This window comes from Meleagris gallopavo, chromosome 10, assembly GCF_905368555.1.
Source record: "Meleagris gallopavo chromosome 10, MGAL_WU_HG_1.1, whole genome shotgun sequence".
Classification (NCBI taxonomy): Eukaryota; Metazoa; Chordata; class Aves; order Galliformes; family Phasianidae; genus Meleagris; species Meleagris gallopavo.
This window is the reverse complement of record NC_139413.1, coordinates 12,963,024-13,080,488: the sequence shown is the minus strand read 5'-3', so window position 1 is coordinate 13,080,488 and position 117,465 is coordinate 12,963,024. Positions and strand designations below refer to the sequence as shown.

The window sequence follows — 117,465 nt, the reverse complement described above, 5'->3', positions numbered from 1 at the left end:
GTAACATCACACTCTGTTTCTGTAGTCATTATGCATTTTTTTCTGGTATCAGACGTCTCCCTGAAAAGAGTAAGAAAGAAGTGTCAACACTTCCCAAGAAGACTTTCACAAGCTACTTATACATGTTAAAAACATTTTTTTCCCTCAAATTGTACAGACTTCCCTCAGTCAGTGGAATGGCCTTGCAGGTATAGTAGGGTGAGAAGCAGAAGGGAAAAAAAAAAACAAAAACACAAAAACAAACCACAGTTGTGCCCAGGTATATTTCACAACGCATTGAAGAAACAAGTAAAAAAAACCATAAGCCATAGTAATTATACAAAGATGTCTTTTGAGGTTTTCAGTTGATTTATGAAAACAAAACAAAAAAACAGGTATAGAAATCACATTGAAAATGCTATCCCTGTTCACTAATGCATCTAAAGATCATTGCCTAAAAAATACGAGTTATCCTGGGAAGCTCTGCTGCCATGTAGAATAATTGCTTAATGTAACAGTGCCTCATTTGTGTCACTTGTGTTTGCATTTATGCAGGCACAAATGTCTCTAAGAACAAGATATTAGCAGCAATTTTATTTGCAGTATTACGTTACAGAAGCAAGAAAAAATATTGTAAGAAACACTACCTCTATGAACTTCTCTTGATTTTAAAGAATACAGGATTCATTTGAGAAATAATGAATAAGGCATAGGGAAAAAAAAGTTTTAATGGCCGCTTTGCATCCTAATAATGTTTTGAAAAAGGACAGAAGAGATCTGATCTTGGTGATCAAACAAATGTACATGAAAGAGAAAGAAAACATTTTAGTGCAAGTTGTCTATAGGAACATCTTGTCTAAAGAAGTTCCTCCATATCAGAACTATACCTGATTCTACGCTAAACCTTGGGCAAACAGACTTCAATATTTCGTAAGCAAAATAAACTCCAGATTCATAAAACAGTTCAACTTGCAGGGTGCTAGATAAGGTTCTGTGTCCTGCACTTGTCTCTTTGTAAGACTGAACTCTTAAGCTAGGTTGTGCTACTCTGCTAAGAGCGTGCTTTTAAGTCTATTCATTTAATTGCTCCCTTAGCCTAAAGAATAAAAGAGCTCATTAGACCATCGCATTGGTATTTCATCCATTAGTCATGAGACTGCTCTCATTTCTAGGGAACTTTTATACACAGTACCACATCTTCATTACAAGTGGGAGAGTTGATGATGCAGACTCCCTTCAGGGTATGTTTATTAATGATATATGAATTAATAGGGAGCTGAGAATAGCACAGATTTATTGCTGAACTTCACTGAAGCTTCTGTGCAGCAGAGGTGTCAGACACTTCACACAGGCTGATCGTTTTTATGGCTGTAATATTTCATAGTTTCTATAAAACATGATGACAGAGGAAGTCTTGATAGAGCTAGATGAACAAAGGTAATTTTTAGTATTACCCAGCAAGACTAAACATACATTATGGTGAATCACTGATTAGAAAATTCAGACTCATATTTATCAGACAACTCCTGAGACTAAAGAACAAAGACTGAGTTCAGACATAAAAACATGAATGTGTCTAATACATGGCAATACATGTCAGATCAGATGTCAAATTCTTCCAGTATGCTGGCACACATCTCTAATGTAGCTGGAGCCACACCTCACCCCAGGACTGAAATACCAATCTAAAGCTCAGCTTCCCATTTCTAAAGTGGGATATTGTTACGGTCAGATATAAAGAAGTGCTAGCAGTTGGGTTGTCAATTTCCTTAGAAGCGAGCTCTTTTCCTGATACATTCTGTCTCAGAAATAATCAAACACTCCAGACACATCTCCTTCAATTGCCACTGATGTACACACCTCCATGTCACTTACCCATGTATTTCTACGGTGTAGAAGTAACCCGATGGTTTTGGTTGCCACTTCAGTATGGTTTTAAAATTGATTGAAGACCAAGTTATATTAACTGCTGTTGGTAGTCCTGGGTTGCCTTAAAAAAGAGAAAAGAGTGCCATTAGCCACGTTACATGTAACTGCTAGCTGCCTGCACTCACTGTTTAGGTAAAGGCAGTGTTGCTGCTAATCACTACTTAGGGGAGTTATTTCAGGCGGAAAGGCCCGGTCCTGCCCTTTGGGCTCATGCTGTCTCACCGAAGGAATGTGCCCTGGCAGAAGTGAGAAATATGAGAAGAAAATTATTTTCTTTCACTGTTGTTCTAACTCTGAGATTGCTGAGGTAACTCCAGATGAGTCCTCACTTTACTTTTTGATCCAACACCCCTTAAGAACTTACAGAATCTTGAAGACCCTTATGAGAATGTCCAAACCCCAAACAGAAGACCTTCACATGAGAATGTCCGAATCCCAAACAACAGCAGTGCGATTCACAGTCCCTCACTGTCTCTAATGCAGAAGGGATCAAACTCGGTTCCCCTTCGATTTATTGTGGGAAGATAAACTATTCAGAACGCTGTGCTGCCTTGAGAACGGACACCTCGGGGCCTGCCCGGGCCGAGGGGACACTTCGGGGAACTGCCCCGGAGGAAAGCGCGGTGGAAAACATCGCACGGCGGGGAGAGTCGCGACCTCCGGAAAGCCAGCGCTGCGCTAAGCCATACCCTCGTTGCTTCCTAAATGTCGCCTCCTCTGCCGCTCCGATTAGCTCAGACCTGGCGACAAGGGAAGCAAATCTCGCCGCTCCCTCCCGGTGCCGCTGGGAAGCCCCGCAGCCCCCCGGCTACGGACATCACGACTCCCGTAAGAACAAACCGCCCGCGGCGAACGAGCGTTCCGTCAGCTGCGCCGAACGACGGAGCCGCCGCTGCCCCCGCTCCAGTGGCCACGCGCGAAGCTTCTGGCGGAAGGCAAAGGCCGCCGCGCGTGGCCGCTGTCCCGCGGGGCCGCCCTGTCACGGGAGCTGAGCCCCGCGCCCACCCCCCGCCTCGGCCCGCCGCTCCCCTCCCGCCATCACCCACCGGCAGCGGCGGCCAGGCGGCACAGCAGCGCGCTCAGCAGCACGGCTCGCGTTCCGGCGGGGGCACGCGGCATCCTCGGGAAGCGGCTCGACGACGTCGCGACGGGGATAAGCGCGGTGAGCCACCGACGACCAACATAAGGAATGTCTGCGGAAAGAGGCGGAGACTCCGCGGGCGGTGGGAGCGGCGGAGCTGCTCCCGCGCGGGGTCAGGGAGGACGGGAGAGGGGCTGTCCTTCAGCGTTCAGGCATCGCAAGGTTGCGCAAGGCGGGACGGGGGTCTGTGGGACGTCAAGCGGCCCATCGCGGGAAGGCGCCCGAGAGAAGGGGCGGCTCCGTGCCCAGAGCCACCTGGCGCCGTGCTGCTGCGCGTCCCCGTGCCCGCGTGCCAAGCGCGGCTCCCGTCCGCTGGCCGCACGGTGGGATGCTGGTGGGGCCGGGCGGTGCTCCTGCCGAGCTGGGCCGGCTGGCTCAGGTCTGCACCTTCTGCAGCGCCAAACGTCTGTCCGGCCTCGGCTCAGCACGCAGAACGCGACTGCTGGGCTCGCTTCTGTCAGGATAGACAATAAATGATCGCCCCCCCAAAAGCCCCAAACACTGATAGGGGGGTTTGTACCTCAGCTTTCCCGTAAATCAGACACCAGACAGACGCTTTTCCTACGAAGCTGTTGGGAAGATATGTCATTTTCACAGGTAGGAAGGTAACTTGGACGGGTTTGCTGAGTGCTGCCGTCAGTGTCGCAGGTGCTGGGCCCCCGGTGTTTCCCGTACTCATTGATCACCGCAGTGCTGCTTCGCCAGATCAACCCAAGTTTTGGGGCCCAAGGTCTGCTTTCATCTAATGCTCGAGCTCTCGAGGAGCTGTGTTCGCATTCAGCTCGGGATACTTCTGCTAGGAAGGTGGGAAACAGGCGGTGTGGGAGAACCTTTACAGATATAAAGGGGATAGGTGCATTTTGCAGCGTTATGCTGACATTTCTTTTTGTATTGATGATGGTTTTTACTAGGTCTTACACTTGGAAAATATGTGTAGGAGAAGACTAATAGGGAAGTTGCATATTTAATTGCCTTTAATTTTCATGCTTGGTGCACACTTAGATACAAGCAATCAGTTCTGTTTCATAATGTAAAATAAACACATATGGATCCAGATACAGTGGCAATTTCAATCAGAGTCTCCATCATATCGAGTGTTTCAAGGTGTGCCAGAATCCTGGATTTTTTAGATTATCAGCATTCCTTCACTGAATCCCAGACAAACACCTTCTGATTTTCCTGCCTTGTTTTTATCAAGTTTCAGCACTGTCTCTTTGCAGCTGTATGTCAACATTACCTCAGCGAAAAAGCTTGCATGCTTTCAGCTTTGTGCAGAATCCTGATCTTGTGTGACTAGATTTTCGAGATTATCACCTAGTAAAATCACTTCCAAAGGACATTACAAAGAGTTATAGGACTCATCTAAAAAAAGGAAAAGGTGTTTCTATCAAACCTTAAATCACTTTTAAGCTCTGTTTCCAGTTGGATGTCCTTGCATTTCAGTTACAAAAGAGGGGAAGTGGGCCAGCTGTGATATGGAGATAATCTCAACATCCCATCCTTGCTCCCATTTTCTCTATCATGACTCTTGTACCAGAGAGAGGTGAAGAACCTTCCAGGCTGTCTGGAATAACCACTTTGACCAGTGTTACCTTATTCCAGCAGCATTTCCCACTGCTCAGCAATGTGAGGCTTTTAGCTGTGCTGTTGGGTGCTGTGGCTTGAGGGAAGGAAGCTGCCATGTGCAGCGGGGCCCAAACAGAAGAGTCTGTGTGGATCAGGAGGGGTGATGGGCTAACTTTGCCAAGCTAGCTGTGCCAAGGGAAGGAAGTTAAAGGGAAAATTTGATAGCTGGTTGTGGGGGAGCAGTGTGGCTAGATTATGTTCATGAGAGAAGGGGATGACAGACATGGGAGAAGCACTGAGGCAGAGAAAAGCTGCCGCTGCTGCCTCTTCTCTTCTTTCTCCCCTTCCATCAAGCCACGAAGCAGATCTGACTGAAGGATAAGAATGGCTGCGCTGCCCAACTCCAGGAGCCAAACTGGGAAGTGAGTGGAAGCCGGTGCTGCCTGACAGGGCTGGTGTCTCTGGGCTGGGAGGCTGCTGTGCAGTTGGCCACTGCTTGGTGGCACTCTGGGTCATATTTCCTGGTCACATGAACAGTATTTCAACAGCATGTTTAAGACAGAAAATTTCCCACTTACTTTGACAATATGTTGCTACATGCAGGCAAGCATTATGCTGACTTAGACCTCTGGAATTTTCTCTCAGAATTTAGGATTTGGCTCCCATACCGAAATATCAAAATGTAATCATCTACTGCGTATATCTCTATAACTGATATAGTCATTCTCTGCTCATGTTATAATTAGCAGAGAAAAATATCTCCCCTAAGGTGAAATCCATATTTTCCTAGTGCGGACATCTAAAGGAAGTCAGACAAATCCATTAAATACTGAAAAAAAATGGATAATGCCAGGACCTCATTGTGGCTTTATTGAATGTGTGGGAATCATGCAATAGCAAGAGATTGGCTCCCTCAGTGTAGGGAGATGACTGTTTCCACTCTGCGTCCCTCTGATGAGCTTAGTGGAATTCACTATTGGGAAAGTTTGCCAGATTAGAAACAGACCTTACAGATTTTCATTCTTTGATGTCATGGAAGCAAACTACACATTGATTATAGGAAAGTTGAGGAGAAAAGGGGAAGTAAGTCTATGAAACTCCTGGTTTTGGGAAAGACATGTATGTATTTAAATCTGTAATATAATATACTAGATCTCTAAACTCGTTAGCTTTAGAGATAGTTAATACCTTATTGCTTAGCAAAGCAAATTCAGCATCATATGTTTTCGTTACTATCATATGTCATTTGCTTTATATGACATCCACAACAGATCAGTTTCCCTATGCTGATAGTTTCCCAACATTCTAAGGAATGTTTTGTAATACTAATGTTTTGAAATTTTGTAGTGCTACAGAATATTCATCATTCCATGCTGAGATAAAAGTCAGCAATGTTGGCATGCCCAGCAGTGAAAAATTCACCTATGTCAGATTCAAAATCCCTCAGAGCTTTTTCCAAATTGGAATTGCTCCTAATATTTGTTCCTTTTGGTTGACTTTTAAGGTCTTTCTTTAATGTGTCTGAGTGACTCTTATTACTGGGTAATGAATTTACATAAGCAATTAATTATATTTAATTAGATAAAGTAGAAGCTTAGGGAGTATCTCTGATATGGTACTTTTTTAATGTTTGTCCCACAGAGCTGCCGTATCAAATACAGTACTAGAAAGGCATACACAGCACAGTTCTTTGTTCTTTCATTCTTTTCCAATTCCAGTCAGGATTCTAAAGGGCAAAGAACGTTCGAAGTCTTGAAATGACAGTAAGTTTACATCAACATTTTCTGCCTGTGCATGTAAGTGTCTCAAACTTACCAACTAACTTAGATTATTTTATTACTGTGGATTGCTTTACAACTATTTTGTACATAGGGAGGAAACTGCATTTACCCAACTTTTCTATGGGTATGCTGAAAGTCTGTGGTGAAGTCAGGAACGTATGATATCATGGTTTTACACCATTTTCTGTTTTGTGACATTATCACAGGATTATGTTTTCTTTTTTTTTAAGCAAAGAAAAATTCGTATCTATTAGAAGTTTCCAGTGAAGATAAAGGAAACACAGAAAATTGAATTCAATATTTAGATACTATATTTAGATACAATCTTTAGATGCCTAAAAGTTGAGTATCTGATCTGTGAGAATGTTCTGCACCAAGGTATGGGGTAATTACACTGCTGAATATCAAGCCAGATAAAGGAAGGAGACTACAAACACATTATAGATTTAGAGTTTATATAAAAATGGTTATACTGACAAAATTTGTATTACCTTTCTTGTAACTAGGAGGATTTATATAACACAGTAGGTTTTGGTATCAAGACCCATTTTTGATGTACAGAAAATGAATTAGTGTAGTTTTTCTGATGCCTGTGGTAATCAGTGTCATTAGATTAGTGGAATGGAATGGAGAAACAACTTGTATACTTAAGAGCAGTGTTGTTTATACGCGGAGAGCTGTTTATTCCTGAAGTCTCCACACCAATGAAATTCCCAGTAGCTTTCTTGTTTATCTCTGGCTTTGTTATTACCTAAACTATGATAAATTATTTTGTGATTCTAAAACTGGTTTGAGAATTTATTAAATCACATGTAGCAACAGAAAATAACAAAGCTACACTGAGATAGAACTAATTTAAAATTTAAATCCAAATCTTGCTACCAGCTCCTCATCCATCAAATAGTTCACTTATCAAATCCATGTCCTTCCAATTTGGAGAGAAGAATGTTGGGAGAGATCATGTCAGAGGCCTAACTGAAGCTCAGATCGATGACATCGCTGTCTCTTCCCTTGCCCACTGATGCACTTACACCATCATAGAAGGCCCCTAGGTTGGTTGCTTATCATAGAAGGCCACTCAGTGGTCTTCAGAAGTCCCTTCTAAACCCTACGATTCTGTGGTTCACTGTGTGATTCTGAAATGGTTTCTTCACTTCCCAAGTCTGCTTATGTGTATCTCACCTACACAGAGTGTGGGCATTGCTATTATCAGTCAGCTTCTTAGCTGTCCAGTACACTGGGATAAGAAACATCATAGGTCTGCTCTGAAGGCAAATTCTGAAGTGGTTTTCTTGAAAATCTTTAGACTGGTCTTTCCAGACATAATCGTTGGATTTGAAAGTCATAAACAGTTTTAATTCAGCCAGTTTGAGAACATGATTACAGCATAAACTCGTGAGAACTGAGGCGTCAATCACATTCCTATGTGTGGAGCAATCCTGTAAGTCGCCAGTATCCAAATGCATTCCTTCACCATATCAGAGGAGTTAGTAAAGCAGGGGTAAGCTGAAACTTCTCGTAACCTGCATTTAGCTAGAAAGTCTCCCTGGTTCATAGTAAAGTGCTGAACCTCCAAACCCAAAAGTCTCCATGAATTTAAAACAACTGTATCTTTACATGTTTTTAATGTACTGGGAGTCAAGTTAGAATCTCTTGTGGAGACTGAATTCTGGCATTCGAAAATATTAACTTTGAAACATTGTTCTTTGTTTAGCTGCAGTTTGGACCTTTGTCAGTGTGTTTCAGTGGAATGTAAAGTATATAGAGGAAAGAAGTTCTTAGGTTGAATGTTTGCTTTAGAAAAAAAAAAAAAACAACTGAATAGCTTGTTTATTCTGAAATCACAAAAGATTTTGCTCACAAGAAATGTTTACTTTCAAACGATTCTAATAACAGCTAGAGGTAGTCTGCGTTTTTCAGTTTGAAAACTTGATGTGGTGTCCAATTCTGATTTTTCTCCATGGTGTTTAACTTCAAAATACCATCAGACCAAGTTTTGTTTCCTCATCGTGTAAATCACAGTGGGCCATACTGACTTTTGGTGTTACCAGCAGAAATGTCTTGGACATCTCTTCTGGAGCTCCTATCTCCTTGAAGACACTCCTATTGCTTTCTGTGATAGTGATTTTTTTTTCTCGTGATCAGCCCTGATAAATATCCTTGAAATGCTTCATTAAAAAGAAGCACAGAATTCTATAGCACCTTTTTCCAATCTTAAGTATTTCCTTCCTTTGTTCTTAATCTGATTGGAATTTTAAGGCTCCAAGTCTTGTAATTAAAACACAAAATAGATCTAGGCAAAGTAAATCTGGAACTACATTTTTAAAATATTTCACAGGATCCTTTTCTCCCTCTCTCCTCTTAATCTGAGAGGCATACTTGGCAGAGGCAACTCTTGACATGCAGCAGAGTCTTGAGCTGAATTATATCTCCTTGGAATTTGAAAATCTTGGGAAGAATTCAGCAGTCCTTTGAACTTGAGGTGTTACCTTTTCAAACAAATAGTACTGCCACTCAAACACAGTCATTAAACAGGGGAGGAGAAATTCCAATAAGAGAGGCCAGTTTTTGTCATCCAATCTCTTGACATAGACCTTAAACCTTTGCTGCACAGTTCTGCTTGTGTCCAGACTGAAACTGTGTGCCTAGAATCTTTCATTGTTTGTGGCAGTTCCTATATATTGTAAAGACTGTGATACTCAAATCTTCTAGGAGAGAAAGGAACTAGCTCCAAGAACTGGAACACTGACACTTTCTGAATACAAATGTGAGCTGCTTTGCTCTTAGTTTGACTAATGATTCAGTCTAACCAGATGAACCAGACTCACAAAAGCTTTTATATGTTACTTGAAAGAAAGGATGGAGACAGGTAAAGAGTCTAAAAGAAACAAGGAGAAATAAACAGAAGCTCATTTTCTTGCTGCCAAGAAAGAAATAGGCAAATTTTGTTCTACCTCTTTTTTGTTGTTTTCCCAGTGATCAGTGGTGCAAAGTCCCATTCAAGAGAGGCAGACAGAACAGTGGTTTCATTCATCTCTCTTTTCTCTGTCACTTGCAGCTTACATTCATAAATTGCCCTGATTTAATCCTGACAGAAAAGGAGTGCTGTGGATCAGAATGGTGCTGTTAAACTGACATACTACTTAGAATCTATAGCAGCTCTGCATTTTGCCTTCTGTTTGACACATTTCCATAGCTTTTGCTCAGGAATTGATCCCCCTTGTAGCTATATTTTTATTGGCCTTCTACCCAGCAGTGTTCTCCATCTCCATTCAGTAGTATTTCACTAATTCTCCCAGGTTCTCTCTCTGTCAGTATAGAAATGGAAAATAGCTGATGGTGTGCAGTACAGTGGAGAAATTTTAGTTAAGTAAAATTAAAACCTTATACATAAAATAATTTTTTAAATGTTGCTATAGAAGATAGAGTTATTTTGTACACTTAGCTTCATATATCCTTCAGAACAGCAGGAGAAATTTTTACGTAAGGAGAAAATTTTACAATAACTTGCTTTTAGACTCAAGGATACATGACATATTATTAACTACATTTGATTCTAACTTTTTTTCCCCCTGTATATCTTACTTGTCTTAAGTAAGTGACTTGACCTATAAGAGCGTAACAGGAATATGCAGACAACCATACACAAAGTCTTTGGCCAGGAAAGTTACACAAGTTTAACTATATTAGCAAAAAAATTTCAACATAAATCTAGATTCACAGTCCAAACACTGATCCGTCTAGAAACTTTGCGATGTTTCTCATTGTACCACTGAGGCAGATCAGTCCTGAAGAAGCAGAATTTCTCTCCAGATTTGGGAGAGGTTATCAGAAGGGTTTTCAATTACAAGCCACATTTATAATTCGAAGGTATGTGGTTCATAACAAGTTTGAACCTGAGGGAACTTGGAACTGAGTTTTAAATCACCTACTTCTAATTCATTAGTATTTATTTGGAAATTTTACATAGTTGTAACTCTGTTAAAAAGACACACATTCTTGCTTATGCTGGCTTTATGACTTAAGCTTTGTGGAATTAATTTCAGCATGGAAAGAAGAAGAAAATCAAGTTCAAGGTATATGAAATGTGAGACCTACATCTGTCAGCAGTAGTACTGTCTCATTAGCAAGCTTTAAATGTACATACCTGAATATTGTTTTCTCCTTAAGAACTATATCTCTCTACAAAGGAAACAATCATCAGCTAATGATATCTTTTGCCAGCCAGCTCAACGTACCCAATGGCAATTCAGGTTTAAAATTCCAAAGAAAACTTTCCTATTTACATCCAGAGTTAAATCCTTAGAACATTATAATAATTTCCAGATATGAAACAACTGTAAGCCATACAGAACTGACTGTGTATTGCAGACTTACCAAGCCTCATGTTGACTAATATGCCTCTGTGATATGGTAAAAATATGTGCACATATTCACTTTTGCCACTACCAGTAGGTATACTCTGCTGCTAGTAAGAATGAAAGAATTTTCATTTCATATGTGCCTAACTACGAGTCTGCATTTACTCCGTGGTAGAAACTAGTCCAAGAACCATCTCTTCTCCTTTTCCAGCTGGACAGATGAGCCTTCTGAAAAATGTCCATTTTAAATACTTTGATACTGATAATTTGAAATTCTGCAGCATGTATTTTAATATATATGAAGAACCAAATATCTTCTTTTTCATTCTCACATCCCAGATGACATTAGTAATCAGCACCATAATTGCGTGCTAAGTTTTTGTTTCAAGACTCAGTTTTGCTTTCTGTTTGTTCTTTTTGTGGGTGGAAATATTGCAGGGTATGTTTTCTCTTCTGCAGCAGTGAGTGAAAAGTCTGTGTAGGAGACAGACATCGGATTTTTGAAGAGGCAGATGACACAACATCAGAAAGAGGGAGGTTTAGGGGATGGCCTTCCAGTGCACTAGGACACTCTGTCATGCCCTACTGCTATTCTGGGTCATAATTCAAACTGCTCTGTGTTAAATGATGGTTTCCATTCACTCTCATATTCTCCATGCTTTCAGAAAGCACAGTGCTTTTGCAAATTGTTTCTTAGTAAGTTTTGAAAATAAAATGTAATATTTTGATTTTGAAGCATCATAAACTCCCTTTGTAATGTGTAGATGACTATACAGCATTTGAGGCATAGTCTGATTGTGTAAATTACTAAAAATGTGAATCTAGATAATTCAGCTAGGACTGCTTTTTTTTTTTTTTTTTGCTCTTGTCTGAGGAAGCACAAAATACATTTCTTGTATTTGTGAAAGTTGCTTGTTTGCTACATTATTTTATTATTTCCTTAGTTTTACTTCTTTTTACAACTACCAGTAAATCTTCTCTTTAAAAGGCAAAAAAGGACAAACACCAGGAGTTACATCATGATTCAAATGGGTATTTCCAGACAAAAAACACGGACTATTAAATTTGAAGGTATATGTTTGCAGAAACATAACCAATAGTGACACAGTCCACATGTGAAGTTAGTGCTATTTAGCTGAAGACTGCCAAGAATGAACTTCTCATTCTCATTTTTCAGCATGGATAGATCTCTGTGTTAAACTATGAGTTTCCTCCCCCATAGCTTACTTATAATAAATTCAGACTAAGAAAATACTCTTAGAGATACAGTTTATCTTGGTGTATTTATATCACTGCTTTTGTTTTTTAACTCCTCTCCAGTCTTATTCTCCAGCCATACTGCAGCAATGACAGCATATAGTTTTGAGGAAGTAACAATACCGAGGATTGCACAGCTCAAACTATCACTGGGAATTTCCACGAGGAAATTTGCACACACACATCCCCTTTATAAAAATACAGCTAGTAAACATGCAAGCAATTTAAGAGTATAAACAGCTCAAATTATAAGTTATTATCTGCTTTTCAATATTAACTATTTTTAATAATAAGATAAGATTAGATCAGGCCCTCATTTTTCCACTATAGCAAACCTTTGTAGGAAAGTAGACTGTTACTAAAATGAACGTAATGTTTTCCTTTACTGGTGAATCAGATCTTCTAGATTTTTTGAGAAATAGCATTTAAACTGAATAAAGGGTTAAGGGAGTAGCATACTGCAAAGGGACTGGTGTATCTGATCCAGCTGTTGCAGATTTGGTTTATTTTCAGCAATGTAATTTCCTGAAGTCTCTGTGTACAGACTTATTTAGTAAGCAAACTGGAGGTGAACATTCCACTTGCAGGGAAGACAAGAGGTTACATCTGAGCTTGTCAAACTCAGCTGTCCACCATCAACAGGAAAGTAGGCACGTAGGCTTTCTGGCCCTGATGAGGTCTGTTTTCTGCAGCCCCGTATAAAAGATTGTTTTGGCCTTAATTTACAGATACCTCAAGCTAGCAGCCAGTTTACCTGAACTTTGGTCAGGGATTACACCACGTTTTTCCACTGTTTTACTTGAATCCACTCACATTCAAAGCATAATAAGGCCTGTACCATTCTCTTTTTTTTTTTTTTTCTTTTAACTTTCTCAATTTCTATTTTCAACAACCTTTCAGTCTGTTTTCTCTACAGATGGCTTTTATTTTCCTCCAGACATGGTTGTTTTTAGTCCAAATATTTATTTGAAATATCCATTTGAGTAAGTCTTCAGCTTTTCTTCTAAATTTTTGTTTACTAAATCTTATGTAAGTCTACAAAATTCAATTATTATTAGTCACCGAGGAGAAAACACTCAACATATATCACTCTAAGGCTCTAATTGTCAAACTAAATTTTACTTCACAGAAATCAGTATCACCTGGAATTGGTAGTGAGTCTCATTTACTTTGCCAATTAATTCCTACTGAATGAACATGCTTCTCTTCTGCATTAATGCATAAAGGGAGAGAAGGGAAAAAAAGAATGTCTTCCTTGCTAAAATGCTTAAGTCTCAGACAGAATTTTACATTCCTTTTACCTCCTACCCATCTCCTTTGTCTTCAAAGCAATTTCCTATGTATATGCTCAGATTTTGAGGGATCTTGATAACTTGTAGCTGCTTGAGACCTCTCTGCATATCATTTTTTATCACATTTTTCAACTAAATATTTATATTTAGTATTTGGAGTATGTTATTTTCTATTTTTCTATATTACTCAGATAATTTGAAATTTACTGTAGAAGCACGTATTCAGTCTTAGTATACAAAAAAAGTGTTTTCATTTGCATTTAAATAATCTTCAGTCTTTGTTTATCCATACCATATCAAAAGATCTGCATTGCCAAGATTACCTGCAATGTGACGACAAAAGCATAGGCCATAACTCCCACTTGGTTTCCTGTCGTGTGCATACTGACTGGATAGTGTTCTTGGCTGAATCCTTAAAAACCACCAAGATATTTGGGGCAAAAACTTCCAATCCTGAAAATATGTTCAGGTCAGCAGAACATAATCAGACGAGAATGAATTGATCCTTTGCCAAGAAAACTATTCAGCATAGCAAAAGATTTTAAGAAGAACATTTGGATTTTACTAATGAGGTTTCTCAGGAAACTGGAACAAGTGATGTTTACAGCCAAAGGCTTCTCTTCCCAGCAAAGCAGCAGCCAGGAACAATAGCAGCTTTTACACTAGGGCTCTCTGTTGGTGTTTCAAAGGATCTGCTTCTGTAACGAAATTTCAGTTATATTTAATAACTGAAAAGAGGTGCCCCAAAAGGAGAGTAGAAAACAAGTTGTATGTTTGCAGTTCCAGAAAACAAGCTTACACCACAGATTTATACAACTTACCTATATCCTAATGTAACCACTGATGCTGAATTATGTTATTTGAACTATTAAAATATGCTGCTTGACAGAGCAGTTCAGTAATCTGCAAGGATTTATAAGTAAAAAGTCTTCTAATACTGTGGGACGAGAAATGTTTGCTATATGGTTGCAGTGAGTACTATTGATGCTACTCTACTATCCTCTCACTGGAAGGCAAATTATTTTATTTACCTAAACCATAAATTCTTATCAGATGTGCAGTACAATTTTCAGAATTTATTTTTTTAAATAGTTCAGAAATTGTGCATCAGCACATCCCAGACTTAAAATGGTACAGTCCTCCCCATTATTTCTTATGATAAAATTTGGTTGTATTTTAGATATAGTAATTTGTTTCAGAAAAAAATGTTACTTAAAATGCAATCTTCCTTTAGCCAAATGACACAAGATGGACAAGCTTCTGAAATTGTATTGTTAGTCTTCTATGCACTAGGGTTTTGCTGATAAGAGCTGGGCCTCTGAGAGGCTGTGGAGGTCAGGCTGGATGAAATATCTTGCTGCTCTGACCTGGCAGGTTTTGAGGCGATCAACCTGCAGTCACTGGTGTAGATTAACAAACCACACCTTGGCCAAACATAGGAGGAGAAAAGTTCTTTCGAGTTGGAAGAAAGATAATGGCACTGTGGGAAAAGGACCTTCCCTGTCAGCTGTTTAGGGCAGCTATGTCTGAAGAGTCTGCAAGACCTGCTAAGGGGAGAAGCTTAATAACTGCTGTTACTGTAACCAAAGATAAGTGAAGGTGTAAGTACTTTTTAATTAGACATCGTATTCTTAATGTTAGCATATTAAACCAGCAGGTAGGATGAGAAAATAGGTGTCCTGTGAGCCTGATAAAGCATGGTAATGGATGAGTAGAAAGTGTGTATGTCATAAAGGCAGACAGAAACTGTTCTCCTTACCTGTTCCAAGCAGTCACCAAAGATAGAAATCTTTCCATATTTTGTAAGGGCATGGTAAAAACTCTGAAGGCAGTTAAAAGGGACTGCAGCAGGTTAGACTTCATAATTCATAGCAAACCAGGTCAGTCAGCCAGACTCAATGGGATTCTGCAGTTCATCTTCTCAGTCTTTAGCAGAACCAGGCACTGATTGGTTGTACTACTGCTCTGCACTTACACTGGAAAAGGAGAGGATGGATTCTGAAACATGTATTGTTTAAGAAATAACCAGAGATATGTCTGATGGCTAATATATGGAAGAACACTGTATACTGACGTAAGAGATATAGGGAATATGCTAGATGTTTAAATAATAAGCCAGTTAGTCTGTCCTAGAGCTGTGATGTTGAAGAGAGATGTTTGCTTTCATTCATCACTGTAACTTGTAAAATATTTCTTCACTTGTGCTTAACATTAGGCTTTTGTAAAGCATTGATTTTTCAAAATCTGGTCTTTCTTAGTTCAGAATCACTATAATAGAACAATGGTAATCTATAAGCATTTCAGTCATTACCAGTATTTATTTTCTTTATTTTGTATCAGAACCATGTGAATCAGGAGGAAAAGAGGCCTTTTTGTTATTTGTTTATTTTGTTTTCAGCTATTTACTTGATTATTTATGGCTTGTTAGTAGGCCAGAATATTTTTCCTATTCTTCTCCTACCAAAATTTTATGAAATCACAGATTTTTCTCTACTTTTTGTGTTTATCAAGTCATGTAGTTCATGCCACTACAAAAACATATCTGCTACTGGCTATAGGATTTCATCAGGTAGCTTCTTTAGATGAAAAGATCTTACAGTACTTACCTAGTAATATTTTTCTGTAATCTCTCCCCTTTATTTATGCTAGTATTTCCTTAGACATCTCCAAATAATCCTACAACCATTTTAGGAATTTATTATTCTTTACTATGTTTTTCTTCAGTCATCACGTTGGCAGTCAGTACTAAGTTTTAATTTTATGACGTCCATTATGCTTCACCTTGAGATCTGTTGTAGTTCCTGAAGGCCCATTTGTTTGACAGCTACAGAGCTGTGGGGGTGCTGGAGGCTGAGCTGTAGACCAAAGAATCTAAACATCTTGTTCCTGGGTAGGGCACGCTGACAAATGACTGTTCCTACAGCTAAGGCAGACTGTGCTTGTGCGGCAAATTGCTCTTAGATTGAAATCAGCTCTGATTTTGACTTCTTTTTTCCTTTTTATAGGACACCTATCCTGTATTCTTCCTTTTTAGGTCTGCTATCACTTTACCAACCTTCTATATGCAGCTAAAAGTTCAGAGCTACGTGCTGTCAGTATGAGTTTTGTTGCTTCCCTATGTTAAAAGACACATTTAAATTTAATAATAACTTCAAACATCCCCCCCCCAACCAATACTGCATTGGCTTCTGCTGATTTCAGATAAAACTAAATGTTATGCTGGCTAACTTGTACCTTGGTGATATTTGAAACTCTAGGCTTGGAATGTTCATAAGACTGAAAAAAAAAAATCCATTGTTATATCAAAAATATGTATTTGTAGTTAGTGAATTGCAGCCAGTAACACAGGTGAAATCAAAATAAGATCAAGGAATTTCTGCTCACCTGGAATAAAGTTATCAAATATGAAAGCAGAATGACAGAAGGGTGAGTTTGTACTTTACTGCTGTAACAAGACAAATAGAACAATAGAAAATGTTCCACCTTAGATAAGAGACATTTTTATTTACTTAAAGCCATGCTAGTTGGGATTCATAAACTTGGTGAGATACTTCTGGGTGTGTACTGTAATAATAAATACACACCTTCCATTCAGAAGACTAAAAGCTCTTGGTACAAATAAAGAAAATGATCAAGATAGCAAGCTCTGCTTATTGCTTAATGACACTTGTTTGCGTGTGCTGCATCTGCTCACAGGTATTACTTGTGTTCAAGTGAAGATTGCAACAGATGCTTGCATGGATGTATCTGGGTGGGTGCATAAACAGAGTTTCTCTCTAGCCTTGTTTCATGACTCACACAAGGCCATATTGCAAAATGTAATGTGAGAATTCAAACCCGCCTTTTTGCTCTAGTGAGCTAGTAATGATATATGCTAAAGACTAGGGCTCTTCATAGCCCACCTGCTCCAGTCCTCCATCTTGAGGGGCAAGGTGAGAAATAAGGGCTGATTTCAATGCTGCAAATAGTCTATAAAACTCTAGTAGATGATGTAGTGACAATTGCTTGGTACTGTGCAGCTCTGTCACAACCTCAGTACAGGTGGAAACTGTACTGTCTAACTCAAAATCTCTACTTGTGGTTTGCTCATTTTTATTCCCTAGTGATTTATTTGTTGTGCAGTCCTCTCCATCTCTTTCCCAATTTCTTCAGAATAAGGTATTTTGTTGCTAGTTTTGGCAGATCTCCATAGTTAGTGGTTTTATTTCTTAAGTATTGCAATTGCTGGTCATGTGCAAATCCTTCCTCAGAACAGTCTCCCATAGGAACAGGAAAAAAATGGAAAAGATAAGAGCCTATTATGGCTTCAGAAGCATATCTTCTGTTTTATTTTGTGCATATTGTCTACTGTATTAGTGATTGATATTAACCACAGTAGACATTAGTTTCATAGAGGTATGTAAACATAAGCGATTGTACTTGTCAAATAATGACTCTTTGGGACTTCACAGACTGAGTTTTTACAGTCATGGGAGGTTGAATATTTGTGGCAAGATATTATGTATGCATGTATGTATGTATTTATTTATTGGTAATACAACTTGCAGATGAGCCATACATGACAAAGAGAATTGGTATCCAATTATATCACCCTTCTTAAGGTACTTGAGAGCTCCCATTGCTGTGGTAGATACACATAAAAACAGTGAATCAGATGATTGCTGAATCATTAGAATTACAACAAAGGATGCTAAAACGGGTAGTCAGAATTTGTCCTGAAACAAACTCCTGCAGCACCAATCCAAAACTTTAGCAGGCCAGCTGTCACAAAACAGGACTTAATGTAAACCTGCTGTTGATTTAATTCCTAATTTACAGTCAGCTTTGTCCTCTGTATCTAGTGAATTATCTGGCTACTTTGAATGGAAAATGAGTATGTGTAGAAAATGAAGTGGAACAGAGAGAAGATGAATAGAAGGATGTTCAGATGAACTATTCTTCTACTTCAAACTTTAAATACTGAGATTAATATTTTCAGTTTCACTTCACCCCTTTTCAACTAGTGGAGATAGAACAGGTCTTGCTCTGAATGGCCCTTGGAGTAATATAACAAAATTAGTGGCTGTATAGAGAGATGACAGAGTGCAGCCTTATAATTTAGGCTTACGTTAAATGCTAACTAATCTAAATATGCACATGTTGGTTCAGTCCATTTACTAGTACCGCAGTACTGACTTTATTTGTAATCTAAGCCAGGGCAGACCAGTGGGAATGAGGTATGATTTCTTTTCTCTGTATGCTGCTCTCTAACGCCACCAGGGCCTGTGAGACGTGAGAAAAGGGAGTGTGATAATTCTCAAATTTGGTCCTAAACTTTAGATGTCAAAATTCAAATACATTTGTCCTTTATTAAATAGCTGAATTGTATCTATATGCAGGAAAGAACATCCTCAGGTAAGAGTGAAAGCATTATCTCTGCGTAGCCATGTTTTCCTAAATGCCTGAAACTTTTACATCTTTGAAGGTGTTTAAGAGCAACTGTTCTCCTAATCTTCTCCTAGAACCTCCATAGATTTTACGTGGAGAACAGACAGAACGCACCTTGAAAAACATTTGAAACCAGAACGGATTGGTTCTTTAATCTTAGAATCTGAAGCTTGCAAACTTCCATCAGTGCGAAAATTGCATCACTGCTTCAGAATTGTGGGAGGGAGAACAACTGCAAGAATTTCAGGAAGCTTGCAGGATACAGAGGAAGCAGCTCTTGCTTGGTGATGATGTGATGTCATGAGCGTGGTTCTCTTGCAAAGGAACTTTTTAAACTGGGGACTCTGTTCAATTAGGGATGTGAGAAATACATGCCAGAAAGTGATTTCTTTACTAATGATGATAATTATCTTTAGTTTATTATTTTGAAAAGCACTGTGGAAAGATTTATTGAAATTATTGAGGAAGTAGTGTAGATAGTAGATAGGTAGGTAGCTATTGCTACAAGATGCAGTTCGCTATGATGGCACTGAGATAGAAGGCTGTACTGTAAACTCTTCACTGCCTAATGAAAAGGAGAATCAGTCTTGAAATACAGTAAAAAAAGGAGGAACAGTGATAAAAATGTTTGAAGCTAAGTAGAAATGGGGAGTTGAAAGTGCTTGGTGCATGTTAAGTGGTGTTCCTAATATTGCATGTGACAGGTCACGTGTAGACACTGTATAACGGGCACAGCAGGTATTGGGCAGAGGAAAAAAAACTACTGGAGTTAATTGCACAAAACTCAACTCAGTTAGCGATTCTGTGATCCTACAACTCTTACTGGACAATTTTATTTTAGTGACCAAATTTGGCAAATGAAGAGAGCTGTTAAGATTTTTTACTTACAGAGTTCAAGATTTTTTTCAAACCATTCTGCTTATATTCGAACATTGGCAAGATCAGCTAAAGAGATTAGTGGGCCTGTAATACTGTAGTGGAAGTGCTAAGTCACGGCCTGAAGCAGTGATGGAGCACCTGGTGGAAGGCAGAGCCAACACAGGGGAGCTCAGCTGCATGCAACGCCCCTAAGTGACTGGAAGGAGTGGAGCCAGGATCCACTCCTTCCCAGACCTCATTTAAGGGTTGGCAGGGGAAGTGAGGGTATTTTGCTGGAGATCCCTGTGTACCTGAGGCCTTCTAAAGGTAAGCATTTTTTTTTCTTTTGTTTCTGCTGCTGTATTTGGTCTTATCCTCTATTGCTGCAGCCTAAGACTGTGCAACCCTGATATTATTGCTGTAGTGCATTGCATTATAGTGTTACAAATACCTATCAAGTTTTCCTCTATTTAAGAAAAAAAAAAAAAACTGAAGTATTATAATTTCTATATTTTTAAAGAATATTTAAGTGCATACATTTTGAAACTTCAACATTGTTTCAGTTGGAAGGAGCAATATTGCTGAACTGACATTCTTTTTTTTGTCTCTGAAAATAGAAAATGAGTTCTTACACCTAGTGTAAATAGCGCAAACACATGTGTTAATACTAAGCCAACAGTTACATTGTCTCTCAGCACTGAGAACATTTCCTCTGTAGTTAGCTTTCCAAGACAAAAGTAGAATGAACAACTTACTTTCCTGGAATGATAATTTCAGAAAACAGCGTCACAGGGATTGTTGGGTTGATGAAGTCACATCTCTGAACTGTCAAAGTCTGACTCCCACCTTTCCAAGTGGGAAAACTTGGTTAATTTCCTCAGAAATGGGCAAATACGTTTTTGTTTTAATATCACTTTTTTACTGTCAGTGTTCTATCACGTAAAAGCAGTATGTGTAAAAATATTTTGGAATTCAGAATGTCTTAGTTTCAAAACAGATTTCTTGTTTTTTGAATCCAATAATGAAGTTATAGGAACTTATTTTCCCATGTAATTGTTGGTCTTACTCCTAAATGTTTAACGGCTTTAAATTCTCTGTAGTTATGTAGTCCTTTGGAATTCTTGCTGTTAAAGCATTCACTTTTTGATCATTCTTTCTCTTTAGGCCTTTCCAGGCTTGATTATTACAAGCACATCTAATTATTCATGCCAATGTACAAGGTATGAATAGGAGAAATGATAATGCAAAATATTGAGATCCAGAAACACTAATCTTTTTCAGTAAAAGAAAGTGAAACCAGACAAATAAAAACTGGTCTATCCACCTGTGGATGAACAGGTGGATATTAATTAGAGCAGCTGGAAACTGGTTGTGTTAAGAAGAGCTTTTAGTTAAGAACTCCTGCTATATAGGAGATCTGCCCCATAAATATTTGAGAATAAAGCACATATGATGCAAATTGCTGTGCAATAAGTTACTATAGTATTTTTTTAGTGGATTGTTTGGATCAAAGCCGAGACTGTCATGTTGTACACAAATGCTGTGCAGAAATGCTGCACTGTGTGGCATTTTCTTTAGTGGATTGAAACCCAGATTATGTCAGCAAAACATGAATGCCAGCCCAGCCTGGTATTGTTTTTGCCTCTGTCTGTGATTCGTGAAGAGGCTAGCATCTCTATTCTCTTTCCTGTCTCTGGGTCTTTAGCAGCTGTTGACACGCAGCACGTGCCTTTGAAAGAATGAAGGAAAGCCTCATGGAGATTTTTTGGGAAGCTTGCTATGTGGCACCCTAGAGGTCTGTGTTGTATATGCAACTCTCCCACAAATGTTGTGCCAGTACTATGCTTTGCATAGTTCTGCCTGAGCTAGCTTTAGATAGCCATTTAAAGTAAAATTGCTAACTTCAGCATTGCTGGAGGAGATCCATGCTTCTCCTTGAATCTTGCTTATATTGTTAGTGGTGGTAGGAGGCAGAGGTAAGAACATGCAGCTGAGTTGGGCCAAACATGCTGCACTATGTAGGATGCTTTAGGATGGGAGTTGAGATGGGATGAGGAAAGAGGCAATCATGCTATGGGAGTGTGGTCTAGAGAGAAGCTAGAAATCTTAGCACAGATCATTTAGTTGAAAGAATGCTCCTGGCCATGCATCTTTGCATCCTGTCTGTGCATACAATGGAACTGGTCTCGTGCTATATACAAATAACAAGGCTTCACAAAGTCAAAATGTTGTAGGAAGGGTGATTTAAAAAAAAAAAACAAAAAACAAAAACCAACCAACAACCAAAAAAAAACCTGTGCATTGATAGCTTCATGATAAATACTGATATCTTGGAAACGTAATTTATTAGTAGTCTGTTTTACATAGAACAACTAAGCACGAAAGGCTTAGTCCTGAGCTAACAAGGCTCTACAATTTAGTGAAGTACAGAGTTGTAATGCCCTACAGCATACTGGACATCTGTTCTGAAAAATGTATTAATATAGGCTTCATTAATGCTGCTTTTCCCCTATCGCTTGTTGTCGCTGTTTGCGTATTGATAAATGGCAGTAACTAGATCAGTCTTGCACAACCTGCCTCCACCATCCAAAGAGGAAAGGCAAGTTGTTGGAAATATTTTCTTCCCTCAGCCCAAAGAAAGAAGCCCCACATAATGTAGGCTTCTGTGCCTACTCATAGGTGGGTACAATTGGTTGCTTTTGCATAGCTGCTTCTGTTGAACGCTCCTTGAGATCTAACAGATTTACATTATACATACAGATGTACTCACATTTTTCAAGGGATTGTATGGTTGAGTTGCATTTGAAGTTCAATTTGCTGTATCAGGTTGATATACTGATGACTGATGTATGTACTGACATACTAAATGACGTTTTCCCTTACAAATTTCTTTTTAAACAAGGTTAAGTTTCACATAGTAGGTCAAATAACTTTTTTTTGCGTAACTCCACTGCTGAAAATCTTTAGAGTGAGTGTGTCGTAACATGTTCTGTTCACCACAAACTCTTTCAATTATTTCTGCTGAAAATATTCACTTTAACTGTTATTCATATCAGTATGCATCTGCTAGGATGAAGTGAACTTTGTTACAGTAAGCAGAAACAGATCTAATTAATGTCTTATAATCCAGTAAAAAGTGGGGGTAAAAAACAATTTATAAAAACAAACAAACAAAAACTTCTTCAGTACCTACTGAAGTATTAAATAGCACAAAGTAAGACTTAAACAAGTGAGCTGAAAAGGACACAAAACTGTACCTCTTTAGGGCAATGTTGTGGTAGGTTTAATGGTCGCATTCATTAAATTTTCAATCACTTTGTTTTTCTAGACAATTGATTATACATTTGAAGTCTGTGATCCAATGCTAATTAAAATATTTAAATTTTAATAAAATTATTTTAAAAATTATTTTTATTTGTAAAAGCTGAGTCCCATGAAAAATCTTTTTTTTTTTTTTTTAATCTAAGTATCTTACTGAATTTTAGGATCTTACTGAATTTCATACCGTGTCAACAGAAGAGGGACAAATTTGAGTACTTGCAGTTGTAAGCTAACTAAAATTTTTGGTATGGGGATATAGAGGACGTTAAGATTTCTTTTAGAACTGGAAAGCAAACTAATCTGTCAATCTCAATGAGCAAAATTGGCTTTGGAGGTCTGGAACATATCAACACCTTTTGTATCTTAAGTGAAGTTAAAAGTAATGGTATTCTTCAAATGTATGGTGTTTACATGTGGGTTTCTAGGTTTATCAATTACTAATAAGAAATTGAACTTTTGATCTGCAGTGCAGTTTGCTTTCTTTAAAAGTGACTTAATGTGTAATTGAATTTCGTAACGAAGCAGCCAAGGTTGCTTGACTGTAAAAATGGAATCAGATAAGCACATACTTATTTCAGAACTTTTAGAAAATGTAGTTGTGTTCTGCTAACTAAATAAATTCTCATCTTATTAAGGGAACTGTTTTTCTGTAATTTCTCTGGTGATCAGGAAGAAAAGATATTTCCCTTTCACTCTGTTTTGAGCTTGTCTTTCAGTACCAGAATTCCTATTTCTCATTTCCTCATCACATCGGGAGATTCACTGCATAAAAAGGTTAGGAATTTATTATTAATATGGAAAATACTTTCTTCATGTTTCTAAATTTAGTAATGCAGTGATCTTGAATGTAGTCATGCATGCAACAGCTCAGAATTACTGGGGTACTGTTTCTTCAAGAAAGAGGCACAATAACTGTATGTTCTCCAGGTGACAAACAAGTTCACTTACTTTGTTATGGATTTTAATATTATCTTTTCATGAAACTTAATGGTTTCATGACACATCCTGATGGTTACAGAGAATGTAGTCTAGCAATCTGAATAGCCAAAGTGGCCTCCTTTCAGGTGAAACTAAAGCACGAGATTTACCCTGGAGCTCCATGTCTGCCAGCTGCTATGAGGCTTTCAGGTTACAGGACCAGTCTAGAACATTTCTGAAATAAAATGACTGAATCCCACTGGAGGTATTTGGCCTGCAGTGTCAGCCATGCAGTTCTGTTCCTACCTCCCTTGTTATTGCTGTGGAGTTGCCTTCTACCCATCGTTTGCTGTACTGTCACTAGCTGTGTTCTGTGCAGCAGACAAACTCCCTTCTCCTCACAGGAATCTCCTGGTCTGCAGTCCCACTTACTGTCTCCCTTCTGGCTGCCTGAGGCTGTACTCTAGGAGCTTTTCTAGTTTGAGCATGTTCAGTTGCTCTCACAATGAGGTGTTCAACTTTCCTAGTTGAACAAGTGGTGTTTCTTTATCTAACCACAGCACTTACTTATCAGAATGTGTAATATGCTTCCAGAGAAAATACAGGAGCTCATTGTACGCTGATGTTCTTCAGGGGCAGTGGGTACTAAAGATGAGGACTAGACAAACTGAAAAAAAAATGAAATGCCTGTGGACTGCATAGTTTCTGAGAAACTTTGAAACTTAGAGAAAGTAAACCCTAATAATAGTAAATACTGCTGGCCACATGCTTTGTTTCCTGACAGGTGAGGGATGAGCTCACAATGTGCAAGTGTCACTGCCCCAAAAGCAATAGTAAGTTTTATGGCAGTAGTAGTTCCTGAGCTGGAAGAGAAACTGTTTTTACATATACTTGTTTCTGCATATGGCTAGAACAGAAGTAATGGAACTTTCTTTGCAAAAACATCATGTGGTGGAGAAGTTCTGGGGAGCTATACACTGGACTGTAACTTCCTAAGTTTGGTATTACTTTAAACTAGCTATGCCACACCTCTGAGCAGAAGAGCAGGAAACTATGGCCCCAATAAACAAAGAGACTGTAAATCAGTCAGCCTGAAAGGTTAGAAGCCACCAGCTGCTTTCCGTATATTTTCATAATATATCAGGGGAACTGATTGCACAACCTATTTGTTTCACTGCACTCAAGGAAATGAGAGAGAAACTGAGAATGAAATAATGTCTTAAACAACTGCAGTACATTGGATCCTCTAACATGAAGAGCGTATTTATCCCTCTTCAATTATATACCTTTTTGTAAGGTACTGCTCTAATTCTGATGTGAAGTCATGGAATAAAACTGGAACTGGCAAAGAAAATAAGTCATGGGGGATTGAGATTGACCCCACTGTGTCCTTCAGACTCGCATTCTCATCTTAATTTCATTTTACCCAACTGTGACTTTCAGTTACTTTTTTGCTGTAATAATAATAATCCAATTATCCTGCTTTCTCAAATAAATGGAATAATGTGGTTATAGTGGCCACCCTCAGCAAGTTTGCTGATGATATGAAGTTGGGAGGATTGGCTGACACGCCTGAAGGCTGTGCTGCCATTCAGCGAGACCTGGACAGGCTGGAGAGCTGGGCAGTAAGAAACCGGATGAGGTTCAACAAAAGCAAGTGTAGGGTCTTACACCTAGGGAGGAATAATTGCATGCACCAATACAGGCTGGGGGATGAGCTGCTGGAGAGGAGCTCTGCAGAGGGACCTGGGCGTCCTGGTGGACGACAGGTTGGCCATGAGCCAGCAGTGTGCCCTCGTGGCCAAAAAGGCCAATGGCATTCTGGGGTGCATTAAGAAGAGCGTGGCCAGCAGGTCGAGGGAGGTGATCCTCCCCCTCTACTCTGCCCTGGTAAGGCCTCATCTGGAGTACTGTGTCCAGTTCTGGGCTCCCCAGTACAAAAAAGACAGGGATCTCTTGGAAAGAGTCCAGCGGAGGGCCACAAAGATGGTGAAGGGCCTGGAGCATCTCCCCTATGAAGAAAGGCTAAGTGAACTGGGTCTGTTTAGCCTTGAGAAAAGACAACCGAGAGGGGACCTGATCCAGGTTTATAAATATCTGAGGTGTGGCGGCCATAGTGGTGAGGCCAGTCTCTTTTTCAGTGGTACGTGGAGACAGGACGAGGGGAAACGGACATAAGCTGCAGCATAGGAAGTTTTGCACGAATGTGCGTAAGAACTTCTTCACGGTGAGGGTGACAGAGCACTGGAACAGGCTGCCCAGGGAGGTTGTGGAGTCTCCTTCTCTGGAGATATTCAAGTCTCGCCTGGACGCCTACTTGTGTGACCTGGTGTAGGGAACCTGCTTTGGCAGGGGGTTGGTCTTGATGATCTCTAGAGGTCCCTTCCAACCCCTACAATTCTGTGATTCTGTTATATTGTGGAGTTTAAAGTTTCAGGACTAAAATGCTTCATAACCCTTTGTAGAGCAGGAAGTAGCAGGGTATTATAAAAGCTGTGCTGACAATGGCAAAGTGCTGAACTGTTGAAGCAGGCATGGATTTTGTGTATTTTTTTCACATTCAGATTAACTGCTGTAACCTGAAGGGTTATTTCCTGCTTTTCAAATTCCAAGTCAGAGATTGTTCCATTTACCAGTGGATGTGTCTACTGATACAAAACAGCTTTTTCTCTGTAAATGATAGTCCTGTGTGACTATACTCAAAACTAATCCTGAAAAACATGTGGTCCACTGACATGTCCTTTTTCCTGTTGTCTAGTTTCCAGTTACCCTAAAGAATGTCACTGTGCTTCATTGGAACTGCAGCAAGTTCTGCTGACAATGGGACTGGTGTGTGGAAATGATTGAAGTTTCTTTTAATTCTGTGGTATAAGATAGAGTAAAATCTTCCCACTAGTTTATATATGACCAAACATTTTCATGTTAGTTGTCTACAAGTGTTATTAACTAGTATTGTTGTGGGTAACTGAGAAAATAGGCACATACACTTCAGTATTAAATTTGGAAGACCAGATTTTTTTTTTTAGCAGTTAGAGTTACTGTAATTGGTCATTTAATCAGTCATTATTATGTAATCCTAGAAGCTGCTTTGTGAACAAAATATTCCTATTAAGAGAGAAATTGAGCAGGTTTTGGGAAAAGCAACTTGTGGGAGAAATCAAAGGCTGTAGGGTACCTTAGAATGCACAGGCTCTGTGAAAGTATTTATTTTACTTTGTATATTTGTTGTAGTTTCTCATGTGAACTGGTAACACCTATAACCAGTGCATCTTTATTTAGGGGCTGTTACAGAGTTTGAGGGCCATCTTTACTCACATCGTGATCTTCTTACTCTGATTAGAATATGCAGAAAGAAGTGGATTGGAGGTTCCTTCTTAGGAAACTGAGCTCTTGCTCTACTTATGTTCTGGAATGTTTTTTACTTTAATTAAATGAAAAGATAAAGATTCAGAAAGCTCTCATAACAGAAGGGACTAATCAGTGTCACTGGTTGGCTATTATTGTGTAGTCTATCTGTTTAAAATCCCACTTTGCTTCATCCCTATATGGCTTTTCCTCATTGAACATGTGCAGGTTTTGGATTACGTAACTTTTTATTTCTTATTGCTCAGGCCAAAAAATCTCATAATTTGTTCAAGGCCAAACCAGTGCAATGCTATATAAGGTATTTTAATACTAGTTCCAACATGTGTCACAGAAAACATTTGTGTGTACAGCTGTGCCTTCCACTAATCATCGTTGTACGTGAGTCAAGTCTTTGATGCCTAGGGAGAGGAGTTTGAGTTATGAAATTAAAAAGGGGTAGAGGAACAAGCAATCTTCCTTCTGTCTCTCTGAAGATCATTTATGTGGTATCCCACATATTTCATTGTCGCAAAAAAAAAAATTTAAACCCCTGAAAATTTAAACCAATGCTTAAATACTAGCATGGTTTATGCAGATATTTTATGTTATCTGCTCAGAAAAGTTGAAGGGAAGAAGACTTTACATTAAATAAAAACCTCTAAACAGAATGAATACCAAAAATATTTAGTTCTGTAATGAAAATTTTTGGTTTAGGCAAACAAAGTTTCAGGATGAATGATTCTTAGATTTTATGGTTACCTTTTTTTTTTTTGTGGTGAACAGAAAAGACATTGGTAAACTTCACAGGTCACAGGAAGGTGAACTCTTTATCCCTACTGCTAATGGTGCTTGGAGGTGAAAGGCAGCACAGACGATTACATACATAGGAGTCAAATCAGTTTTAACTGCACAGTTCAGACTTTAATGAATACTTCCTCAGAATATGTGGAGAATTTGGGACTGGAATTTAGGTTTGGACCTCTTTCAAATTTCCCATTTTTTGGAAAAAAGAGTAACGAATCATTCATGGCTGAGTGAAGAGAGAATCTAAGGATTGAAATAATTTTCTGAAGTTGTTTTTAATCTTTTCCCAATGATTTCTTCAATGAGTTCCAGACCAGATCTATCCTTTGAGTTTCTTTATAGTTTCTTGGTAAAAGCACAGGTGTGACATCATTGGTGACATGCTGGGAATAATGAACTGAAGACAGGGTTATGAGGAGCTCAATTTTCAGCAGAATTGGGAAGACTTCTCTCTGCAGAGCTGAATAAAAATTGCCAACATCTTTTTGCAATAAAAAATGTGGCAAGTCCCAGAAAGCATACCATAGGGAACTTTGACTACTAATTATTACCAGCTCCTGTCTACCATTTCCTTCCACACCAACCACTAGCAACTAAATTTCTTTGTGGGAACTGAGGGCAGCAATTTCAAGTATTTTTCTGAGGAAAGAGTCCACGTACTTAAATGTTTTGTAAATTTTAACACAGACAATTTCAGCTGTCCATGAGTCCAAGCTGTTGCTTTCTCACTGAGAGAAATTTTCCAATGAAAATCTCTTGTTGGAGGGGGGAAAAAATAGGAGGAGTTGGACTATTTATAGCTTTAGTGACTAAGCATATGGATTGCACAACTCAAGTGAGAGAAACCTCGTGATGCGACTACATCTGGTCCTCCAGGAAGGATACTGAAAGCAACTCCCAATGCACATCTGGAGGCAACCAGATCATACGTACCTTTGCCAGGAAAAAAGAAAATGAAAAAAAAAAAAAAGCTCCTTTTACAGTAATCACATTCTACTCCTTTTTGAGAGGGAAGTCTTAAAGATGCAGGAGCAGGCTGTCTCTGAGTGCCTTAAGATGAGCTAGGGAGGAAGAAGACCAGAGTGGATGGACTGGGAACTTTTGCTGAAAATCCAGGAGAAAAAGAGTCTATGAAAGAAGGGACTGGTTATATAGAGAGTATAAAGAAGTTCCTAGCATTTGCAGGGAGAAAATTAGGCAGAAGTCCAGCTTGAACTCAACCTAGTCACTGTAGTAAAAGACAACAATTTTTTTGCAAATATATTAACAATAAAAGGAGGGCTAAGGAGAATCTCCAGTTCTTTAGGATGTGGTGGGGAACATGACCACTGAGGATAAGGAAAAGGCTGATGTTCTCAATACCTTCTTTACGTCTGTCTTTAACTGTCAGACCAATTATCCTCAAGGTACTCTTCCTGCTGACCTGGAATTCTGGGATGGGGGGCAGAATAAACCCCCTATGATTCAAGTGGAGGCTGTTAGACATCTGCTACTCCACTTGAACTGCCACAAGTCCATAGGCTGGATGGGATTCACCTGAAGGTGTTGAGGGAGTGGAGGAGGTGATTGCCAAACAGCTTTCTATCATCTATCAGTGTTCCTGGTCGAAAGGAGAGGTCTCAGAAGATGGAAGGCTTGCTAGTGTGACTCCCATCAACAAGAAGCATGGGTTCATGAAATGTAGCTCCTGCTTGACCAGCCTGGTCTCCTTCTATGACAAGGTGATCGGCCTGGTGGATGAGGGAAAGGCTGTTGATATGGTCTACCTATACTTTAGCAAAGCCACTGTCTCTCACAGCATTCTCCTGGGGAAGCTGGCAGCCTGTTTCCAACTCATTCAGCTTCTACGGAGCCCTGACTTTCAGGGCTTCACATCTGGAGAACACCTGCTACGTAATTTGTTGCAGGGCTGAATATCACTAAGCTGCTAAGAAAGGTCGTAATGGTCTTAGTTACCAAGCATGAACTTTCTTCTGCAGGTGTGGTTCTAGGGATGTCCAGGTCTGTTGACTACAGCTATGTTGCAGTCTACTTTGCTCCATCTTGAAAGCATCATGCATCCTGTTTCTTTCAATTAAAGTGAATGCAATGTCCATTGAGTGACAATGTTTATCAAAATTTGGAGGGAAGGACAGATGTCTTCCCATTTTGTTTCTTATTCTAAGTTTTGAATTCTCAGTGGTGTAAATGATATTCAAATCCAAACTAGTCAGACAAAAATGTATAATGTAACTGATATTTGTAGGTAAAAGCAGATAGTTCCATTTATGAAGTTAGAATCTTAGTTTTGATGATATAGAAGTAGTTTTCCCATGTTTTGACTTCAGGTAAGCTGAAGGTGAGAATTGCTATTCTGAAAAATTTAGAACTTTAAAGTGGACAAAATACGGATGTTACTTCCTAACGATATGATATTCCACATTTCTTTTTCCTTTGGCATAAGAAAATTAAAAAAACAATAGTGATTGGTATTTCATTGCTATGTGAAAACTCAGTTAATTGAAATTCTTTTACACCTTCATTTCATTTAATAAACATATTGAGTTCTGGATTATGTGTGATGGTTAAAAGTGGATGTAAGTCAGATCAAGCAGAAATCATGTTTTTTATAGTTATAAAAAACAAATGCTTTCTCCATTCAGTTTACTCAATTCAGTTTATCAGGATTGTGCTTCCTGGTTTTTGGTACTTTTCTTTAACCACCCTGGTTAACATGTCATGCCATGTGTGACACAGCTACAAATGAATTTGGAGCTTGCCTTCTCTTCTTGATTTTCTAGAACTACAGCAAGAGGAATTCACAGAAACACCAGTGTAATACAAAAACTCTAGTGTTATCATCAAAAATACAAGGTATTTCTTCTCTGAATACCTATCTCAGTCAATATTAGATATATCCTAGATGTTAAACCCTGGCAATGGTTATTGTTGTAACCAAGATAAATTATAAGTATCTGGTGTGTAATGATATCACTTTCAGTATTCAGCTATACTTTTATCCTTGAGCTAACTTCACATTTTCTTTATATTTAGATAACTTTTTTTTTTTTTTTGCTTAAAACTGACAAAACAGAAGAGTTCCTTAAATACTAATTTTAGTCAAGTTCAGTTAGCAGTGATGGGGCTTGGAATAATTCTGAAAACCAGAGCTGCAGCAATATCTGGGGATATCAACTGTGATATTGTATATCTATTACTACAGTACTATTTGAATCTTGCTTTCTCGTATTCAGTGGAAATGTAGTGCTTGTTTCATCTGTCTCCAAGATTTATGTTACTAGATTTATCTTCATAAGTATTATACACTAACAAAACTTTTTCAAAAAAGACAGAACTGATACTTAATGCCTCATTGCTGGCTGTATTTCGTGCTCTATCTTGTATTCACTTCATAAAATTCATGTTAATTTAGCAATTAATATTAATCCAATTCTGATTGTTTGCTTTTCTTCCTGATCTTGCTTCTCTATATGATTGTTTTCCTTGTTACATATGCAAGGCTATTGAAAGTTACTGTCACATAAAGAGTAAAAAAAGTGAACAGAGCGGGGTGGATTTCACACCATTACTGTAACAGAAATAATAGTGTGCGTATTATATATATATATATAATACACATAAGAAAGCACTGCAAGAACTGGTGTTTTTTTTTTTTTTTTTTCTTGCAAAGTTCCTTTCAAATGCAAATTCAGAATATTTCCAAAAAAAGCCAAACCAATTCTAAGAACAGTAGGCTTGGTAAGAAGTTGTGCTAGCAGCGCTTTATAGCAAACGTTTTGGATATCCTTTGGCAGCGAAGTTGCTTAGTAACTGTTGAACTGAAGTCTTTAAGTAGTGAATTTGAAATTTTAAGTCTTCATTCCAAACAAAATAATTACAAACAGAAGAGCTAATGAAGGTTTTTGTGCCTCATGACAGCTGCTGTTGATCTGAGTCCATAGCCACAAACGTGGTGACTGTTGCTGATTTCAAAAGATCTTTTCCAAGCTCTGATTTTTATTTTTTTTTCCCATGCCATCATGCATTACATGCTGAGTGACTCTGAGTGGGTATGGAAATTCCAGAAATTGCCACACTTCTAGTATGTGAGCCATGGTCAGAGCATGTGCAAAATTCCTTGTGTAACTACAGGAAAGAAGATGTAGAAAGGCTTCAGTTGCTTGGTTAATAGTTGGGCAGTCTGGAGTTATCTACAACCCACTACCACATAGTGCTTTCAGAAATAGGGTTTGAATTTTGGGTGGTCTGATGTGGAGCCAGAAGCTGGGCTCAGTGATCCTTGTGGGTCCGTTCCAAAGCGGGTTATTCCATGACTGTATAATTTTATATAGATAATAATTCAGTAACTTATTCAGTTTATTACGTAGGCAGAAGTAAAATTTCAGCTCAGGATTAAATCACTCTGTAAGGCTGGTTAAGCAGCTAGACAAAGACCTTAATAAAAAAGATAATACCTCCCTTCTTTTATCAACATTCCTGTAGCTCACTCACTCTCTCACAAAAAAAAAAAAAAGTGTTAATGTCATAGAATTGAACTTTAATTATTATTAGAAGAGCTACTGGTCAGGAATTTATAGTGAGACGTAGGCAGGTATTTATAGTAAAATTCCAATATTCTTATACAGATTAAAAAAAAAAAAGCCAACAGGATTGAGTCTGAATTTTGGTATAATTTGTATCTTAAAGGGTAATTCAGAAAAAGGTAGAAGTGAAAGAGTTTCTTTTTGAATTCTTTCTCTGAAGGCCTCTACTTTGTGTAATCCACAGTCTTTTGCCATGAGCTGTCCAGGATCTTTGAGCAGCTCTTTTAGGTAGAGCACAATCTTAAAATGAAGTTAAAATTATGTGAACATGGATAATTATAACACAGACTTTAAAGATCAGACTATATTTCTTTATTTCTTAGCACATGAAATGGTGTAGAAATGTTTTTTATGCATATGATCATTATCACCATTTACCGTTTGCAAGCAACAGACTGCAGAAAAGAGCGTAACATGCAGAAGCATGCCACGGTTTCATGCAGATTCTGTTTCCGGCCTGTGCGCACCATTCCAAGCAAAATAAAACCTAATTCTGAGTATTCTCTGGAATAACAAACAAAAGTTCAGTGTGTGTAGTACTGAACTCCACAGTTCAATAGTCAACTGAGTTGATTGATTAATAAACAATATACTACTAAAACAAATATGAAAAATCAACTATATTTTACCTGTAGTAAATAAATCACATTCATCTCTTGAAAGAGTAAGTACAATTTTATTTTATTTTTTTTGAGTGAGTTTATACTGGCCACGTAACAAAAATATAGCAGTTATGTCAACCAGTGGATAGTGACGAAAATCACGCAGAAGTAATTTGGGATCACCCATTTGCGAAGTAAAGTCTAGGGTGCATCCCATTTGGCATTTATACAAGCTTCCACTATACTGTATTTTACTTTGTTTTCCTGTTCTTGCAGATCAGCTAACGAGTCCATGATCATTGGAACCAACCCCCAAATATCTTCTGTTTCCTCTTGCTTACTAACAGGAGTAGGGCTTTATCTTTCCTTAATTTGTAATGAAAAAAGGCCCAATTCTTCAGGCTTAACATCTCATATTTTCTCTCTTTATGCCTGGCTTGACAATCAGCTGAGTTGAGATGTAGACCCTTGTGAGATGGTTGGTAAAGATACATACAAGTGTAGCACCTGCCTGTAAACCAGAGTTCTTCTTAAAATTTTATTGGCACTCTAAGCAGCATAATCAGGAGACTCTGAACTTTACAGGTCAAGAACTTGCAGTAAGACACTGAATTCTGGGGCTTAGGCAGTTTGCCAGTGTTGTGCTGGATATGATTCTATAAAATCATGCCTTCTGGGAGTCTTCCAATGTTTTGTTAATCCAAGGCATTAAATAAACATTAAATTTGGGTGCTGCTTTTATTACTGGAGAAAAGCAAATAGAGTAAATTGACTATCTGTTCTTATTTCTGGGGGAAGTAGGACTGCCTTCCATAAAGCCATTCAAAAGGTGAAAAGCCCCAAGAACTTGTTCTCTCTTTTCAAATGCTTTTAATCCGCAGACCTGCCACAGTGCGGTGGATTGTTGTCCCCAGGAAACTTCAAAATAAGGAAGCTGATCAACCATCTGCTGAACAACATGTACAAAACAGAATTTTTGGGCCATGGACAAAATCTGCATTGTTACCAGAGAATGTCAGCCAGCTGCAGAGGGTCTGTGGGAGCATTCTGCTTCCCAAGGTATTTCGCTAGTACTTCTGTACTACACAGCAGTCCAGGACTTTTTTCTCAAGTCCCTCTGGGCTACAGACACCTCCCTGCTGTCTTGGCGCTGTTTTCAGCAGGATACTGGCTAGTGATCAGCAAGCATGGGTCAGAAGAAGGACAATATTTTTCCATTAACTATTCCAAAAAATGTTTTCAGGAGCAAGGCTCATGTATCTCTCCCTTAAGCTGATTTTACTAGGTACCACAGTTGCTGACTAACAGTTAACGTCTTTATCTTTCTCTGCATGGGCTAGAAGTGTACATCATCACAGAAATAGCCCGTGTATTTACACCAATGTGACAAACAGCATATTATTAACAGCTCAACATTTGAGTTTTCTCCTTACAAGATGCATCCCTCTCCTAGCTCTTAGCTGATAATCCAGTTCTAGTTTAATTTTTCTTCAGTTATATTGCCTCCCGTAGCTGAAATGCGAACTGCTGGTTGGACCAAGATCTTTCTGAAGGTTACAGCCAAGTTTGTTTTAATTCGTCTTTCTCCATACCACCTTTGCAGTATGCCTTAGTTTTTAGCCTCCACATGCATATAAATCTCTGAACTATCAAGGTACTGCTCCGAAGCAGGATTTCTGGGGTGGTTTCTATAGAGTTAATAACTGACAAGTTTTCTTACTCAGAGCAGTGTTATCTCAGTTCTTCGCATAAACAGATCTGCTCTTCTGCCTTGCACCTCATACCCACAGTGTGGCATATCCCAGCAAAACGTTGATCTGTCTGGGTGGCTTTCACCCCTTTGTCAGTAGTTGATCTCAAACATTTTTGCAGTGGCTTCTGAGTTAACTGTACCTTCTTTTTAAGAGGATTGCCCTGTTTCCCAGTGCCGTGGCAGGGGTTCACTCTCATGGGTTCACAGAGCAGAAACTGCTGCTCATTCCCATGCTGGAATTGCTGTTACCATAACTGCAATGTTATGCATGGTGTTGCTGTAATTCTTAACAGGACTGGTTTTCCTGTACTTTCTTTTTGGGCTTGCTACTAGTTATTAGTGGGTTTCAGTAATTATTCGTAGGCTTCCTTATTAATGGTTGCACATTTTGTTTCACCAAAATCTACCTTTTTTTTTTTCCTGCTCCTTTCCATTTGCCACATCTTCTGGATCTGTTTTTCCATGATCTTATTGCTCATGTTTGCTGTTATATGTAGGTAATTCAGTCCAAGCAATGTTTGTCACAGCTTCCATAGAAAAGCTTTCTGAATCTGTTGCTAGTCAAACTGAAAGGAATACAGTGATTCAGCTTACTGAATGATAAACACAGATCTTTTCAGGATGTCTGTGCACCTTTGCCAGTTTGAAGACCGATAAGAGAGTAGCTCCCAGTTCTGCATCTATACCCACTTCCTCATACATGGCTGAAGGTGGCCATCCCTGGGCCTTAGCCAGTACTTGGCAGTGTTTGTGCAGCTCCATTCTCATCAGGCCTCTCTGCCTTACTGCATTTGGAGAGGTTCCATGTGCCCTGCTGCAGTCCTCACAGTTACAGTAACACAATTATTTTTTCACATCAAGATTTTGAAATACCAATTCTTGATAAATGTAGGAGAGAACATTCCTGTATAAACATCTGCTTAATAAAAACAGAGCTCCCATGTAAATAATAAAGGCAAATAATCCATAAAGTCAAAAATCTAGTGGCAAGAAAGATGATAGTTATCCATATGACTCAATAACAGCAGTATGCTATAGCAGTCCCAAAAATGGAAAAGGGGATTCTTTTCCAAAATAGCTCTGGCTTTGTATACAAACTTATAATTAGACAATAAATACGGTTTAGTTACATAATGACCACTCTTGTATTAATATTTACATATGTTCAATATATATGCCCAAATATAGAAATATCCAAACTATTCTTTGAAATACAAAGAGGCCCAAGTAATTTTACTGTTATTTTAATTGGTTTAATTAATTTGCTTGTCACTTGCATCATTTTTTTTTACATTACTTTTAAGCGTATGTAGCAGAGTATATGTTCAGAGAAATACAGCAGTTACACAGACTTGCATAAACCTATTGAGTACAATTGGTATATCTTGTTCCCAACAGCTAGTTTTCAGTTTTCCCAGGGCATTGCTGTCTCCTTGCTGAGTGGTTTGGCTGCAATTTCTTATTGCATGAGTCAGATGTTCTTCCTTTTCTACAGCCTCCCACTTTGATATCAATTGTTTCCAGATTTATAGAGCAAAGAAATATAAAACACTTGAACTGAAAGACATGCTCAAAGACACTAAATTTAAAACTAGCAATATTTTCATTTCTGAAAATGAATTAGTCTATGAATTGAAAGCGTGCAATTACCAAAAAGAAAACATCAGATATTCTTGATACCAAGGGATTTTCTTTCCATAGAATATGACTTTTAATTTAAGAAACTTTTCAGTCATTTTCTTGGCGTTGATTTTTTTTGTTTAGCCATCAATGAGATTTAACATTTTTCTATTTTCTAGTACACAAAATTCCAGTCTGTTTAAAAATAAAAAAAAAAAAATCAAAGCTAATGAATCCATTAAATAGATACGCTTGGATATAGAGGATCCATATTTGAAAACAGCTGAACTTAACTTTCTTTTCCCACACAGTAAAAGGAAAAACTTAATGACAGACAAATTATTACTGTAAAATGTGTTTCCACTAGTATGTACAATAAGTGATTAAAAGGAAACAGAACAGAGCAATCTATTTCTGCTTCGAATAGTGATAGGGGCCAGCTCTTCAGCTTTTTGTTTTCTTAAAAGCCTGTTTCACTAAGTTGACTCAATCTTTGTTAGCTCAACCACAGTTGCAAGTAGGTAGACCCAGGAATGTGCTGATGTCGAGTTTGCTCGCAGTAGACAGAAACCAGATAAGTAACGAAGAGATAGCATGGTAATAGGAACAATTTTGAAAAATGAAGTTCTTTTTTTTTTTTTTTTTTTTTTTTTCCCAACTTCCTAAAATATTCCATCTGAATACAACCAAATAGGCTGGCTTCTGACCTGTCATTTTGTATCTGATATGGTGAGGGGTCATGGATTTCTACCAGCATTTTTTCCATCAATGTGATGTACAACAAGCTTTTTCTTGGAGTATGAGGCTTGCATCAGCACAATTTCTTCTTTTTTTTTTGTCCTTCTGGCCAACCACACTGGTTACTTATGAGGAAAAAAATAAAAACCAACAAAGGTTGGTTTATTCGACTATGTTGAAGATGACATAATTTAATAAGAATATGTGAAATCAGTCTTTTTGATAGAGAAGGCTGTACAGTCCCTTCTGTCCTTAAGCAACTGACTTGATGTTTCTTGATTTGTTACATTGATTTTTGTGTCCCACTTTTTGGAGCTTACCACTTTTATGCATATAAAAGAATGAAAATTAATCAAAACTATTTTTATGGCTGCGGAATATTGGAGTCGTATGGTCATCTGCAGAAATAAAAATGAACATTTTTGTGTTGGTGGAAGAACTCTCAAAGCTATTCATTCAGAAAATGAAAAAAGCAGTAACTAGCGCTGGAGAGAGTGACACTGACTCAGGAAACCAAGCCCCACCAACAGGCTGATAGTTGTCATCTGTCTCAAAATAAATGTGCTGGAATGAACAAAACCAGATGTTTTCTTAAAGTTGAAACTCAGACAGACTTTGCCCCTAATATTTGATTGCTGTGTATCTAGAACTCTGCCAGAGATCTCCCACTCCAGCAGTCTGTTCCTGAAGCCTACAAGAAGACATTAAATAATGAATTTCCGATTCTTCCACATTTTTTTGGAATAATCAATTTGGGAACAAAACCTACTGAAAACACTGTTTTTAAACAGAAAGATAAATTCTTTCTATTTATTTACTTGGCAATGTGTATGAAGCAGCTCTCTTCATCTGTACTCTACCTTTATGCTGCTTAGTGAGATATGAATCTAAGGCCAAGCAAGCTAGGAGCCTAATGAGTTCTATATCCTGTAGTCCAGACAGCTGTATTGCTGAAGATAATCTTGGTATCCATATTTCTGATAAGGCACTTCAGTGTAAAACCAAGTCATGGAGAGGACTTGGGCTGAGTAGTAATAACTACGTCCACGCTGGTAACAGGATTATTCTTGGATAGAAGATGCTCAAGTTCCTAATATTGTCAAGTTCAGCCAGAGCCCATACATGAGCACAGCCTCATGTTCAGAGAGTCTGGATACACCTGTTAGTTTTAATATAAACTCATATTTAAAATATAAATATATAGGCAGAATTATCAAGTAGCGTATAATAAACTTGTGGGTAAATGATTATATTTAGTAGATACCATGCTCCCAGGAGAGGTCAGTATAATTCTCATTAACATTTCCTGTGCATGGAAAAAAGTTAATGTCTTCAAAGTCAACAAACCTAGGATTTCTTAGAAAAATCTTTGAGCGGAGAGTTCTTTTTATCTATTTAGTAAGATCTGTGATGGTAAAAATGTGTCAGATGATTCCAAATATTACAGCACTGCATAAAAACAGATGTCTTATGAGAAGTCAGGTCCCAGAACATCTAGTGTGTTGTGAACCTCAAATGTTACCTGAAATAATGCTCAGAAATGAAGAAAAAGGATAAATGCCAGCACTGATTGGTTGCATTATCAGGCATCCAAAGGTATTTTTCATTAGCATTACTAAATCACAAACTTTATAACTTACTTAGTCTAGAAAAATAAGATGCAGTAAATGTACAACCTAAATACCAACAGGCCATGGAAATTTGCAATGACTGTGAAAATTACCTGTCTGTATTTGTACTATTGCTGACCAAACTGAATGCACAGTAGTTGCTCTCTAATTTAGTGTTCAGAAGCTTTTTCTTTGCACATTCTGGTTACTGAATAGTTATGCATTATATTATTTGCTAGTCATAAATGTTCTTTAAACTTTAAACTGCTTGTATATGTGATCCAAATCAGACTTTAATCAAGCTCCTAAATGTGAAAATTTTATTCTTCAGAGTACTGTTCTAGTTGTACCAACTCGTGAGGAATCTGGTTCACAGAAACTTAAGGACCTTGGCATAGCCAGCTGCAAACCTTAGCTCTTATTATTAGATCTTCAGTCCTGCTGACAGCTGTGGTATCTTTGCTTATAAATGTTTATATTTGCTATAAGGATAGTTGCATAGCTTTTCCTCTTTGCTTTGCACAAATGTATTTGTGAGAGCTATAATCTTACAGTGCTGTAAAATTACTGTCCCGTGAAGTAATAACAGTATTTGAGTGACTGTAAAGACACATCAAAGGAAGCGGCATACAGTGATGTGCGCTATCAGCAGAAGTTCTGGGTCAGCGAAGAAAAGTCTTTGACAAATGGATAGAAATCAACAAATACAGGCTGATGTAGAGATTACACTAAATTTCAAAACAAATATATTCCCTCTGTGTAAGAGACAGCGGCTAAAGCCTAAATAACTTCAAAAGGTGATATATTAAAACAGTAAAGTATATTCCCATTTGTTATAGCTGAACATGCCTCAACTCCTAGTTGCTGTTTAATATTCTAGTTTAGTACAGATTTTCTTTGATTTTGATCAATGTTACAGAGTTAATTTCTTGCTTTTATATATGCAAGATATAATAATCTGTCATTTTTTTGGATGTTTATAGGTTATGTACTCAATAACGTACTACCATAGCTTCTACATTTTGTTTTGTGTTTCTGGACAGCTTTAATTATGAAAATGTTTAACCAGCAAAACAAATTAACTTACAGATCACCTCAGTGTACAGATTCATATTGCTATATTAAGATCAGTTTCAGAGGTAAACAAACTTTCATCTCTCAATTCTAATATCCTAAAAACAACAGTCACATCAATATTTGTTCAGAAACCTGTGTGAATGAAGATCCCAATTTTCAGTTTACTGTGCTTCACCAACTTTGGTGGGGATTTGGGGTTCACAAGGAATGCAGAAATAAGGTGTCGTGAGCTTTCAGGAAGTCTTGTTACCAGTAGGCATTTAAGTCTGAAATTTGTTTGTAATGCAGGTTGGTTGAACTGCCTTTTATGTTTAAGAAGTTATGTTTAAGTGATATAGTTTTGAGCAGTAATATTCAGAAATGCAATACATTGTTATGCGTCTAGCGGTATGCATATGTATTGCTCTGCACATAGGTAGACACATGCATGTCGTATATATACTCATGTATGTACAAACATAGGTAGAACCATATTGGAGGAAAAAGAAAAGCTCGACGCTTCTTTCTAAAAGAAGAGTACTTCTCAGTGCTAAGAACTGTAGCAGTGTTCTATTCATAGCAGTCTCTGACACAGCATTTAGCATGATCATACAGAGACATCGAGACATAACAAGTCAAATAACTGGAAAAATAAAGCACTACTGCCACAGACGTTATGCAATATGGAGTAGTGTGATCTTCTGTTTGTAGAGGATGTGGTCTGAAAGAATAGCAAATAGTCTGCAGGAGTTAGAGCAATTTTTTTAAGGGTAGTATTACTCAGTAAGTTTTATATATGAGTTAACACTTTTCCAGTTCGTTGGGGATTTCAGATGCTAAGTTTTAGCTGGCTCCAGGGTGTATACCATTTATGCATTTTGTTGCTTGTTTTTTTTATTTAAACTGATTAAAAGTTTTTTTCTGAGGGGAAAAAAAAAAGTAAACTAACAATAACAACTAGGTGATGCTTTGAACTATTTAACTGCTGGAGTTTATAATAATTTAAAAAACTGAAATATGATTTCTCCCATGGCAGAAATCTTACTACTCCCTGATAGTAAAGATTCTTTTCTGCTAAGCTGGTGAAGAAGAGAATGGCAAATTGTTCAATCAACTTTGCTGCAAAGAAAAACATGGCAAGAGACTGTAGCCTGATGCTTTGGACACTACCACATTGAAGCTGTTTTGGTTTCTCAGGGATGCTGTTGCCTCTTGACACAAGTGACTTTAAACAGCAATGCTTTTTCTGCCAAGTGTTTCCAGCACGGATCAAGGAGCAGAGCATGTTGTCACTTGCTCTGTGATTTCTTCTTTTCCCCCTCTTCTTTATTATTTTATCAGGGCATACAGCCAAGGTCTGGGCAATTTGATGTTTCATAACCTCTCAGATGTACTGTTCTTTTTTTCTCACCACACCCAGGTCCCATCTGTGCCTGTCCTAGCCCAGCTCATTAGCATCCACTGGGCCTGGGCTGGCAGCCATCAGCTGAGTCCCTGAGCCTCAGCATTTGCCCATACTTCAGACACGCTGCCAAGGGCTGTCTTCTCTGTAGCCGTGCCAGGGACTTGCTGTACTCCTGGCCCAGTCTGGTGGATCTCCTCAGCCCCAAGCCCACACCTCTGTGCCTGTCCCACATCTGAAGTAGTGTGCCATGAGCTGCACCTCTTCATTATGCTCTAGGTTCATTCTCATGGTCCTCCCTTGCTCCAGGTCTCTCTCCTTCATGCCTACCTTACCCCTGGAATCCTGCCCTAATATCTGCCTTCTCACCTTACCTGGTTCCCATCATCCACCCAGCCCCTAAGCTGTACTCCTCTGTATCTGCTCAGACTCCGAAGCAGCACTATAGCAACAGCTCCTCATTGCTGCCCTGCCTGTCCTACCACCTCTCTCAGCCCTGAACCCCCACACTGCAGTCCCACTGGCACCACGCCTCAACCCAGTACTCCAGGCTCTGTGCCTCCTGTCATTTTTGCCACTGCTGGTTAAGTACAGCTTTTCAGAAGCCAACATCGCTTTTGCATGGATCCTCAAGCTTCACCTCTCAGAGAATAGCATCCTGCTAATAGCAAAGCAGATGATGATTGTGCTCATCTCTAGTGTATGATTGAAAAGGGGTTGCATCTTATGGCTATTCTTCCATCTTGCACCATCTCCTACCATGTATCAGAGCAAGACAGGGAATGAATTTGTTTTTCTTTTTTAATTATTATTGTCAGCAAGCTGAATATATAAATGAAATAATTTGATTTCTTTTTTTGTTTGCATCCATTTTGCATGCAAAAACTCTTGGATGTTTCAGTTTAACAAAGCTGAATATGTCTAATGAAATTGTCTGCTCAATATTTGTTCAAGACATTTTCAGACTCGTATAATCAGAAATAAACACCTACATTTGCTCACACAGCTGAACCAGACACCAACAAATTGGAAAAAAAGCAAAGAAAAAAAGGTTGTTGAATAAATTCAATATTAAAAAAAATATATTGGAAATTAAGAAGGGCTGGATCAGATAAAGAAATCATTATTTAACGAGCTTCACTTTAGGAGGGAAATCTATACATCATGACTACTGTTGTAGTGCCTCAGAAGTTATTATTATACTGTCTGTACTCTGAGGCCGTTGAAGAATGGATGGTATTGGTAAATAACAACCTAAGTATCTAAGCCTAAGTTCCTGCATTGATATACAAAGCTCCCAGAATATTTGTGGCATTCTGACAGAGGTGTCTCCACCACTGTAGAGATTCAGGCACGAGATCTGACAGCTACAGAATTAATGCTTGGAAACACCAGGAAAGACAGCAAATGTCAGCAGACAGTGTATCTTCTTTTATATCTTACTTTCACCTTTACCACCATGAGTAATGATGGAGAAGAATCACACTGAATGTCAGGTTTTGGTTTTGTCCTCAACCCTTAGTGTTCTTTTGTTTAATATCTTACAATTATTAGATTCCTTCTGAATAGAATGACTGAATTTTATCTGCTGCTTTATTTTGCCATTGAAATAATGACAAGTAGCGAAGCTTATGAGATTTCTGAATTCATTCTGTCTGTATTGTGGTTAAGATACAGAAAAGGACAGCGAGAGGTTTTCTGAGGATTTGCTGCCCACATTCACAATGCCTGTTTCCTATCCTCTCCTATTAATTTTTCTGTCGTAGGCCTTAAAGCTTTTGTTTCTCACCTTGGAGTATTGAGACACTGGTTGTTTTGTTTTCTGTATTCCACTAAATTTAGTGTATGTTATGCAATGTGTATTAACTGGGTCAAATGAGGAATGAACAACTGCATGAAGAAAATTTTTCAGTTAGTACTAACAAGTGCCTTCAGTGATCTCTAGAAGGAAGGAAGTGAGATTTACACATAATGGTTTCCAAACAATACAAACTTGCAACAAACATGAGTGTGAGCAGTAATACCACTTCCTGCCAGTTATCAAAATTACTGATACTTCCAGAAATCTACAGTTCTAGAGAACTGAGTACCAGCGTTGTGTCACAGAAAAGCCTGCTGGGGGGGAAGAAAAAAAAAAAAAAAAAAAAAAAACTAACCTGCAAGAGGAAAGGCATGACAACTGGCTTGATTTACAGGCATTAACAGGAGAGCTTTCAATCTGTGGTACAAAGAAAGAGAGGCTCCTTGTCCACACTTGCAGCTTAGAATGTTCGGAAAATAAGTATCCGATGTTTTTAATTTTAAACAAAGGCTTCAGGCACTCTGCAGTAACAAGACTTGAAATGTGGAGTACAGTTTGTTAATATGCATTAAAAGCTTGCAGCTACTTCCCACAGACCTGACCAGATGTCATTTAAGAGGCTGCACCTTGTTGTCCATGACTGTAGCACTATTTATTTTGGACCACACCTCATGGTTCATAACCCTCCCAGAAGAAGTGCGATAAGTAACGCAGACCACACATGCTAAAATTCTTTAGATTACAGCTGTTGCCCTTTTCAGAGCGTCACAGGCACATACAGTATGTTTCTCTTGGATAGCGTCTTAGCGAGAGTGGACGTTGCACTGTTTTGTGGAGAGCTGGCATGCAGAGCTAGGTTTTTTCATGATTTCAAGGAAATCAGGCCCCTGCTGTGACTCCTTCACTGATGTTGAAATCTCATTTAGATAGCTAATTCCTCAGTGAAAAATATCACAGTTGAATGCTTTTGTTCAGATTACATTATCTAAAATAAATACATTGTGGTTTGATGCTTCTTTCCACGGTACAAAATTGAACATTTGATTCTTTTTTTTTTTTTTTTTTAGTTTATCAGCTAGAAATAGGACAACTGATGTGCAGTGGCCACTATTTTTAGAACTTCAACCATCTTATTACATAAGTACTATCAGCGTTATAACTTATACGTTTTTTTCTCATGTACTGTGGTATTTATGTTCATTTATAACAGATCACAGTCAAGTTAATATAATGAACAAAACCATGCGTGGCAGAGATAGCTTGCCTTTTATACAGAGATCTGAGGGTGCTTTATAACAGCAGAAAAGCACAGCAACTTCCAGTTTACCAGGGAGTGGGACTGAGGCAAAGAGAGGTAAAGATATTTCTTTGACAGCAGTTAGTGAGGTAGGGAAGAAGAACTGAAAAACTAAACGTTAGATCCATACGTATGACTTCAAGTCAAACAATCATATGGGAGCACTCTGTGAGTTCAAGTTGGTAACGTGACCAAGTGTGCTTCAAAATACTCTACTCTTGGTAATAGGAGCTAAACCACTGCCTGACCTACAGATTTTGGTGATTTCAAAGAAAAGTTAGAAACAGAATAGGATCACCTCTTGCCTTGAACTTTCTACCTGCTTATAGGTATACGTGTAGAACAGGATCAAATTTTAAATCAGTTTGCTGTGGCACATTGTTTTCTGAGCCAAGTGTTGACAGATAACAGCATTACTACTAGCTGCATAACTGATGACGTAAATATAGAAATTTGAAGCATAACGTTCAAAGGTTAATGGGGTAAAGAGTGGCATTTCGTGTGAATAAGACTTCGCATAATTAGCTCATAGATGTTAGTTTTTATGATGCCCACAAATTCCCCTTACTGGTAGGCAGGAAGTATCATGGGAATTCCCAGGGACATGCTCATCCTTTGCATTTTATAAGCTTCATCAAACAGCTAGCATTATCTGTAACACCATGTTGTGCAAACACGTTACGTGAACAGGAAACAGTACTATATTGCTATTGCTCAGAGCATTTCAAATTTTAGTCACTAGAAAGGAGGTCAACATCCGATTTTCAGAAAATATCTTTCCACGACGAAATGAGATGATTGCTGCAAAATGTTGTTTCCATAAATAGCTTCTCAAAAAGATATTTTTATCTTCCATCAAGTGTCACGTACTACCTAATAGTTTACTTTGCTGTAATGGCACACAGTTGCTAGGAATACTGTAGCTCTTGTAGAAGCGGTAGTAAAATGGCAACTCTGTTTTACTACATGAAAATTAATGAAGTAGCTATCTCATAACTTTATTGATAATGTGATGGATTAGGGATACTCTTGTTCTGTTGTTTAATCTGTCTAATGTTCCTGGGTTTACGTAAATGTTATAAAAATAATACTGCAACAATGCCTAGACATTAATGTACATCTTTCTTTATATGGGTCGGACATCTTCTACAAAAGTAATACTGTATCTCATTTTATGTAATACCACAGAAACACTATGCACAATAATATTGCATATTATTATTATATTGCTTACTATTATTATTATTGCAAATAATGCTGCATCAGCATCCTGTAATAAGCATTATCACCACAGTGAATTAGTTGTTATTACAGAAGCATTATTACTTGAAAGGAAATCTTAGAGATTTAAACCTACTCTTAGATATGGAACATAATTAACTTCAATACTGTAAGATACGTAGTAAGTACACACTGCTATCAGTAGAAACATTGCTGCAAAGTGCTTTAAAATCATATAACACTATATACCAATACCTTAAGTATCAAGAGGCAAATGGCTGGAGACCTGAAGAGTATGGTATGATCAGTGACATGGAGCTGCCAGGCTCCTGTTTTTAGCATCCAACTGCTCTAACTAGCTGAATATCATGAATATGTGCAGAATAAGTTGTTTCAAGACAGAGTCTGACATTTAACATTTAATGATATATTTTACTTTACTTTCTTATGATAGGGGAAATTAAAATGTCATGGAAAAGACTTCATGATTCATGGTTCTTCTCTCTGAAATGGTAGCATATAATGTTGGATTGTTAATAGAGTTTGTATTATTTCTTTATCTATACAATATTAAATTAGGTTTGCAGAACTTGTTCTTTGCAAGTATTTTGGCTACTTGATTCATCCTGAAAGCAGCTGTGCCTATAGGGGTTACTACACAATTTCTATGAGTTAGAGCCAGTCATATGTGAGAGTTTCTCATCCTTGATACTGGTGCTGATTCAGTATAACTTTAATGAGTATGAATAAACTGTATGTGTAATAATGCCATCATACATTCTGTAGCACTGTTTGCTACAGATTGCTGGTTCTATGGCTGCCTCTTGCTCATTGTTGATTTTCTTCTCATGAGTAATTAAAGTGAAACTTTAGTTGAGCAGGTAATTTATGAGAAGTCTTGAGTTACTACAGTGAAGACTACAAAGTAGACTAATAACTTGTGTAAATTTCACTGCTGGCTGCCTGTGTTGTGCCTGGGAGTGTTAGTTTGGGTAACTTTGAACAGAATACATGATCTAATGACTTCTCTGTATAAAACCTGTTATTTTTAAGAGGGAAAAAAAATATGGAAATATATGCTGCTGTCCCAGCCTTACTGTGCGGTAAAACAAAATACTTTTAAAAAGACAACCATCAAACATAGATAGAATTGTATATGCTTTTAAAGTTGTGTACAACAAATGTCTAGACAGAGTAAACCCATAAAATTAGTCTTAGTTAGTCACAAATGAAACGAGTGGAAAGCAGTTCCTGAAAGTCCAAAATTAAAATAAACAACAAAATGGCACTCAGGCCATTCAGATGATCCTGTAAACAAAAGGGTGCTCTGTGTCTCGGTTTGCTATCTGGAGTTCAGTCTTCTCTGTGCTGAAGTCAAAGATCAGGGCTGACTGAGAGTGACATCCTGTGGGGAAAACTGTGGCAGAAGCAGCTGCTGGACTTAGTGGGACTTAACCCATGGGTGTCCTACTTTTTGGCTTGCTGGGCTGCATTGAGTAAAGCAGAATTGTCTTGGGTTGAATATAAATATATAATGTAGATAAGTAGAAAAACTTTTAAATACATTTTTAATCACAAAATTTAAAACAAAGAGTAACAAAAATATAAAACTAATAGGATATTTAACTTTGTTTTTGCAAAACTAATGTGTCATTATCTGGTTCAATGTAACTGACTGTAATTCTTAGTGAATTCCTTATTCCTATTCCCAAATTCCTTTATCAAAATGGAAAGCAAGGTTCCATATTTTTCAGTGTTCATAGGACTGTATTTAGGCAATATGTTTAAATACATGAAATTATTTGCCATAACTTGAGCTTTCCATCATTTAAGATTCATTTTGAATAGTACTGTGGTTTGAAACATAGCACAGATAAGCTGATTTTCACTTTGAAAATTCATGTTTAATTCATTTAAATGAGCGGTCAAATCCACAAAACATGCTAAATCTGGGAGACATTTTTCATCTTCAGTTTCTGGCACAAATTTTCCTTTTGGTTCTATAAATGACTTGATTTCATTTTGCAAATCATAAAATCTTTTTAGCATATTACCCCAACTTAGCCACCTTCCTTCAGAAAAATAAATGATGTCCCTAAAATCAGCATCCATACTTTTAAGGAGCTCCTGGAATTAGTGATGATTCAGTCCCTTGAACTTTATAAAATTCACAGCATTGATGACAATTAGCATCATCCATTTTTAAAGCTTCTGTGCACAACTTTTCTTGAGGTACAATGCAGTGATATTTCATCAAATGTGAATTGCTAGTGGTAATTGCATCATCTTCTATTAATTATAAAAGTCCCTCTTGTTTACCATCCATTGCCAAGTGCGATCAGTAGCTGTATAAAAAACATGTTGCCCTAGACTCCACTCAATTAATGGAATGCTCTCATCATTTTCACTCAGATCTAGACCTGACTACATTGGTCTCAAAAATTTCTACAGACTCTACACAGTTCAGACTGATGCCTTTTGGTAACTACCTTCTTATTTAGGTTTATCCCAGGTTATTCTGTTTCCTTTGCTGCTCTCTAGAAAGCCATCTGTCCTACCTTCCATTTACGTATTTTACAGAACAAGCCAGTCCTTACTTTTTGATTTCTCTGAAACTCAGCCAGTTCCCTTCCCTGGCTTTTGCCAATTGTTGTGAAGAGCAGTGTATGAACTTCTCTTTCTCTGTATTGATGCACTCAGGTATGGTGGCATGTCCATGGAGAGAGACAATAACAGTCCTGCACAACAGGACTGTTTCCAAATTAAGCACTTTCCTCTTATGCCACCTGTGCCATTCACCTGTTAGAACGTTACTAAGTACACTGTAATTCTGACATTCCACAAAGCTGCAGCTTTTGTGCTATTTCTTGTCTGGGCTTGTATATGAAGTACCACCTAGTCCTGAAACAGCTGAAACTCTTGCCCTTGAAATGACTTGGCTCTGAGGTTTATCAGCTCCAGCTCAGCAAACACACTCAAAACTTTCCTAGGGCAGACTGTACCCTAGCTTGTGTATTGACAGTACTGAAAGGGCTCTTTGTGCAGATCTCTGCTTGCTTATGCGGAAACTGGAACAACTTAACTTTGTGGTGTTACGCTCCTTTCTTGAATGATTCATGTGGTTGGTCAATCACAGGACGGGTGGTCATTAGTGGCAGCAAGCTAAAGCTATGTAGTGGGCTGTAAGAGAGCCACAATCTGTTCCTCTGAATCCCTGAGTAATCTACTTAGTAATCAATATCCTGAAATAGAAATAGAGCACTTGAGATATCCATGAGAAGCTGGAATGGATGTTCATTGGAAACTGGAAATAATAGAGCATATGCCTTATTGATTAATTATTAGCTTGTTAAATTCATGTGATTATTAAGACTGAGATAAGAAACATCTCCAGAGAGAGACATTAAATGGCAGGAGGAAAAAATTTATTTAATATTATTTATTTTATCCTTAGTGCATTTTCATTCATGATTATCTGGGTAACATAGAGTAGCTTATTTTCCATCTGTAAACATATTCTCTTATAGATTTGCCAGGGGAGTTTTCATAGATGAGGAAACAAAAGCTGTTATGGAGCACATAACAACACTAAATAAAATCCTCAAAAGGGTTGGATTCCTAAATACATACACAGTTCTCTGCCATCTGATCCAGTGGAGAAACTAAAAGCACTAGCAAGTTGATCAGAGACCTGGTAGGGTGATTTGAGTTGTTAGCTGGGCCGGAGTGCAACAGGACACTTTCAAGTGAGCACTGTGGAAGTTTGCTGAGAGCAGTGGAAAGGTGATACTCTGGCTGTGAAAGGGAGTGGTATTAGCAGACCCAGATTCTTTTACTCTTTTCTCACAATCTTAATCTTTATGCACATTCAGGACTTCTGTTATTGCTTGCTTAATCCCTACATAGTTTTCATGCATCTCAGATCTACTCTCATCTTTCCTGGCCAGCTGTACACTTCCTTAACCTACAGCTGACCTCTCTTAGCTTTCAGGGTCCCTTTTTGTCCCAACCTCACCTCTCTTTTCCAGCCATCTCCTCCTGGCTTTCAGACTCATTTCTACCTTTTATCCTGCATGTTGTCCTCCTCATTTCCCTGTCATTACTGTCTCCTATTTTGCTGTAAGCCTTCTAGTGTCTTTGCTGAGCCAGTCCTGGCTTTCAGGCAGTCACAGCCACTGGCTGTAGCTTGACAGAGGCATAATGACCCACTGTGTAGTTAGATGGTTTATTGAGCTTTCCTGATGCTGGCCTTTATGAATCTTATGATCCTTCTCAGAGAACCTCTAGACCCCGATTTCCTTACTCATCAAGGTATTCCTTATCTATTGCAAGAGGCCGTTTACCACCACCAACTCCTCCTTTGTTTTCTTTGCATTCATCTCAGAATCTTTCTTGTCTGCCGTGACTGAACACCATCAAGACAATCTCTGAGACAAAAAAACAGTGAAAGTATGTGGCAGATCAGAAGCAGGTTTCAAGGTAGTTCAATTGTATCAAGCAAAGTCAGGAACATGCAGAGCAGACAGTCTTCAGACTGCTCAGGCTTCTTTATGGAATTCAGCAAGTTGACTGAGCCTACAGTGTGATATTTCAGTCATTTGGGCAAATGTGGATGAAGTTTCTCAGACATGAGAAGAAGCAAAAACCACTTCTTGTCCATTTGAAATCTCTGGTCCAAATAATGTATAAGAATTTCTTTACTATTACTCAGAAAAGACACTGCATTTATTTAATACAGATACAATGTCTGCCTTTCTGCTTTCATTCGTAGAAATGACTGAATAGTTTGGGATGAAACTGGACAAAAATCTTTAGCATTCACCATGAGAAATTTCAGACTGAATGGTTGAAGTGAGGAATGGTTGTAAATAACATGTTTTAGAGTAGAAATTGTGAGAAAACTTCACAAACAGCTTGAACGCAGTAGGTGGCATTACGTTCAGCCTTTGGGTGTTTTAGTTCTGGATATTCCATAGCTGTGCAAGAAGAACAGTGTCTGCTTGTTAAACTACTGTACACAAGTACCTTCTCTAATTAAGCAGAAGATGTTTGCTTTCAGGGTTTGCTTTCTCAGTTTCTGTGTCCTGCTGTATTAGAGAAATGGGTCTCTGTGTCCTGTCTGACCCAGAAGGGGATACTGATAGGGGTAGTCATCTCACTTAACCAGTCTAGCCAGGCACTGTCATGCTCTCATTTAAAACCTTCCTCTCCCAGTCTACATTCCTGCCTCAGTTTTAACCAGGTAGGTTTCTTGGTAAGGAAGAGGAGCTTTAAATGCAAACAGCATCAGGACTCATTCTCTGTGAATAAACATTGCCCTCATAAGGAATTTGTGATTAAAGCAGAGGCTTGGAGTCAGGAAGCTGGAGTTTGTCTGTTTTTCTTCTATATATATTCTAAGTGACTTTGTGACAAACCCTTGAATTAAAATCAGATAGAACTGCCTGTGAGTTTTCAGTATTTCTCTTGCTGATGTTGATGAACTTGTCTGAAGCTATTAAAAACTGGGTAATTTTGAAAATGTAAGTTAATCTCCTTTCCCTTAGTTGCCCCATCACAGCATAGCAAGGAGTTTGAATATTTATTGTCGTAATTCACAAGTAGATCACTGTGAGATCCTGGATACATTACCATGTGTGAATTATTAAGATCTTAAGTATTTTATGCCTTTACAGGAAGCATTGTATACACCGGAGAGCAGTGAAGGCTCCTAGCTGAAGGCAAACACGCATCATACAAATCTCCCAGCAAAGTGTCTGCGGTAGGATACAGGACTTAAATGTAGTGTATTACAGAGGTCAGTGTTGTGTGTGCAGACCAGGAGAAGGAGACCAAAGGCTCCAACTTATGGTTCTCACCAGAGGACAAGCCGGTCTAGCCAAGTCATTAGTGCTCTCATAAAAGGAATAATTCTGCTCTCGTAAAGGGTGTGTTTTCCCCAAACTCTATTATTTTATCTTCTTTCTATTTACGTTAAACTGGATACATCTCACAAAATGTCAGTTCTAAATCTCCCTACTCCCAGCTGAGTGCTCAAACTACTGAGCTGCAGAACTAGGCTCCTTCCTATGCTCTAAAACCAAACATTTCTCTGTTCATAAAAAGGTCAACACAAACAGGGCATGGATTATTCTTTGCCTCAGAGAACATGCTGGACAGAAAAAGACCCTGGACAGAGCCCACTGCCTTCCTGCTCCAGTGCCAGCCATGCAGCTGTTACAAACATGATGTGACCATCACCATTGGTGCAGATGCCTGAAGAGGTGGGACAGAAAATCCAAGCCGTTGCTGGACCTGGGCCATTTGGCCTTCAGCAGGATTGGATAAATAACAGTTTTCAGTATTAGATTTTGGACGTGGACTTTTAAACCTCTCTTCATATCTGAGCCCTGCTTCTCGGGATTCTCCTCGACTGTAACGTAAAAACCTTTCTTTGCCAGGATTCGCTGCTGGCAGCGTCAGGGCCTGGGCCACAGCGCCGCGCTGACTGCGGAGCGGGGGCACAGCGCCACCTAGCGGCACGCGCTGACATTACCCGCATGCTGTCCGACAAGGAATGGTTCCTCTGTACGCCACCGAAATTCAGACACAAAACCAAACAAAAACAATTAAAATATTTTTTTGTGTATTTATTTTTAATCCTGTTCTAATCCAGATGTCTTTTCTATCATGTATAAATTTTCCTTGACTGATTGAAAGAAAAGCCAAATCTTGGATCTGCTCGGTAAAAGCAGGCCTTGCTCCCCATTCTGGTACTCTCCCATGAATTTCAGCTGCTTGGCATCTGCGTGTCATTAAAATCTTTGTTCCTGCTGTTTTCCTTTATGCACACTAAGAATGTAATGCAGAGCTCAAGGAGAATCCTTCAGAAAGGTGCAGGCCAGCAATGGCAGCCAGTAGCAGCAGCTGGTGACGGCGGGCCATCAACTCCAGCATCAGCCTTCAGCATGGCATTCTTTCAGAGGGATCTTTTTTAATCCTAGGAGGGGGTTACTCCTTGTGCCTGAGCTACGAGTTAGTAACACTTCTGTTGTTTTTCTACTTATCCCTTTCAGGAAAAAAAAAAAAAAAGAGCGTCACGTAACTTTCACATTTGCATTTCGAGAAAAAATGCCTTCTTTTTTTTTCATTTGTTTTTAAAGTGCAACAGTGCAAAGCGAAGGAACAGTTATTTGTCCACTGAGAATCCACAACCAGAAAATTACTTTTCCAACACGGTATCATTGCATGTTAATATTTTACTCAGAGTTTCACACAAATTATGAAAACTGTACAAAGTGATGAACGATGGACATTAAAAGGTACAATGCAGATAAAGACAAGGGCCATGAGCTGGCTGGAAATCGAGAGGTTTGGAAATTCTTTGCAGAACAGAGTTTTTAGAAACCCTTATGTGATGTTTTTAAATATAAATCTGGATTGTACTGAGCTCTGCTAAATCAGTAAAAGTGAATTTAAGAAACACTGCACGGGTTAACTTGTTTTATGGAAATGTATTTATTTCCAGTTAGATTAGAAGGAGCCTGCAATGCTCTGCTCCAGTTTAATTCCATTTTCTTGCAATTGCTGATTTTCTGTTCGTGGAAGAACACATTTTTCAGCTGACCAACACGATGGGGAAGCAACGACGTACCTTTACCGTCTTCTCAACGTGCAATATCGGCTTTGTCTATTTTACACCGATCGCAAACTTTCATCTCTTTCAGGGTGCAGACGCAGCTCAGGCGCAGACGCAGCGGACGGCTCCCCGAGCCCCGCTCAGCACGGCCGCTCCGCCGCCCGCGGCAGCTCAGCCCCATCCCGCAGCTCCGAGCTCCGCCCGCGCTTCCGTCGCGCGCCCTTCGGACCGAGCCGCACTCGTTCCGCGGCGAAAGATGCCGCCCGCGCGGCTGCGGCGGGACGGGGCGGCGGCGCCCATCCGCGGCGGCGGGAGGAGCTACCCGAGGTGCCGCTGCCCGGCCGGGGCGCTCCTCCTGGCGGGCCCGGCCCCGCGGCGCGCGCGGCGGCCCGTCGAGCCGTCCCCTAGCGAGCGCCCGCCGGGACCCGGCGCCGCGCTGCCGGGCGGCAGGGAACATGGCGCTGCGACGGGAGCGGCGGCAGGTGGGTCGCGGCCGGCCGGAGGGGAGCGGCGGGTGAGGGGGGCTGGGCCGCGGGGTCGGGGGCAAAGTGCTGCCGAGCGGTCCCGCTCCTGGGGTCGGGGAGCTAGCGGGCGTCCGGCGTTAGCTGCAGGGTTGCGCTTGCGGAAAATCTGTGACGTTCGAAACTTGACTTCTCTTTCACAGGTGTTTCGTTTGTCTTTCTTTCGTTTTAGGAATCTGGAGATCGTGTTTCTGAACTAAGGGAATGGAGACCGGTCATTTCTAGAAAGTGCACAGACCCTCTCTGGCTGCTCCTCTTCTTCCTTTTCTGGGCCGGTTTGGTAAGCGTGCGTTTCCCTGGGAGCTGCGGTTCGCGGAGCTCTGCGTGTGCGAACGGCGCGGGGCGCGGTGTGGGGCTGGGCTGCGCTGTAACGAGCCGCACAGGTGCGGGCAGGGCTGGGTGACTGGGAGCTCCCTTGCTGAGAACGAGTTCGGGCTCTGTTTGGACTCTCATTACTTCTTATCTAACTCTCTGCAGTTTTTCCCTTGTACCGTGTCTCTCTTCTGGTGAATCAGGTCGCTGTCTGTCCTGTGCCCAGGACAGCATGCAGATTTTTAGGAGCAGGTTTTGTGTTTGTAAGCATGAAAGGTTTTCGTGACATATCTGAGCCTACTGAGGAATGAATATGCTATTGATCGGTTTTGGATTGAATTCCTAAGAGCTCTTTTGATGGAAGCTAATGCAGAAGAACATATGTGCATCCTGAGCTCTGTGTAAGCTGAACTTTGCAACTGGGGCAAGGATTTTCAATTTGTGCTTTCTCTGAATGTTTTTATTGCTCAGTTTCTGTAAAATAGTTTAGTGCATAGATAACGTTGTTTTCTCTTGTTTGATCTGAGTTTTTAAAGATTACATGAAAAAGGTGACACTGATTTCTTCCCACAGTGGAAAAGAAATGAAACCATGTGAGTGGTTCTGTGCAGGTGTATATTGCTGGTGCATGGAGATGGACACGCCTCCCAGCAGTCACTCAGCCATCTCTTACTTGGAGTATTTATGGTTGCTATCCAGCTTTCTGCACTTAAAAATAAGACATGCACACAGTGTTTGCCATAGTAATGGCAGTGGACATGCAACTTCCCTCTTTAGAAGTATTGTCAGATTTATTTTTTTTTTGAAAGTCCATTTCAAGTAGAGTTACAGTGCCAACTTCTTTTTTCCCTTTGAAAGCTATTTGATTTTCAACATTTTTTCTATGTAAATAAGTAGGATCTGAAAATAATTTCTTGTTGTAACTAGCATCACATACACAAGTAGTACATCAGCTTTAACAATGGCATCTCTGTAAAGGTCACCATGTTAAGACAGTGTCAATGTGCAAGCATAATTATAAATAGCATTATTTAAATAATTACTGTAAACACAGGCACAGATGAGAATACGTTGAGGACCAAGGAAGTACATACTTACTCATGTATGAGACTCAGTTTTTGCCTAGATACTATCTTTAGACACAAGTTAAAAGTAGAATAACAAAGGCACAGACCTTAATTAGTAAAGCTGTTGTGCTGGATCTGATATGTAAAACCTCTCTCCAGAGCAGCTAATATTCAACTGCTCTGTGCAGGGTGGTAGTGGTTAATGTGGGCTGAGAAGACTTGCAGCTGCCAGCAATTTGCATGTAGCCGCTGAGCCAAGAGCTTTGTCCTTGGTATATGTGAATTGTGGTCTGGTCTCCGTAGGACAGAGGGGATGATTAAATCACCAAGTTCTCCAATGGGTGGAGTGCTATAAATAAGCTGTGGGGAAAAGTGCTCAAGACTTTACCGGCTTCACAGAAGAATTACTGCTTCTTGGCTTTAAAAGGGCGTTTTGGCCCTGATTACTTGGGCAGAGTTTATGCTGCATTCCTAGGCAGAGTGTCTTATGCTGACCAAGTAAGTGTTGCTGCAGCTCAGCCAGCAGGGATGCTGCCTCTTAGGTTTACTGGGAGCTCACCTTCGGTGCTGGGGCTTTGGTACAGCAGAGTATCTAAAAGCTCAGTGCAGTAACACCCAGGTCCACGATGTGGCTCTCTTGAGGTTTTTCAAATGCAGTCAAGAATACGTATTTCTGAAATTTCAGTTAATCTGCATTTTAACTATATTTGTTTTTAAAGTATACCTTTGGTTAAATTCAGTGTTTCAGCAGCTCGGTATTTCAGCAGGTGTGGTTTGAAGGGCACTCTGATAATTGAGAAGCAGTGGCTGCATAGGAAAAGTGCTGTCCGAGTGACCTTGCCCAGTGACACACAGAAGCTTTGGCAGAAGTGGGGTTTAGTACTTTATTGCTACTTTCTAAGTATTTTAATCTGATCCTGTTTTTCTTCTTCTGTGATTTTCTGCTAAATTATTTGATGTGCTTTCTGGAAGACAAGAGGGAAGTCTAAGGAGACAATAGGGCTGAACTTGTCCTCATGACTTGCTCTGGCCTTGTGCAGAAGGGTGAATTTTAGATTTAGTGGTTTGCATTCACAAGACAAAAATAGTCAAGTTGAAAGGAATGTTTACTCATTGGGAGAGAAAAGCTATCGTAGCATGATTTCACATGAAAAAACCTGTTTTTATAGATGTTTGTAACTGGCTATGCTGTGATGGCTGGTGCTGCAGAAAGACTTGTGCTTGGATATGACAGCTTTGGGAACATATGTGGTAGGAAGAATGTTCCTGTAAAAGGGGTGCCCCTTTCTGGAAAGGACATGACTAATAAAAAGTAAGTATCTCAGATAATGTCTAATTAAAGTTACTGTTCTTTAACTGCACCTAACTTCAGGAATATACATCATCTAACTGTCAATCACATGCATATGTACGTGCATACTTCAACTAAAAGGCAAATAAAATGGTGTGGGAATGATGCAAAATGGTGAGCAAAATGGAAATTTAAGGTGGAATTTGAAAATGCATGCCATTGTTCTGCTTTGTGATGATTTCTTCTTAAGTAGGATCTTAGGACTTCTGCCAAACGCTGGTTTGTTGTGGACAAATCTTTGTATTTATGGAAGTTAAATATTGAGGCTACCAGTCATTCTGGAAAATTCCATGCAAGAGAACTAATGCTTGTAGAGGGGTACCCACCTTGGTAGCGTCTCATCTCATTAAAGAAATGAAGTTCAAAAGTATAGCATGTTCTCAAATTGCTTCTTAACCTTTGGCTTCAAAATCCAGTTGTTTCATTGTAAGTGGAAAAAGTTTCATTTGCTTTATAGCACTTTAAAAAGATGGAAAGAAGGCTCAGAATTTAAACCTATGAAAACCAGAAGGCTTGTTTTTTGAAACGAGGATCTTTCTGTCTTTCCAGGTATGTGTTCTTTCTGAATTCATGCAGCCCGGAAATGCAAAGCCTCAAAATCAGTTCAGTTTCCTTGTGCGTGTCTAGTTGTCCACAAGAGCAGCTCAACTCTTTGGAAGACCTCCAGAGTTTTGCAAGGAACAATGGTGTGCAACAGGGAATATGAGTATCTAATATATCTGTAGAACAGTTGAGAAACTTTCACTTTATTATTCTTATGTTTGCTACACTAGGGAGTCATTTCTGACCGTCAGTTTCCGGAATAGTCCATAGCAACCAAAAATAAACCCCCATCTCTGCTTTATTTCAAAGCCATTACAATTTACAATTGTTTCTAGAAATGGTACAGCTCTCTTATGCAGATTGAAAAATTGTTGATACATTCCTGGACAAGTCTGAGATTATCCAGCAGAAAGCTGGCTGCTGACAGTGGCAGTGGGTGAACGGAGCTCATGTGCTATTTGAGAAACTTGTCTAACTGGTTCTTTTCAATTTAATTAAAGCTGTAGTAGAATTATTAATTCCAGAGAAGTACTGGCAGTGTTATCCCTTTTGACATCAGAGCCCAAAGTTTAGTATTCTGTGTAGGTCTTTTTTTTAATTCTGCCGTTGAAGATGAATACGATGTTAGGAGTAGCTGTTGTGCGAAGGAGGCAACTCCAGTTTGTTCATTTCCAACAAATAAATGAAGTAACCTGTGGCCTAGCCCTTATTCCATAGTATACGTATAAACTGCAGTCCATACAGATAGCAATGGTTCTTTTTACTGCACGTCGGAATTCCATTCTTTTTCGTTTTGTTGAATGTTTTGACAAGAGTTTCTATTTCAACTGACAACATTTGTTTTAATTTCATTTTAGGATGCTTTGTCATTATTTAGTTATGTACAGAAAACCATAAACCCTAGTTTCAGTGCAACTGAATAAAATTGCATGAAGTTCCATCCATGTGCTAAAACTGCTTGCATGTTTATGTCAAGGGAGAGGGCAGTATTGCATTTTGAATGGCTTGAATGCACACAGCATTTCTTTCCTAGCAGCGTGATGTAATGGAGCAGAGTATTGTCAGCAGAGTACCTGGCACTGTTCAGTCCAGAGGGTAGGAAATTTAAGCTTCTGGATAGATACGTATTCTGCTTTAAATTATGAGGGCCCTATTCCATTGTGGCGTGTGTCAGTTTAGGTTTTTGTGTTGTCTTAAGGAATAAAAGTTCAGAGCTGAAGTGTTGTACCATGGAACAAACAATGTGCTCACCCTCCATGATGGTCAGTGAATGGTAGTTACAGTTAAGTCTAGAAGATAGAAGATCCCAAGGAAGTTGCTATAGATTTACCTGGTAACTAATTTATTTTATGTTCCTATTGGAATATCAGTGATGAATGTGGCCTGCTAAGGGATCAAAGCAGAAGTGTAAACAAAACTTAGCGTGTTTTTCTCCAGAATTGTAACTAATATTAATTTTCCATTTCTTTTATTTCTTAGGTTCTTGTCTTTGTGTTTACAACCTGAGCATTTCCAGTTACACGCTAAATCCAAAGGCAGCTGAGCTATGTCCCACACTGCCTGTTCCACCAAGGTGAGGAGTGCTGGATGCTTTACAATACCCTGATGTCTGCATAGCTTATTAAGGATTCTTAGTTCCTCACATTCTGTAGATGACGCCATGTAAAATCAGAATGGTTGTGCATTGTTTATTTTTGTACCTGTACCCTTATGGGTTTCTGTGTGTGCCTGAGAACACGCCTGTGTCCTGTCCTGGAATGAGCAAGGACTGCATTCTCTTTTTAGAGATGTTTTCTCTCCAAATCAGGGGCAGAGCATTCCACATGAGAAGTGACTTATTTTCTGCACAAAATTGTTGCTCTCTCCCTTAGCGCTAAAGAAGGGAGCTGTGCTCTCAGACCTCTATTATTATCCTGAACCCGGAAATTACTTGTCAGAGTTATTTCATGGCCAGCTGGCTTGAAGCACAGATCTGTGGACAGCAGGGTCTAATATTTTCCAACATGTTAAGTATGGATATATTGACTTAGTTGTATATTTTTATTTATTATGAGTTAGCGAATCAAAATCCTTAAAACCACTATTTAAAATTCCACTTTATGAAAATACAATAAAGAATTGGAATCTCCATGTTTGCAGAACTAAGTCATCTACTGCTCCAACGAGAAAGCAGAGGGTGAAAACACCAGGAGGGAGCAAGGGACACATGAAGCCATTACCATCCCAGTGGATCAAAGGAAGACATGCAAATTGATGAAAAATATGGCATATTTGACTTTTTAGGCCTTTTCTTATTTGGCAAGGAACTCAGCATATTCATGTTGCACAGTAGTATTTCATCATTGAAGCAAAGCTAGTCAGAGAAGTTTTAATGTGTTGATGAACAAACCTCTCCACTTAGGTATGAATATTTCTTTGATGCAGTGCAGCCTTGCCAGAGTGGAACAATGAATATATTCAATAAGTTAGCTGGAAGAAGTTTTATATGTAGATATCTGGTGGTGTTATATGTACCTTACAAACATTGTTTTGGAGCAGGTTTTAGAATACTTAAATATCCTCAAAATGATGTGAAATGTTCACAGTGAAGTTTACAGCCATGCTCTCATGAGTTTAGGTTTTATGTAAAGACATGGGAGCAGAATGGGTGAAGCCTGGCTAGAAACAGAATAGGAACTATGTGCTGATGGTGAGTGAGATAGTAATCCACTTTTTTCCCCTTGTTGGTCTTGAATTGATGTTCTCACCCAGCATTGCAGGCATGGTGCCACCAAGAGTTTATTTTGCAGATGAAAAATGACGCCACTGCCTGAGCATTTGTAAGAGACTGCTCCTGTGCCCAGAGCCCTGTCCTGCTGGGTCAGACTCCATGTTTACGGTGGAGGCAGGGAGGGGGACTGGTGGGCTGCAGGTGGTGGCTGTCAGCTGCTGCAGCACTGTGCTGGGGGTGCTGGTGTGGTGCTGCAGAGGGCTCAAAAGGAACAGAGCAATAAATCTCCGTGGGTTTCAAACTGTCCAGTAATTAAATCATTTTTCTCTATCTTTGTTTTTAACCTTCCAGTAAATCTTTTCCATTATTTAATCGGTGTGTTCCACAACATGCTGAATGCTATTCCAATTATGCATCTGTCTTGATAAGTGTGGTTAACGAAATGGATGTTTTTCACCGAATTCTGAGTGGAATATTGGCAGGAAGAGATACTGTGATAGGACTGAGTGTTCTTGCACTAGGTAAGATTGCAAATAGAAAAATGAGGTTGTAAACAGAAAGTGAATAGTAGTATTCAATTAAAATGTGAAGTTCAAAATGCTTTTGTTAGTTTCATATTTTTTAATTTAATAATATTGATCTTCAGATTTTTCTGGACAGATTTATTCTCAAGAAAGAATTGGGTTTTTTGTTATGATTAATGTAATAGACTAAAATACAGCGCTAGGAAATATCTGAGGGTGATATGTCTTTTCAGGGGACTGAGAAGCTGTTGATAAAAAGAATAATGCCATTAACATTAATGTTTTGATTTTTAACTTTCATATCCCTCTTTAGAAGTAAAAGCCTGAAATTCTAATAGAATGTTAAGCTTACCTGTAAAGTAAGTAAGAGTTAAGTTAAATGGGTGGTAACACTCATAATAAACTTTGTGTATTTTTCAGCTTTCTCTTTTATAGTGGTTTTGACCTTCAGATTCATTCGGATGCTTCTGGTCCATACTTTGATTGCACTGGTTGTGTTTGGGTTGTTATGTAAGTATACCTTTTATGTAAGGAATACCTTATGTAAGTTTACCTTTTAGCATTCACTAAATGGGGCCATCTCACTGACGTGATGGAGAGGCAGCTGAACAAACAGCTGTCCCTTTCTTGGAGGCCGTCTTTCATAACCATTTCTAAGCAGAGTCCTGCCTGCCTTGGGGTGCCAGCATCTGGCTCTGCCGTCCTAGCTGCTGAGTGTTGGGATGATTATCAGTTTTAATTCTTTATAGATGTCTGGAAATGACATTTCTTTTGGCTGATGAATGCAGCTATGGAAATACTGCTGTTTCACAAGAAAGTGTAGTGAAGTTTTACATTGCCTGCTTCGGAAAGGGAGAACTGTGGGAGTGTGTCCAGTTAAAGCTTGCCATTCTGTAACAGCTTCTTATTTCCTCAACAAAATTATATGGCTGAGTTTTAGAATAGCTGCAAGTAAACCAAATCATCTGCTGGGCTTGTACTTCAGCCTAACAGCCTATGATGTGAATTTTCTCTGTGATCACTGACATTGTACCTTTCCTACATGATAGCTCCTGAGCAGAGCTGGGGGTGGGCAGAGAGGTTGTGGGGAGGCAGCCTGGGGAGGCACTGCCTGCTTTCATGCTGCTTGTTTGCTGCAGTTGTCTCGGGTGTCCTCTGGTGGCTCTACTATGACTACAGGAATGATCCTAGCACTGAACTGGAAACAGAAAAGGAGAATGTAAAATTTCTATTTGGGTATGCCATCTTCTCTACAACAGTTACAGTAAGTAGTATTTTACAGCAAGCAGTAATTGGGCTGTGGCTTGAAAACTTGAACTGCGATGGTTTTGCGACAATAAGAATAATCCCTTATTTCTTTCAGATTTGAAAAACAGAATCAATGACTGCTTATAGTCTTTTATATAGTTTTGTATCTTCATTATGAAGCTCATTGGTCAGCTCCAGGCTCTGCCACATTTCAGCTCTATATAAACAGTACTATCATCAGTTTTGTAGAAATGCAGTTCTGTTCCATACCTGTTGCCCTGTGTATCAGCTAGCTGGAGAATTGTGAGTGAGCAGAGAGGCACTGGCTCCTAGTGAGCACAACCTGTACATTCAGCCCACCCTGACAGTTCAAGAGAGGAGTGGTTTTGTTACACCATGGAAGGGGCAGGCAGAGCACAGGCAGCAGTGTCTCTGCCTCATGCTACAGGGTGAAATTCTGCTTTTCTCTTATTACCCTTGTTTTCTAACAGAAAACCTGACTCTGTCTTGCAACTTTTGAAGAGTTTCTCATTGTGATGCAGTGTAAAAGGAGTCATTGCTCAGTCTGAGTGTACAGTCTGTAGTTTGTGAAACATTTGTCAAAAAGATGGCATCTCTGTTTTCTTAAAGCAGAATAGGATCCACAGGCTGGGATTCACTGGATGTGAACAGTCTGATGCTTTATGGGTGAAAATAAAAATGTTATAGATCAGATATTTTCATATTCTCTGTGAGTTATCAACAATGAGCTTTTAGCTGTTCTTAATAAAAGAGTAGGAAGGGTTTCATTTTGGTTGTAGGACTTGAGGAACATCTGCTGCTGCAGGCTGCTCTTTGCAGAGCAGGCAAGAAAACTGGTGGTAAACCAACCAGCTGCCACTGGTTGCGTTTGTTATTTTATAAATTCCAGCCTTTTTTTTTTTTTTAAATGCTGTTCATAGCTGTCAAATACAAAAAAAATTGTGAGGTTGTGAGTTTTTTGCATCTTGGTGGTGGTGGTTGGTTGGTTTTTGCTTTGGGAAGAAAGATTATTTAAATAAGGTTTCATTTTACATCTGCTTTGCATCCATGTATACCCAGCCAGTTTGGTTTGGCTACTCCTACCACTGTGAACAGCAGTAAGCTGACTGGAGTAGAAGGAAGTTTACATGTTCATAACATACAGGATATATGAAAGCAGTATGCTGTGCCTAACATACCTCTGTGTTCATTGCTGTAAAGAAAAATAAATTGTTTCCATTGCATGAGTTACAGACTTGTGTTCCATTTTATTTTAAGGAAACAGTAGTAACGCTTTTATAGAATTAATTTTGTGAAATCAAAGATTTTAATTCACAGGCTCCTTGAGAATATAGGCAGTATCTTAGGAAGCATTTCCAGCACACAGTGTTTGTGAAAAATGTCATGTCTTTGTGAAAGCTATATCCCCTGGACACACTTGACAACTTTACATACTTCTTTTGAGGAAAAAAAAACAAAACTAATAATAATTATTTCTTTTCTCTAACAGGTTGTTCTGCTTTCCCTTATACTTGTGCTAAGAAAAAGGCTTCAGTCCACTGTACAGCTCTTTCAGATTGTTGGTAAAATAATCGGCAGAATCCCTTTCCTTCTGTTCCAACCACTTTGGACCTTTCTGATTCTGATTGTCTTCTGGGTATTTTGGGTTGCTGTGCTGCTTAGCTTAGGAACTGCAGGTAAGTGTATGCTTTGCTTCTTTCTTATGAATGCTGTTTCCTAAGTTCAGTTCTTAAGTATGGGACCCTCTGGTCTTATGTGGGCTAGCCTTGTTATACAGCTGTTACCCTTCCCTTCCCTCTTTCTCTTGCTGAAGTCATTGCTAAAGTTCTGTGAATCACAGCACTACAGAAGAGAGAATTTTTGTTCCTAGGTGTGGGCTTTACTTGTTTTCTTTCTCAGTTATTTAGCTTATGATCAAATCATGATGGATATGTGTATATGTTTGATGTATTTAAATGAAGAAAGCCACATTCTCATTTTGTAACTGCACTGAATGTTGTGTCCTCCCTCCTGTTCATCTCCTCTGACTATAAACAATGTTCAGTTGTCATGGAGGCAGTGGTCTGTGAGCAGTACTTTATTGACAATTGCTATAATTATTTAGACTGGTACAATAGTATCTGGATCGATCTAGACACTCTTGAGATTGTAGAGGAGGTGCTCTATAGAGAAAGTCAATTCTTTATGAAGGATCTGTAAGAAGACCAGATTATGAGCATAGTATAACAGACAAACTGCTATCAGATCTGCCACTGATTGGACAGTGGGTAACTTGGTTGCTGTCCCTTGGCCAAGCATCACTGTGAGGGAAGGGGAGGTTGTCCTTGTGAATGTCATCTGAAGGAAGACAGCTAGGCTGGTTGTGTGTAACTCTGGAGATAATTCTTCATGCAGATGTCTGCTTTTGTCCATAGGAAGCATTGTGATTTAGGTGTTAGTTTTGTTTTGTTTTGTTATGTTTTCATTTTGAATTTCTGTAGCTTCTGCTAAGAGTCAGTTGTCCTCTGGATTAGAATTTGTGCAGAACTGGAGCAGGTAGAGACAGCTGTTTGTCATAGAAGCTTTACTTATTCATGAGTTTGTTTTCTTCTGAATCTTTGTGGCACTTCGTGCATGGAGAAGCAAATGCAGCCAAACTATTCTGATGCTTAAGTCTGATTATTTTGTCTTGTGATTCTGCCACTGCTTGAGCCTGTGGTCCTGGCCAGAAAAGCCTCCAACTTTTCTGTAGTTGAAGCCCTTCTGCAAAACTGGCAGTATTCCTGTCACTGTGGGGCAGAGACCTCACTCCTGTCCCATGGCACCTTCCCTCACACCCACTTCACTTGCAGCCAGAGACATCATCTCTCTGCACTGTGCATCAGTCACCTGCTGCTTAGGCTAGAGCAGAATTCATTTTCCTCCAATTTTCACTGGTGAGCTATGCAGGTAAAACAAAATGAATTCTAACAAGTGGATTTGCTAAATATATAATTAACAGATACTATTAGAGAAAATACTATATGCTAGACTTTAAGCTGAGCTGACATCTTTCCTGTAAGAATATTCACTGGTTTATTCTAAATAAGCACATATAAGGATGTGAAGCTTGCCTTTGTCGAACATAAATTTAGACTATACCAACTGAATCTGTCATACTGAAATGTGGCAATTATGAAAAGAAATGTTTTAGCTCGTGGTGATAAGTGCTGAATGGGGAACGAGTCAGATACTTCCTTAGATGTTTTTACAGATTTGCAGGAAAGCAGTGAGTTGCAGATTCCATAAATAAATCCCGTGAAAATTACCTTTTGGAGACTTTTTTATGATTTTTTTCCATGTTGCGCTATTTTCCCTTATTGATTGTATACTTTGTGCTAGACTATTCCACTCAACTCTTTTTTTTCTGCTGGCTCGGGGAGTAGGATTCAAGGTTTGGGACTGGCTGTAACATGCAGAGTGCAACGGAGCTCTCCTGGCTCAGAGGCATTTTACTTTTTCTTCTTTCTCAATCACAGCAGGGATGCTGATGTTTCCAGAGAGTGATACCCATAAGGTGGTACAGAAGGCAGCATCATAATGTTGCTGCACTGTAGAGTGGTGGTGAAATTTCTAGCATGCTCTGAGTTTTCAGGGAATCGATTTCTTGCAGTTTCAGCATAAAAGAGAAGGTTGTTTCCAGGCACTTAATTATCAGTATATTTCTCACATGGGGAGTCTTGTAAAACATATGTTTTGACTGAGACCTTCCCCCAGGAAGTTCTTAATGGAGATGTCGATTCTTTAAGTTTTCTGTTAACAAATAGGGTGTTAATATTTAGAAATATAAATGTGCATTTGATAAATAACCCATACTAGTTCAAAGTTACAGCCTAAGCATGAATGTGGGTAGAAAAATGCAACTTCACATGTTCAACTGATATTTCTGATTAAAACTTGATGCCATTCGTTTTATCATTTCTGTTTGTAATTGAGCTTTTTATTTTGCATTCTGTGTGAAATGGTGGCTGTTGTTACCGAACAGGTGTAAACTGAGTTCTTGGCAAAGTCAGAGTGCTGAGATCTCTGTATAAATGGCATGTAAGTGCCCTGCAGCAGCCCTGGTGCCCGCTAGGTGCCGATAAAGTCGTGTGGGAAAGGTTTGTTCTCAATCTCTTCGGTTGTTTACAGGAGCTCTGGTTACAGAGCAACTCTTGAAGGGAGCTTGAAGACAACAAAGGCAATTTTAGCCTTTTAATGATCTGGGGGGATGATGAAAGATTGTTTTATCTGTCCCACAGATTGAGGGGTTTTGAAGAAGGTAGGTGACAGAAATACGACAGTTGTTCTGTCCCACACTCTATCCAATAAACCACAGCTTAGATTTTGTTTGTAGATCAAGATGAGGATAAGCGAACATATATAGTGTTGTTTGATTAATAACATGGTGATGGCTGAGCAGCTTTGTATTTTATACTGATTTTCTCTAATCACCCTGGAGATGGAAGACATTTCCTTTATTGTTTGGGTGGGTTTTTTTTAGTTTGTTTGTTTGTTTTTGAGTTTTATGAGCTTTTTACATCAGCTGAGAGTACTTCTCTGAAGTTCTCCCAAGATCTGCTCTCTTGGAACAATTGTTTTCTGTTGACAGGTAGCTGCTTAGCAAGCATTCACTTTGTAAAATATAGCTGTTTTTGTCTTGTTTCTGACACTGACTTCTCATTAATGTATTTTTCGAGGCTATGTTTGAAATGCAGATATATAAGAAAGCTGAGAAACTGAAATGTTTACGAAGACATTTAGTCTAATAGTCTTTAGTCTAATACAAACAGATGGGAGATGAATTTGGCTTGCTACTGTGCTGCACCTGTTCTTAACATTTTTCCTTGAATCTTTGCTAGTTATGTATTATTTAAAGCATCTCTGCATCTTACAGCTCTGGAGCACCTGATCTTTGCTTCAGCTGTGATGCACCTGATCTTTATGCCACCACACAGGCCCTTATTTACATCTTCTCCAACAGTTAGTGTAACTGAGTGCAGAGACAGCCTTCTTGGGAACTATAATAGACATTTCTTAGAAAGGTACTTATGCATATGACTAACTTGAAACACATGGATAAGCCTATTAAAATCAGTGGGACTACTTATGCATTTTAAGGTAGGCACCTGCTTAAGTACCTCAGTAATTCAGAATCTGTAAGAGCGAGCAGCTGAGAGCAAGTGAATTCCAGACCTGAAAATCTAGGAGAAATGCCAGACTCTGTGAGACTGGAAACAGTACAAACAGTGGCACCAGTTAGAACCATTAGCAGGGTAGGAATGGAATTCATCTGTGCTTTAGAAAAGCTGATAGATCTTAGGGTTATTAAGTCTTATTGTTTGTGAGTTTGTGGTGTATTTCACTGCAGATCTGACTGGCGCAGCAATACATGTCTTTCAGCTTCCTGGTGTGCAGGAGCTGCGGAGCCCACAAAGCATAAGTACTGTGTGCATAATGTAGGATGAGAAGGCAGCATAAGGTTTTCCTGTTGAGAAGGAGCATGTTATAGGCAATAGAGCAATAGAACTGTTGTATCAAGTTTTTCAGTAGCTAAACCAACAATGAGGACTTATTTCCTGCAGGATCCTTGCCTTTCCAATTACAGTTGACTAGCTTAGCTATAAATAACACTACATGGGAAAAGACTAAATAGAATAACACAGTAAAAACTCTGTTGGAGGACATATGAAGATGTGGTGTATGCTGCCAGAATCTTTCCTCGCTTAGCAGTGGGAAGTTCATATTGTATTTTCATGTTAACAGGAACTGATAAACAAGCTCTCAGTATTTTCTGGGCAGTGGTTCTTTATTTCTGATAAGGAAACTGCTAAACTGGACTTCCCGGGAATTTTCATCCCTGGAAGCAGCCTGCTGCTCCAAGCATCAGCAAAAACTTGCAGCGGCTGTTGCCAAATAAGAGCATCTAATGTAAGTCTTAAAGGACCAGAGTGCAGCTGGTGGTGCTGTGCATGCACTGACTGACATAGTGGCACAGCACTGGGCTGCTGAGTCAGGGGGAGAAACTGTTCTGAATGCTGCTGCAAACACTTACAGCTGTTTGCATTGTTAACAGCACTGCTTTGAAGTATTTGCAGCAGATCAGCACTTGTACTGATCAGAGGTTTCAGATTTGGTGATTCATCTGGAGGGTCCTCAGTCCTTTACGTTCTTTACTGATTTAGCATCACCACTAAGAGTGCATAGTACACCAGAAAGATTGTTTTTTGGCACACTTTGCTATGATTATTTTCCTCTTATTGGAGGATTATTTTCCTCTTATTGGAGGAAAAATATTCTGTTGACAAATGAAAACTGTCTTTCATGGCTTTGGGAAAGTTTAGCTAACAAACAGATTACAGTGAAGTGATGAAAAAGATGCTTTTGTCAACAGGGTATCTATGTTATCTTTTGAAGCTTTTCCATGCTACTAGGAGTGAGGTATGACAAATAACATTGTATTTTACAATATGTTACAATAGCATTGTAATTCTGTTGCCAGCACTGTTACATACTGAGCCACATCTGAAGGGATATCAGTCAGACAGATGTTTACACTGATAAATTTTGTGAAGTTACAAAACTGGTTCACCTTAGCTAAACGGCAGTGATAATGTTGAATTCACAGGTGGATGTGCCTGATTTCTGTGCAGTGCAGCACAGTGCTGTACCTGCTCTCATGTCAGGCTGGTCAGAAAGGGCAAAACCATTGCTACTCGTACTGCAGTCGCTTATTTCAGAAAGCTGTTAAAAAACAAAAGGAAGTAGTTTACAGTACAGATTATTGTCAATCCTCATGACAAAGCTAGAGATGCAAAACCTGAAATTGTGCCTCCTTGGTGAAAGAAATACTCAGGTGGATTGCATGGTGGAAAACATGGTTAATTCTGTTACCAAATGGCATAGTGTTTCTGCACAGAAATGGAAGGGTGGGAGACCTTCTTGTGCAGTGCTGACCTAGCATTTGCCCACGTTCCTAAGGAAGGACTATAGGCTGTGATTAATGAGCATTGTTGAGGGCAGGCTCTGGCTGTGTGTGCTGCAGGAAAACAGCAGTCTAGAATCCCTGGAGGAAGAAATGAAGATGAAAGCCCCCTTGAATTCAGAACAAGAAATGATAAAACACACAGCCTATTTTAATGTACTGAAGTAGATGAATCTATCCTCAAAAATTCGTCTAAAAAGGAAAAACAACTTTTGGATCCAAACTTAAAAATGAGATGGCAAGGGATGGGGAGGAATGTCTGGAAGTGTGTGATAGGAGATCTTAACAGAATTAGCTTCTTCGCTGCAAGTATCTTGCATTTCAGAGTCTTAAAATACGTTTGAATATAGAAGCAGTGCTATTTCTGTGAATGACCAACTTTACATCACTGTGAAGGGTTTACTAAGCAAGTTAAAACTGATAACTTTTCAGAAAATAAAAAATGTCTGTTTGCATTTCAGCAAAGGTTGCTTTGATGACCAAGTCTGGTTCAGTTCCTACAAGCTCCTCCTGGAGGGCCACTTTAGCATGTTGATGGATGCAAGTCTTGATTTCCAGAGTGCTGAGAATAAGAGTGGCTTAGCTCTGGGAAGAATGCTTAGTTTCTAGGCTATAAATCCATTCATAGATTTATTCTTTTTTTTTTTTTTTTTTAATCCTTCAATAGCAAATATTTCTTCTCAGAGAATCTAGGATAGATGGGTTTATTTTGCTAGTGTTGTAGAAGCTAAATAACTCAAGTTTTTTTTTAAGCTGACCATATAATAACAATTATATAGCCAGGTGGCATTTTTTGATCCGTTTGAAGCATTTGAAGATAATTTTGCAAAGCAATTATGGGGTGGATTCATATTTTTGTAATTCACAGGCACATGGTCTTAGATTTTGAAGGCTTGTAAAGCTTGTCTAAACCTGATGGTGAAAACCAAACCCTTATTGTTTCTACTTCTAGATATTATTGAGAACGCACTATTTTATTGTACAAAAATACAAAGTTGAAATTAAGAGTACCCATTTTGTAGATAGTTTGATGCCTGTGATATTCTTGAACTTGAAGATGGTGCACTTCAATACTGGTGTTAGAATGCTGTTCCAGCAGTAAAAGACAATTCTGTCTCCCTTTCTTTATTTTGTACAGTTAGAATAGGAAACTGTTCACCTCCAGAACTCGTTTTATTCTGTGATCTTGAAGGGTAATGAATTAAAGGCCTGGTAAACTTAAAAACAAACAAACAAACCCAAAAATGGGATGGTGGGCCTATTGACCTTTCACTAGGAATGAATATTCCACTGCCATTATCCCCTGACAGGACTTCAAAGTGGAGTGGCATAAATTGGATTGCATGGGGAAAGGTCTGATCACTCAGTTGTCTGAGCTACGCCTACCTTTTGTGAAAAGCCATCTTTTCAGTGTGGAATGAATTCTGTGTTATTAATAGGGGTAGAAACAATTTTATTTAGCTTGAATAAATGCATTTGTCAATGTTCCTCAGTATAGGAACAGTAGTCCACACTGGACTACTTACTACCATACAGACGCTTTCTTTATCTGCCTGTATTTTGCATAAAGACTAAAAGTCTGATGACTAGGAGTTGACCTAGTTCTAATTAGTCATAGTAATTTGCAATAGTAGTTAAAATTGTGATTTTTTTTTTAAATATGTTATGCACTCAATATTTTTATGCACTCTTGCTTCTCACAGAGGAAATTTGAAGTATTTCATAACTGACTATGAGTTTATTTTAAATTTGAATGAAGAAAATTAAGATTTAATTTGTATCAGAAGTAAATCTGCTCAAATCTTGAGCAGTGTTTTCTCGGAAATCTTTACTGATTTGTAGCTGTCCTCTCAACTCTATTGGCTGCGCTGCTTTGAACCTAATTTTAATCCAAGCTTTTTCTAAAATTTTGTTTTTCAAAATTCTATTTCAATTAAAATTTAGGCTCTCTGGTTTTGTCAGAGAGAATGGAAATAAGAAGCACTTATAATTTCATTGAAGAAAACTTAAGAAAAAGGGTGAAGTTCATTTTTTGTTTGTATCTGGTGATTTATATTAATATGATGGCATAATCTCAATCCCAGGTACTGCACAGACTACTTCAGAAGGACAAGTGGAATACAGAGCTTTTTCTGGAATTTGCTACATGGCATGGTATCATTTCGTTGGCCTTATTTGGACTAGTGAATTCATTCTTGCCTGTCAGCAAATGACAATTGCTGGAGCAGTGGTTACTTGTTACTTCAACAGGTAAGTACTGCATTGCCCCTTGGAGTTTTGGGAATTTACCAGGATTTGCTTTCAGCCTCTTTCCAGGCAAGGTAGTCTCAACTAGGTTGCAATTTATACCAGTATCTTGGGTATAAATAGTGTAATATAAAATAGTATTGATTGTTGCAAGATTTTAAGTACGATTTTATAGTATGTATGCTATTAATATGACTCACCTCTACCTCTGAAGTTATTGGGCCAAACTGAGCCTTGATACAAGCCATGAGAAAACTGCTGTCTGAGGAAACTGCCATTCCTAGGGCACGAGGCTGAATTTGACATCTTCCTAGGAGACTGCATCATCTGCAAATGGAGAAGCAGAATATAGCTCTGCAGCCATCTAATGTGTTCTTAGACTGTATGAAGTCTTCCTTAGAGTTTGTCCCTGTTCTGGGTTTTCATTTGTTCTTACTGCATAAATGCCTGGTCTGTTATGCTTTTTTTTATTCAGTGCAGATATTTCCAGATAACTGTAAATGCTTTTACAGCACAGTTAGGAACTTAGAGATGTGTAAACAAACTTCCTTAAATTTTATACTGCCCTGGAAGATAAAGGTAGTGGTAATAAGGAGAAATCCCCACTTCCTGGGATTTATACCTGTTTGTACACATACGATATTCTAAAATGAAATTAGCACAGTTTCATGCACTGGCACAGTGCTACCCAGTGCTACCTTGCCATTCTGGGGAGAGTCTTAAATCTCACAATACTCTGCTGGGCCTTTTTCACAATAGAGTCATATCCAGAAAACGCTTTTCTTTGTAATTAATTTATGAGCTTTCTTATCCTCATTGCTCTGTTCCTCTACTCCCAGCAATGAGATTTTCTGATCTGTGAAAAGCTCAGGCATTACAAGGGGTTTCTTTGTTTTGTGTTAGAGGAAAATGGTGATAATCTCGGTTTGTTGTAAAACTGCCTCAAGGAAGGCAACCTGAGGGTGGAGGAAGAGAACCTAGGGAGCCTGGAGCTCCAGCTGCTGCCACCTGGCTGGCAGGGAGGCTGGGAAGGAAGCTATTGGCTCTTCCAGAACCCAGGTGACATGTTTCTGTTGGTGCTCTTTAGAATGTATTCCTGGTCATTTCAGTTTCTGAGAAAAACCTCCTGTGATTTCTTCTCCTCCGCCCAGCAGACAGCAGTGCAGGTTCTTGCTTGCAGGAGTGCCCCAGCCACACTAGCCAAGCTGGAAGATGTGGTTACAGACAGTGGCCCTGTTTTAAGTGATATTTTGTCATCCCATTCAGTGATACAAGGGAAAGCAGTGTTTAATACGTGGATCAGGAGTGCTTCTGTGCAAGGATTCTCAGCACAGCCAACAGCCAGACCACTGAACTGGGGCTAGTAAGAGTGCAGACCATATCTAAAATGCTCTTTTCAAAAGGCTGGGGTCTGCTGAGTGACCCTATTATTTTACATGCTATGAAGGGACCAGAAAAGGAGGAACTCGCATTTCATTATCATCTCCTTTTTCCTGTTGAAGCTCTGAACACCAGTAACCAGCATATCTGTGGTTCTGTGCATAGCTGGCTGCTCTTTTCTTCTAAGCAAATTTATGTTTCTCAGGCAGTTGAATGCTGAGGCAGTAAGTGTTCATTTAAATTGCTTGAGAAAGCAGGGGAGAAAAGTATTGCCTCTTACTGGATTGTGTGCTGCCAGTGCACGTTTGTACGATACACTGTCTAAATCCCCAGGGTAAAGGCACTGTCCGTATCTTCTTCATGCAGAGCAGGGAAACAGCTGTAGGAGTTGTTGTGATGACTTCTGCTGCTCTGCCAGGGTCTTCTGCTTTCCAGCTGTTTCCTACTGTTGCAGGAACTGGCTGTGGAGTACACCCAATAGTACTGAAAACATTTTAGTACAACCACTTTGGAGCCCTCCTCTTGTTTGCCAGGTAACGTACTGAGTTGAGAGACTTGTGCTTGGAAAAGGAAATGCAGCTTTTCTGTGGTGCTGATCCCTCTTTCTGGTCTGTAGGCTCTGTCAGCACAGATCTGCAGAGACACAGAGCAGGGGGAGAATGGTGAGAGGATGGTGAGCAACGAGAGCGATCACAGCATCGAGGGCAGGGGTTATCTCAATCTGTTCCAGCAATTCTGAGCTTGTCCGCTATGTGTTTTTAATATATTCCCTGGGGCAGTATCATAAAGACATGTCACAAGAGTTTGTTGATGATACCTCACAGTGAGGCTTTCTTCTTGGGTTGTAAGGAAATGGCATGCGCCTTTCCCTGCGGAAATCTCCTACAGCACACGCAGCAATGTGCTGTGCAGCCCGCAGTTGCAGCAGAGCTGCAAGCAGGGAGGGCAGGGTTGTTGCTGTAGTTTTACAAGTAATGTATGTTTGATCTGCAGTACCACTGCCAAAAATGGATTTTGCCTTCTTTTGTTTTAGTTGAAGCATGAATTTGTGAAAGAATTTATTAATTTGATAAAATAAAGAAGATTTATTTTATTAATGGTTATTTTTTAAGACTTGTGAAAATGGCTCAATCTAAAAAAAAATTCTGTTAGTATTGCTGTCTTATATGAGGGTTTATTTTCACCTTGGTGTGCTTAGAGGTTATGCATATGTTTGCCTTTTTGATGAGGTTTTTCCTCAGGATTAAACTCAGGATTAAAAAGGTGATATGGTAACTTGACTCATGTCACAGTGATTATTGTCCTGTCCATGTTTGAACTTATTTGATAACTAATGCATGGATGTCACTGCACAGCGTTGACACTAAGAGAGTGAGTAAGCCTTTGTGGGACTGGGGTTTTAAAACTGACTCTTAGATAGTCAGTACTACAGACTTCCAGTAGATTCAGTAAAGAGGTGAAATACATCTCCCGGTAAGTCAGCAATCCAGCTTTATGGAGTTGCACCAAAGTCACTGAGATATTGAGAACTAGGATTGAATTTTTAGAAGATTCCTCTCTCCTTTTCAAATATATCTGTAGTGTTTATGAGTATCCTTTGCCCTGCTGACACACTTGACCCAACTCATGTGAAAGGGCTCTTGGCATGCGTGTGGTTGGAACTATTCCTGGTTTTCAGTACAGGTAAAAGGGCAATTGCAGGTACAGACTGTGAGTTCAGTGTTAGCTTAATGGTGTCTCTTCTATTACAGATCTTGTAAATTATTGTATTTGTTTAAAGCTGAAATTCATGTTTACTTGAAGAACATGTGAGTCATTCCTTAAAGCTTTTGAAGTATTTTACACTAAATCTCTTTTTAAGCAGCCTTTGGAAAAAGATGAGACAGGATTGAAGAAAACCATAAGCATAGTTTTGAAAAGGATGGGCTTTAAAAAAAAAAGTCATGGTTCTTTCAAATATTCTGAGTGTATCTAGATTGCCTTTTTTCTTCACACACACAAACAGTGGATTTAAAATGAAAGCTGAGATGTATGTGTGAACCAAGGATCGAAGGAAGTTAGTGTTAAAAGATACCAAATATCACAGAGCTCATAAGAAAACAAAGACAATTGGCAGCAATTAGGAAATAAAATAATTAAAAGATGGTGTAGTATTGAGTACAGATTCACAGGATTTTGGAACAGTAGTGTTCTGTGTAAATCCCTTGGGATTTACATAAAATAGGAATACCAAAGAGGAAAATCAAGGTAATCAGTCTTGTAACCAGTTCTATCAGGCAGATTCCTGTTTTCTTCCAATACTTTGCATGCATTTGAAGGCACCATGTCTGCACTATGAAGTCTACGTGTGGAGGATTCACTGAACAGTATAAACTGTGCACAAAAACTAATATATGTCAGATTGCATGTTTGTGCTAAAGTCATTTCAGATTGCAGCCATATAATGTAAAAAGCTGGATGAAACTTCATCCGTTGGGGTTCTTGGTGTAGGTGGAAGACTGAGCCAGACTTGAGCTTGATTAGAGTCACAGACATAACCTGTTGCTGCATTTAGTTACCACTTCCTATGCTTCCTTCCCTGAGCATAGAAAATATTCTTTCTCTATTCTATTCTGTTTGGAAGCAAAGCAAGAAGCTTTGTCAGGTGCTGTTCTTGTGAGAATTCTTTTGCTAGGAAAAGAAGGTGTGGAAGAGTTTCCAAGTGTGTAGAAATTTATCTAAACTAAACTTCAAATTCTGAGATTCTGCTCATTAATCAGACCTGCTAAAATACCAAAGCCTTTTTTCTCATTCTTCTTAGTAGCAAGTAAATTATTAACATGTGAGTAAACTTTGTCCTTTTTGTATTTCTCAACCATGGTTAGTTTTTAACTTGCAGAAATTTAATCTTTAATATTTTGAGATCTGACTGAGGCTGTGATGGGTAAGGCAGTGTAAAAGGGAAAAGGAAACACTGTTACTATATGGATAGAATAAGGCCTGTGTTTTGGTATGTGTGTAACTCCAACATGGAAACCTCATCACTTTTTTTAATGAAGAAATATATATACATGTATAAATATGAAGTAGAGAATTCCAGTATCCCTCAAGCAGTTCCCCTAGTGGTGAGACAAAAAAAAAAAAAAAAAAAAAAAAAAAAAGCAGCAACTGCTTTGCTGGAATTTCCTATTTAAAATAGTGTGGTACATTCACATATTCAAATAGAACTTTTCAGCTGTGAAGTTGTCAGTGTTCTGAATGAGCTGCAGTGATACCTTCAGGGTTCTTGCAGAACTGTGATACCTGTCTTCAAGGGGTGTATGTGAAGATTTAATAAAGATGTGTTTGTAGATTTTAGCTTCAGCCAGTCACCATCTCTTATCATTAGTTTCTCCTGCAAACTTAATTTTTCAAGGTAATAAGCTTTGAAGGAGTTGCTTGTGAACACAGGATTTGTGCTGTCTGATTGTAACTGTGATTCTGCTGCCTGAGGAAATGTTTCAGGGTTGGGCTTGCTGCATACATTTGCCTTTCAGTAAGGTAGTTTGTGACTATTATAATCAGTGCTTTTCTTGAACCTTCTGACATATATTTTTAGCTATTTAGCCAGTGTTAATTGGACTGTGAGTTTTCTTTTTTCTTACAGCATTTGAAGAGGAGTGAGAGAATGGTTTTAACTTCATTTCCTGTTCTTCCTTTAAATTCTTGAGAGCTGTGCCACACTGTTCTCTGCAGCTGATTGACGTAAAGCTGAACCTTATAAAGGAAGCAGGAAAATCATGCTTGTATTTGGGATTCGTAAGCTAATTGTATGAGGTTATTATTTTGTCTTTCCATTTCAAATATGAGAGACACATCATTTCCCAAAAATGATAGAGATTAGATTGCAGTGGAATTACAAGGTTTTTCTGCCAAATCATAATTTTAAACATACAACGTGAAATTTCTTTTTTGCGTGTTCCAGTTTAAAACAAAACCTGTTCGGGGGGGGGAAGCATTAGTTATCTGAACAAAGTTTAAAACTGTATTTAGTCAAATTGCAGCAGTGGAAGTAAACAGCAGATCTCAGTTTTGCACGAGAGACTGTGTCATATTTATTTTTCTGCTTTTAATTTTTCCACTAAAGCAGAAATAGCAGGTTCATTCCTTCAGAAAATCTTGCAGAAACAAAAGTCCGACAGAAGACTTTGGAGGATAACAGAAGTAACAGAAACTGGAGAGAGGTGTTGGAGGACACGTTCTCAGATATTCTCTTCTGATATTTTCCATAGTAGGATTTTCTAGATATTTTTCCATTACTGAGTATGTCAAGATATTAATTGCTGAAGAGTTAAAGCAATCCAATAAAAGTTTTAAACTTGGCTGCTTTCCTTTGGACTAGGGTTAAAGTTCACATGAAGTCAGAAGGAAAACTGGAGTTGTTTTAAGCGTGAAAGGGTGTACCAGCTTAGGTCTTGACTTCTCCAAATACTGAAATGATATCATGCCTATCTTCTTAAATAACGGTTTCCAAAACAATTTTGAATTGTTTATTTTTCTTTCCAGAAACAAAAATAGCCCACCACGTCATCCAGTCCTCTCCTCCATTTCAGTTCTTATTTGCTATCATCTAGGAACTGTTGTAAAAGGCTCATTTTTAATCACCATACTGAGAATACCAAGGATTGTTCTCTTGTACCTTTATAATATCCTAAAGCAAAAGGTAAGTATATTTCTGTAACACATAGAAATAGTAGTTAAAAGGTGACGTGCAGGAAAAGAAATGTGAAGAGTATACTTAAACTTTATATTTTACCCATTTTCTTCATGAAGAGAGTGTTTTTAAATGCTTCCCTTTTTTTTCTCTCATCTCAGATACTTTTAAGAGGAGAAAATACCTCCATTTAAAAAAAAAAAAAAGGAAGTGTTTAGTTTTTATATGTAGATGTTTTTATCACAGATAAATGAAAAATCCAGATTTGATAGAATATTTAAAATTTTTGCATCATAATTTTTTAAAAAAGTAAAGGTAAGTAAGAATTGCACTGTTTAGTATAAAATACTTTCTATAGAAAAGATTTCATCTGCCTTGTGACATGTTTGTAGAAGAAAATATGTGAAGCAAGAACAATTCTGAGGATTTATATAGGTTCCAAATTGCATCTTTTACAGCATATAAAAATATATCTTGGTTGTTGTGATTGTTGCTTGAATTCCTGTCTCTTATCCATCTCTGCATCTCTTACCTTCTGCTGAAAACACACCAGCGCAGTTAGTTCTGGCACTCTGGCAAATAGAATGGGCTCTTAGAACTGCACAGCTCTGACATCAGAGGAAGATTTAGGCAAAGATTTTAAATGCAGGCGCTAGGATTCATTGTTTTTCCTCTAGAATACGTATCTTGGCCCTGAAGTATATTATGTATAGCTTCGACAGGATATTTACATTGAATCTTGGGTATAGATGGTAGGTGGGTTGAGTTGTGCTAGAAAGAAAACAGAATTGTTTACATCTAGAGGAGGCAGAAGAAGTGGGCTTATTTTATAATCTGAATGTGTGTCGAAGAAATACTTTGCAAAGTAAGATTATTTTTATCAGTAGCTGTATGCTCTATGCTCCTTTTGGACCAACTGCTGTGAATCCAGCTAGGGTATGACGTGACCGATAACTGTTCCAGAAGAGGCCAGCTCACGTCCCTGTTCCACAGGAGAATCCACCACGAACTAACATGGCTCCTTCTCATGGCAGGAAGGATAGTCTGTGGCCACTTTCCTTAGCAGCTCTCTGTGCAGAGGGCAGGAGAAGTAGTACTAAAAGGTGGAGAACAGATGCTGCATTCTTCTAGAGCTTCCAGACTTTGTCACCTTTGCAAAAAAAGCTCCTGTTTTCTGAGAAGTCAGGGGTCTGCAAGGTCTGCAGGTAAATTTACTGGTTTTTCCTACACAGCAGTCTTCAAGCCAAATAGCAAAATAGTCCTCTGCTCTGTTTCTAATAAACATTATTTAGCAAGACTAATATAGCTGTAGTAAAATCATCTCTCCGGCAAAGCATAGCAGGATTAAAGTATGTGCAGTTTAAAGGAATTATCCTATGAATATTTTTAAGAGGTCTGTGGGGAAAAAGGTTGGGTGGTTTATGGTTTTATCATGGCAGCTGTGGGACATGAGGATTTCATACTGTAACTGAAGGATGTCTGCTTTCCAAAACAGAAGAACATTCTGGTCTCTGAAAAAATAAGGTTAAAAAGACTCAAATATCACTGAACTGAATTTTCTTTTGTGAGAAAAACAGCCATCTAAAATTGGAATACTACCAGGGCTACCAAGATGTCTCTGTTGTCTCAGTTCTGAGCTCTTGATGGAGATGTGGGAGGTAGAGCAGACTTCTGACTGAGCTTTTCTCCTCTGCTCTTGGCATGATATTAATGTAGATCAATGGCCTGTTCTAGGAAATGCAAGTCTTTTCCTCCTGTTCTGAATCATAATGCATGCTGAGTTCAACACACACACTTCAACCCTGCCTATTTTTTTTATATTTGTCCATTAGCGTACCAGTCATTTCAGAACTGTGAAGGTTTTTTTGATAATCGGCAAAAAAAAGTTTAAAACAACCAAACAAAAGGAAAACAAACAGTCTCACAAATCACTGCCAAGTACTGTAAGAGTTACTGACTTGCCTGCCTGTTTTTTTTCTCTGTGCAGCTGTTAGCTCACCAAGCTGCTTACAGCACTTATTTTCTTTCCTGGAGAGGAATCTTCCATGCACAGGAAGGAAAAAAAAAACAAAAACAAAACAAAAAAAAACCCTAGACTCAGCTCATCAGTCATTAATAGCGTAGGGTCTGAAGTAAAAACAATTCCTGTAATCCAAAAGGAAGTATCTGCTGTGTAAGTGAATCTCTGTTGGAAGAGTCAGTCACCTGCAGAGCACGCCTTTCTGAAACGGCAGTTTTATTTCAGTCTAATTCTGTGGCCAGTAACCAGACATTTCATTTTATTGCAGGAAAGTACATGTGCGAAGTGCCTGTTGAAGTGCTGTTTCTGCTGGTTGTGGTGCCAGGAAAGTTGCTTAAGATACGTTAATCAGGTACACTCTGTCATCTCTCTGTCACTCAGCCATCCCCACACCTGTTCTATGAACTGTGTGCGTGCTGGCTTCATTCAGCATGACGAAAGCAACATGTGGTGCATGCAAGCCAAAGCTACCTGCTGCCCACCTAAACAAACCAACAAAGTCCTCAAGTGTTGGTAAAGGTTGTTTGTCAGCTCCTTGATGCTTTGTGGCATGCAAGGTTGTTGAGTGTGGCATTTAGAAAATTTGTTAATACAGCTTGAGATGACCCCTCACAGGGCCACCTGCTATTTCTGAAGGTAAGAAGATTAACATCTTGTTGAATTGTGCCAGGGAGACTACTGAAATGTCCAGGTGGAAGGAAGCAATGAAGTAAGAAACCCACCCAGAGATGATCTAGTTTAAGTGTCCTTAAACTAGACACAGAATTTTTCACCTGGAAGTCCCTATTGGAAAAAAATGGAACTCTTGGCTGATTTGTTATCGATATACCTGGGAATACAATCTAAGATGAAAAAAAAGAACGGATTATATAATATTCTCTGTATTTGAAAGACATCTTTGTTTTGTTAGCAGTTTTGTTTCAGTAGGGTTTTTGTTGGAAGTAGATGATTTCTGAAGTGCAGCAGTTTTTCAGACACTTGATTCCTACTCTTTCTTTCCTGATCCTTTTCTGCAAGTGTATATATACTTTTCCAACCTCTATATACATCATGTAACTAGCCTGTTTTTATCAGTCACCTTTTGTTATCTCTGGTGGCTGTGGTATTATTAATGTAACAAGGAATCAGATGTTCATGCTGATTCGTAACTCCGTATCTGCTGCTTTCTTTGTTCTCATTGCTGAGAACAGTAGTGCAGTAAACAAGACAATGCCAATAAAGGGTCTGACTTCTCATTCTAAAGTAGGTGCATAAATAAAGCCTACTCTTGGACAACCACGAAGAGAACATTTTTCACTTAGTTCAACCTAGATTAAGTAAGTATTTGTGCAGTAAAATCTCTGCTTCCAGCTGACGAATTTTCCAGACTTACATTTTTTTAGGTAGATCTTACGGTCACCAAGTTGGTGAGGAATCTCAGAATTCGTTTTGACTCCAGGCTTTCCATTTATAGTCACTCTTTCCCCTTGGCTTCCTGCCTTCCAAAGAGATAGCCAGCATCATAGCATTTACTTTCTCCAGCTGTTGTATGCAGTGTGTTTGTTACAAGGAGAATTAATTACTGTAATGTACTTTCTTTTGTTTCAGAAAGCTGTATTGTAGCTCTTGTTCCCTTAAAAGATTTCCTGTTTCCTAATCTATTGTAGGCAAATTTCTGTTTTTATGCAGGTCATGATTTTTAGTGTAATAATCATAATACTGTGTTTGCTGTTAGATAATTGTTTCAACATCTTTTTGGCAAAGATGATCATGTTTCTGTGTGCTGAAAATTGGGTAATTTGAGAGACTAAAAAAGTGAGAGCATTTTTTTTTTTTTTTTTTTAAGATTTTAAGAGAAATTATATTAGTACGAAGGGGTAATATTATTCTCAAGTTATTGTGTTTCGTAGAGTAATTGGTGTTTTTTCTATAAAGAATTTATTCAAGCCTGTTTAAATATATATATGTATTGACTAAGAATGAAGGTTTTCGTTTCCGGAGGGGGAAAAACCCAACAACCGTGGCTTTAAGAAGCTTAACATATGGCTTCATTAACAGAAGGGCTGAATTTCAGAGCTCTCACTGAGATCAATGACAGCTTGAAATTTCACATAGCTGTTGAATGGGGACTTGAGGGCAGGGCTTTTAAAAATTGCTTGTACACATTTCTAACATCTTGAACATACTTTTAAGTTTGGATTTTGATTTTGTTTGAGTTGAAATAATAGAAATTCAGAACAGCTGTTACAAAAGCTGGTCCAAAGCTCAGTGTGTGTATTAGCATTCCTTACTGTGCTTTTGCCTTTTATCCCACTATTATATTCTCCATTGTAATAAGCATATAATTACTTTGAGAGGTTTTGGTTTTTTTCATTATTGTTGTTTTGTTTTAAGGAAAAGAGGAGCCTTCCTCTTCACTTCTGCAGTATTTTCTTCAACCTGTTGTTAGATGGCTTAGATGATTTAAATTTTTTCTGCTCCTTCATTCACAACTTTAATCAGGATTAAACAGAGCCTCTTGTTTCCCCTCTGGGAAACTTACAGATGAGAAACAGGTGTTGGGGGAAGTAGCACTGGTAACAGTGTGTGAGCTTTCTTCCCGTGTGGTATCAACCAAGTGCTGCATTATGATATTGTCAGAGGGACAATGTGCCATTTTTCAGTTGAGAGGTAACACGAACTTTAATTGTTGAGTCTGAAGTAACTCCTGTCCAGGCTCAGATAGGTTGTGTTCAGCTCCCTTGCAGTTTAACTTGAGCGGGGCTGAAGAGGTCCCCATTGTGATCTTTGTGTTGTGACAGACGTTGCGCTGGATGCTGACCGTTGCCATGTTTCCAATGGCAGTGGTTGCAGGAGGGGTAATGTAAACCCAGCATCCTATTCCGATTGCAGCGTGGGTAATTACATTCTGCCTTCCTAATTTTCTTTTGGGTTTGCAACTGGATCCTGTGCTAAACTGTGGTGTCAGGTTGCTATGTGCTGTTAAACAGTTCACTCCTTAAGCTGTTCCATTTCAGTCATGGGCAAAGTGATTCATGTGTGTGTATAATCCATTAGTAACAATTGTAAAGCACTCTGGGTTCTATCTGGATGAAAAGTGCTTTGTGAATATAAAGTCATTATCCTTACTTGACAGTTCTGTTTGCCAACACTTGTCAGAATTACCACAGATTTTTCATCTTCTGGCTGTGATGGTTTCAGTATGTTCCAGATAAATATACCCAATCATCTTGAGTAAAATCTGGGAGACTGAAACGTCTCTTCCACAAAAAGAATATACTGTTTTCTTTATGTGGTTTGGGAGCTACAAGGTCTGTCTCTTGCTCCCTTAAATCGTTGTGGCAAAATCTTAACTTTCGATACATCAAAGTGGTCACTTTTTTCTTTACAGCCTTGTTGCAATGAATGTATATATATTTAACAATATATTTCAGGATAATTCTGCTTTTCTCTGTCTGCTTTGGGTTCATCTGCAGCCAGTTGGCAGGCAGCAGTTCCAAAGCACAGCACATGGATTTCTGAAGGAGTTGCTGAGCTGTATGTGGTTTCTCTGTTTTCTTCAGTACAGCTGCTTGCTGTGCAGCCTTTGGGCCCTGCGGTAGCCGTTACTGATGAACAGTAGTGACAGCTTGCATTTGCTGGAACTGAGACTTGTCACTGATACTGAAAGCCAGCAAAAGTCTAGTTTAAAAAAAAAAACAAACAACAACAAGACCAAAACAAACAACCAGAAGTACATCTGTCTAATGGTCATATAACTGTGGCAGCTAATTCTCTTAAACATTGGATATAAGCCTATCAAGAGGTTGTGTTTAAGTGCATTCTGGAGAAATGACCTAGATAAAACCAAAATTCAGGCATGCTAATGTAAGTACAATTCTTCTGTGCCAAACACATTGTGCCTCGCCCCATCAAATATTTTTTTCCTCCCAAAAACAATACCTCATTTTAATATTACTGGCAAAATTTCCTCTAGGTATTAAGCTAAATTTTCAATCATCTTGAAAATATTGACTAAAATTGGCTAAAACATTCATCTTCATGAAATCTTGTTCCCACTAGAAACTTTATGTATGTGGTAACAGGAGATAAATACCATAGGTCTTTACTTTCTTCATAGAGTGGCCCATGTGGGGGAAGTAGCTAGATGAGAATTACCTGTTTTTGCTTTGATGTCTTGTGTTGAAGTGGAACCCAGGTGCAGCAGTGGGATGCTGCAGGAGGGGACACTCTCCCAGGAGAAAGTTGCGTTGGTTGTACCCACTGAAAGACAGCTATGGGGGGAGTGCATGATAGAGTAGAAGACAAAGAAAATCGAAAGATGAAATGTTTTCCAGCAAGTCCAAACTGCAAATGTAACGTAGAATGTAAATTATGGAAAGTTGGGCTTTCTTGACTGTTGGGGGAAATTCGGGAGGCTACTGTGTGGTTTCTTATTGATGGTGATTAGCCTAAGAATCAGTAGTAACTTTTTCTATGTTAGCTTCATGTTAATTGGGGAAGTGATGGAATGGAATACTCAGAGCGTGCTGGTCAAGTACAGGGCAATAGCTTTTAGTTAACGTGGCTGCAGAAGCATCAGATTCAGTCCTAGGGAAGGTATGGGATTAAGTACTGGCGCCAGAAAGAGGGATGAATGCCACTGTACAAGTTGCTGGTTATGTAGCCAGGCTCATCTCACAAGATGGGACTAGAATATATTGCTGTGTCTACTCTGACAAAAAAAGGGTAAGAGCAAGCACGTTTGCTGTCTCTCATTGCATCAGGAAGAGAAACAGCAAGTTAGGGTAAAAAAAAGCCAAGATGAGATCGGCAGAAGAATGAGTAGTTGTGAACTGTTCATCAGTAAATATTGTCTGGAAATTGGAAGAAGGATCCTAAGGACTAGAGGGACAATGATCTGGAATAGCTCCAAATGTAAGGGCTGGGAGAGGGAACAGCCCTATGTAGTTTAAAGAGGGAGTTTTCCACTTAATATGAGAAATCATTCAGCATAATAAGCTGAAATAACCAGGGACTGGAGTGGCTGAATGTCCACGGCAGGTTTTCGTGTCTTCATCCCTTCAGCGGGGTCTCACAGGCCCACATTTCTCTAACTTCCTTCCTCCATCTGAGAGCCATGATACAGCTGTCTCACTGGCTCACCAATGGCTTGTACAGCAGCCACAGAAATGTCATTGTCACTTGCTAGCAATAGATTTTGTTTTCTGAGGGGATTCCTACGGCAGCTGTGACATTTGCAGGCTAGGACATGTAAAAGCTCATCTTGAGCAGCATGGCATTGTACTGGCTGTAGGTAGCCAGGGCAGTCCCCAAGAGAGTTGGCAGCAACAAGAAGATTGGATCAGCCTGAAAATATCAATAGAGCAGAAAAAGCTGAAATGGGATGCGAGACCAGCATGTCTCCTGCCTCTTTTTTAAGAGGATTCTGTTGCTATGGCAATTCTGTCTTTCCCCAAGCTCATTTTATTAAAGAAAGCCCTGGAATGGAAGACTGAATTCAGCTGTTACACAAAGTAGCAATTATTCAGAACAATCAGGGAACTCATGGCCTGTATCTAAGCCACAGGGTCTTTCTCATGAAATTGGTGGGTCAGTTTTTCCAAGACCCTTGACATTCTGTGTTATGAAGCACAGAAGGATATATTCTTTAAATAGTTTTTTTTACATGGTGTGGTATTTGGAAATATGTAAACATTCGCATTCCTTATTTATTCTTCTCAACACTGAGAAACCAGTGTCTAGTTCCCAGGCTGCAGGCCAGAAGGGGCTTCTGTTCTTCACAAAGTTGATGATACAGTACCAACTTCCTGGTGCAAGGATGAGGACTATTATTAACCCATAGTCTCCCACGCTTGCCGATCCATGGTATGCTGTCAGTCCCATTACCACTTGCTTGTCTCTGCAGGAGAGGCTGCCACTGTGAAACATCAGTCCATTAAGCAAGATTTAGTTATATGACAGTTGTATTGGGCCACGCTGAACCTGTGCCTAGCTTGGTGTCCTGTCTCCAACAATAAGTGGAGTGCAGAGATAAGAGATGTTGTTCTCAGTGCAGTTTCTGAATTTGTTTCTGGCCTAGAAACTTTCTGAGCTGAGTGTAGTTTCTGTGTGTTTAAAACCTCTCAGAGATTCCTTTTCTCTGAACTTTCCACCTCTCCCTTGAACTCATGGGAATTACTAGCAGTTAGAGCATCCTTTGGCCAGGAGCTCACATCTTGCAGACTGCACTGAGAAGAGCTATCATCTTTTTCCAGATTTGGTTCCTGCTGCTTTATATGGAGCCTGTATTCTGCTTAGTCTGTGTATTAGAAGAAACAATGAGCATCTAATCCCACCTACCCTCTCTATGTTTCTCATGCTTTTGTAGTCCTCTTACCACATCCTTCTTCAGTCATCTCTTTTCCAGACAGCAGAGTCTAGCGTACTCAGTACTTCCCCAGACAGAAGACATTCCATACCTTTTGGATCATTTCTGCTGCCCTTCTCTCAAACATTTCGAATTCCATTAAAGCTCTTGTGCTTGGTGTAAGAGAATACAACAGAAGAGAAAAAAAACAGCACATTTTAATAGTCTGTTTCTAAATGATACCAGGCTCTTAGCTGATGGTGCTCTGCCACTTTAGCCTTCTCAGCTGTCATTTTTTTGCAAAAGAAAGGGTTGCTGCACGTGGCCTGCGATACAAAGGCTGCTCTGAAAGTAATGCCTCCTATATTGTTACATTGGCTTATGATGTCAGAGGTGGATATTGGTGGTATGGCAGTATAGGCTGAACCTTCCCACCCATATTCCATTATATTTTGTTGCCATGTGATGGGATCTGGTACGGAAGTGCGTATGAAGCAAAGGTGTGTCACTGAGTTCCTCCATGAGGAAAAAATGGCACTCCTTGACATTCATTGACTCTTGTTGAACATTTATGGAGACCACACAGTGGATGTGAGCACAGTGAGGCACTGGGTGGCGTGTTTCAGCTGTGGTGGCAGTGACAGTGGGTCACCTCCACTGGTGCAGATTGTTATGAGCACGGCATGCAGGTTCTTGTTCATCAGTGGTGAAAATACATAGCTAGTGATGGTGACTATGTGGAAGAATAGTGTTTTGTAGCTGAGAATTTGCTCTGTCAGGTAGCGTTATTGTGTTCTATGTATCTATTGTAATTTTCTTGGAAATAAATATGATGCATTACTTTTGGAGCAGCCTACATTGAAAACAAATGGGGTATATAAACTTCTTAGTCCAAAGTCCAAAATTATTTGCAAATACTTGGACTAGCTTACGCATGTTTGTTATTTCTTGGTGGGTTATGATGAGAAATCATTTCTGCTGATTGCTGTGCAACTCTGAGTTTGTAATGGAAATGTATTTTTCCCTTAAAGGCAGAGACCACTTGACTGAATCTTCAGCTTTTACTAGTAACATTCTTATTTCACCCATGCCAGTGTCTAGTTTTCCAGCCTTCAGGTACTTCCTTCATTTCTGTGTGTCTTCTGTAATGCAGGCTTACTACATGCTTGGGTGTTAGGAGTGATTGAGTCGTGTATGATTTGTTGAGCTGGTAATTGTCTTAAATGCCATTTCTTGTTACCTGGTTTGTAAATCACAAATGCCTATGCAGGCAGTGTTCAGTCTCTAGCATTGTTTTCCAGTTTTTCCAAGATAACCGTTTTAGTTAATACATATCAGGAATTCTTTTCTGTGCACATTCCTCAGATACCGAAGTGGCTAATTCCAGAATGCAAACAAGTAGTTATTTATTTAAAGCTTGGAAGCAGTGTTTGTACAAGTGCACATGCATTTTTAGCATTCTTTTTAAATTCTTTAAACGTAATTTATTTATTTTTTCTATTTATAATGAATACAGAATCTCTGATTAATTAATTGGCAAAATGCACACTGAACTCATTGGATCAGGATCTGCTTTGTGAATTCAGTTCTTATGGGACAGAAACAAACCTACAAAACCCATTTTTCCACTTTGTGTCTTGATTTCCTGTCTGCTAATGGAGGTGCTGCAACAGGCTTAATTCACAACCTGTTATAGGTCTGACCATGCTTGAAAAATGCGGGGACAGCTGCAGACAGGCGATGGAGGGGAGCAGCATTAGTTAGTGTAGCAATTTTTCGTGTTTAGGAAAGAAGTGAACTTGCTTGTTTTAACAGATTTTTATGCAAACATTTGTTTCTGTAGAGCTCAGAGGAATCTTTGTGTTTCTTTTTTAATTTTTTTTTTTTTTCTCTAGGAGTAGATAAAAAATCTATGGTTCTTATTTGCACTATTTCCATCTATGGGGGCACTAGCTGCCATCCCAGAATATCATTGCTTAATATACTCTTTGTTTGGCTTACTAATCAGAGGGAAAAAATCCTTTGTTACGTATAAAATAAATAATGTTCAAAATGAAGATACAAAGCATCTTTGTGTTTAATTTCTTTGTTTCTCTGTAATATTTTAAGGTACAGTAATGTTAGTATAGCTTTGCTACGTTACAGAGTATTACAGAAATTGGGTAAAAGTAGACCCTGCAGAAATAATTTTCTCTGCCTTGAAATATCTGAAGCTATTTTATATTTTGATTTATAAGTAAGAAGAAAGATTTATACTTCTTTTAACAGAAAATGTTTTATAGTAGGCCAGTGCTCTTTCATCAAACCATTTTTTTCCACTGCCAGTTGAAGCAAAAAATAATCTTAAGACTTCAGTACGTCAGGGTATATAAATTCCTTCAGAACCATAATCCCATGCACACTGCAGTTCTTAATGACCATACACTGGTTCTTACTGACTGTAACTATTCTTTTGTGACATAATCCAACTCCTAATACTTAGAGAAAAGGAAAACTATTCCTAAAACATGCTGGCAAAGTCCAGCTAACCTTTAGGGTGTCCCAAGTGCTGTTTTTCCTAGCTCATATTTTTGACGCTATTTCAGGATCTCATTGAGGAGTTCTGTAAATGGAACAGATACGTCCCGTTATACAGAGCAGGTGCTAAAATAATCCATCTTGGGAATTTTCTTTATAAAATTCCCCATACTAAAAAACATGAGTGCTCCCCAGTCTGCTGAAATTGTTATTTTTTGTGATGTAAGACTTGCCCAGCTAGTCCATAGTCCTTTAACTGCTCTTTTACAGTCATTGTCACAGTTCTTGCTGTTCATAGAATGATTGTATTTTATGGCTGTGGCCCTAAGCTTGAATTTCAGTAGCGTGTGGATAGTCTAAAAGGGTCGTGGCTTTAACCAACTTTTAAATGACTTGGTAACTACTTAGCTAGACTGTTCCACTTACGTAGGCTGCCAGCAGTCTTGGGAATAGATTGACAGAGAAGAAGTAAGTTGAGATAGCGTGACTTCTGGTAAATGTTTTGTGGTAACTGTCATTTTTATTAACAAAAATTAGGGTAGAGAACTTGAATGTTTTAAAATAAATTAGTTAAAGGTAGGTTTAGAAACTATCTATTTATGTTCTAGCATTTGCTAACAGTGGAAATAATGTAGAAAAAGAGTTTAAAGTTAGAAGTTAGTTACTGTAGTTACTTGAAATAAAATTGTCATATTATTCAAAATAACTCTTTGTATTTATAAAGAAAGTATTTCCAAATCATGTTTCAGACTTTTAATTGTGTTGAAGTAAAGCCTAGATTAAAAGCATCTTTCCTCTCTCATTGCATTGTCTTCTCTCATTTTAGCATGTGTACACAACTACTGCCATAAATGGGACAAACTTTTGTACTTCAGCAAAGGATGCTGTCTTCATTCTGGCGAAGAGTTCTGCTGAACTTGCATCCGTTAGCTGTTTTGGAGATTTTATCATATTTCTAGGAAAGGTAGGAGTAAAGAAAGTGCTCTTCTGTAAGAATGAAGTGAAAAATCAGGGTCTCATTCCATTTCTGTATATCGGAAGTAAATAAGGTTTGTTTTTGTTGAACTCACTGTTAATGCTCAAAGCTGACTTTGGGAGAGAAAGTAATGTTTGAGGAACTTAATCCTTTTTATAGCCCTTATTGCCATTTGTGTGTGCTGTAGTAGTATCCTTGGCACCACTCTTGTAGTTTCTGTTGCACAGAGCCTTTGGTAAATGTACAGCAAAAAGTTGCCTCTGCCCTACAAAATAGACACACTGAATTGAATGCAAAGTGTGATAACTACGTGACTCCAGAACCTGCATAGCCATCTCTCAGATGGGATGTACTGTTAAAATATCAGCTGTAATTACAGCTGTGATTAACAAGGCTGTATTTCTTTCTCGATGCCATTACAGGTTTTTGTTGTATGTTTCACTGTTTTTGGAGGATTGATGGCATTTAACTACCACCGGGAGCTGCAAGCTTGGGTAGTTCCTCTGTTGCTGGTTGGATTTTTTGCCTACTTGATGTCCCACAGCTTTCTGTCTGTGTTTGAAGTGACACTGGATACCATGTTCCTCTGCTTTGCTATTGATATGGAAACAAATGATGGATCTGCAGAGAAGCCATACTTTGTGGACCAGGAACTGTTGGTAAACTTCAGTGATCACAGCAAAGATACTTGCTTCTAAGCTTTTGGGGAGTTTGTCTTTCCATGGCGCCAAGTAATCTGACCCTCATCCCATATTATTTCCTTTCCAACACCTTAGATGAGGGTGGACTCTGTGCTGCAAATTATATATGAATGTATAAACATAAGTAAATGAACTCCCAGTGATCCCTCTATGCTATGGTCTGCTGCCTTCTGATGGATGCTGTAGTTTTGAACAAACTTAATTCAAAGTTGAGTTGCTCTGCTTCATCCTTGCACAGATTCTTATGCCAAAATACCATACTGAGTCTCTTGATTACATCCTTCTGCTGTAGCTTGATAGTTCTGCCTCTTACTGCGATAATTACTATGTTGTATTACAAGCTTTCCACAGGGAATTATTACGTAGCTCATAGTGATGAAGAGCTTTAGTTAACAACTGTATCTGAAGCATTTGAACATACACATGCCCTTGTTTTCATATGATGAAAATATTAGAAGAGACAGAAGGTTTTTTTTCCTTTCATACTGTTTTGGCAGTTGTCTTTTTCTTCATGAACCATGTGACAAAATCTTGGTGATTCATGATAAATTCCGCAGCCAGAACAGCTCATATGATGTGAATCTTCTGGATGGATTTCTACAGAAAAGCATTAAAAGAACTGGGTGTTTTTTTTGTTGTTTGTTTTTGGTTTTAATGCTGCTCTTAGATTCCCGTAATGTTCCTAGATTTTCATTTAAAAACAAACGAAAAGGAACCAAAAAGCAGCCTCAAGATAGGCTTAACCCTTTTTACAGAGGAAAGCAGATAGATCATTGGCCTTGATTCAGAGCAGTACTTAAGCAAATGTCCTGAATAGGAATATCTTACTTAATGGAAAACTCTGAAGCCTTGACCTTTGTTCTTCTTCCCTTTCTTTTGCCAAATGCTAGAATTCTCCTTCATGAAACAAACAGAGGCTTTCCTTTCTCCACTTTTAAACTTTTTGGTAGCTTTTCTTTAACCCTGGTCTTAATTCCCTATAGTTAGCCATGCCCTGGAGTCTAGGGTGAAGAGAAGACTTCCCGCAGGGGTGAGCAGCCTTCCCAGCAGGGAAGGCAGTATATATAGCCTTGTATGGAAAAACTGGGGGCAGCACGTCCAAACTCCTCCTCATTGCATAATTAAGAGCACGTTGTTCACACAGCCCAGAACTTGGAGTTTCCCAACACATGAAGGCTCTGACATGTGACATCTGTGTTTCAGTTGGGTGATAAACATCTGGGGGTGGAAGGGAGGCTCTGGTGGTGGGCGGAGAGCTGGGAGTGATTCAGATGGACAAGGAGTCCCCGTTGCTGCGGCAGGAGAAGTAGTGGGGATTCTTGATTCATTCTCCTCAGCTGCTTTCACCACCCTTACTGCCCCTGCAGTCCCTCCCAGTATTACTTTGTCATCCAGCTAGTTGCATAGTCCCAGGTTAATTATCTTCCTTTACAAGGTGATTTTTTTTTCTTCATTAAATAATGATTGAATTCCCAAATGATCTCACCCTGCTTTCTCTTTGTAGATGTTTGTGAATCAAAATAACAAGTTAACAGACAGGCAAAAACACAGAAGCATGAGACGGGACAGTGAAGATGGGACAGAGCTCCAACCCATGGTGAGGCAGGAGTGCAGGCTGGGAACTTGCCTGCCGGCTGATGTGCTTGTCTTTGTGTCCTGAGAATAGATGTAGACCATTACACGTTTACTGATGCCTCGCAGCAGCCATCATGCTGTATCCCTCTCCCACTTTTCCTTCTATTGCTTTCCCCCCCCAGGAAACCCTCTGCTGGTACATAATGGATGGATCAAACGTTTGTACTCATCTGTCTTCCATTCCCACTCAGTGTGCCCAGCAAAGGATGAGAAAAATGGGACAACAGCAAGGGGGTGGAGAGCAATGCTGTTTGGGTAGTCCTTCATGTGTCTGCTGTAAGATGAGGCAAAACAGCAGCAGGCCATTTGATTTCAAGTTAGAAATGTTCAAGTTCTGGAACTCTAATATTAGAACTTAAATGGCTTTCCTCCCCAGGACAAGACATGCCACTCCACCCCCATCCCCTTCTTTTTCTAGTAATGTCTGTATTTGTTTCCTCTCTTTTATGCTGTGGTAAAAATAACGAGATGCTAGAAGGGAGCACTGCCCTTTCCCCAGGCTTGGGAAGGTCCTGGGAAATTAAGTTCACTGACATCTGAGATGCTACAAATTGCCCAAGCTGAGGAACTGCCCCAACTAGTTCAGAATTTGGGGTGATTTCAGCCTCTCAGTGCTATAGAAAGGGATAGCTGTACTTGTTCTTTTCATTGTTTGGGTCTGCTTTTGCATTCTTCAGTAATATTTGCCTAGCACAGAAACTGGGGAGCTTCTGATCCCTAAGAGAGGATTGAAGATGTCAGACACAAAAGAACCATAATTATTTTCCCAGTTTACTTTTACAGACATCAATGCAGTTACAGGACTACACATTATTTGCCTACTTTCTTCTCTCTTTGTAGACTTGAATGGGAAATGCATTGGGAAGTACTAAAGCAGATCAGCAAGAGCAAACAGTTGCAGAAAAAAAGTAAAGGTTACCAACAACCCAGGACAAAGTAACAGTTCTGTAAATCTTTGCTGTACCCTCTGCACTGGTAAAATGACAGTCTGTTTGCATGAATAATGTGTTTTGTGTCAGCGCACCTGATTTTTATTAATAGTGTTGTTACAATGGTGTATGAAAGTTGTTAATAAACAAATTTCTTGTAAGTTTCTATGCCATCTAACTTAAATACAGAATTGACAGCTTCAGAGCTGTCCTTTTTATCTTCATGGTGTGTCATTTAATGTGGATTTGTTTTTAAATTTTGTAGTTGGACTGTGTCTATAAAGCAATTTTATGGAGTCCACCTTGTTCTGGGCAGGGGGTAGTTCTAGATTTTATTCAGTTGAGCGTGATTTTATTCTTTCTTTTAAAACTCCTTTAACTGTTTGTTTGAAGAGAGGTTTGAGGTAGGAAAATTACTCGAACCAGGGATTTCAGTGTAGTACACATCAGTGTAGGAAGTAAGACACTGCTGCAGGTAAGTGACTCATAAATGGTCTATTATGGTCTCGTAACAGAATAGCTTGCTAAACCTTTGATTAGTCACAGCTTGGAAGTGACATACAGAAAAGCAAAGCTCATTGGTGGTCTGAATGCCAGATCTGTTTTCATCTGGATACTTCGTCTGATCTGCTGCTGAAAAGAGTTGCCTGCCAGGAGATGCTCAGAAATACTTGCTTCTGATTCCTCTAATATGAGTCGCTTCAACAAGTCAAAGGATAAGGGATAGATGATGAGAAGGGAAAAGGAAGATTAATTACTTTCTAGCTGTTAGGTGAAGTTGGATGGGGCCCTGGGCAGTCTGAACTAGTATTTGATCTAGGGGCTGGCAGCCCTTCTGGTGCAAGGGGGTTGGAACATAGTGATCTTGAGGTCAAGCCATTCTATGATTCTGTGACTTTAAACACTTGGGTATTTCTGGTGCTTGTGGATGCTGAATGAACAATAATTCTCCATTGTTGAGAAAGCATACAGATATGTACTACAGAGGGACAAAACTTTTTTTCTTCCACAGTAAGATTGTTTCCAAGTAACGGTGTCTGCACAATGTAAAAATGTTTTATCAATATACAAAGCAGATGGGCTTTGAAGTTGAAAAAATCAGTTACTACAGAATGGAGTTTTCTTCTGTTTGTATTTAATGCTTATGCTGCATGTTTTAGCCCTTGACTTGGGAATTTGCTGAATGGTGGAAGAAAGGAGGGGACATTTTTAGAAATGTATCTCCATTTACAGATAATCTGTATGTCGGACAATCTCTAAATGATTTCCAGTCTCAGAAGTTCTTTGGTTCTGTTCATTGCAATAATTGATTCAGTATCACTGCCTCCAGTGCTGTGGAGAAAGGACTTCTAGATGCTTACTGAGTTTGTTTTGCTTTTTAAAGAAAGAAGTTAATGAATTTCCCAGTTAAATTGTATTTAAGTGTATTTCATTTAGGCAGTGTTGTAGCCAAAGAGTTACAGCTGTGACAATTTCATGTTTTCAGTTGTGGTTTCAGAGGACAGTTCAGAATGCATACTTTTTAACTGAATTAGTCCTTTTAACTAAAATAGCTTTCAGGTGTGACATGAGAGTTCCTAATCATACACATTCTGCTAGTAATTATGTCAACAGCCTCCAAATGAAGCATTCCTGCCTATCACAAATCCTCACTTGAGCTAGAAGAATAAATTACCCTTACAGAAACTAGTTGCTGGTTCTGCTTCCCTGTCCCTACCATGGTCAGACAACTAAAGCAGGCTGGAAGTAGAGCTCCTGTGAATGCCATCAGTACTACTGCTAACTGTCCAAGCCACTTTAGGCATTTGCAGAGCAGCGCAATAGTGTGTGGAGCCTTGGAGTGATCGATGCAGTTTCCTGCAGCAACAGGTGACTGGATTCAGAGGAATTGAAGGTATGTTTGTAATTACTTCCCTTAAAAAAAAACAGGAGCTGGGGGCTATTTGAATACCAAGAGAAAACTACGTATTGCAGTTTTAAGCAAGGCAGTTTGTATTTGTTTGGTGTCTTCTTCAAACTCTCAATTTAAGTAGGATTACCTCAGGTACCCATGGTGAGTGACAGAAATGGGCACACTGAGAACTGTTTATGTGTCTTGTGCCTCCTTTCAGGTACATACACAATAAATGCGTGCAAGCAGTTCAAAGTATGTTTTGGCTTCAGGAAGACTTTCAGAAGTCTTTGCTCAAACTACTGAGTGTTTTGTTGTTAGTCACAGTACTGCTTTTCAGCATCTAATACCCTAGGTGTAAGTTGCTGAATACCAGTATCTTGAAGGGGACAACAGCATAGCTCAGGAAGAGCAGGTCTAAAGAGACATCTTGGTCACTCCTTCGCCTAAGGTGCAGGGCTTGGACTGATGACCACCAGAGCTCCTTTCCAACTTAGAATTCTATGAAATAAATAAGCTTAAGTCTTATTCAACAAGTAAGTCACGTGAAAGTCAAATCATCACATCCTAAGATAATACAAAGAAATGGACCAAGATTTCTAGTCTTGAGGGAAGAATCCTTTTCAAGCCCACTACTTGCAGGTATAAAACATTTTATATCAATATTATATTTAAAACTTACACAGCAAGTAACTTTAAGATATCTTCTATTCAGTGACACTACTCCCCACCCTCCAGCAGAACCTTTTTTTTTTTTCCCCTCGTGTTGCAAGGAGCCCAGATGAATTAGTACAGCCTAGCTGCACTCTGGCAAGAAAGAGTTTCCCACTTAGGAATAAAGTTCTGCTATTAGTATCTAATGAACTCAGACCACAGACCAGCAGACATGCAGATCTGGGTATCTCATTACATACTCTGTCTTGTGAATTCTGCAAGTGATGGTATGAAGGTTATAGGTCAAAGGAGAGGCAGTGTTAAATATCTGTAGTTCCTCATTTGCCTTGAGAAAGGGGCAGGGATTTTGTGAACTTTGAAGGATCTCTAGTCATAATCTCACAGTCACGTAGAGGGGAAGTGAACTCTGCTATGAAGGAGCTACATTCCTTTCTTGTTAAGTCACTGTCACTCACTCCCAGGAGATTTTTACTAGGCTGTTAGATTAAATCCTGTGGAAAGAAAGAATTTGGATTGCAACAGACGGCAGTCCTACGTTACCCTTAACACAGGCAATGATGGTGGTTTGGGAGTAATTTCCATGCTATCTCTTTTTTAATAATGGTAGCATAACAAATGAGACGGGGTCTTCTACATACCTTTAAGAAAAAATATTTATTTATAAAAATACACTGGGATCAGTTTGAGAAGTGTGGCAATAAATACAGTTCAAGGAAGAAAAAGCACTTCTACATGGATATATTATGGCACAATAAAAGGTAAATGCACCATCAGATGTGGGACTTCCATTGGCTCAAGACTTTGTACAAGCTCCCTTTTTAGTAAGACAACTATTTCTAAGAGTTTGGTCAGTGTGAGTAATGGAATGAATTTGAAATCACAAATGCACACATCTAATGCAAGACTTACCATTAGCAAACAATACTTTAAAAACATAGTAATGAGATTTAAATCACTCGTGATGCCTTAGGCTTAATTGGCAAAGACCACATTTAACTTTGAGCATTAAATTCTTTGATTTCATCTGGAAAACAGAAAAGCTGTAAATATGTAAAATGAAGGCTTCATGTGGTATGTAAAAACCTACTTAAGTAGATTGTAAAAATGCATAGCTCCTTATTAGAAGACCTGGCTGTACAAGAGCACTCCCCCTTTCACAGTATTCCTTTTTACTTCATATGCAGTTATTGGTTATGCTGTAGACTACAACTGTTACAGCACTAAAGGCAACTAGACAGGGAAAGGGCAGAGAAAGAAAAGAGGAATGTATGTAAGGCAGTATTTCTTTAGGTACATTAAGTATAGTCTGTAGGAAAGACAGGTAACAATTCCACAAGGCTAGTTTCGTTCTTACTGAATAAAATAATGGACTAATACTGAGCTTCAGATGCAAATCTAGTAATCAATGCCTTGGTCACTGTACTGACCATGGTAATCTCTTTGATAGTCATCTTGGTACTCTCCGTGATAGTCATCTGGGTATTCTGCCTGATAATCGCTATCGCTGATTTCTGACCCATTAGTTCCTGTTCCTTGGCTGCCATTATGAATGACGGGTTCTGTTGGTGCAGCACAGTACTTGGGGTCGTACACTTGCCGTCCAAGCCCATACACACTCATTCCCTTCTGTGAAGCTACTTTGTTGGTGCCCATTTGTAATGAAATAGTCGAGTTATCCACAGGTTGCAATATGTGCTTCTGATCATAGATGTCTCTTCTGGTACCTGGTGCCAGCATACCAGCCTAGTAAAACAGGATTGTAGAGGTTCAGTAAGGTCAGGAGCTGTGATTATGAGACTTGTTATTACAAGTTGTACAACTCACTGGAAGTGCTAGAAACTACAAATACAAGCACTGAACAGCAGCAAGTGTTCACTAGTAAAGACGACCCCGCTGAAAGATCAATTTAATCTCTCTCTTTAAAAAGAAAATGCTTTGAGATGGTGCCCAAGATGTGATTATTGTGTTTAGCTAGTGCTGGAAGCAAAGCTGTGGTTTTCTTCTGACGCAACGCAGCCAGATGAAAATTCTAAAAGTACAGCATCGTTTTTATGCCTGAAGATTTCCAGTACAGAACATACCAGTTAGTGATGAGAAATTTAAGTTCTTCAATTATACTGCATAGAAGTACAGCTGAATTGTACTTTCTTGCTGTTGTCAGCAAAATACTGCTGCTACACTCTCCTCACTTGCCCAGGCTGAGTGCTGAATCTTTTCTGGAAATGTCACACACAGTCCTCCTTACCTGACTGGCTCCTTTATTAGTGCCCATCTGTAGGCTGATTGTTGTCTGGTCAAATGGCTTATCAGTTTGCATTTTTGGATCGTAGAGGTGTCTTCTAGTTCCATAAGCAGTCATGCCTGCCTGACTGGCACACTTATTGGTGCCCATCTTTATTGGGAGAAGGAAGAGGTGAACAGAAAAAGTGATTTATCTGTACAACAAGACAGTGTAAGGAAACGAGTACAGTTGCTAGCTGTGATAGCTGACAGAAGTAATTGCCATATGTGTTTTTCTCATCTAGCCTGATCATTACTTGTAACAAGTTACCACTTCTCCATAATGAGCTTCAAAAGGAAAAGTAAAACTAACAGTCATCCCAAGGCATTTCAGTGACTGGTGTTTGTCCAACTGCATATACAGTAAGAAATAGATGTATGTATCAAAATACAATCATCAGCTTCTAGCCTGGACAGTACAGACTCAATGACACTGCCAAAACTTGTCTGCTCCAGGAATTGTACAATTTTGCTCAGCCTCCTTTTAAAGCCACTGTCAGGGACCAAGATGATACTGCTAATATTAGCTAATCTTTTCCTCCTTACTACTCTTACTGAAGATTTAAAACACAAAAACCTAGGTAGTCACATGAGCATATAAAGCCAATCAGCTGCTTACAGGAATTAAAATGCCACACCTCCTTCCATGACAAGAATATACTGTAACAGTGCTGTTTTTGCTTTTTTGCATTAAAAATATCCCTGTTAATTAAAAAAAAAAAAGTTGTTCTGAAATGTAACTGCAAACAAGAATTTCACACTTACCTGAAGGCCAATTACACTTTGACCAGCTTTTAGTTTTCCTGCATCAAAACTTCGTGCTTGTTTCTCAGCATATTTGACACCAATATCAATTGTAGTATGAAAACCTTTGGTTTTTGCCTATTTAGGGAAGGAAAATAGAGAATTCAGTATTAAGTAGAATTTCTGTGACTGGAACACTTTCTTTATAGCCTGTATGGAGACCTAGGCTGACAGACAAGCTGCCTTTGTACCTGTCCTGGGCTTTCAAGTGATGCCACAAGCAGGATTATCTCATGAGAAAATGTGTCGGGGTGGGAGGAGAGAACCATTTCTGTCACCATTTGAACGTACACTCTGAAGCTACCTAAGTATCTTTGTCAGAGTGAGAAGGATAATCTGCAGGGATTAATGTTCTCTTATGAGCCTCCCTAGTTCAGGTCAAAAATCCTAACTCTTAATTCCAAGCCTTTGCTCAAGGAATGACTCAGGAGCAACTTCTGCAGTTTTTCAGACTCACAATACTCTATCCCCTCTTGATAGGTTGGACTTCTGCAAGCGCCAGAGGTACAAATACTTACCAGACCTGCTAGTGCCACGAGAGTAGTCTGCACTTGAGTCATATTTCCATTTTCAAAAAGATCATTGGCTTCAAAAATATCATGTGGCTTCATGCCATAGACTTGGATTGCTTTGATAAAATTCCCAATGTTCTCCAGCTAAACAGAAACAAAAAAGTCCTTTTTTTATTCAGTGTTTCAATTTGAAAACTAAGTAACTAGTTTAAAACGGAACTCCTTGGTATTGGCTTTTGTTTTGCTTTTTTACACACATTCTTTGCCTTGTGGGAATGGAACACCTCAGTTGGCATGGTTAAGAGTAACTACTGAAGAGTTTGAGATTACTTTTGTTAGTTCTAATGTGGACTTCAGAAATCAGACTGAGTTTGCCTATCTAGCACCTCTCCATCAATATCTATTATTTTGATGACAAAACTCAACTGTGTCCATTTCAAGAGGAATCCTAATTCAGAACTTCAAGAATTGATTGTAAGATAATTAAAACATAGTTATGTGAGTAGTAAGAATGTTTACTCTAGTCTGAAGGTGCTGTCTTGCTCATCTACTTGGGCAAATTCAGACAAGCTTTTGGGTTTTACTAGCAGTGTATGCTGTAGAAACTGGGAAGTAACATGGAATATGCTAGTAAGGACAATCTCAGCTTTCCTTCAGGAGTTATGAGAGATATTAAAATCCTCCACTACATTTATTAGCGTTCAAGACAATAAAAACAAGAGACTGACACAGCAGCAGTAAATTGGACTCAATGATAGTAAAGGCAAAAACCCTTCAAGTACATGTTCTAAAGGCATGTTGTTTTTGATAGTCACAAGGGGATTTAAAAAAAAAAAAAAAGTGCAAGACAGACTGCCCATAAAGACTAAATCTGGATGTACTGAAGTCCAATAGCTAGTGTATTTATTTGCTTTTTCTGAGTTTTGTTGCAAAACATTTCCTCAAAGACTGTTCCCCATGACTCCTAAGGGCTTCTCAAGAGAATGCTGCACACAGTAACCTCGTATATCCAGGTGCAGGCAAGCTGACCTAACAGCCTGCAGAACTGCCCAGATAGAATACACGAGCTGTCTGGTGTTAGTTAGGTGTTCTTGTTTGGCTGTTTGTTTTGATTTTGTTGTATTTTCTTTAAACTTGGAAAAGACCTTGCTATATGGCTCTATGTTCTTCCTCCACCAGAAACTTCATTTGTTAGCTAAAGCATTACTATGAAATATGTATAGTCAGCTGCCATTTGCGAGCCATCTTAGCTGTTAGAATTGCTTTCTATTAAATGAAGTTCACATACGCAGTAACCTCACTCAACTGTTGTGCATGTATCTTGTTACACATATGCAAAACTTGATGCTATCAGGATTTAAAGCATAGATATTCACAGGAAATTTGTTAATGGAAAAGAACTGTTTGGGGGTTGGAGGGGTTAGAGGTATAGTTTTGGGATGGTTTTTTTGTTTTACCTGGTGCCAATTTAGTTTTGATTGATTAATTTTCTTCACTGATCCTGGCTGCAGCTTATTTATAAGCCTAGGGAGGTGAAAAAAATGGAAATTCTTAAACAATATATCTCATCCTTATACCATCTTTGCAGGCATTATATAATATTTTCAGTGACACTTTGTTAGTTGCATTAGTTTAATCAGAATGGTTATGCTTTTTATTTATACAGAGTGCCTAGCTTAGACCTAGGTCTGATACACCTAACAGACAAGTCACAAGAATTGTTAGAATTGTTGTGTGCCATTTCATTATTATAAAAAAGAGCTTCATCATTACATTCAGAAATATTTAGAAATCTTTGCAGAAATATAAAGGAGATTTGAGTTAAATTCTGATTCTTCTCCACAATTTTAAAAAAGCTGCATCCCACCCTCTACTGTCAGCTTTCTTTGATTCCTATTGTTGATGTGTTGGAAGGGGACTCTTCAGAAAGTCCATCTGCATTCTGCAAATGTAGAAAACTGCTGAAATAAGGTTACTTAATAAATGCTTACTCGCATAAAATGATGCCATCTTTCAGTCCCAGCTGGAAGTTTGCACCAATGCTCAGGCCTGTAACCTCTTCTATCCAGTTACGCAGGTCTTCTTCTATCTGGGGATCATACTTCAGGGCAATCTGTAACACAAGCAGTCACAAAGTTACTTAACAAGAAAAAACTGCAACTTCTTCCCTAAGTGTTTCAGAGAGCGTGTTCTAGCATCTATTCAGTACTGTATGCCAAGTATCAGGGTATAGTTTTTGTTCCTTTTACTGTAATGGTTATGGCTTTACTAAATGTTTATTTGTAAGTACTCCTTTGAAGCACTTGACCAGTTCTCCCTACCGTAAGATTTGCTAGAACTTAAGCATAGTCTTAGTCTTTAGACAGCTGCAAAGAGATAATAAAGAAGTATTTTACACATAAATTACACTTCAGCAGCAAGTAAAAACTGAAACAGTACTTTATAAAAATAAAAATTCTAGATTTCCAAACATCAGTACTACTGCTCCAATACAGATTTCCAGACGGGAACTTACACGTAATAGGTTTGATATTATTTATGAGAAGATTATAATGGATTTTCTGCTTTAGCTAGATTATGACTAATGGAGATGGATTGTTAGGTATTCTCCATCACCACAACATCAGCAGTTATCTTTTTGAGGACTTGGGTGGTTGTGTGTGGTGGCAGGGTCTTCTTTTGTTGGTTTGTTGTTGTTTTCCTTCAATTTAAGAGTCAGGATCCCTAATATATCTCTTTTGTTTGGGTTTGCTGGGAGACTCAGATGGAACAAGCAGTGATCTGCTGTCTTAATTGCAAGGTTGTTGCAAAGCACTGTTATGTTACAGAGAAAACCTGCTGCAGTCTTTGGAATTCAAGGCAATAGAGGCCAAGAGTTGTCAGCAAGGTGATTCTAAAAACTCCTTTCTCAGACACTCAGACCTCACCACTCAGTGTGTCAGTTGGTGCTGCATGTGCTGCAAGTCACTGGGAAGCAGCATGCTCCAACCAGGCCAGCAGGGGCCAAGCTCAGCTCTGCCCTTTGTTCCCTACTCCACCAAAAGGATGCTGAAAAGCAGCTCAAACTTCCTTCGGTTTAAATCTGTTACTTCTGCAATGCTCCCAACGTGGGCAAGTTGGAGAAAAGGGTTCACATCACTGAAAGCAATTTTAGTCTTATGTAATCTCCTCCTTTTTGTGCAAGCAGAACAAGTTATCCAAGCACATGATTTTATATCACAACTAACCTCCACTGGTGCAAAGGTTGGCAACACTTCTCTGTGTGCAATACAGGCTGTCCCACCTGACACAGCAAGCAAGGCTGAGGACGAGCGAGCTGCCCCACCAAGGCTTAGCAGCACCTGCACTGCTCCTTGCTGACAGCGCTGCTGGCCCCCGCTTCGTTCCTTGTGGGGAACTTGGCCAAAGCCAGTCACATGCAGACCTGAAGTTTCACACTTGATGCAGACTGTCTTTGCCTTGGGGCCAGAAAAGCTAGGTATCAGCAGCCATTTTATACTGCAGGAGATTGCAGTTCCAACCTACACGAATTTCTTGGATTGAAGCAATTACTACATCTTGGCTAGCATTGCTCTCCCCAGCTCCAAACTGACCACACTAGAAATCACACAGTATGCCATTCTCTGCTTTCTTCTAAGGGAATGGAAAATTCCTATATCTCTGGCTTTACTTCAGAAATTTATGTGAGCAATATTTATTTTCCTTTTCCTTGAACTGTCTGTAGCAGTGCTGCTGTGGTGCCTAAGTTACAGGTCAGGAGAATTCCCTTATTGATCTCTGTGTAGAACTCTGTGCAGCGTTCTGCAAAAGCTCTGAGTACCTCGGTGCTTAGGCCAGTGGTGGTCTGACGTCCTCGAGCTCTCTCTTTTCTCATAGTGGAGAAGAAAGCTCGAGTAATAAATACTGCCTGTAAGGAAAGTGATTTTTTTTTTTTTTTAATAATATATTTCTGAAGTTAGAAGGTGAGAAATGGACTAGAAAAGTTAATTGTTAAATTCACAGCTCCACAAGGAAAGCCTCTACACTTTTGTGTCGTTCTGATTTTTTTTTTTATTTTTTATTTTAAAGAAGATAGTCCTCTTGCTCTTTAGTTTATTGCCAGAAGCAGTGCTGCTGTGTTTTTAGTGATTGTAGTAACAGTACAGAGCAGGCAGCCCCTTTTGCAAGGGGCCCCAGTCAGAAAGATTCATTGCCTTGAAAATGGCGATGAGGAAGCTGGTTATTGTCCTCCTCCTTCCTAACCTGGCAGTCAGCTCACAAACTAGTTTCATGGTTATTTTTGTTTCCTATGGAAACACGGTGTGTGTGATCACACCCCGAATCTGTCTTCCCAGTAACATCAGAACAAGCTACTTGAGTTCTGCCAAACTCACGGAAGAGCTGCAGTCATGGACATAACTGAGATTTTGTTTCGTTGTTTTTTGAAGAATTTTGGGCAAAGGAAAAAGATCCCCGAAGTCTAAAACATAGCATCATATCATTATTTCACACTGACGAATACACAGAGACCGTATTAAAGTGCCCAGACAAAATCTGAAGTTACAGGCACAAACACAGGCAAGTTCAGAAAAAGAAAGAACCTGTATGAAGGTCAGAGCACGGTATGCTCTGATATTCCACTTAGCAGAGAGCAGGCAGTTGGGGCTGGCTGTATGGATGGAGACTGTATGCCACATTAAGATCACAGTTCTGACATGCACACAGTTCAGAGAGGGGCCCAAGCAAGTCTTTTCCTCTGTTCTTTAGTAACAGAAATGTAATCAATGTTGTGCTAGCTGAACATACAGGCAATTTGTTTCGCTTTGGCTTAAAAGACAATGCTAAGTGATAGTTTAGCCATCCTGCAGTTGAACTTGTCTTCTTTTCCTCTTTATAAGTAAGGAAATAACCAGTGCATAAAACTGATGTTGCAGAAAAGTGGTGATTCCACCAAGGGACATGCTTTAAAGATCACTCATCTCCTCCTTCCCCCAGTTTACAATCAATGAAAATGGCAGTCAAACTAGTGTGAGTCCCACCAGCACTTGTGCGTTTGTGGCTGTCTTTGCAAGTATATAAAGGGAAAAAATGGCAAAAATTTTCCTCATTTAATATCAAGTGCATTCCATATTTGAGATCACAAGTGAGATGAACACTAAATAACTACCGCCATTGCTTAAGCTTCCTTAAAGGGATTGGATGGAATTTAAAACAGTCTCTTGAAAGAAATTTACTTAGTTGGAATACTTTACATCGTTTAAGTCCTCAGTTTCTCAAGAAGTTTTAAAGTATGTTGGGGGTATCGCTACTGTGCTTATCTACAGATGGGGAAAAAAAATCACATAAGGAAACTTGCATTTTTTGCACCAAAAGCATTACTGTTAAGTCTGCTCATTTCCTGAATTGTCTTCAGTAAGGTATAGTTTGACTTAAACATGGCAAAGGGTTTGATGTCTTTAACAGGCGGGCAACTAGGTTACTGAATGTCAGGTGGTGGTGGTAGGTTTTGTGAATTATACTTGATCTATCTGAAAAGATAAAAGATGTGGAAATTTAGAATTCAGGCTAAGCATGTGACAAGAGGGGATAAGTTAAGCTGGGCAGGCGCTGGGTCAGTGCTACTGGAGGGGAGGTGTTCTGCTTGCTTTGGGTTCTTAGCTCTGTTTTACTCCTGGTATCGCAGTTAGAAGTTACGTAACACTAAACTAGGGAATACTTCATATTTTCCATGTTTCCATCAGTTGTTCCAGCCCTTCTTTGATTGCTATCTGTGAGGGGAAAGTTGGAAGCTTTGTTGTAAATGAAATACTATGGCTTTTTCCATTACTACTATTCTACATGCCATCATTTGATCCTTTTTAATGCTGAACTTTCATGACAGATACTTAAATCTTGTATGTCCACAAAAGAAAACACCTTCTAGTAAAATGAAAGTGGTAGCTAAGCAGCACATTTCAAAGAATTCATCATCGGTGCCATTAGAAAAAGCTGCTGTTTTAGAACCCTGTAGAAAAGATCAAATTGTAGCAATGGACATGAACATTTAAAATGTGATTTAAAACCAATCGGATAGCAGGATGCCAACTGTAAATTTCTTTGTTTTGTTCTGATAAATCTTGAAGGATTCATAAGGCTATAAATGCTGCTGCTTTTGTAGATACTTCTGAGGTACAGACGTAGTTGTTAGAAATCTCTCTGAGACTGAAGTCTATGCAAGTGGTCAAAGCCAGACATGCTCTGTGGTTGTGGGAAGAAGCAAGCAGGTGTCACTTGCCTGCTAACAACCTCCTGACTGCTAGGCCAGTTTGTAGTGTGAAGAGTTGGCTTCTGTTTCAGTACAGAAAAAGCAATGTAAAATTTGGCAATTAACAGAAATAAAAGGTTTTTTTCATTAATTTTAAGTAGAAATGTGATAGCTTCACAACAGGTAGCCTTCAGAAGACTAACATTATATGTTACCTTGCTACTGTAAGTCATAAGAAGAGGCTGCAGCTTTTTGGACTGTGTTCACTTAATGTACAAAATAAATTAAAAGTTACCCACTCATTTTTAACTCAAGCTGTACGAATTACTTCAGTTACATCTCTGCAAAACACTCCCACTGTGTCTGAATGGTTGACGTGATGAGAGGTTGAAATTTGGAAAATTTCTGCATGCTTTACAAGAACATTCTGAGCTTGACTCTTTTGCACCAGATGAGATCACAGACACTACCTCTGACTTTTTCCTGAGCTTCACATACACTTAATAATACATTAAAGTTGTACTAACAATATAAATTTTAATTTACCAGAAGCTGTTTCAGATGCCTGTGTGCTTCTGCTGCTGTAGTGTCTGTCCTGTCTTCTATCCTGAGCCAGGATAGAAGAGTGCCTCATCAGTGATGCAGAGGAACAAGCAAAACCCAGATTTACTAATGCAGTATGAAATTAAACTAAAATCTCTTCTGCCATCTTTTATTACAGATAAATTAAAGTAAGCACTTTACCACCTAAAATTGATGCGCTTCAGTCTTACAGGTGGAAGTCTTTTGGCTTTCGTTTCCTAGATTTGTTTTTTCCTTTGTGGAATGGAAGGAGGGGAGGGGCAGAACTGGCTTTAGAACTTAGGACACCAGTAAGTCAGTCCTTCCTGCCTTTTACTAGGCAATTCCTGTTTCCAGAGCCAAGTTTCATCTTTGAATGTCACACACAGATAACGCTAAGCAATCTGATACACGTACAATTATGCCAATATCCACATTAGGCTCGAGTCCTTGAGTAAAACCTGATTCCTCTACAGCCTTCACAATTCCTTAGATGTGGGATGAAATATTCCCTGGTGATAACTTACACTGACTCTTCTTGCAGCATTTGATACTACCCATGCCTTCTTGTAATATATTTATTTTGGCAAATGGAGAATTCAGGATTCTTGGAACTCTGATCTTCCTGTCTTGCGCTGTGCAAGTAGGACTGCTCTTAAAGTGTACAAACCCTCCCCCCAAGTTTAATACAAGACGAGTAATCATCACCTTATTTGTCAAGCATATGGATTCCTTGTGAAGGTAACTTTGCCTTTGTTTCAAAGTTCAAGGGCCACAGGCAGATCATTAGAATTGCTCAGTGTGCCGTAGCGTGCTGAGTTGGAGAGATGTTAGCCAGTATTTCGCACCGTAAATGATCTCATATGGACTTTCAGTTGTCCTTTCATACTAATCTTTTCCAAATTACACAGTACACACTGTACATTAAAAGCTACACCTGTGCCAAATCTCCAGTTTAAGAGTTCAGCTATCTTGCTGCTACTCTGGAAAAATACTGTAACACTTTTTTAAGATAAAGTTTAAACACACCCTGCAGCTTTTACAAGTCACTGAGGCTAACAAACACAAAACTCAGTAATTAGAAAGCAGTTATAAAGGGTAAAGTCACCTATCACCTTACAACTGCCAGCAACTGGTAGTGCTTCTGAAGCTTTCCCCTTATGCCGCAGGCTGCGTGCCTGCACTGCAGGGCTCACACAGGCAGCATGTGGCACATATGGCACATATGGCATGTGGCACACTGCGTTCCAGGACCAGGGAGCACCTGAAGAAACTGATTTTTGTTAAAGTTGGAACAATAGAAATGGGTGCTTGCCCAAGTGGGAGTGAGGCAGACAACAGTGCTGATCCCAAATAATTCTCCAGCATTCCAGCTCTTTGCATCTGAGCTCCCTGTTCTGTTCTTTGTTTACTGTTCCATAATGCGTTGCCAAATCTCACTCTCTTTTTTTAAAGATTGTCAAAATTTACATTTTTTTAAAAATTATACACCTGAGTTGCAGTTGAAATTCTGAAGTGTAAATAGGTCACCCTATATACTTAGACTTCAGATTCAAAGGTAAAGGAGTGTAATACTTCTTGTTGGAACCAGTAAATTTGCCAGCACATAGAATATAAAAGAGCATGATCTCTAAACTGAAACATAGAACCTATGGCACTGGGAAAATACAAAGTTATGATTTTATGGAAAGTGGGCAGAAGAGGCAGTGAGAGGAGCTCACCATCGAGTGCAGCTTTTTGCCATTTGAACTACCAGCAATTCAATGAACATTCACCATAAGCACAAATTAAAATTCCCTATTAATTGCATGTACATTGATCAGAACTACATGTGAAAATAGATATCGCAGGATTGTGCATAAGAAACCTGAAGGTGAAAAGAAATGCAGGAATCCAGATGAAAACTGGAAAAACTTGAAAAAATGAAAGCTGCCATTAAGTATGCCCGGCTAGTTGAGCATTTTTCTGTCATTATGGGTTGTTTACAGAAAAACAAGAAATCCACCATGCTAACACTAATGCCACTGTATCCACCACTACACTACCTAGTACAATTTTTTTTAGAGCTGTATCCATTTTGTTTCATATTAAATGGTAATCTTCTGTTATTTGTAGCACAGTTGATAATTCAGCAACATTTCACTGTTTCCTCTGTAAATCAGAACAATCTTTAAAAGAGAGATGAAAGGGAATTAATCCAAATTCCCTGGCATTACTTCCACGTGCACCAGCTTAAGCTCTGCGAAGTAGGAGCAAGCCATGCCACACAGTTTCCATTCCTCTCCTGCCCAAGGCACCTGTGGGCACACAGGGCTTCTGTTGTGAGAGCAGCAGGTGGGAACAATGCGGTGTTCTGCTCCATGGCTGTGCAGGACTTTGTGACTGCTTGCAAACCAGTCAAGGTGTTCCCATGTCTTCCCTCTACTGCTCTAACAACTCAGATTTGTGCCTGCCCTCAGACTGAATGGTTCCCAGTTGTGCTGTGCTGTTGGATTACTGCAGCTCTCTCTCCCATTCCCACTTGTTTTCAGTTTTTCCTCACATTCACATTATCTTTTCTTGTCACAGCCACAGATCTCTGTGACTCCTTAGCCATCAGCTCTGCTTCTAATTGCAGCAACATCTGCTCCTGTCACCACATATTTTTCTTGATACTGATACTGAGTTCCTTTGCATTACATTATTTACTCTCTGTATCGCTGGATACTTAGATTTTGTCCTGCAAAGAAACTGAGTAATATTCACTACCCATTATTTGAAATAATTTGAAATAATGGGTAGGTTCGGGTTGGATATTAGGAAAAATTTCAAGTGTTGAAGAAACATTCAGATTCTACTAAGGGATATGGTGTAGTGGGGAAGTGGTAGTGGGAGGTGGAAGGTTGGACTGGATGATTTTGGAGGCCTATCTATCCTTGGTGATTCTATGATTTTATGAAATCGCTGCACAATCATTACACAAAAAGCCTAAAAATATAAAGTTTCTTCTCAGCTAGGGCAGCACTGATTCCACACGATGCATAAAGCCTATTCTTGAGAAAAGATTCTCTTTGCTTTTGGGCCCTGCCCAATACTACTGAACTGATCAACATAGATCAGAGCACAGCATGCTATCAGTAACAGGAACAACAACTGTGTGGTTGCTGTCAGGCAACCCCAGTGTGCTTCTGAGTGGGCTCACTGAGGCATCCACAACAAGCATTCGTCAGGAAAACGTGTGTTTCTCTACAGTCTGGGACAAAGATCCTAGCAGGTGGCAGCCTAGAAACACTGATCTGAAATGGCTCGTTTACTTCTCTAGAGACAAAAATAATCTTAAATGGAAATTCTCTATTTTATAAAGAAAACTACCCCAAGTATACTTATTTTAATTCATTTGCCTTACTTATTCTTCTGGCATCTAACTGAATTTGTATCTCTATCCAAATCCATCTCTACTCACATTATACATGCAGAACACAGCATAAAAAGGTTGGAATCAGCTAAGAATCCAAATGAAGATTAAGGTAGACACATGCTTAATTAATCACACAAAATGCATGACTACTATACAACGAAGTGTTATAAAGTTAAAGACTGCAGTTTTACAGCAGCTGAAGTCCTTATGAAAATACCTACAGATTTGTTTGTATAAGCAAAACACATCCTTTGACTTATTTCTGCAGTTTCTTCCTGGCCAACTGATGTAAATCTACTGTGAGCAGAGATTTTGCACCAAAATCAGGCAGTTACTGGTCCTTCCCTACCTCGTAACAGATTGCATTTTACAGTTACTGTCAGCTTCCTGCTATCTCCTTTTGCCCAGAGTGACTGGCACAGATCATACAACCTCGTTACTGCCACAGGATATCAGTAGTTAGTGCTGCTGGGGGTGGAAGGGATGCACGTATGCACAGCATCCAGAACTCTGGGTTACCACAACATAAGCTGCGGTTTCACTGCAGTGAATTCAGGAACAGACGAAGCACTAACTGCAGGGCAATGCTGTATTAAAATGATGTGTAAGAGTGGTCCTGACCCTAAAATATTTAAAGTTCCATCCTTCTTTTGTAGAACAAAATGCTCAAGTACCCTCACTGAACTCTCCCTTTGTTGGTCATATTTTGCTCTAATTCTTTCCTAACCATCAGAAAACCAGCTCTTTGTCTCTGATTTTTAATCTTACTGCGTTTTTATTATTACTGAAACTGTTATGTTCTTTCAACATTATTGAAACCATTTCCATCGTTTATTAACAATAAAAGGCTGCTCTCAGGACAGACCTAGAAAAGGGACAACAGTCTTCTATTTTCCAAGAAAGGTAAGCGTACTCTTTACTTCTGTTTGGAACTGATCCCTCTGGTAATTCTGCAAGGTGAAGAGACAGTTTCTTGCAAAAACAAGCAAGCATTTGGTGACATAGGTCTGAATTACACATGCTTCATTGGTTCAACAGGCGTGTTATGACCCAACTTCAGACACCAGCAGTGTGGCATTACAGGAACTGTGGCAGCTCCCGGCTCTCCAGGCAGCAGGAACTGCAGCGTGCAGCCACCTGCCCTGTGTGCTGCAGGGAGGGCTCTGCGGGGCTCCCAACTCATTGCCAGGGCAGAGCTGCCTCTGACCCAGCACCTGGGAGCAAGCAAATGCTGCCTGCATCCGCTTGTCTTCTGCGCCTTGTCTCTTGCTTGCAAGACTTGTAGTGTTAGTCAACTGATCGGAGACAACGGGAAAGTACTTTTCAAGGAAGTTAGTCTCATTCAGGCATAACCAGGAATAAATTCAAACTATCTGTCTGTAAACAGGAGGCTGTAGCAGTGGAGATACTGACAGGAAAACAGAGAGATCTTTCTCAGCAGGGAAGCCGTGTGAAGCGCTCCTAGGAGCAGTGTCCAAGCTAGGGGAGCTGGGGAGGTTAGTCTGGAATCGTGCTGTGCTCCTCCAGCCCTCAGCACAGCAGCTCACATCCCACCCTTGTGAAAGCCTTTCAGAACAGCAAGAAAACTAAGGCAAGGAGATGCCAGAACAGTGTCTGCCTCGGGGGAGAGAAGGCTTTATAAAGGCAGCAGGGAGCTGTCGCTAGGCCTGCTCATAGCTACTAAACTCAGCACCGCTCTAAGAAAAAACAAGGGGTTGGCAGAGTTTGTCATTTATCTGTTTGTTCATTTTAAGAAAACAAGAACCCAGAACTGCCTACCTGAAGGAAGTCACAACCACTGAGGAAGAACACTGAGTGATTCAATCCAGCTAAATGGAGGCAAATACATTACTGAGGCAATGCTGCAAAACCAAAAATATTTACCAGAAGAGAATGCTGCTGCTGGATATGGCTATACAAGTTAACAGTTGTTTAGAATCAAAGAGTTACGAAAGGCATTTTTAAGCAAAAGAGTCCCTCTTACAGAGAAAAGAAGGATTTTCACATGATCTCACTTAGAAAAAATCTGTTTCAAATTGCCCTACGTGTCCTGGCCTCAGGCCCACTTTTACTGAAGGCCTTTCCTGTACCATTCCGTAGGGGATGGGAATCTCTAAAAAGTTTTCCTTAAAAGGATGTGTCAGATGTGCAGTGTATATGGTGTTATGGAGCTACAGAAGCCAGCAGCTCTGAATACAGAGAAGTTTCTATCCTTTACTCTCCAAGGCAAATCATAGCCCTCTGCATTCCCTCTGAATTAATATTCTTACAGAGGGAGGCGAGGTGAAAAACCCACTGATGTGCCATTGTCCTGAAACAATGCACGCACGCATCCATCTGCCTCCTAACGGTACTGACTGAGCACAGGGAATATAACAGGGTCACTTTCTCCAAATTTCAAACTAGCCCTGAAACCACACAAAAAGAAACCAAAATCATTTGTACATTTTAAACAAGGATGTGTCACTGAAATGCAACTTAAATTTTCTATTAATCCCATTTAATCATTGTGACTCCATGAAGATTTGATTTTCTGTCCTCAGAGGTGTTCTGGCTGTAGAAGGATGCAGAATTTAAACAATAACCACAACAAGTGTTGTATTTTTCTACCACTAATGAAAGTTATACTAGGAAGTTGATGGATCCAGCAGAAATAAGGTTGCTGCAATTCATTCTATAAATGTACAGAGCTGTGACACTGAAGGCGCAGCCGAAGTGCTGCCTTAGCTTTAGCAGGATGCAATCTCCAGCGAGAATCCCCGCTGCTGCTTCCTGCAGCCTGCCCGGCTCCACCTCAGCGCTGCTGCTCAGGAGCTGAACCCTGGCTGTGTGCTGCCAGTCATTGCCTTCCTCCCTGAAATGATGCGGTAAGCCAAGACGTGCTTGTGAAATCACAGCCGTGGTGTAGGGCTTTACTTGTGAAATCACAGCCGTGGCGTGGGGATTTACACCCGACAGAGATACCAGGCTTGTGGCTCAAGAGCTCCTGCTTGAGACCGTTCCAGGCAAGCTGTAAAACATGTCAGGGCTCCAAGAGACAACTGTCAGCATGACGACGACATGCCAAGGATTGCTGGGGACTTACCACTGAAAAGAAGAAAATGACCCTCATGTCATTGTTTACAGCAATCGCTGCTGGCCATCACAAAGCAGCTGCCCACTGGCCTGTCTGCACAGCCGGCAGCAATGCCACATGCAGGGTGGCTTGGAGGGCAGAGACCAGATGCTGGGTGGCAGGTGCTCACATCCTGGTCAGCTGGCAAGGAAAACGCTTCAGTGGCAAAGCATGTGCTTCTGCTATCAGAAGGAGATGTAAGTACGGACTGATCGTCAGTTACATGAGTGTCATTGCTATCAGTCTGTGCCTGTTAGCAGGCCTGCTTATTGCTGTGTCAGTATTAATGCCGCTGTATGAAACCTCCACTTGAACGTGCTCAGGAAAGCAGCACTGTCTGAGCAGGGGAACAGCCAGTGGGTCAGGCACATGGAGACAGAGCCACAGACAGACAGCAAAGGGTGCAAATGAATAGTGAGAATGCAGTGAAGACTGCCAGAAGGCCATCCTACTTTAAAACATCTAAACCAAGCACGTACCTATTGATGGGCACTAATGCCACCGTAACTGGTGTGAGAACTCTGCACAACCAGGATGCTCAGATACGTGAGAGTTTCTGTCCAGAAAGGGACAAATGTGTGACTTGGAAGCAAAGGGAAGAATGCCATCATGTATTTTGTGGTACACAGAGCTGTTGTGCCAAACATGGACTGAAGTTTGGCTACCCAACAGCCACAGAACAGCTAGGGGTTGTAAACAGTTTTGTGTTGACTTTGTTATCAAAACCACACCGTTAAGAGCCATTCTTACTTCAAGTGCTTTTGATGTACCTGGTTTACAGATTTCTTCTCTAAATCTATCGAGGAAATGTTCAGTGTTCCTTTTATCTTTGTACATCATAATTGTAAAGGAACAGGTATTAAAAAAAATAAAACCAGAGATGCTTGAAGATTAGCACTCTGAGATTTCTGGAAGAAAACCAATAGAAAAGAAAATTATGAGTAGTGAATTTGAATGGAAGAGATGTGTTACTAAAGCCTGAAGGCAGCTGGAAAAATTTCACAGTTCTTTGGAAAAACAAGCAGAGATTGGGCAAAAAGAGAAACACTGCAGTCCTACGCATGGTGAGCCTGATAGCTAGCTAGTAAACATTCACCTCAAGATCTAGAAGCAACTATCAGAAAGCATGAATTAATTGGAACAAAATGGAGTTTGGTGCTCGATCCCTTAAAGCCCTTTTGCTGCTTCCTCATTTTCAGCATATCTATTTCTATTGAAGTATTTCTGAGAGTTAGCATCAAAATACTGGATTTTTCATTTATTCTCCAGGCAACAAATTGTGAAAATATATATAATATATAAAGGTGATAGAGTCTGATTTTATTTTAAACTAAACATCTGTATTTAATTCAGAACTTGTACATTAAAGCTATTATTTAAAAAATATTTAAAAATAAAAGTCAGACTGTTCCATACAAGAGGATGGGAATGCAGAAACCCTGTGCTGTGTTATCACCACCTGTGCTCTGACTGCTAAGTGCTCATTGCCCTGATCCTCATTATTGCCTTATCCTTCATTTTTATTATGTCATTCTAGATAATGTGAGTAGAAAAACACTTCAGCAGAAGTAAATATGCTTACAAAAGGTTTCTAAAAAAAACTCAGTGAGCAAACTAGAGGTTTCCTAAAGGAAAATAGCAAATACAAAGCATGGAAGGGGAAAAATAAGTGTGCAGTTGAAACAGGTTGTTCTAATGGTTACTTTTTAAGAAGGAAAATGGTATTATTTCTATGTTGAAAGGAAGGCTGTGAAGAGGAAGGAGAGGATCTTGCAGATCACTCAGTGCACTCAGCACTTCACCTAGCTATCACTGAATCCCAAGGAGGTTGTGGATGCCCCATCCCTGGAGGCATTCAAGGCCAGGCTGGATGTGGCTCTGAGCAACTTGCTCTAGTGGCTGGTGACCCTGGCTGTGGCGGGGGGATTAAAACTATATGATCTTTGAGGTCCTTTTCAACCCAAGCCATTCTATGACTCTATGATTCAATGAATCACTGAGGTAAAGAACCTGAAAGGTATAGTCATCTGAACCTGGTTCCCAGTCAAATATCTGTTAAAATGTAACTCCTGGATTAAGAAATTAAATGTGATTTTATTTGTCCTCTAGCAAGCAAAACACCATAAAAGAATTTTTTCCTCAGCAGTTTCAGAAAGAACACAGTCATGCACCTAGGCCTGGCTGGTCTCACAGAGCACAGACATTGTTCTACACCAGACAGCTCCTGTTTACCCTGAGAAGGTGAGCAGGATGGCATTTTGTTCCCAGGGCTCCCCTGCCTGCTGGCCTCCAGTTACAAGGCTGCCCTCTTCTCCTCCTGCACTGCCAGCTACTTCATTCATCAAACATGCTGGAAGTGGTCCTGACCTGGGCTGGTTTCCTGACAGTGACAGTGCAGAAGAAATGATGGAGACCAGAGTCAGAGACAGCCAATTGCCAGGACAAGTTTAACTCTGTGCACACTTACTCTGCCCGTGCTCCCTCACACACGAACAGTGATGGAGATGGCAGAGTACCAGAGGTGAGAGGAGGGCGCAGATAAACAGTGCCCTGCTGTGTGCTCACAGGAAGGGCGGAGTGGGAGGAAGCAGCTGAGCAACTCCACACCTGCCCCTGTTGCTGTTTGCTCCCAGTCTTGCCCAGCAAGACAATGCCATGAAACCTTCTGTCACTCCCTCCCCACTTCCACTGTTAGCCATAGGCAGCTAACACAACACCAGCCTGCAGCTCTACTTAATGCTGTTATCATCTCAAGCTATGCTAACCGTGAGGTACTGCAGACACTGCCCTGTTTGTTAGTAAGAAAACTATTTATTGCTACTACTATCCATTTAAATCAGCTTAAAAGGCTTCTTGCCGATTATTTGTTTGGGATCAAGTATCCTCTGCGATCTCAGGTAAATAAGGAGTCAACTTCAAAGGGCTTGCCCTGCTCAGCCCGCTCCTGCAGACAGCTTCCTCCTGGCGGCTCCCACTGCAGATCCCATCTGTAAGGCGGAGGAGAAGGAGAGGGGAGCAGGCATCTGGAGTCAGCCCAGGTAAGGAGCAAAACAACAGAGGGGTGGAGCCTCAAGAGAGAAAATAAAAATGCAGAAAAGCCCTGAACACCAAACTGAGCGAGGGTTTGAAGCTTGGAGATGGAATCTGGGGTGTAAATTTTAAAAATGTCTTACGCAGCATCAGGATGTGTTATGTTCATCTATTCAAATACCACACCAAACAAAGGTCTCTCTCAACACCAACACAATGCCAAATGGAAAATGAAGAACAGAAGCTAAAAGCAAGACAGCTTTCTACTCAGCCCAACTATCAGCACGTCTGCCTTCTGCAGGGGAAACTGCCAGGGCTGGCACCAACGCTTCAGACATGGGCATCTGATACAGGCAGCGTTCAGCAGGGAGCACTGCAGCTCTGCACACTGCACCAACACCACCAAGAGCAGCACGATGGTCTCCACCAAGGTCAATGTTTCAGAAAGCCCAATAAGACCAGTGCCAAAAAGGGTCCAGTAAGAGCTGGAAAATGGATGTCCTTCCAGTGTTTGATTTATGACACTGCAGGAGTTGAAAAATGGAACTTCTGGTCTTCACAGAGCTATTCTTGTCTGGTCCTCTGGACTGGGGAAACAACAGTCAGGCAACTCCAGCTAGGAGGGATGCAGTGTATCTGTTCATACCATAATGATTTGAAATGTGATTTGTTATGGTAAGAACAACATTCACAAAGTTCAAAGCTATTTTTTTCTGGATTGTTTTTTAAGGGATGAATTCATGTGTCTTTGGTATGTGTGAACAACTTTTTGTGGCTGTTCTGCACTGATGTTTTCAGGACTGAAGAAGCCTGCACACCAGAAATGGGAGCTGCCCACAGAACCTGCCTCCCTACACCTACACTGAAGGAAGTGGTGAAAGCCTGCAGCTGACACCCTGCGGAGTGAAGCATGAGACCCTTCCACCAGTGGCAGGATGGCTTTGAGTCCTCCATCAGCATCACGCTCCGGGAGCCCCTCTTGGGAGGCCTTACGGAAGCTGCTGACAATAAGAAATTCCTAGGAAAGACAAAGAACTTCCCACCCTGTCTTTCTACAGGCAACGCTGTTAGGCAAACGTGATTCTGTTAAGTGTGTTTTCAAAGCAGAACAACATTTCCATTCTTCCCAACTCAGGGGCAGAAGCGCACACCTTGCTGTCTCTTTGTGCCACACAGGTGTGGTGGGGAAGCACCTCAGGGTTCTCCGGCAGACATTCCCAACACAGCAGCACCCCGCTGTGCAGGCACAGCCCCACAGTGTGCTGGGAACGGCCTCAGCACAGCCACCCGGGCACTCCGCACACATTTTGATGCTGCAGGTGGTACTTTCTGCTCTCTTCCCGCTTCTATTCAGCCACCAGCAGAGCAGGGTCAGGGAGCTGCCGAGGGCTGATGCCAGCCGTGTGGGAGATACCTGGTTATGGAGCGTCATGCTGAGGGCTGCTGCCTAGAGCAGACACACAGCACAGCTCACCCCGGGATGGCCACGGGTGTCTTTCTTACGGCTTTCCAACGGCTATTCAGCGCAAGGCAGCGGTCTGCACAGCCGAGTACCGACATAAGCACCTTCTGATCCGTAGAACGTGACAGAAACAAATCAAAGCGACTCCGTGCAGCAACACACAAAGGTGCGCACATCTGCGCGCAGAACCGCGGCCAAAGGGAACACCGACAGGGCGGGCTTTCTGTTATGTTTTTTAAACCACAGCGCTGCCCACGACGCGCCGGGGCTGGGCCGGCCGACCCTCAGACAGCACAGACCCGCCGCCGCCATCCCCGCGCCTTTGTGCCCCGCGGGCGGGGCGGGGCGGGGCGGCGCGGGCAGACAATGCGCGATCTGTGCGGCGCCCCGCCGATTGGCCCGCGCCGCCCGTGCCCATGATGTCATGCGGGTGGAATGCGCGGCGCGGGGGGCGGCCCGGCCCGGCAGCACGGCACGGCCCGGCTGCGCCCACCACCCGCCGCCCTCGGCCTGCGTTTGTTCCGAGGGCCGGGGCGCGGCACTCCGCGTCGGGGCACAGGGTACCGGGCGGTCTCCCCGTACGCGTCGCGGCCCGGCCCCGACGACGCTCCGCCACGCTCCGAGCGACGCGCCGGGGGCGGCGCCGACCCGGTGGCGGCGGGAGCGGCCCTCGTGCCGTGCCGCACCGCGGGGTGCCGGGCCCGTCCCGCTGCCCGCGATCTCCCCGCGCGCAGCCGCACGTCGCGCCCCGTCCCGCCGCCGGCGCGGACAAAGGCGGGCTCGCCCCGCGCCGCCGGCGCCGCCCGTACCTTGTTCTTGACCTCGGCGGAGAGGCCGTAAGAGGGCCCCTTGTTGAAGTGGGTCATGTCCGCGGTCTCCCCGCTGCCTGGGGGCGCTGGCGGCGGGCGCTCGCTGCGGCGGGCTGAGGCGAGAGTCCGCCCGCGGCCGCGGAAAGTTCTAGTCCCTCCCTCGCGGCCCGGCCCCGCGGCCGTTGGGGCCGCCCGCGCGCCAATCGCAGCGCGAGGTGAGGGAGCCCCTCCCGGGACGGCCGGGGAGGGGGCGCCGGGCCCGCCCCGCCACCGACACGCCGCGGGCGGGCGCCGCTCGGGGGGAGCGGGCCGCGAGCGGAGGGGTCGGGAGACGTCAACGGGAAGGAATCTGCCGCAGCCGAGGGCCGCGGCGCGGCCGGTAATGCCTACCACGTGTGGGCCGGGGGCTGCGGTGCGGCCGGGCCGCCGAAGCGGGGCCGCTCCCGGTTAGGGGAAGCGGAGCTCCCCGTGGGGAAAGAGAAAGGACGGGCTGAGGAAAACGGCGGCTCGCGGACGCGCCGTGAAAGCCGATCGGCTTTTAGGCGCTGCCGGGACGGCGCCGTCCTCGCAGCCCCGAGCGGCGCGTGAGCGAGGGCCCCGAGCCTGCGGCCGGCGGGCACGGCACCGTGGGCTGCAGCTGGAGCCGGGCTGCGGGTCGCGAGCTCCCAGGCATTCGCCGACGGCGTGCCGCTCCCCAGAAATTACACGTCTCGTCCGTTCCGAAATAAAATGTTCCCGATTA

At 40.0% G+C, this 117,465-nt stretch overlaps 4 protein-coding genes across 10 annotated transcripts in view; 1 reads left to right on the top strand and 3 right to left on the bottom strand.

Annotated features, from left to right (window-relative positions):
• Positions 1-3,344, bottom strand: part of F3 (coagulation factor III, tissue factor) — a 6,506-nt gene extending 3,162 nt beyond the window's left edge. The window contains exons 1-3 of the mRNA XM_085231877.1: positions 2,955-3,344; positions 1,855-1,969; positions 1-60 (exon numbers count right to left, since the gene is read on the bottom strand). The exon at positions 1-60 is cut by the window's left edge and continues 125 nt beyond it. Of these exons, the coding sequence (XP_085088003.1) occupies positions 1-60; positions 1,855-1,969; positions 2,955-3,027 (248 nt within the window). The 5' untranslated portion in view covers positions 3,028-3,344. The remainder of the gene's footprint in view (positions 61-1,854; positions 1,970-2,954) is intronic.
• A 29,882-nt stretch (positions 3,345-33,226) lies between these two features.
• On the bottom strand, positions 33,227-53,737 carry LOC146543709 (uncharacterized). Its single transcript, XM_085231889.1, has 2 exons — positions 53,296-53,737; positions 33,227-52,710 (listed from the first exon to the last, which is right to left on the bottom strand). Exon 1 carries the CDS (start codon positions 53,735-53,737, stop codon positions 53,309-53,311), a length of 429 nt encoding a protein of 142 aa, XP_085088015.1. The 3' UTR covers positions 33,227-52,710; positions 53,296-53,308.
• SLC44A3 (solute carrier family 44 member 3) lies at positions 53,628-92,125 on the top strand. Of its 7 annotated transcripts, none has more exons than XM_085231869.1 (16): positions 53,628-53,762; positions 53,974-54,081; positions 56,350-56,492; positions 57,081-57,217; positions 58,554-58,647; positions 60,136-60,305; positions 60,729-60,818; positions 61,448-61,572; positions 63,067-63,253; positions 70,644-70,809; positions 76,711-76,867; positions 79,147-79,230; positions 88,550-88,687; positions 89,122-89,358; positions 90,905-90,997; positions 91,876-92,125. In XM_085231869.1, the coding sequence occupies exons 1-16, from the start codon at positions 53,736-53,738 to the stop codon at positions 91,879-91,881; spliced, it is 1,962 nt and encodes a 653-aa protein (XP_085087995.1). In that variant the 5' UTR covers positions 53,628-53,735; the 3' UTR covers positions 91,882-92,125. The 7 variants fall into 7 exon arrangements, with proteins under 7 accessions (XP_085087995.1, XP_085087992.1, XP_085087993.1 ...); XM_085231866.1 differs by having other exon boundaries at positions 91,158-92,125; XM_085231867.1 differs by lacking the exon at positions 79,147-79,230 and having other exon boundaries at positions 91,158-92,125.
• A 3,040-nt stretch (positions 92,126-95,165) lies between these two features.
• Positions 95,166-116,859, bottom strand: CNN3 (calponin 3). Its single transcript, XM_085231876.1, has 7 exons — positions 116,724-116,859; positions 100,118-100,239; positions 99,584-99,650; positions 98,133-98,270; positions 97,576-97,692; positions 96,776-96,922; positions 95,166-96,273 (listed from the first exon to the last, which is right to left on the bottom strand). The coding sequence occupies exons 1-7, from the start codon at positions 116,778-116,780 to the stop codon at positions 95,926-95,928; spliced, it is 996 nt and encodes a 331-aa protein (XP_085088002.1). The 5' UTR covers positions 116,781-116,859; the 3' UTR covers positions 95,166-95,925.
• Between the last annotated feature and the right edge of the window lie 606 nt (positions 116,860-117,465).

Excerpts from the sequence above, each read along its gene's own strand:
- LOC146543709 (XM_085231889.1), bottom strand. The coding sequence starts at position 53,737 with ATGTTCCCTGCCGCCCGGCAGCGCGGCGCCGGGTCCCGGCGGGCGCTC.
- CNN3 (XM_085231876.1), bottom strand. The coding sequence starts at position 116,780 with ATGACCCACTTCAACAAGGGGCCCTCTTACGGCCTCTCCGCCGAGGTC. Across the intron at positions 98,271-99,583 it reads CAAAACTAAATTGGCACCAG|CTGGAGAACATTGGGAATTT; the intron begins GTAAAACAAAAA and ends GTTTCTGTTTAG. Across the intron at positions 97,693-98,132 it reads TCGTGGCACTAGCAGGTCTG|GCAAAAACCAAAGGTTTTCA; the intron begins GTAAGTATTTGT and ends TTCCCTAAATAG.
- SLC44A3 (XM_085231866.1), top strand. The coding sequence starts at position 53,736 with ATGGCGCTGCGACGGGAGCGGCGGCAG. Across the intron at positions 60,306-60,728 it reads ACTGAGTGTTCTTGCACTAG|CTTTCTCTTTTATAGTGGTT; the intron begins GTAAGATTGCAA and ends TGTATTTTTCAG. Across the intron at positions 90,998-91,157 it reads GGACAGAGCTCCAACCCATG|GAAACCCTCTGCTGGTACAT; the intron begins GTGAGGCAGGAG and ends TTCCCCCCCCAG.